General features: G+C 31.0%; 2 protein-coding genes across 2 annotated transcripts; both read left to right on the forward strand.

Annotated features, from left to right (window-relative positions):
• Window positions 1–1,290: 1,290 nt before the first annotated feature.
• On the forward strand, window positions 1,291–21,243 carry LOC129968335 (CRISP/Allergen/PR-1-like). Its single transcript, XM_056082194.1, has 7 exons — window positions 1,291–1,409; window positions 3,944–4,214; window positions 7,435–7,522; window positions 15,538–15,701; window positions 17,021–17,118; window positions 18,295–18,404; window positions 21,081–21,243. The coding sequence occupies exons 2-7, from the start codon at window positions 3,954–3,956 to the stop codon at window positions 21,110–21,112; spliced, it is 753 nt and encodes a 250-aa protein (XP_055938169.1). The 5' UTR covers window positions 1,291–1,409; window positions 3,944–3,953; the 3' UTR covers window positions 21,113–21,243.
• A 2,122-nt stretch (window positions 21,244–23,365) lies between these two features.
• On the forward strand, window positions 23,366–66,957 carry LOC129967653 (CRISP/Allergen/PR-1-like). The gene is made up of 7 exons (XM_056081904.1): window positions 23,366–23,519; window positions 54,469–54,729; window positions 56,883–56,970; window positions 60,042–60,211; window positions 60,311–60,408; window positions 65,195–65,319; window positions 66,746–66,957. The coding sequence occupies exons 2-7, from the start codon at window positions 54,469–54,471 to the stop codon at window positions 66,757–66,759; spliced, it is 756 nt and encodes a 251-aa protein (XP_055937879.1). The 5' UTR covers window positions 23,366–23,519; the 3' UTR covers window positions 66,760–66,957.
• Window positions 66,958–144,179: the final 77,222 nt, after the last annotated feature.

Raw genomic sequence — 144,179 nt, forward strand, 5'->3', positions numbered from 1 at the left:
TTGTTAAGGTGCAATTAAATAAGCAAAAAATCAAGTTGAATTTCCTAGATTTAATAAAAAAATATCTTTATTTTTGCATGAACTTATAGATAAATAAAATCATATATGAAACTTTTCTCATTTTTCACACAATTATTGAAAAATGAAAAATTGTCTCTCTAAATAGAGCTTCGTGATGAAAAAAAAGTCATATTTTTTTCGAAAATGAAAGCATTTTATTTCCTGATGATGTTTCTATATTATCGGTTTAAGGGGCGAGATCGAAAGAAAATGATGATAATAATAATAGAGTAAAAAAAAATGGAATGATATGTTTTTAAATAGGATTCTTTTATTATTTTATTAAAAAGTTGAAAACATTTTTTTATCAAAAATCTTGAGGCCAAAATAAAATCCATTAATGCGAAGGACACAGATATAAATACTTTAAATATTGTGAATTGTTATCATTTTAATAATACATTTTTATTTTTTTGTTGGGGTTTAATTTCCATATCATTGTTGCATATTTTACATTGTTGAAACGTTTTCGCACATTGTTTTGAGCTGTTCTCATATTTAGTCCTTTTATTTTGAAGGCCAGATTTTCGACAAAGTCCTATATTTTTATCACTCTAATGAAACCTAGCTTTTTTCTAAAAAATTATTTATTTCTATTATTTTTCTAATTTTTAATATTTAATGTATTTCATAATTTGTTATAATTATTTTGAAATCATGTAGTTAATTTCGAATATATTTACTACCACGTAACTTAATCAAAACTAAATAAAATTAAGCGATTAATTATAATTAAGTTATAAAAATATTAAATAATTACATTATTATCACAAATTGTCAGTTATATAGAATACGATTACACAATTTTTATCTTTACAAACCCGACAAAAGCCAATTTAAATAAAAGCATGTAAAAATATATTTAAATTATTTTAAATTAATTTCGGTCATTTTTTTCAGAGTTCCATAATAATCTTCAGTTCTCGACATTATCAAAAAATTTTTAGTTGAAAATTTAATACATCAGCTTGAAAAGTTATATTTTTATTTTAAGCTTACAAATGGAATTTCTACTAAATGAATTTTTTTATCTTTTTTAGTAAATATATTGACATGATTATATTGAACCGCTTATATCAATTAGAAGATATCTTTTATTAATAGTTTTACCATTTCAAGGTCAAAAAAATCAAAACGACACTTCAATTGAAAAACTGTCCTGTTGTCATCGTTGAATTTGAACAAAAAGAAAAACATATGGTTTTCTTACATTCCTTTACTCTATCAAATGTCAAGACTAGGAGTTAACATTTCTTACTTTTGTTAGAAACTCATATATAAATATTCTGAAAATCTTTCAAAACTAGCACACGGTTGCTGGTATTTGAAAGATCTTTGGATACTAGCTGGTAAGTAATTCTTTCCTTTCAAAAAATATGTTCTGAGGTAAAAATGCAATTTAATTATTGCATAGTCGTAATTCGAATGATAGTGCTTCAGTCTAAACATATTTAATATTATGGCAGTTACATGGCAGTTAATTTTCCTAATGGTAGGAATAGAAATTTGGTTATTCTGATGTTCTAAAATCGAAGTAAATCTGATGCAAATCTTGAATGTCTTTGATGGTAAAGCATCTTAATTTCGATGCAATGTATATTTTTTATCTGTCCACGGTTCGAAACTTTGAACTGTGCCAAACTAACTCAAGCTTAATTTCAAAACATTATTTATTCTAGCAAATAAAATCTGTAAAATTCTGTGCTATAAATTCTTTCAAAAATAAATAATTTCAGAATTTATTTCAAAATTCTGAAAAATGAAAATACTTATAACTTTTAAAAATATAAACCAAAAAAACGTATAAATAAAGTTTATGTGGGAAAAAAGTGAAAAAAAAAATGAAACATATCAAAGAATTTTTAAAAAATCAGTACATTTTTAAATATTATAAAATATGCTTAACACTTTTATCGCCTAATTCCTATTCTTGTCTTCATATAAAAAATTTTCAACATCCCATCAAGGAGGGTTTTTCTAATGTTAAAAAAATTAATATTTTTGCACTAATATTTTCTATAATTTTGGAGTTATCTTTGTATTTTCTGTTTTTACTTTCTCATGTACGCAGTGCAGAAAAAGTGTAGTATTCGTTAAAGAATTCGAACTCGAGATTTTGATGAATCTCCGCGTTTCAGACCTCCCTAAATTCAAAAAACACATTTGTCCGTCCGTCCGTGACAAATATAACTTAAAAACGCTTTGAACTAGATGGATGAAATTTGGTATACGGCCTTTACATGGAATTTGCGGATTTCCAACAAAACAAGGAAGTCCGTTTATCCGGCTGTTCGAATATAAGTTAGCATGGTAATTATAAAATGAGGAGAGATAGATAGATAAAATTTGATGTACAAATTTAACATCTTTAGTGTAGATATTAAACTAACATCTATAGTTTGAAGAGTGGGAGAATGCCCATCACACAATAAATTAAATAAGAAAATCTTTTTAAATCAGATTTACAACTAAAATATAAATACAATTTCATGAGCAAATACAAGATTCCCTCCAATGAGCGGAATTCTCTAAATCATATTATTGCATTTATAACCTCAGAATCGCAAGCCTCATATAAAGACAAAAGAAATGAAAAAGAAACTTATTGTGAAGCCCATTTTCGTTTTCCATAATAGCTATCATCATACTTAAATCTCTCTCTCCAATCGATATTTTTCATTTAGAAACGTAAATAGAAACGTTTGAAATAGTGCCGCTGTTCGTTGACTGATTTTGTCAAAAATTTAGCTCAGGCCCACAATTTTGATGACAAGAAACTATACCAAATTGTATTTATTTAGTTCCGTGCATTTCCTTATCCTGTTCATAAGCACTTGAGTAAAAAGACCGAAAGATAAACGATCTACCTTTTGGCAAAATTTGTTCACAATTTTATTACGATTTATAGTTTTGTTTTTAATGCAAAGTATTAAAATCCATATTTTTAGCTTATTTGAGTTACCATACCACACATGAAAAGAAAACGAGCAATATATTAATTGGATCACAGATTTCGTTCAAAATTTCATACAGATGCTTTTCTGATGGAAAAACTGTATGTTAAATTTTATCCATGTAAACTTTATAATATTATTAACTTTATAATATTATTATTCATTTACGCATAGAATTTCCTCTCACGAGTGGCGTCAAAAATTTGATAAATATCTACATTTTTGGTATAGTAAGTAGCAAATTGTATTCAATTAACTGTTTCTATTTTTGAGCTAATGTACTTGAAGTCTGACTAATGGACAGATAGATATTTTCTAAAAATGGCTTATTTCTGATATCGTGAAAATCCATCAAAATGTCGAGGTCGGATATTTTGACGATTACAATACTTTATCTTCATATGCATTGTTTACAAGAAAGTAGAAATCGGTTAAGGTCAATTTTTTAAAGCGATACACAAGAGTGGACTTAGTGAAGATATTGGATTCATAATTGATAAGTTGTAACATTCTTTCTGCTTTGTTGCTTTTTTAACGGGAACTACAGTAATTTGTCAGCTCGTGCTTAACTGAGCGCAAAAAACGTGGCATTTGCCTTGCCTCAGGAGAATTAAAATAAATGATTGTTTTCTATCTTTTGTTGGATCTTGAGTTGCCGTCTATCAAATATCGAAATTTCGAAAGTTTTACTTAAGAAACACTCACACAGCGCTTGTCAACAACAAAACTTCCTCTTCGGACAAAGAGCAGCTATTTAACCACGCCAGCGTAATAACTAATGTTGTTTTGTTGAGAAAAGATTGCATATAATAATTTTTATTTGAATATTTATGTAAAATTTATTATATATGTTTAAGAATATTTAATTATGTTTAAGAATTTTAGAAAAGATAGGTTTTAAAGAATTTTTATTTCTGAAATCTTCTTAGGTAGGAAAAGATGGCTCATCAAATGAAAGTTGCAGTATTTTTAGTGTTCATCGCAGTGGTTGCGTGTGATGCGTGCAAATATCTGAAGTTTTCACCCATTCACAGTTATTGCCTGCCACCTAATCCGACTTGCAAGCTACTGGATACTACAGTGACCGATGCGGACAAAGCGCTTGTCGTCAGATTGCATAATGAATACAGAGAAAAGGTGGCCACAGGAAGAGAAACTGAAGCTGGAGGTTTGCCAACTGCAGCAAACATGATGGAAATGGTAATTATGCATAAATGATATTTCTTTACCGGTAAATTAAAATTTGTGAACTATACAATCGTAATTACAAAAGGGTTTTATCAGTGTAATTCTGCTTCATGCCTCTCTTAACAGTTTATAGAATACTATCAACTGTACTCGCGATTCAGTCAGCGTTTATTTATTATATATAAGTATTAGAAAAAATTATTATGTATCGGTTGCATTACTATTCTCTTTTGGATAATAGATGGAGATGCCTGATTAGGTACGCATCCCATAGTGCATTGCGATTGTAAATAATGAGATAAAATGCTGTTCTGTTAAGGTGCGCGCGTTAATGTCTTGTCTTGTCTTTCATTTTTTGTGTTTGTTTTGTGTGAAATGTGAATATTAAAGAAATGTTCCTGAAAACATACGTCCTGTTTCTTCCACTGCACGGATCATAACGACCTTCATTCCACCACTAATACATATAATTTTACATCGTACAATTTTTGATTTCTTATAAGAATTTAAGGGCATTTAAGGTGTTTTTGAGCCCTCATCTGTATTTAAAATAATATCATTGCGCACAAACTTGAAAGAATTGATTAAAATTAGAGAAATAATTTTAAAGAAATAAAATTTAAAAATGAAGCTAAACACCGGAAAGTTAATTTTTTTAATATTAAGACAGTGTGAAAATGAATTTTGTGAAATGATTATTTCAAAATTATGACAGAAATATGTAAAAAATTTTACCCCCTATTTCACACCACTTTAAAGAGCCTTGGAAATTTCTTAATATCTCAGTTAATCCCTCTAAATGCTAAGAAATATGTGCACTAAATTTTGATTAATTTAATGTCAAGAGATGTGAAATTTCAGAAGTTCAAACAAATAGATATTTAATTTTATAAACTTCATTAGCTGATAATCTGAAAAACATCTGCATGTAATCGAAAAGTTACTTCATGCAAGAATTTATTATTTGCTTCAAAGAGAAGCTTTTTAGGTTCTTTTTTACCAAATTATAAAATATTTTGATGTATTTTTGTATCTCAAAATAGTAAATTAAAATTAAAATTTGATATAAATTTTTCAAATTAATAGTCGCAATCTACAATCAAACTTTTTTAAAATTTTCCATTAACACAAAATGTAAGGATAGAATGAAAATGCAAAAGCACGTCTTAGGAAATTGAAAGATATATGTAACAAAAATTGGTGTATCAAAAATATGTTGCCAGATTAAAAATTCAAAAATTTACTAAGAACATAATCTTTTTATGAAGATATGAATTTGCATCATTCATCCCATTTTCATTATTTCGGACGATAAAAGTTTATTCCACATCACTATGGAATATTTGATAATAAAATAAAACGATAGCAATTTAAACCGAAGAACGATTTTTACAATATAAAAATATAGATGTATTTAATTTTGCACCATGTATATTTGAATAGTATATTATATAGTATTACATAGTATATTTGACTAAATAAAAAGATAAAAATTACGATAGAAAAATAATTTTTTACGAAGTTTAGAAATGAATTCTCGAAATGATATAATATTTATACTTGCAAACGCTCTTGAAGTTATATTTATTTAAGCAACGGACGGTATACATTTATTGCAGTATAATATCACCTAATATCCCCGTTGCATCCATATGTGACACTAAAACTCAAACTTGATATAATATCAATAGTATATTGTTATTGATTATTACTTAATCAATAATACTATATATATATATATATATATATACTAGCCGCCTTTGGCGACCAGCCGGTTCGCCAATCTTAATGTTCGTTTAAATTTTAATAATTAAATAAATGGAACCGGAGTTTAACCCCCTTCTTCGCCAAGTTGAAGATAACGCGCCAAAGCTGGCAATCTTTATTATGCACTATAATTGAACATCTGCTCCTTTGCTTTTGAACATTGCGCAAGACCGTTGTTGGCGATTTTTAAAAATTGTGCTAAGCAGGGGGTTAAACTCCGGTCGTACCATTAAATATTTTACGCAATTCCAACTTTAATAGATTCTTCAGCAAAATATTTTAAATCTTCAAATTTTGATTGTCATATAATTCACTCATAATATTATAAAGGCCTTCAGTCATAACGTGATATGTATCTCTCTAATATTCTTTTGCCCCTCGTAGAATTTATGCTTTAAATTAAAGTGTAAATGATTAATCTGCAATTAATATAATAATATTTTTTACTGAAATAAAGCATTTTTTTTTAATAATATGGGCACTAAAGAATATCTTTCTTAATTTATGTAATATCACAAGAATTTGTCAACAAAATTTTCTCAGATTCAGCATGAACAGATCGATTCATTAACAATGCTTCATTTTAAATGCATCAAACACTAAGAAAATAAAATGAATCGTTTAAAATAATCCGTCGAAAACAGGTTTAAAAAAACTACTTAAAAAACGATGTACTTAAAACTATAAGCATATACAAAAAAATATATATAACTAACATAAATACAATTTACTTACAAAAGCATGCAACTAACCTAAAAATAATTTAAATCATCCGTTGATAATGGTTGTCATGGCAACAATCAGAACACAATGCGCATGCGTGAATTTTCTTCGCCAGTTGGGTAACGCAAATGCGTGAATTTTTCTACTCCAGTTGGGGTAACGCTATGCAGATTAGACATCTTTAATTTCCTTTATTCTGTTTTATTTTAATTCAAAAGTACTTCAGAGTGAATATGAAAAATCGGTTCATTAAAAATGTTTAATTTTAAATACATCAAACATTAAGAAAATAAACAGAATCATTTGAAATAATCCGCCGAAAAATGTTAACCCTAGCCTCATTACTGTTAGGAGAAAAAAAAACTGAAGCCTTACTCATTTGGCGGTGGGGAAAATGGAAGATTTTTTTGGCGGGAAAATTAGTTTTTAATTAATAATTAAAATTCTAATTAAAATTTCAAAAAAGGGACCCTAGGTGCACATTCCCGACCTCTAAGGTATACATGTACCAAATTTGGTAGCTGTATGTCAAATGACCTGGCCTGTAGAGCCCCAACACACACACACATTGAGCTTTATTATAAGTATATATATATATAAATCTGGTAGTTAATGAATTAAAGCAGATTTTTAAAATTTCTCTAAAATTCAAAATAAATTGGCTACTAACGAGTTAAATTAGATGATTTCAAAGCCATTTCATAAAGATTTCACTATATTTCAAATTATTTTTGGTATTTAGGTGTGGGATGACGAACTCGCTGCCGTGGCGCAGAAGCATGCTGAGCAATGCAAGTTCCAACACGACTGTTACAAATGTCGTCAAGTTGGTAAGGAATATTCCTTTCTTAAAATCTAAGTAATTAAATTCAGGAATGCGTTTTCAATATCAATACATCTTCGAAAGTTAATATTAGCAATATGTCCGCTTTAGAATCTTGACAGAAAAATCCCCTAGTTACTTAATCTATTTAGATTAGTCTCATTTTCAGGTTGTAACGAACAAACGTATACTAGGAATAAGTCTGTCGAAATCTTATACTTTATTATCTTAATCTTATACTTAAGAATAAGATTTATTGTTATTAATGCTTGTATTTTAAAATATTTATTTTAAAGCATTATCATTCCAGTGTAATAATTAAATTCACAGCCAGGTTACAAGCTTCAAGAATTTTGTAAAATTTCTATTAGGAACAAATATTCTAAATAGATTGTTTTATATAAGATTCCAATTGTAGAGATAGGGATGCAGAGAAGCATAGTTTCCACTAACTCTACAAGATGCTGTATTTTTATTATTATTATTATTCAGTGAGAAAAAAGTACGCATTAACTGGAGCATTGATGTTCAATTACTTACTCTAACTTAATATAATTCTGCATATAAGAAAGTCTGAAACGGGAGATTCGTAAAAATTTTAAATGTGAATTTTTTTAACGTTTACAATATTTTATTTTTTGTATATTTTGTATACGAAAAAGTATACAAGGAAGAAGAATACGAGAAAAACTGGACAAAAATCTATTTGAATTTTATAGAGGAACAGTAGAATAGTGATATTCCAAGAGTTATAAGCAAAGTCTTCTTTGTTGTCACATCATTTCAATATTTTGAATCCGTTGCTCAACTCAAATGAATTCTTGTCATCATTGCATAAGCAAAAATGTGCATCTTAGATGCTTAGATGACATGAACCATGTGATGTTAGATCGAATACATGATATTTGTCATTTGACTGTGACATTCGGTGAATTGGAGTAATGGCAGATGCGCTCAGTAGCATTGCTATTAATTCATTAACTAATTCTATCTGCACTCAAGCAGAGGAATGGTTGCAATATTGTAAACTTTATCTTTGTTGAGAATAAATAGATTTAGGAGAACCTTTGATTGATTGACGGAGTTTGGTAATCAATCAATTTGTGAAAATGATACTCTGTGCCCTGGACCGAAGACTCAAAATAAATATTATGTGTATGAAATTACTGTAAGTAATTGTTTTCCAGCATCATATCATTCTCGTAAATAATATCAAGGATTTCATATGTAAATTCTGATGTTATGTTCGTTTTAATAGCAATACGTATTTGAAATCAATGATAACCACATATTTAATTCTTTATAGATGAATGTATCATTTAAATATTAGCAACCTAACACTGGAATCTAACATTAGGTACATGTGGATTTATAAATCTCCATTTTTCTGAAACACTAGAAAATCCATGTATTTTTCAATATGAAAAAATTTGTAGTGCTGACCTTAGAGTCTAGTAAATGAAACCAAATCTAGAAATAAGATTTGAAAGATGTTTCCCGCTTTTTTAAACAATGATTATCAGTTTTACCTCGTGAGAAAAAAATGATAATCTCAAGAAAAAGAACTCTCAACCATCAATCCTTCTCTTATCAAAAAGAAAAATAAGCATTCTCTCTATTCTCTCGATATATTTTTTAAGGTTTCCTACCAAAGGTAAACAAGCTCAAATAAACCTACATTTTGAGCCGAAGTGGTAGAAACTAATGACAAGCACATCTGTCATGCAACCAGTGAATTGATTCTATTCAGTCACTCAGTTCTGTAAACATTCATTTTGATTTCTTTCCATTAATCAATTTTCACTTATCTGTGACTTCATCATTTGTTGAAATGGTATCTTTTCATTTCCATTTCTTTCTTTCTCTCTCTCACTCTCTTTCTCTCTTTCACCAAATGATCGATTCTTTTTATTGCAAAATTTCGAGAAGGTGATTTTTACGGTAATTATTTATTGAATCAGATCAGATAAAAAAATGTATTTTACTCTCTTAAATCGATAAGATGAAAAATGAGGTGATAACGCACGCCAAATTTCCAGTATGTAAATATACTTTAACACTGTAATATCGACATCGGTGATTACTATGAAAACTTATAGATTTACTTTTTTAAACACAAAAGCAGAAATTCACAAAAATAGTGATCTAAATAATATTTTATTAACCTAGAGAACGACTGCATTATTTCTTATGAAAAGAAATGTGAATTTGAAAATTCTAATAACGAGTTCCTTCCGTGTTGTCCTATCAAAGGGGAAAATCATTATGCATTAAATTAAATAGAAACGAAATAAGCACGAGCGAAATAAATATTAGTTAACGCCTACGGTTGTACTCGATCAAACTGCTGTAGAACTAAATTTTGTTAAAAAAGTTTTCTAACTACCATAACCGATATAAATGCACGACTTTTCAAAAATTAACGATTGGATTCGAAGGAAATAACATAGTTCAAAAATTATATAATTCAGAACCAAAAATGTACGGGTAGCATAAAGTTGATTCGTAGTAAACGATTGAGCGTTCATGAACTGCCATATTTTCTGAAGTAGAACCAAGTGAGACGTTTAAGAAATACTGCTTTTAGGGACTATAAATCTTTGGAAAAAACTGCTGAAATTCAAAAAAATGTTTCACCCTAGCAGTTGGCAGTTATTTCGCTTTACGGAAAGGGCCAAGATCAGAAGATGTTCACCTTCTGAGAATCAGGAAATTCAAGCAAAGGATGAAACATCATCCGTGTCTGAAAAGAGTCTCTTAGCTGAGTTTCGATTTATTTTCAGACTTTTCTTTGCATTCGGCGTGGAGATCGAGAGCTCTGTAGAATACAAAAATCGTTACCATATGTTGATAAAAGCAACTCATTTGATTTGGAAATATTTTCTTTATGCTGTTTTAGGAGTTAGATGCGTTATGCAGACATTGTGGCTGATTCTTCTGCCTGACAGAAGAATGGGGATCACACGCTTGGTGTTTACTTCAACGTTTACATTAGTTTATGTATCGATACATCGAAGCCGCTCGACTATGCTTAGTATTATCAAAGGCATAAGCCGAGCGTATGACGTGTTACCTGGCAAAAAATATCGAACAAATAAGAATTCTTTTGTTATATATTTTGTCATTTTCTTGAATACAACTCTCTTTTGTTGTTTCTCACTTAATTTACGAAGATATGATGAAGTTCGAGTTCATGAAACAATGATTTGCAGTATGCCTTTCGTATCGGACTTTTTAAATCTCTCTTATTATAATTGTCTGCTACTTTTTGGTTTCTTTGATTTAATATTTTACCTTTCAACATGCACGGTCATGGTTCTTTATCTTTTCTATTATGGCTTAACCTGTATTTTTATCCGCAAGGATTTCAAGCATGTTTGTGATGAAATTGACAGAAATCACTTAAAAGAAGACGCCAACAAACTGTTACAGATTTATGAGCAAACTCTAGAAACTGTGGTCAATTTGGAAAAGAATTTTTCATCTTCAGTATCTATTGCAGTAATCTTGGCGATGTCTACTCTCTTTTGGGCTGGCTATAAATTGGCATTTGCCACAAATCTGAGTTTTGAATATTCTTTAGGGTTAGTTTATAAAGCGTTTTTCACTTGGTTTCTTCTGCTCATAGTGATGATTTCGGGCGCACTGACAAATGAAATGATCCAAAAAGCTAAGGCCTCTGTACAATGCCTGCTCTACTGTGCCTCTGGGAATTATAAAGATATTAAATTTTCTTTGAGAAAAGATTTACTGATCAATAGAAACTTGACTTTATGGAATTTTTATATTTTTAACAGGCCTTTCATGTTATTATGTTTTGATTGCCTGATAAATTACGGAATTTTACTTGCTACTCTAGGAAAAGAAAAATAAAGATATCGTAAAAACTTTTAGCTCGTATTATGAATCTACTAAAGCACTGAAACTATTATCTTTGTTTATTGACTTTAAACACTTTTCTTCACTTCAATGATAGGTCACATAATTTATTATTATCATTCTTCATATAAAACTATCTGCAATTGCTTGAAATATCATCACAGCTGGTTCATTTATTATGCTAACGAATTCAGAGTATCAAAGAAGAAAAATTTAAAGAAAAAACACTACATGATACAATTTGTAAGAAGAAGAAAATTATTTGTTCAGCTATTTAAGGAAAAACTGTTTTAAATTTCTGCATTTGATAAATTCCAAAAATTTCTACTTCAAAGTTGAAATAATTCTCTAATAGCTAATTATTTCTGTGAAGAAAAGAAATCATGTATTATTTAATATATCTGGCATCATTTCTATACTAAATTTTTATAGTTTAATCTTATTTAATTGACAAATATTTCAGCCAACAGTGATACTCGAATTCCTTCCATAGAGACACAACTGGTACTAGCAATCCATCAAAATCCTCTAGAACATAAACATAAAAATGTCTCAAAATATAACTCTTTGTTGTGGAATCCATCTTTTAAAGACTCTCCATTCCATAAAGCAGCACAATTGAACTGACTTGCAGAATTTTGTTTTTGATTTGGTGATACAATTTCGTTTTTTTTTTTTTTTTTTTTTTTTTATGAATTTTGCTTTAAATCGATTGATGAATTTAACTTTATATCTATTATGTTTTATCTTTTTATACCAGTTTCATCTTAAAGTAAATTTACTTAGAAATGCTTTTTTTAATATCATGTAATGAAAATAGGTTTTACCTCATGCTTGTTATGCTTAGATTGTTTCATAATCTGACGTATCTTGTTTGCATCTGATTTACATAAATATGAAATTGCAATACTTCTCTTGGTCTAATGGGAACTAAATCTTTTTGTTTGTAAAAATACGACTTGGGATTAATATGTGATGAGAACCTAAAACAATTTGCCACCCCATAAGACATTAATTACAGTACTGGAAAAAAAGTCTTTCCGAATGACTGTTTTCATGGTGTATTTTCTTAAAAGGAAGGAATATCGAATATGTTGATAAATATGCTGTTAAAAATTGTATGAAATAGTTATATGGCAGTTAGCTTTTAGAACTTGATGTTTCCCTGGCGGCGGACTTGCATTTTTTTACTATTCCAGCTTATAAACCTCTTTATTTCTTATATTAATACAATAAGTGCTTATTTGGCAGTATGATTTTGAAAAAGAAGTTTATTTATTATTTTTTCACTAACATTTTTGAATATGCATTGATTTCCTTCGATGTGCATAATGACTTTTCAAGGACCGCACTATTTGCTGCCCAAGTGTTCACTGAAACGACTTTCCACAATGACAAGTTTGCAAATATTTCGACTTCTCACAAATCATATCTACTAAGTACTAACGAATCACCGAATGACTTTCTATAGTGTTAAGATACAGAATGTTTTGACTTCTCACCAACCATATCAACTTACTGCCCAACTGATCACTGTTTTGACTTCATACAATTCTAAATGCAACATTCGTTCATTGACGCTTGCGAAATCGAGTATTTTCTGTATTGGTGTTATATTCTATGGTAATAAATACTTTTACAGTATCATTCGGCATTCCTCAAAACAATGTTCAGCATATCATGATTTCTGTGTCTGTTTTTGCCTCTTATTTAATTGTATTAACCCTTTAAAAGATTTCTCATAAAATAACATATATGTATAGTTGTCTTCAGAATATATCACCAGGTAATTACAAAATAATCATTCAGCTCTGAAATATTTAAGTTTAAAATATTTCTTTTCTTAATTCATTTATAGGCTTCATTAGTGACGAATCCTTGTCCCTTTACGCCGCTTACGTTTGTAATTTCATGTTTTTGTGAAAACTTGACTTATTTCTTTTTTCCTAATTACCCTTAAAGCCCGTTCCATGATTATAGAATCAGCTTGTATAAAATACGAACGTCGGGTGAATTAAATACTTCAAATGTATTTAAGGATAGTATAAAGTAAGTATATTGGCAGCATACTTACTAAATTGCCAGCACTGCCATTGACTTTCTAAAATAATTCGGCAATGATTATAAATCTCTAGATTATGGCTAGCTGCTTTTTTTTTTTTTTTTGGTGTACGGATTACCTGTTATGTAATATATATATATATTTAAGCCTATTGAAAGTAAATATGCATGTAAAAAAATAAAATGTAATATCAGAAATTAACAAATCTTACTATAAAGGGATTAAATATATATAATTTATAAAGAAAAAGATTTATTTTAATTAATTATCTGTCACAACGTGAGAAAATTCAAAAACACTCTATCAAGATTCAAACTAAAAAACTCAAGGTGATTTTTTTTTTTTTTTTTTTTGTCGTAAGAGTAAAATCTATTTCAGAAAAATATAGAGTCTGAATCTGAAATTTTTGTTAAAGGAAACTTTTTCTAAATTTTTCTTTTCACATAATTAATCTGAAATCGAATAAAATTGCAATAATTATTTAATATGTTGACATCGTTGTCATGACAATAACGTTGTTAGAAATTACTTTGCTTACAGCCAATCCCGTTTCCGTTAAGTTTGACGTAATAATGACATCAATTTATGCGGTGGAGAAATAAAATTAGTTCCGTTAATTAATCCACTACTAAAAAGAAAAAAAAAAACAATATATCATTCTCTACATACTAGTTTTAAGAATTTAATCTACATTTAATAGATAATTACTTCGCATAGTAAATAAAATTCACAAAATTGTAATTTGCTTTCAATGTGTAATATATAATGCTAAAAAAGGTCGTTTTATTTCAGAGAAATTTTTTTTCCGCATAGAACTCTGAACGTTTGAGACAATACATCTCACAATTTTGTCATACATCATTAATATAAATCATGCTTTTCAAATAATATTGTCATCGATATGTATTAAGTTTGTATAATTTCCATTTTGCTTATATCTAAATTATTAATAATTCTATTTAATAATATAAGACTTTGTTTTGAAAATATATTTGTAATGAAGAAATATGCATTTTAATTAAAATTTAATATTATTTCCATCGGCAAAATACCCACTAATAATCTTATTCTAAACTATTAGACAGGGTTGTAGCTCCAGCTGGAAAAATTCCGAAAGATGTATGAAACTTTTGATTCCGGAATTTCTTAGTAGTACATTTACTGACTGAGACAACATAAATACAATTTCTTATGTCCTTTAAAGCATTTATTCAATGATAGCTATATACCTGTATATAAATATTCAAAAATTAGTGGACAAAGATTGGAAAGAGCTGCATTGGTATATACAAAAAGAAAGAAAATTAAAAGGCTCATCTGAATTCAGGAATTTAAATTCTATGCAATTTGGGGCTCATAAGCAATTTGCTGAAATATACAATATTTTATTAAATTAAATTTATTTAGATAATCTGAAGTCGTAGTAATTAATTTAGCATAATCAGTTGAAGGTAGTTATAATTTTACTTAAATCTCATTCCATATGCGTTTCTATTTTTCTTTCCTGTATGTCTCTTTTCCTTTGCCCATCAAGTCAATATAGGTTCTCAAATGAACTTTATTCATTAGATTATAGGGGTATGAAAAGTGGAGTTTTTTCATATTTTAGTGTATTATAACAATTTTTTGTTATGCAGTATATTAATTCAAAAGATTTTTTCAAATAATTTTCTACCTTTTTCTCTACTATTTTTCTTTAGAAAAGTTTTTACGAATAAAATTTTACTTTACTATTATCTTAATCTCGCATAGTTTATAGAATATCACTTATCACGCTTAAAAGATTTTTATTGAAATCTATGATTTAAATGAAGCTTAGATGCTTAAATTTTATTGTTAAATAATATTAAAATGATCCCTTACAGACAGCCTAACAAGCTTCTCCAGCTTCTAAATGCAATTGATTTTCTATGAACAATATATTCATTTTTAAATTTATTTTACGTGTTTGGTTTACAACTAATATTTGGCGGAGTTCTAATGCATGACTTTATAACTAATATTTAACAGAGCTCTAATGCATGACTTTATAACTAATATTTGTCGGAGCTCTAATGTATGACTTTATAACTATTACTTAGATCGATTCCAAGTGGGTCAGAACATCTACATGGGATTTACTTATTCGATGCCCTCGGACTCGAGCTGGGAAACGATGGTCAAGGCCTTTTATGATGAAGTCAAACAGTTCAAGAAAGAATACATTAAGCCTTTTGTTTTCGGATCCTATGGACATTTCACTCAGGTAGGTGTGAGCTAATTTGCTAGCATTAACCCCTTCGTCAACACGGACGTGTCTGGCAGGTTATCGAATTAGTGAAGTTGTTGTATATAAATCTGCAATTAAGTGAAGATATTAAGCAATGTAAAACTTAAAGCGCATTTGGAAATAATTCAGTATCTAAAGTAATTTTTTTATCTTATTATAAGGAACGTAATAAAAATAACTGCCCCAAATAGAAAGTGTCATCTAATAGGAGGTCAAGAGGTTAATTGTCGTATCAGAGATATTACAGATATGCATACTTTGTCTGCCGTTAAAAGGAACGTTTTATTTTGTTCCTAATTCTTTCTTATTCATTTCGATGTTTAAAAAAATATATAGCGTTATAGATAGATACTCGATAGAATATTCTTCTACTCTGAGTATAATGTAAAAAATGTCTTCGTTTCAATGTAAAAACAAGTTGTACTTTGCCTCAAGCAGCCTTCGCACGAGGCCAACTATTGCACCTGAAGTAGGTCACACCTACTTCAGGAAGATCACGTGCCCACAATGGGACAATGACAAGTAGATGTCCCAATGAGACAGCCTTTTACCATTGTCCCATTGGGATCACGTGATGTTCCTGGGATAAGCATTACCTTCTGTTTGGCGCAATAGTTAGTTGGCCTCGTGTGAACGCTGCTTTACAATGGCCAAGTGAATTAACGGCCCTCCTCCAGGAGGTTATATTACTGCATACCCTCCTGGATTCAGCTTAAACTGAGCTGAATCCATTTTCAGCTCAGTTTAGCTTTCATTTTAAACTGAGAGTTCATTGCTTAAACTGAGAGTTGAGCAATGAGAGCAAACTGAGAGTTGAACTGCTTAAACTGAGAGTTCTGCCTCACTTAGAGTAAATGTTGCCAGATTGCTATAAGAGAAGATACTAAATTCCTCCTTTAGCGTAAATTCTTAATTCAATGAATTGTCTAGATATAAATGGAAATCACAATCAGTGATTATTACAGTCAGGCCTCTTTATAGAAAAAGAAAAAAGACATTTGGGACAATTTCGCTTCAACGTAAAGGTATTTGAGCCATGACCAAGAAAGGCGATAGAGGTCGGAAATTCATCTCAGGATTTATAGTACATCATATAAATTTTCAACCTAATTTCTATTCTACCACCATGAAATATATTTTTTTTTTCATTTTCAATTCGACATTCATATTTCATTTCAAAGCTTATATTCAAAATAAAAAGTGGCGATCTGTATGTGCCCATTCGCACAGATACAAATATATTGCTTTATTAAAAATTTCATGATATCTTTATAGTTTTTCTTTTTCTTTTTCAGGTGGTCTGGGCAACCAGTTGGCGGGTCGGATGCGGTAGATCTGTATTCAAAGAAGGAGAATGGTACAGGACATTCCTCGTTTGCAACTACGGCCCAGCGTAAGATTCACATTTTGTATTGTATATTGTTACGAATTTAACTTCGGATTGTTTCATTGTTTATCTGCGATATTTTTATTTTTTTACAACAGACTTCACACGTAGTGATCACGGTTACATCCGTGATCACTACGTGTCGATTGTACCGGTCGAAATAGCGAGGAACGGATTTCTCGTATCTAAATACATAGAAAATCAGCCGATTCTAATGATCAACAATTTGTTTGTTATTTATCAAATTCGATAATCGGAAAGGAAAGTCTAAGTTCGACGACAAACTCGAAGGCCAAAAAAAAAAAAAAAAAAAAAAGAAAAGAAAAGAACAGATTGTTTTTCGATTGTATCTTCACTGAACCAACCATTCCCTTCTACCCTCTGTGTTCTGTCTGCTTCTGTTGAGTGAGCTCATGACTTTGATCAAAGAACATTGATAATTTCAAAATGACCAAACGTTTCGTATCGAAAAAAAACGAAAAATGCGATCTTGTGAAGTAGTATGATCAACTAAATCTTGATGTGCATTCTAATCTCAGACTAAATAGACTGTTAGATGCGGGTGTGTTGAAAATTTCACAACAGTTTCTTAATTTATTGTTTAAAGTGGTATGGGAAGGATATTATTTTTAAAAAATAATAACTATATTTTCCTTACCAGTTAAACCATTTAACATCTTATAGGTCGTTGATGAAAAACAAAGATTACTGAGGCAAATGTGTAATCTGATTAGTGGTTGCTTCTTCATCAATTGAATTCTCTTTCAGTATTTTTTTTTGTGTGTTACTTCTTTTTATATAAAACATTTCTTCCTTCATAATCTTTCAATTCATGCCACCAGTTAATAGCAAACTAATGTCTCTGATGAAATCTGAGCACGTCTCGCGGAACGTATGAAATTCTGATTATTGAAGATTCCCAAACAGGTTTCGAAAGTTCATGCAAGGAAAAAGATATCAAGAAATCGTTATGAAAAGTTGTTGGAAGAGTGAACTACTAAGGCCCCGAGAATTCTAAAAAGTGTACAGCATTTGGTTGCCTTCCCTTTTATCCAAACGTACAAAATAAATAATGCAAAACATTTCAGAACCTATATTTCCCGTTTTTCTCTTTAAAATATTAATATGTATTATTATACTGTCGTTCCCTTACGAAATGGTTCATTTTCTTTTCCTTTTTAGTGGAAACATGATGGGAGGTGAAATGTACAAAGCGGGTCCTCCATGCTCTGCGTGTCCATCAGGCACTTGTTGCGGTTCTTCATGCGGTTCTAACTACAGAGGACTGTGCAGTAAGATTCGATTTCTAATTCTTTTCAATTTTAATAAGAAATATTTATGCGATTCAGTTGTGAGGCATGTGTGTAATTTTAAAAGAAAGGCATAATTTCTGACATAAAATAGTTAAGTTTCTACAAACAGTAAATCCAGAGTAAAATTTTATTCATTGTATTGAAATACATTCAAAATAAGATTAATGGGAACATAGTATTTCGAACTAATAGGAAAACACAAGCCCTATTTTAGGAAGTATTAATTTTCTTGAGTACGAAATTAAAGCATCATAGTCATTAAATATTAGGCCGCGACATTTTGAACATTTCAATTCCGATCAAATCATTTTTGGGTTTATATCTGCCTACCTTTGAACGCAAAAACTTAAAAGCACATTGAGATGGAGGAATGAAATTTGATTTTAACCCCAAATTTATAGACTTCTATCAAAATCTAAAAGAAATTCACCTATGTCCGTCTCTTTGTCTTCCGATTACATGAAATTACAATAAATCCAAAACACAATGAAGTGATGGTTGAAATTTTAATATATGACTTTTATATAAAAATTATCTACAGTGCTTTAGATGTCTCTGAGTAGAAAAAAATATATTTTTAGAATGATATTTATCTGTCTATTTATATGATTATTAAATCAGTGGGAAAGGGCTCTCCGAAACATTTTGGCCTACTCTATAATGAAGGTGTTATCCACTTCGGATCTTGGACAAGCCAGTAGAAGTTTTGAGAGTTCAGAGATTTATTTTCATAACCCTTCGCATGAGAGAGAGAGGGAACTTGTGAATTGTTAAACACGTACCACTAGCGAACAATATTTATGAAATGTTCATTAAGTTGCAATCTTTGGAAATTACTGGTTGATTGCAATTAATATACTAGTGCCAGAAAACTTAATATGTATTTTGGAGAAATTTTTTTCAGACGGTTGAAATCAAAATTTAACATAGAATTACAATTGTAGTCACAAGGTTATATACCGATTTCATTTATTTAAGGGCCGGCGTCCTGGCATAGGGGTAGCGTGTCTTCCCCGTGACCTGGGCGTCCTGGGTTCGAGTCCCAGTTCGGGCATGGTTGTTCCTCCTGTTCTATCTGTGAATGCTCCCCCCAGTAAAAAGGGGTTGTGCAAGCGAATGTGATGCGTGAGTAGCTAAGACGTACTCTTGGCCCTAGCTGGCGCTACTAAAACAAGAGACGCTCCCTTGGCTTAAAATCACTGACTTCGTCAGCGAGCTTGTCCATGGCAAGTGCCATTATAAACAACAACATTTATTTAAGGCATTGCCTTTTTGTGTTTATCGCTTTTGCACACATTCTGAAGTACAGATTTACAAATTGTCAATCCCTTGAACGTAATGATTCCGAATTCAACGCTAATATACATTTTAGATGTTAAACTAGAGTATCAAATTTTAACTATGTAGCTCTTTACGTTTTGTATTTAAAATTAAGAAATCTCTGATTCAAAGTGCATCTTGGGATTGAGGAGGATCTGCTCAGTGCAGGAACAGAACTATTTTCATCTTTTAAGAAATTTCTTAACTTTAAAAATATTTTGACGTATTTAACAAATTTAGTGGCTCAACATAAAGTATAAAGAGGCTAGCATAACCATTGCTAAATCAATTCATACCTAAAGTTTAACGTATTACGCTTTAACTACGTACAGTAGCGAATTTTCATCTAGGCATATTAGACTGCTGACTAGCTAAGTTGGACTGAAAAGGGACTGCAAGCAAGTCGATTGAAAAACTTTATTTTTCCTGGTTGCTAAAAAAATAGGATATAAATTTGTAAAAATTACAAATTTTATGAATGTTGAAATAATAAGATAATATTAATACTTTATTAGGAATAATCATTCTGTTATATGTTTTATTGTTTTAAGCTGCTACTGAAATATTTATAAAACCGAACGTCTGCTTCTATAACCTTTGCGTCCAAATTTGGATGTCAGTCATTCTGGGATTATAATAAATAATTAAGAAAAGAATAAAATTCACGGAGTTAATTAAATAAAGAAATATTAACCTAGAATAAATCATTAACATGTTAAATATGTGCTGAAACGTGAATTTATATTGACTATCATATTAAAACATATAATGTGCGCTGCCAAAGCTCATAAAATATTTAAATCCACCACTAATTATATACATGTTTCATGCTAAATGGCAAATGTCAACAATAAATTGCTTTGTTTTACAATTTTTGATGGTTTGCGGTGGATTTTTTTCCGATTCAAATTTATTTGATCTTAAATTTATTCACCTTTAAAAGGAATAACACATTACGCGCATAAATACTTATTATTCAGTACATTATAAGCTATGTGTACATTTTTATTCGGATTTTAATAGAATATAATTATTTATATTAATTTTATTTAAACATTTTTAAAATATGAATATTTATTAAAGAAGAAACACAGATTATTTTGCAGTCTAAAATGTTATCAAAACAGAATGCAAGATTTCTGTATTCTAACTGCGTATTACAGTAGAACGAAGTTTTATTGAAAGATGTACTCTCTTTTAATAAATATTTAGATTCAAACTGCGAGTTTATAGAAGTTGGAAAGCATATTCTAAATAATTAGTGTTCATTGCATAATTATTTTAAAATTCTTATCAAGACATTTTCTAAATTTCAACTTCTTTTTCTTTTTGCAGAAGCCATTAATGAAAATTCCTTCAGTATCTAAGTTGGAATCTTGTGGATATGAAGGAGCCTCCATCTAAATATCAAATTAATAAATAAATTTTAACTCATTGATGTAATAAAGAAATTGTTTAGATTGTTATATTACTAATAAATGTACAATTACATTTTAAATGTCCATGTATTTATTTCATTTATCAATTCTGACAATCCTTGATACTATAATCTACCCTAAACATAATTTTTTGAATTGTAACCATTATTCAAAATGAAATATTTTAATTTAATTATTTACTGAAATTATAAGCCACTTTAATACACTCTATAAATACAGAGATTAAAAGCTTCTTTATCTGTCATTTTTTTAATATAATGTTTCTATTCCTTCATTAGAAACTACTTTCTAATAAAAGAATATTTCCCTCCCATCACGTAAAATTGCAGATCTTAAGTGCCCCGAGTGTTCAGATTTTTATTTTCGCTTATGAGAAATGTATGCTTCAATATATAATAAAGAAAACTTAGACTCTTGCCAAATCTTTCACGAAATTCATTTTGAGAAAATATGTCTATCTTAATTAACTACAAATCGTAAAAAGCTACACTGATAGAATTTGGTGCGCAGTTTTAGAGTTTGAATTATAAATGATCAACAAATGTCGAGCAAAATCCGTAGAGGTCCTTTTTTTTTCGCATATGAATTTAAACACAATAGCTTCTTAAAAATGCATTTCTTAAATTAATGAAATTTGGTATGTGATCTTGTTTTTAAAACTATAGTCCTGTATCAAGTTTTGGTTTCAATCAATCAACAAAAAAAGCTTTCAAAGTATACTACGCAGCACAAAATACTCATGTATGGGATTCTAAAAATAAAGATCTGAGTATTCGTGATATTTACGGCCTTGCTCGAGTTCTACAGTTTTTATGGTCAAGGTGAAAACTAAGTTCAATACGGATTTTGCGAGAATATTTCAAGGAGCTTATTGTCGCTTATTTATTTATTTAAGATTCGGGATTTACACTAATTACAAAACAAACAGTATGATATCTGAATATGCATCTGTATAATTTACATGGATATGTTTGTTATAAATCTCTTCCGCTTTCTTACCTTTTACGCAATCTTTTTTTTTTTTTTTTTAAGCACGCGTTATCGATTTTTTTGTTGTTGTTGTTGGTGGTGGTGGTGGTGATGCTTGTTTTTCATTGTGATAATGTGAAAAGAGAAGAAAAAGATTGACTCACTTAAAAGTTCTCAATTATTAAAAGCTTGTATTATAAATTTGAAATGGATTTTTTATGCCTTACTCAGACTGTATACTGTATTCTTTTGTGAGTATCTCTATAAATATTTAGAACAATTTTACTAACCATAAACAAACTTAGTAAAAATATTCTTTATATGTAAAGAAAGGATTAATAAAGATTAGTAAAAATATAAAAAAATTAGATAATTAATTTAAATCAGAACAACTAAAAGCATTATATTATAAAAAAATATCAATATAGCTTTAATTATATTTATCTTAATAATACTAAGTAGGATGTTTATTTTAATGTGAACAGAAAGCGATAGTAAATAAATTATACAGCATTTAAAATTTAGCAATAAAAACTGCCAGTAAAAAAATTTAATACACGAATAAGAACTAAATGAAATTTGAAATAAATAAATAATTTTTTTAAATAAAAGAATTATTCATGTTATTACGAACAGCAATTACATAATATTCTATAGATATATAATTTGAAACAGCGTATGTCATTTCATGTTATAGTGTGATCAAAAGTTAATTCCATTATTTTAAGTATATTCTAGCATTAATTTTTCAGTAAAATTATGTTCTATTGACTGTATATTGAAAATATACACAATTCTGTTTCATAGGATTGCATTTGTTAATATCTGTACTGAATGTGAAATATGGTTTCGAATTGTAAGATAACATCAGATTGTTTGGAGATAAAATTTATTGTGCAAATTGAGCACAAATTGCATATACAAAACCTCAAAGAATTAGCGCCTATGAACCCGAAGAAATACACAAAACAAAACATTTTATTATGAGGAACATATACCTCTTATGATTTATTATATGTTTATTATGTAATATTTGTTTTATAATACACTTCCGCAAATACAGAACAGGGATTTTTTCAATTCTTATCAAATAAAGAATTACGTCGTAAATTTTATTATATCATTAGTGTAAACTTGAGATAAAAAACTGCAATAAAATATCTTACCTTAGCTTATAACTCCGCCGACACAAAGCGGGTTAACATTCTTCAAATCATCCGGCGGCTAGAGAGTATTGATTAGACAAAAAATTTCATTCTTTTCTTTCAACAGTTCCTATCTAGACAAAACTTTTCAGTATCGTTAATGCTAGTTTTAACAAAATTTTATTCATTACTATTTCTCTGAAGGAACAAAATAATATCTGGTGAGTTTCATCTTTATGCTTTTTTCGAACTTTTTTAAGTGAACTGTATCATAAATCATTATGATTTAGTTGATTTATAATATTTTTTTTTTCCTTTTCTATTTAACCACAAGGTTTCGAGTCATTAGTTTCACTATTTTAGTAAAAATCTATATATAAATAAAACATTAACGTGCGTGGCCCAGAAATCGGACTTATTACTTATTGCCGAATGGCAACATCAAACATAAACAATTCTTATGTGGAGTTCAGTTCAAATAGTTTCGACGATCGAACTTTGTATACTGGATCATGTCAATGTTTATCTAATGGAACTGCATAATATAATTAGGAATCTCAAAAAAGAGCTTCCTGTTTGACTGAAATCTCCATTCAGTCAGAGGAAAGAAGATAAATAAAAGAATTCTGAATGAAAGAAATAAGCATCAAGCGGAAAATTTAATCGACTGCGAAAGTAGGCTTAACCGGCGCCAGATAAATAATCGCAATGATAATAATGGAATTGATGTTCGCAATGGAAATTGATGTTCAAGAACTAATTGCGATATTTTATCTGAGGTGTGTACTTCTTGCAGTGCTCTTTACTGGAAACAAGAAATGAATAGTAACAAAAGTGACAATTTAAAATTATTAAGAAAAATTTTTAATATAATTTACATGTATTTTGGATTTTTTTCTTTTCATGTATATGATTTTTAAAAAACTATTTATTTTTGTGTTTGTTTTATCATGTAATGCATATAAAAGTGTATATGAAGGATTTAGTTTTTAACTAAATATTACAGGCGACCAGCTAATCTCCAAAGCTGGTTGGTGTAGTTTAACCTTTTATATGTGGAATTCTACAATCATTTTTTCGTTTATACAAAAGGAAGAAAAAGGAAAATAATTATGTGTTACTATCATCGTATTAACACAGGTGAATATAATACAGCGACAATTTCAAGGATTCTAGCGTGCTAAAATTCGTTTCCATTAAAGCCATTCCTACATTTTAATTATTGCAAGTCGCTTTTTGTAGCTAGATGGTTCGATGGGAATATTGGTTGCATTTAATTTCAATTAAATTCATGTCCTGTATTTCATCAACAAACTAGTTTTTGGTATCAAATAGTAAAGCAGTGTTATTTTAATAGAATTACATTGCTCGGTCTGTTGTATACTTGAACCTTTCTAATGTAAATATCCCATGACATCACAGAGCTATTAAAAGCGAAATGTCTCTTTCTTCTAACTGTCGCGATACTGTAACTTGACTTTTTTATTCATTTTGTAAACTATAAACTAAGAAAGCTCTCCTTTCTTAGTTTTTAACAAAGGAAAAAAAATCTAATTATTAAATAATGGATGAAACAATGGAAACAATTTAAATTTTAGAGCAGTGTAACCTATTATTAGAAATTAGGCACACAAAAAAAACACTGTTTTTAAAAAAATCATTGAAATTCAAGGAAAAGTTTCACAACTATTGAATTAGTATCATTCAAATCAATTAAATGTTTTAAATATTCAAGCAATGCGAAAATTATTTTTATGCAATCGTATTTTTGGAAGTTATCTTTGAAAAATAATTACACAATCCAAAAATAATTACACAATTCTATTCAAGGTTTAAAAAAAAAAATCTCTTCGAGGTGCTCATTCTAACCTTTCAAGACGTTTGTGCTCCAGGTTGAGCGCTAACACACGCACCATCTTCACTATTAGTATAGTAAGTACAATGTTTCCCTTATTACAAAACGATTATATGAAATAATAATCGTTGAAGATCTAATATATAAAATTCTCGTGTCACAGTTTTCGTTGCCATACTCCTCCGAAACGGCTTGACCGATTTTGATGAAATTTTTTGTGCTTATCCGGTATCTATGAGAATCGGCCAACATCTATTTTTCATCCCCCTAAATGTTAGGGGTAGTCAATTATTAATTAAAAACTAACTTTCCCGCCAAAAAAATCTTCCATTTTCCCCACCGCCAACTTTTCCGCCAAAAAAATCTTCAATTTTCCCCAACGCCAAATGATTTAGGCTTTAGTTCTTTTTTTCTCCCAACAGTAATGAGGCTAGGGTTAAGATTTTTCGGCGGATTATTTCAAACGATTCTGTTTATTTTCTTAATGTTTTATGCATTTAAAATTAAACATTGTTAATTAATCCATGTTTCAGATTCATTCTGAAGTACTTTTGAATTAAAATAGCACAGAATAAAGGAAATTAAAAATGTCTAATCTTCATAGCGTTACCCCAACTGGCGTAGAAAAATTCACGCATTTGCGTTACGTAAAAGGCGAAGAAAATTCACGCATGCGCACTGTGTTCTGATCGTTGGCATGGCAACTATTATCAACGGACGATTTAAATTACTTTTAGGTTAGTTGTATGCTTTTGTAAGTAAATTGTATTTATGTTATATATTTTTTGTATATGCTTATAGTTTTAAGTACATCGTTTTTTAAGTAGTTTTTTTTAACCTGTTTACAATGATTTAAATTATTTTTAGGTTAGTTGCATGCTTTTGTAATTAAATTGTATTTATGTTAGTTATATATATATTTTTTATATATGCTTATAGTTTTAAGTACGTCGTTTTTTAAGTAGTTTTTTTTAACCTGTTTTCAATGATTTAAATTATTTTTAGGTTAGTTGCATGCTTTTGTAATTAAATTGTATTTATGTTAGTTATATATATTTTTTATATATGCTTATAGTTTTAAGTACATCGTTTTTTAAGTAGTTTTTTTAAACCTGTTTTCGACAGATTATTTTAAACGATTCATTTTATTTTCTGAGTGTTTGATGCATTTAAAATGAAACATTGTTAATAAATCGATCCATTCATGATGAATCTGAGAAAATTTTGTTGACAAATGCTTGAGATATTACATAAATTAAGAAAGATATTCTTTAGTGCCCATAAAGTTTAAACGCTCAGTGACTCTATTATCGGTAATCATATTATTAAAAAAATGCTTTGTTTCAGTAAAAAATATTGTTATATTAATTGCAGATTAATCCTTTACACTTTAATTTAAAGCATAAATTCTACGAGGGGTAACAGAAAATTAGAGAGATACATATCACGTTATGACTGAAGGCCTTTATAATATTATGAGTGAATTATATGACTATCAAAATTTGAAGTTTTAAAATATTTTGCTGAAGAATAAAATATTTTGCTGAAGAAGTTGGAATTGCATAAAATATTTAATTATTAAAATTTTAACGAACACTAAGATTGGCGAACCGGCTGGTCGCCAAAGGCGGCTAGTAGTAATATAAAATTCTTGCCATTGTTTAAACATGTTGTTCAAGTTTTTTTTAAGCATTAAACAAGTGGCGAAGCTAATCCTTGAGCGTAAGAGAGAGCGAATTTTAACTTTTAAGGAAACAAAGCGCTATACTTTTTGTGATTATATAAAGTGAAATAAACCTTCAAGGGAAGCTTAGCTGTTGTTATGGATGTTCGAAACATCAATTCTTGATCATCAAGTATTGAAGACTTATACAACAAATGATACGTCTATTGTGTCTTAACAAGTGTTGAGCAACCTATACCGTGAATATAAATACCACTTGGTCATTTTTCGAAATGCGAAGAGAGTAAGCTTTCATATTTACTAAACAACTTAGTCTAATTACAAATTTATTTCAAAAAATTACAATTTACAAAAAGAAACAAGTGTCAAAATATAGTAGTCTTTGCGCATTAATTTTTTTCATAATCAGTTCACTTTATATTTATAACTTAATTCTTAATTTAAAAATTCTTGAATCATGAAAAAAATATGAGCGTTATAAAAAATTTGTAAAAGCATTTCTCGTTTCTTTCATAAACATTATGTAATCTCTCAATTATCCGCTGACTGTTTCTCTGCTTTGTGGGTTATCCGTGATGTTTTGCATCCTAATATTGATAAAAATTTCATTCACAAATAAGAACTAGCGTCGGAATAGTCTTTCCAAAACTTTCTCGCATTATTTTCTAAAGAATATTTTATCCCACTTCCCCATGTGCATGAAATAATGGACCTAGGAAAAGTCAGTGAACATTTTATGTGATGAAATTTTTATTTTCAAAGACACATATGAGAGTTGAGTGCTTTGTTGCAAAGAAAATCGGTCTTTGTGCATCAATTGAATGGCATTCACAACCAATAGTTAAGAAATATCAATCTTTCGAGTGAATCTGGCGTGCGATCTTGGGGAATTGTTTTTGGTGATAAATCACTCATATGAGATTAATACACAATTGAATATGTATTTTGAATGTCTTTTTTTCCTTACCAATTAAAGCTAAAATTTGTCATAAAACTACAAATGTAATTATAAGATCACGTACAAAGTTTCATTTACTCAATCTTTCCATTTTTCAGTTATTGCGTATACATGCTTGCCAAAGAGTAGAATCAGACGGTAACTCTACGATATATTTGATTTAAAATTCGATAAGATTCAGTAAATTAGATGGTAAAACTGTGAATCAAATTTCATTTAACTAAGTTTTTATGTTTTTTTAATTAGATTTACATGCATAAAAGAATATAAATAGACAATTCCTTGAAGGATTTAAATCCAAATTTGATACATATCTATATTTTAGATGTTGAACCTTGTGATAAATGTCATTCATCTAGCTCTTTGCGTTTTGTAATTACCATGTTCACTTGCATTTGAAAGGACGGATATACAGACTTCCTGTGACTGGATTTCGTTCAAAATTTTATAGAAATCTTCCTATTTGGTGCAAAATTCATATACCAAATTTCATTCGTCTTGCTCAATTTTTTTTAAAATTATTGTGTTTGCATACAAACAGACATGATTGTAAAATGTGTTTTCCGGACATGGGGAGGGCTGAGAATTAAAGATTCATCACAATCTCGAGTTTGAAAGTTCTCGAGTTCACAATCCCGAGGGGGGGGGCGGTTACGATATGTTCCCTTTAGGGATTGCAATACCGGACCAAAATTACAATACCGGTATTCGGTATTTTTTAAATCTTAATACCTGGATACCGGTTTTAATACCGGTATTAGAAATTTTAGAGAAAGAAAGAAAACACAGGTGTTTCTTTGTTTTATTTGCTGGTTTTGTTAGAGAGTGTAAATATCACAAAAATAATTTGTAACTTATAAATTATAACAGTATATAATCACAAAAAAGTAAAGGAACATCTTATTTATTTAAATGACAAAAAAAGTGTAAATATCACTATTCAGTCTGTGGTACTATTACAAATTTTTGAAATGTGATCTTAAAAAACATAATGCATCAATTGTACTGTCATTAAGCCTGAAAAGTAATTTTGTGTAAAAATGACCAGCTGTCGAAAATGCTCTTTCGGCATCTACGCTACCTGGTGGTACTGTTAGCAATGCGCGATATATTTTTTTCAAGTATTTACCTTTAAATCCCTCATCTTCAAATAAATCGATTTCTCGTCGGATGGTTTTGGATATAGCTGATTTCTGTATTGTATTTTGGTTCGTTGAAATTTTTTTTATTTATCGCTCATTCTAATTTTTGTTCAAAAGACAATTCCTTTTCACTATCGACAGTAGTGACATCATAATCTTCGATAATTGAACCAAATTCTGAATGTGGATAGGTTTGTGGGTAAAAAGTTTTAAGAAAATTTACTCTAAACTTAATCAGATTTGAATTTGTTATTTTCTTTTCTTCTTTTTCATTTTCATTTTTAAAATCATTATAATTATTTAAATACCATAAGACATTTTCTATTTCGGTATGATTTTCTTCTGTGCGATTTTTCAATGTAATTCTTTAGATAGTGATGTGTGCTGTTCTTTCAGTGACTGCAACATGAAATTTATTGTTGCATTAGCTGTTAAAAAATTAGAATCTCTCCGACATAATGCCTCAATAGTCAGTTTTATTGGAAGTAGAACTGATGTAGTTCTGGATATTAAGTCGAATTCACTATCTAAAAAATTAATTTACGGGTTTAAATCGATTATTGCTTTTTGGATTGGATTTCTCAGTTTCAAAAATCGTTCCATCATTAGGAGTAAACTGTTCCCAACCTGTTTTAGAATCTAATATTAACATATATTCTGTTTTATTTTCAGTTAGTATATATTTTAGTAATATATCCTTTTTATAGAGGAACGTTTAAATATCTTAACAATTTTTCGAACTTTATAAATTATAGGAAGCAATTCTTGATAGGTTACTATTTCATCCTCATTAGCAATATCTTCTTCAACAATTACATTGTCATTATCTTCATTGTCAATATCACTCTCACTCTTACTCTCTTCAAAGTTGGAATTCGAAGTTTCTATATCCACAGTATTTGGATTCTTCTGTTCTTTATTTTTTTGGTATGATACATCTATTACTCCTAATTGAATTCCACGTGCATAGCACAACTGCTGATTTGCACCAATCAACTTTCCAACTTTTTTCATAATTGTTGCTCCATCAGTCGTTATGGATACAATATTTTCTTCAGGGATAATCCATATTTCGCTACTTTAGATTTAAGCAATTAATTAAGCCATTAATAAACTAATTAATTTCGCCCGTTAGAGAGACATAAAAACAAAAACGTATGCTATTTTGTCATGTTGGCGATCCGTGAGCATATAGTGGGGACCATTTTAAAAATTTCTAGTAAATACCGAAAAACCGGTATTTAAACTTGTGAATACCGGTATTACAAAATTGTACAAATGGCTCAAAATACCGGTATTCGGTATACCGGTATTGCAATCCCTAGTTCCTTATATCGCATATGAAAAAGAAAGCTATTTTAATGCCCACAAAACAAAGTAGTAAATGTTCGATTTTTGATTAATGAAAAATTGCTGTCTATTAAGTCATAATGATAAGAATTAGTAAATTAGGCCTTCTATGATATTTCGAATTTTTCGTTAACAGAATTAATCTGTTTATTCTTTGAAAAATTAATTTTTCCAGTTAGAAATAGCTTTATTAGAAAATTCATTTCTACTGGTTTGAGTAGGATAAACTCTTCATTTCATTAGTTCCACATTCGTTCACACACAAGTGTTTTTTTTTTTTTTTTTTTTTTTTTTTTTTTTTGCTTTATTTTTTGATTATGGTTATTTCCGTCTTGCGAAGAATGAAATGAACATCTTCCCTCTTCTAAGAAGTTTCTTCTTTTATTCGACGAAGTTAAAGTTAATTGCTTTTTTCTGAAAATGCGCGTTAGAGACATCTGCCAATAATGGTAAGACTATTCAGCATCTGAAAAGATTCAAGATAAAGGAAATGAGTTCGGAATAGAAAAAATAAGTAAAATAAAGAAAAATGTGTGTGCTTCTTATTATAACTGACAAAAAAAATCAAACCTTTCAAGGCTTTTTTTTAATTTCTCGCATACGAAGTATACAAAAAGAAAGTATTATAATCATTAAAAATTCGAATTCGAGATTTTGATGAATCCCCACCTTTCCTTCCCCACCAGATACCTTCTTGAGTCAGAAAAAAAAAAGTGCTTTCGGAATTTTGATTATTATTAATTTGTAGACAAGATAACTCGAAAATTCTTTGAGCAAGATGAATGAACTTTTATGTCCTGTCTTTACACCAAATTTGTATATATTTACAAAATTTTGAACGAAATCCTTTGATAAGAAGTTTGTCTGTTTATTCAAATGAAAGAGAACACTATGACTACATAATGTAGCACCTCTTTTTCCCCTTGTGCAGAGAGCGCCCCCTTGTGGCGTTTTACAGAAGACAAGCAGTTGAACTGGAGACCTGCATCCTGAGGTCGACTTTTTTCCCTATGCGCAACCCTTTGATACGGATGCAGGTCTCAACTGCTTGTCTTCTGTAAAACGCCACAAAGGGGCGCTCTCTGCTCAAGGGGAAAGGAGGTGCTACAATAATGCAATGAGTCAAACTGATAAAATTTCGAACGAAATTTTAATATCTAAAGTATAAATCAGTACCGAATTTTTAATTATATCCATAAGTGGGTTGACTATCTGTAAGTCTTACATTTACATGAATGTAAATAGAATCAACTTAGATTCATGAAATTTAATGTGTGATCTTATAACTAAAATTGTAATTTTGTGTTAAATTTTAGTTGAATAGTGAAAATGGTCTTTATTGTCTGACTCCCTGGCAGAAAAACTGTGGGCCTTGAGCAATGGGGGCTCCGATTTTTATTTTCAGAATCTCGCACATAAAGGTTGTACGCTTCTTTAAATAATTAACACTGCAGATACCCATTAATCGTACCTTATTAAAGGGCGATATTTACAAAAGAGGCTATTAGAAAGTGATGCTTGAGATTTTTTTTTTTGGCACTTAATAGCTGGAATGCGGTTAATGAATAAGTAATAAAAAGTCACATATGTATTTTGGAAAGACTTTTTTTTTTCTTTTTGACTGATTGAAACCAGAATTTAAGTCATAAGATAATATGCCATATTTCATTTATTTAAGTCATCGTGCCATGATAATATTTCAGGTTTGTTTATTTCATTTGGCCTGATTACATTAACCATGCTATCTTGTGAATGATGATTTTAATATGACACAGTTTACCAAAAGAATGCATCCTAAAAATGAGCGTCATACGAAGAAAAATATCCAGTGCTTTGAAATATGCTTTAGCATTAATCTTTCCTTATAATAAAGACGAATGTTTGTGTATGTATATTAGCGCTCTACAGGCTGAAGATAGATCTGAGTTACCAAATTTGGCTCATATATACTTTGAAAAATGAAAATGTGCATCTAGGACATGATTTTTTTTGAAATTTTAACTAGAATTTTAATTAATTAAAAATAAATCAAAATTTTTGCGTTTTCCTGCAATAACATCTGCAAATTTTACAGTATGAAAATCTTTTTGTATCATTTTAAAATCTAAAACATTATCTTTATAATGATACCAATTTTTTAATATATAAATTAAACTTCTATATTTAATCAGTTTAAAAAAATATATCTTAAGCAAATTCCCAAAAATATATTTCACACAAAACGAAAACAACATTTATTTTTATTAGCTATTTTTTATGCACCTTATGTTGCATAAAAAAAATAGCTTTTATGAATGTATTGCCATCGTGTAGACAAAATACTATTTCATGCAAAATAAGTCTAAAAAAGTATAATTTTCAGCACGCGTCTTTAAGAAATAAAATAAATATGAATCAAGATATTTTCTTATGTGCAACAAAAATATTTCTATTGACTCGTTATTAACTAAAATATTCTTCAGATACTAGCACTTTAAATAAAAGAAGGGTTCACTCTGTTGCGACTAAACTGAGTGAGTGATGAAAATTTGAATATTTTTAGCTCATAAAAAGGAACAATTTTAAATATCCCCATTGATTTCATCTCAAAGCAAGTACAAGAAGAAATTTTCCCAATGCTAATCAGTCTAAAATTATGAAATTGTTGATTGTTCTAAAATAGCGATTTTAAAAACTTCATAAATCTGTTAGACTTTGTTGCAAAAAACAGAAACACTTTTATTGGTTTAAAAATTGAAATATCAAGAATATTTCACAAAACATAATTCCTTCGAACCAAAAGATAATATAAAATTTAGATTTTATAAATAAAAAGCATCCAAAATCCAGATTTGATTTTCTGGTGCTTGTTTATTGACTGCAATTCAGCGATTAATCACAAAAAAGAAAAAATCGCCATAGTTGCACTCTAATATACTCTTTCTAAATTATTGTTCACTAATGGCAGATGGTTAATGAAACACCAACATGCATATTAGAGATTAAACAAGAAAATTTAACGGTGTTCTCTCCCGCCGGTTAAGTATCAAATTAAAAGTTTGAAAAACTCTATCTTAGTGCTTTGCTACTACTCAAGAAGTATTTAAGTACTCTATTTATGGTAACTCTATACATAACGGCGTGTTCAGCCTTTCAAACGATTTTTTCATCACACGTTTACAGATAGTATACCATCCTGCAAATACTATCAAGTTAATAGATTATTTTAACGAGCTACAAAATTTATTGTATTATTTTTTCAGTATGCAGCTCTGTATCCTATACAAAATAACCTAAATTAAATGTCACTATTACATCCAGATTTTACTGTTACACATGTTTATACAGATTTCAAGGAACTCTTCCTTATTCTATCAGCAATTAGCACGTCGTAGTGAAAACATGTGTTGTCTAGTAATTGCCTATCTTTTATCGAAAGTGTGACAGAAGCGAAAAGCACATTTATGGCTTTGTTTGAAATTCTATTTAAATGGCAGAATATATCTGAGTGTAGCTCAGATAACTATTGTTTTCCCATTGTAAGGTACGTCTTTCATTGTTTCTAATCATACAAATTTCAATCATTTTGCACTGCTTTTGCATTAGTTCATAAAATGCTGCATATTCATTAATTTATATCCTTGAAAGTAATAACGACCCTTTTCATTCACTTTCAAATTTAAATCTTTGCCTAAAGATAATTAAACTACTTTTATTTTTATTCACAATAAGATCCTTTTAAATGAGTTTTATTTGACTGAAACAGAAAAAAAGTCAGATAAAAGAAAACAATTTTTTAAGAAAAGAATAGAATTATTTCATGTTGAAATAATTATAATTCCAATAAGAAAAAAAATTCTAAAACATTCAAAAATAAAATTTTGGTGACATCGAAAATTTAAAAGATCAAAAATTTTAACGCTAAAAAGCACGATGAGATATGGCAGAGTAAGAATTTCAACAAAGAGTTTTTAGATTTTGGCGAAACAAATCTTTTGCAGGTATTAGGGATTCTAATGGCCCTATTTCTCTATAGTTAGGATTATATCTCTTGAGATTAATGGAAAAGGCTTTATATTTTGAGAAAATTTACCACATTATTGAGAAATATTAAAACTCCTCTGAGAGATTTAATAATTTATTACATTTCTACAATTAAATAGCTACACGAAAAATAGGGAAACCTACAAGATCCAATTAAAAACAAGCTCTGCAAAATAAGTATCTGTTGGAGAGATTTTCGTCTTCTTGTAGTATTTTTTTAGTTTCCTTTATCTTTCTTTTCTTTCTTACATAATTATTATTTACTTTTTTAGTAAAAATTTAAAAGTAGCGCTGAAACAACTAAGATTTCATATCAGCAGCAGTGTCCCTATAACCCTTATATACCCTATCTGATTCTCTATTTTGTATACATCTTCCGATTTTATATTATTATTTTAATTAAATGTCAATATAGCTGTGAACATTTCTGAACAAAGAGTACAAAGGATTTACAAATTTTGAAATATCGAGAGAAAATTTATTTTCATTAGTCTCATTAACAACCAGATTATAAGCAAAATCTTCTGGGAAAAATAAATGAATTTTCCCCCATATATTTATTTAAATACTCAATAAAAGAATCTCTATTGATATGTTAGATGTATAAAGTTTTCTAAAAAAAATTTCTGCGATGTCATTCACATTTTTTAAAAGACCTCATCCATATTTAATGAAAATTATTATTTTATCAAAGAAAGCATTTATATTGCATTTGACGGTGAAATAGTGCAAAAAAGAAAAGGCAAAACTTTTTTTAACACCAGATTAAAAGCAAATGAGTTTTAAACAACAATATTTTTTTAATTCTTCTTTTAGATACACCGTTTGTGGCAACACTTATGAATAGTCTTCCAGTTTGTTTGCATTATCGAATAACAATTTTTTTTTGTCTCTTTACTGTATTCTATGTTACGTATATTACTAAATACCTAAGCAACACACGTATTAACCCTGCGTTGTTTTTTTAAATAGTAATGGGGCATCCAGCGATATGAAATGAAATAAATGAAAGTGAAAATGCGAAGAATCAGCTTGAAAAGAAAAGCTGGTCGTGAAGTTGCGAAGTTGACGGCAAAATGTGAAAAAAAAAATGATTCAATATTTAGATATTGGAGATAGAGCAAATAATGTTCTTATTGTGGAGCTTTGAGCTTTGAATCGAAAATGACAAGTGGAATTTAAAAACTTGCTGATTGGCACTGACGAACATCGCGTACAGTATCGGACAACATTGGGATTGACGAACGGAAGCGAGCAGGAGACAAAGCTCCCAAATTCTCTAATAAAATTATTTATACTTCTTCCTACTTCCAGTATAAAAAGTGTGAACCTTGACGAAGGTCATGAAATTTTCTATTTTCAAAGTCCTGTCCATAAGCAATCGGTGCTTCGTAATATAGTGACAAAAATGGAAGTACATTTTGGTCGCTTTTTCATCGACTGACAGAAACCAAAATTTCGACTGACTGATTTTGACAAAGAGCTGCAATCTATGTAACACGATCAGATACCAAATTTCATTCATCAAAGTCTTTGCATTTGTATGTTACCGCGCTTAGATGCATATGTATGTACAGTTGTATGAATACACGTGTATGTATTCATGTCTTCATGTGTATGTACAATTGTATGAATACATGTGTATGTATTCATTCCTTTTTACATTGTGTATGTTACATGCATGTGTATGTACAGTTCGACAGATGACAAATCCGCTAACGTATTAAGTTAAAAATGTAAAAAGGATTTACAATTTAGATGCTAAATCTGTGTTACAAAGTTCATTCATCTAGCCTATTATTTTTATCGCCATCATTTCACTTGATCTTAGGCAGAAATAATTCCTGTAAATGAATGAATGAATTTCTTTCAAAATCTATAAAGTTTGTAAGAATACCATAAGGTTTATACAAATTTCATCTTATTAGCTTAAAGCGTTTTGAATTATCTTGTTAAAAAGGAAATAGACAGACATAACTTTAAAAAAATAGAAGGGGAAATCTCAGAAACATCTGAAACATGGGAATTTTTTTTTAAAATCTTGAGAATTTTTGACAATTACCTTGCTTTCTGTTTATATACTTCATGTATGAGAAAGCGAAAGATTAACTTTCTACAATGGGGAGAAAAAATGGTCATTTATTCAAAAGCTTCTAGAAATTACTTTTCCTTATGTTATGCATTTCAAACGACTTTGCAATGATATTCAGTTTGTTCTCTTGCCTATTATCATGATTTAGTTTACTTTTTCATATTTTCAGCATAAATGAAAAATCGCCACACATTGAATAGTCACAAATGCGCACTCTTTTTAAAACGTCCATTGCAGTGCGACAAAGTATCTGTTACCATTTTCTGGTAATTCTAGCTACCGATGATTCGTCGCATGATTAGATGACTCGTGGACAGGTGATTTGGTATTATTCTTACTGTATGAAAGAGCACGAAAGTCCTCCCTCTATAAATGAGAATCAATTCTTTGAGCACTCAGTTCTTGGCTATGCGATGAATCTTGCTCTAATGCTATTCCAAGGAATTGCTGGTACGAAATGATTTGTGAGAATTATTTGTGCCTCGACAGCAGTAAATTTATTTGCCAACTTATACATGAAAATAGGGAGAGTTCTTTGGACTTTTTTTGTATACATTTCCCATGAATTATGTTTTGTGTTTAGCTTTGTATAGAAGCGAGAAGAATTAGGTATGTATTTTTGAACTATTCCTATTCTCTATGGTTGGAAATCTTTTTTGTTTAAAATCGTTTATCGTTCAACAATTTTGTATTAAAGGCTAAATGCTGAAATTTTTATTTATCTACTACTTTAGAGTTTTAGTTTATTATTAAAATCTGGTCTATTTTCATTTTAAGGTGATAGACAGAATATGCCTTTAACCCTTTAAAGGGCCATTTTTTTCTAGTAATATTATGTAAAATATTTTTAGGTTTGAAATTAGAATAAGAAAAGGAATTCATTTAGCTTATTAGATAAATTTAATTTGATTCATTAATTAATTTGGTTAATTAATAATTAGGTAACAAACCAAGACACATCATTTTGTGTGAGATAAAGTACTGAAGCATCTAAGTTTCTGTCTTTCTTAAAAAAATGTGTCAGAACTGATGCCAACCTACATAATTTCATACAACGATTGATAAATTTGGTGGGAAGCATACTTCCCACGGCCCTAGAAAGGGTTAAACGAATTTGATTTAAAGTTGGACCCAAATCTAAAGTTTTGACATAATAAATTTTATTCATTTAGCCCACTTTTATTTTATTTTTGTCATTTTCACAAACGCATTCAGAAGCAGAGATACAGTCAAATCTCTACATATCGAATGATAGATACTTCGAAAATCATTCGATGTAAAGAAATTTCGTTAATCAGAAATACGTATTACAAATTTTTAATCATTTACTTATTAAAATAATTATACTCAGTTAAATTTTAGGATTAATAAAATAAAAAAATTTAGCTATCTAAGAAATTTATTTTTAAAAAGGGGAAAATAAGAATTATTTTTAAAATGTATGAATATCATTTAAATTGAAATTCCTACTTTTATTTATTGGATATTTAGTTTCCCTCCTATATACTTTGTCTTTTATTAACCTGGTTTTCTTTCTCACGCTTTAAGATTTTCACTTAGAAATCACATAGGAATATAGAGATATATAAACCAAAAGAAATTAAAATAAAACTGTATTTAAAATAAAAATATAGTTCTATGTTATATAAAGAATTCATAGAAGAGAAGTAGCAAAAATATTCATTCACTAGCAAGTGTTTATTGATTTGCATAAATAATTTAGGAATTTTCAAAACTTTTTTTTTTGTATTTACCTTTTGAGAACATTTGACGTCTAAGACTCGTCATATAACCGTTTTGCTTAAATTACGGGCGACGAATTCAATTTGTCAATAGAGTTTCATTATTTAATTTTATTCACTTTATAATAATAAATGTAATTAAACCGCATTTGTCAATAAATATTTTATATATTAATCTGCTCATCAACAATTTAAATCTCTTCTAAACGGAAAAATTCCTTCAAAAAGTTCAGTTCGCAAGGGGTTAAGAATAAGTGAAATAGGTTGTTTCTTTTTTAAATTTTATTTTTAATTTTTTTTCTTTCGAATAGCTTTAATCATAACTTTTTGATTGCAATATTAAATGAAAATCTTTTTAAAAAATGCTATATTAATAGAAAATGTTGGTTAACGTTGAAAAAAATGTGGTTCCACATTAGTAGTATATATATGCGTGTTCTGGCACACCTTAAGAGCCATCAATAATTTAAAATAACATCAAAATTTAGAGCAAAAATAGTGTAAAAAGGCCATAATTAGCACACCTTAAAAATCCATCAAATAACCTCAAAATTTAGAGCAAAAATAGTGTAAAAAGGTCATAATTAGCACACCAAATAACATCAATAATTTAAAGTATCAAGTCAAAATTTAGAGCAAAAATAGTGCAAAAAGGTCATAATAAAATAACATCAATAATTTAAAATATCAAGCCAAAACTTGGAAAAAGTTAACAAATTAACCGAAAGGCTATCGTCTTAAAATCAATATAAATTCATGCGTTGTTCACATTATTATACACATTAAAAGAAATAAAAATATAAGAATAAAAGCTTTTTTCAGCTAAAAAAGAAAAAATTATTCATAAATACTGCACGCACCCCATTGAAAAAAATCTTTATGTTCTGTTAAAGGTTCGCCGTTTAATTTTATACATTGAAATCTAAAACCATATCGATCTACTTCTGTTATTTTAACAATAAAAGGTTCACCATATTTACAAATAGGTGTTACAGTTATTACAGGATGAATTCTAAAAGTTTCTGTAAAACTAACGTTTATTCGATCACTAGTACAACTACCTGTTAATATCTTTGTTTGCTTACCACCCATTTATAAAGATTAAAAAAAAAAAAAAAAAAGAATTATTATTTATTCAAACACGTTCTTGCTATATACCATAATTTCATCCTTCTATAAAGTTTATTAAATTCTTCATCTGAAAGTTTCAGATTTCTCATAACTCTACAATCTGTTATTTTTTCAACATGTTTCATTATAAATTCAGAGGTTAAATTTTTCTGATATGAATAAATTTTATTCCAATTAACAGTTGTTTCTAGTTTTTCGATTATATTCATACTCATTTCATCTTGATACTGAGAAACTAAATCCATATCTAGTTTTCCAACATTTTCAAAAATAAATTTATCACTTAAAGTTTGATATTGTGAAATTGCAGGCCAGTGTACTTTATGATCATGCATTAAAATAAATTTTTCTGTTAATTTTTGAAATTTCGATATGATATCCCATTCAACTAAATGCTCATTTTCACTTATAAATTTTTCTGATAATTTTTGATAAGCTGATATATTTTTCCAATCAACTTTATCTTTGAACTCTAAAATGAAATTTTCTGATAATGTTTGATATCTAGAAATTAAATCCCATTTCACTTCATCTTTTAATTTTCTAATCAAACTTTCAGGCATACCACGTTCTTTTGAAACTTCATCCCAATTGACTTTTTCACTCATTTATTATAGGATGAAATTCTCTAATTAAATCTTCACTTAATTTTAGTTTTCGGGATATATATTCCCAATTAACTTTATCTTGAAATTCTCTAATAAAATCTTCACTTAATTTTTGATTTCGGGATATACACTTCCAATCTACTTTATCTTTAAATTCTCTAATAAAATCTTCACTTAATTTTCGATATTTGGATATATAAAACCATTTCAAATCTAGATTTTTTGACTTTTCTGCTAATATTGGTTTTTTATAGTCGGAAAGACTATCGTCTTTAAAATAGGTAGATGAACTCATTTATTTAAGACGATAGTCTTTCCGACTATAAAAATTTTATAAATCAATTTCAGCTAATTTCTCAATATAAAGATAAGATTTCAATAACATATTAGACGTATCTTGATTATTATTAAATAATAGACGTATTATCAATTGAGAGTCAATTTTACCGTATGTTATAAAAATAATAGGATTTAATTTACCAATTTTGTCACCATATATGATATCAGTTGATTCATAATTTTCAATACTGATTGATATGTAAGGATTAAAATTAAATCTCTTTAAACAAAAGGTAATTTTTACCAGCATATCTTTCGTAAATCTCAGATCAGGAGTTAATAATGATGAAGTGAATTTATCAAAAACAATTGTAAAACTTTCGGGATAAGTATGATATTTATATTCTTGAGTTGCTAAGAATGTTTCAATTTTATTTAAGTTAGGAACATATAATCCATCATGGTCTCTAGTTAACATATTGTCAGTTTTTTTATCATTTATTTTTGTTTTTTTATCAACATAGTGTTTAGAAACAGCATCGTTTTTATCTTGAGGATTAGAAAGATTTTTTAAAGAAATACCTTTCAAATCATAAAATTCTTCAGGTGGAACAGTATTCTTTTGACTTAAAGTTAAAGCATTTTTTTCGAAATATTGCTTATTGACAACATTCAAGTTTTTTATAGGATCTTTCACATTTCCGATAATTTTACCTTTAGCATCAAAATCACCATGTTCTGAATGAATTAAACTTCTTTTTTGCAATTCTACAATATCTTCTTTTAGTGATATTTGATTCAAATCAACATAAGATTTAGTAGCTGCATCACTTATATCTACAGGTTCATCTACATTTTTTAATTTTTTCTTTTCCATATCATAATCACCATAATCTGTTAACTTAAAACCAATTCCTGAGGGTCCAATTGGCCCTTCTTTCATTTCATCATCAAAAAGAGGATAATAAGCTGCCATTTATTATAGATGAAATTCAAGATTCCTTTGTAGAAAACACAAATTCATTTTTATACATATTTAAGTAGCATTTATTTCTTTCTTTCAAAATAAAATAAAATATATAATCTTTTTGGGTTTCTTTTTCCAATCTCCAATGAAAGGTTAATTTTCGAGGAACTAAAGAGGTTAAATTCTTATGAGCAGATAAATCTATACAGAGAAATGGATATAATTCTCCAAATTCGTCATAACTAATCATATTACTTGTTTCTGCATTATCATTCAAACCTTCTTTTATAAGAGCTGCATATGCAAGATTGTAATCTTTTTTCGGAAAATTTACTTTATAATGATATTCTGGATAATCTTGTCCATTAACAGAAATCCAATATTCATTAATTCCTAAGTTGTCAAATATTAAATTATTTTTGGTATAATCTCCATTTCTGTCAGTATATTGAGGAACTATAATAATTGACGGAACTTCATCCCATTCACAATCGAATGTATATGATCCATACTCTACTTTTTTGTTTATGCTCGATTTTTCTATTCTATGACGATTCCAATATATTTCAATATATGAATTTAAAAGCTTCAATTCTGAAAATTTCAAATTTGCTTTATTTCTAAACTGTACATAAGGTAAAAACAATGATATATTCTCAACTATTGCTATAAATTTAGAAGCTGCATCATTTGTAATAATCATATTCTTACTTTCATTTCTTATAAATTCCATTCTAACATGAAATCCAGTCAACGCTTTTTTATATTCATTAAGGAAATCGAATATATATTTCAAAGGAATGAGTATAGAGACAGTTTGACTATCTTTTGTGAAATAATATCTTTTGTGAAATCCTTTGTTATATTTTTCATTTATTTTTAAATTATTAAAAAATTCGGTTATTTTAGCTGTATCTGTTAATGCTCCCTCATATTTAAATTTATTTATATCTGCCGTATCTGCGGTATCTGAGTAAAAAAACATATTTTGAGCTTCTGATTCTGAATATTCTCTTGTAAAATGAATATGTCTTAAAACTTGATCTAGAACGGAACAATGATCATTATTATTTTCGATTGTAGTACTACCAATTTGTAATTTTTTAGCTTTCAAAAAGCCTCCTCCATTCACAAAAGTAGCTTTTTTATCTCCAATTTTTACATCATTTTCATCAACGATTTTCAATTTTAGTTGAAGGAAACCTCCTGAATAAAAAATATTATCATCTTCACCTCGAATATCAAACTTATACGTTGCATTTTCATTATGAACATCAGGTTTGTTTTCACATTCTTTTTCTCGGTATTCAAATTTTTCAATATCATTATTTTCGAAATAATGAGTATCTGTCAAATCGTAAATTTTTTCCATTTATTAAGGAAGAAAAAATCACTTAGCATACTTTTTTAATCCTCCTCCGAATTTCTCTTTCGATAAAATTTTTTCTATTTTATCATTAATAATTGTCTTTGCTTTATCTTCTAATACGGGTTTTGCACCTTTAACAGCAGCTATAAGCAAATCCTTAAAAAAACCTCTTCCTTGAATTTTTTTACTTCTACGGTACAATCTATGTTTATTCATTTATTTAGGATGAAATCCTTCGGTTTTTAGTTGCCTTTAAGGATATAATTTTGCACTAAGTTGTAAATTTTCTTTGAATAATTTTCCTCTTCATCATATACAGGTATAAAATTAAATTCTACTCGTCCTTGATTTAAATCTATTAGTTCGTTATTTTGATTTGTGATTCTCATTCTTATTCTAGAGACATTCTTTATTTTTACGGGGAAATATATAAAATAATTAAAATCTTTCGTTATAGGACTACCATGAAAATTTTTATTGACGAATGAATAAATAACATCAGAATTTATATTGTTAATGAGTGTTCCTTCTATGATATCACAATGAATATAAATATTATCGATTCCATGTGTAAGATCAGCAATGTATTCACCTTCTTGTTCTTCCTGATCTAATATTTTCGATTTAAAACCCAATAGTTTGTGTAATTTACTACCTGTTAAATCCATTTTATAATTTTGTGCTAATTGAATTGTAGTTCTTTGTCTTTCATGTACTACACCAAATTTAATAGGGGATTCTATTCCAAACAATTTAATCATATATCTGTTTAATTCTTTAATAAGGTAATAACCATCAGGAATCGTGATAATCCTTTCATTAATCCCTTCGATTAACTTGAATGTATTATTTTGATATTTTGCACTTATATTATGCCAAGACATATTCATCGAAAATGACTGTAAAGCTAGCTTTTTAATCCTCAAAGGAGGTGAATGTTCAACTGTAAAATCTTCAGATTTTTCATAACCGTCAGATGACAATTTAATATTCATTTATTATAGTCGAAAAGACTATCATCTTTTAAGAACATATTTCTCATTATAATCACTTGGCTCTTGAGTAAAGGAATATAAAACCTCAGCAGGTGATTTTCCTTTATTTCTTTCAGTTATGTATTTCATGCAAAATAAACCACATTTTACAGAAGTAGGTTGTTGTAAAAAACTAGAATTATATCTGATTTCTTTCTTAGATGTTTTAAGATAATTTACAATATTTTTAGGAATATCACCTTCTTTGAATTTGATCCCTTCATATTCATATTCACCAAAAGAATCAAAATATTCAACAAATTTATATTTAGGATCATTATAATAACAGACCCAATGAGTTCCAGATCCAGTTGAAATATCAAAATTAATGACACCATTTTCAAATTTTTTCATTTGTTTAGGTAATGTATCTATAGTGAAAACACCTCGAAATCCTTTATCATTTATCATATTTTCCTCAATCATGATGTTGGATATTCCCAAGCGGGATAAAACCCCTTTCCATTTTTCTTTTTTTTTTTACAACCTGAACCTGTTATTTTATCTAATGCTTTTTTTGCTCCGTAAGCTCCAACTCCACTGACTGCACCAAGACCTAAAGATGTTAAAATAGGGATAATAAATGGTAAAAAACCTCCATTTTTCTTTAATGAGGTTTTACTGATTGTAATTCTTTTACCTTGATTAATTTGATTAATCTGTGTTTTTGTTAAATAAATATCATAATTCGGTGATTTAGATTTATCGATTTGTAAGGTAATTTCTTCATTTTTTCTAAGAGCTGAATTCAACTTATCTATCTGCCCTTCACTTAAATAGACTTTCTTTTTGATATAACTCATTTATTATAAGAGAAATTTATGATAATACCGCATCACTTGATCATCATTCATGATTCCTTCTTTACGTAATCTATCCAATAGTATAACAACTTGATTATATATTTTTGTTGGAATATCACCCCTTAATTGACTAATTTTATCTGTTAATTTATCTAAAATCATTGTCTTATCTTCTAAGCCTTCTCCAATATAATCTCTACCTAACTTTAAAGTATTCAACGCTTTTATGTATTTTTTCATATTATTCATCTTATTATCTGCATCTTTTATTTGATCTGTTTTCCTATGTAAACTAGCATTTCCTTTTGCACGTTTGTATTCATCTCGTCTATCTTTTGCTGCTTTTATTATTTCATCCAGTTCCTCTTCAGTTTTATTTACTAATTCTGAGGGTAATTCAAAACCTTCATTTTTAATAAAGGTTGTGTCTAAATCTTTATTAAAATGCAACTTAAATATATCTTCAGCTCTCTCAAATATATTTGGTATATCTGATGAATAATCAGGCTCAATTTCTAAAGGAATTTGGGATGATTCATGTTGGGGAATAATTGAAAAATCATTTGCAATATTTTGTATAGCTTGAATTTGCTGTTTCCTAGTTATGGCTTGTTTTTCAAATTCTTCTAAAATAGGTTTATACTTCTTCTTTGAAGATTTTTCTATACCTAATTCTTCTTCTAATTTTTCTTCATTTATTTTTCGTTTTTCTTCATCTAATTTATTAATATGTACTAAATCTCTTATTTCTGGATTAGAAATGCTTTTCTTCTTCTTTATAGTTGTTTGTAATGGTGGTTTCACTCTTAAAGTTTCTTCATTTATTCTTCTTTTTTCTTCTTCTATTTTTATGATTCGTCTTAAATCTTTTAAGTCTTTTAAGTCTTTTTCATTCATTTATTATTGTTGAAAAACTTAAGATTTGCAACGAGCAAAAGAATATTTGCAACGAGCAAAAGAATATTTGCAACGAGCAAAAGAATATTTTTCAACTATAATAAATGATAAAAATAAAAAATTATAGTGAAGAGGAAGAATTTGAAGATTCAAATCAAAATCCATATATGTCAAAACATCCATTTCGTTTATTAATTACAGGAGCATCAGGTTCAGGAAAAACCAATTTATTATTGAATTTCATTTATGATTATTTAGATTTTGATGCTTTATATGTGTGTGCTAAAGATTTATTTGAGCCTAAATACTCTAAATTGCAAGAGAAATATACATTGTTTCAAGACCTTAAAAAAGAAGATATCATTAACAATATAAAAAACCATGAAAAAAGGAAAAGATTATTAAAATTATACAACAAATTCAAAAAGAATGAAGTTTTGTTTTCATCAGATTTGAACGAGTTTATTACAGTAGATGATTTAGATTCATCTATTAAAAATTTAGTTATATTCGATGATTGTGTTACAGAAAAAGATCAAAAAAGTATAGAAGATTTATTCATTAGAGGAAGGAAAAAAAATGCATCAATCATTTATTTATCGCAATCTTATTATTCAACACCTATTAACATTCGAAAGAACTGTAATTATTTCATTTTCTTTAGTCTTCGACCAAGAGAAATGAAACAAATTATTAGGGAAATAGATGGTAAATTAAACACAGAAGAATTTAAACAATTATATAATAAGTGCATTCAAAAACCATATGATTTCTTTATGCTAGATTTAGTGAATCCAAAAATGAGATACAGACACTCTTTTCATCCTTATTAAATGGAAGAATATTTAGAAAAACGGATCTTTATTTACAGAAAGAGCTATAATTGCTTTCACAAGATAAGCATTTCTTTATCTGTCAGTAAGTTTATTTTAAGTGGAACAGGCTTATCAGCATTTGTTTTTATTCCTTTAGCAGCATTAAGTTTAAGTGCTGGAATTGTTGAAATTATTGAAAAATCGTTAAATATTTTAGAAAGAAAAGAAGAATATAAGCAATGTTATAGATTTTATAAACAATTGTTAAATTTATGGAAAGCTAAAGCAATTTCTGAAGAAGAAATATATCAAAGAGAACAAGATTTTATTAATAGTTTAAACTATTTTCCTGTCGAAAAATATGTAAAAAAGACTCAATTGAATGGATATAAATATGTTAATAACGTATGATTTTTAGACAGCGAAAAGCTTAAACCTGAAAGGTTATCACCTTTACACTTTTCATCCCTAATAAATGGTATGTAAAAAAAATATTCATATTTATAAAGAAATCAAGGGTTCTGGTATCATTGGAATAATACATGGAGGAGATTTACTTAGTTGGTTTCAAGACAAATTTAATCCTGGTGAAATGCATATTCCAGGTTATCAATATTGCGGACCTTATACTAAATATAAAAAACGTTTAGAAAGAGGTGATCCTGGAATAAATAGAGTTGACAAGGCTTGTAAAATACATGATGGTAAATATAATGAAACAAACGATACAAAATTGAGACATATTGCAGATCAAGAATTTTTAGATGATTTGAACGCAATTAAAAATCCTACAAATGGTATTTATCCTTTAGGAGAAAGACAAGCACGAGCAATTATTAAGCCTATTATTAAAACTAAAATGAAATTTGGACTGGGACTAAATATTTATTGTGTAAAATGTAAAAAAGAAACAAATTCAAAAGATATGGTTCAAACTATTTCTAAAAATAATAGACCTATATTAAAAGGAATTTGTATACAATGTGGATCTAAAAAGTGTCGTTTTTTAGGGCGCCAGCCCTTCAGTCTAGGAAAAACTTTAAAGGAGAAAAAGCCTTAAAAGGAGAAAAAGACTTAAAAGCCTTAAAAGGTGAAAAAGCCTTAAAAGTCCTTGAAAAAACATATTATAATCCAGAAACTGGTTATTGTGGAATTAACGAGTTAAAAAGAAAAACAGGGATAAAACAAAAAGAAATTACAGATTTTTTGCATTCTCAACATGTTTATACTAGATATAAACCTGTTATAAGAAAATTTAAAAGAAGAAGAGTATATGTTTCTCATATTGATGATCAATGGCAAGCAGATTTATTATTCATAAAAAAATTTAGTAAATACAATGATGGAACTAATTATTTATTAACTGTCATTGATATTTTTAGCAAATATGCTTGGGCTATACCAATTAAAAGAAAAACAGGAGAAGAAGTTACTGAAGCATTTAAAAAGGTTTTTAAAGGCAGAATTCCTGAAAATCTTCAAACAGATAAAGGAACTGAATTTATTAATAAACATACTCAAAAGTTATTCAAAGATAATAATATTCATTGGTTTACAACAGAAAATGTTGAAATTAAATGCTCTATAGTGGAACGGTTTAATCGCACTATTAATACTAAAATAAGAAAATATTTAGCGGCTAACAATACTAAAACGTATATAAATGCATTACCGAAATTACTAAAAAATTATAACAATTCTTACCACAGATCTATAAAAATGACACCTATAGAAGCAAGTAAAGAAGAAAACGAATCATTAGTTTATAAGAATTTATACAAACAAAAAGTGATTAGAAAACCGAAATTTCAAGTAGGTGATAAAGTTAGAATATCTAAATATAAAGAAACTTTTACACGAGGTTATGATCCTACATTTACTGAAGAAATATTTCTAATCTCAAAAATATTAAAAACTGACCCAATAACATATAAAATTAAAGATTTAAATGATGAAGAAATTAAAGGAACGTATTATGAATCTGAATTGGTTAAATATAATAAAAAAGACAATGACTATAAGACTATAAAATTAAAAGAAAGGAAATAATCCGAAAAGATTTAAATTATTAGAAAAAATCGGAGGAAATAAAATTAGTTATGGAATTGGAGATAATATATAGCATCAGAGAAGCTTCTGGAGCGATAAGAAGTGCAATAAGACACTTCTCGAAGCGATGATAAGAAACCAGGAAGTTACGTAAATATGAATGAAAAAAGGCGTCCTTCAAGACTTTGAAGGACTTTTACAAGGTTCGTCAAAAGCTTTTGAAAAATATTCGTAGCCGTCCATCTTAGTTAACAAACTGTTTAGTGGCTTCATCTTTTGGACTTTATATTATTTCTTTTTAATATCTGATAGGTTCAAAAAATTCCACGTACACTAAAACAGTGAAAACCTAATAAATGAATACTAATTTTTTAAAAGACTTGGAAGAAGATATTTCTTCTGAATTTAGTGAAAGTGAAGAGGTCTCTGGTCATTATTTGAAAGTAGTTAAACAAATAAAAAATAAGGAAATGTGTTATTTTAATTTAAATTTTACTAACGAAGCGGATGAATTGTTTTTAAAATTTGCGAATTATGCAATATACCACACACTTTAAAGATGACTAAAAATGAAAAGATCTGGAATGATTTTATGAAAAGCCTTAATAAAAATGTGTCGTAATAAATGGAAGTGCTAAGAACTTGTACATACTGTCGAATTGTAAAACCATTAGATGATTTCTATAAACATCGTAATTATGGTAAATTTAATCGAGATAATATATGTAAAACATGTAAATCTGTATATAATTATACAAAATATGATTGTGAATGTGGTAAACAATACTCTATGGGTCATAAAAAAAGACATGAAAGTTCAAGATATCATATTAGTCGTCTAGCGCAAAGTCCTTTAAAAAATGTTTCCTAATAAATGGAGGTGCAGTTTAAGTCAAAGACTATCGGTGAACTTAGAAAAGCTGTAAAACAATTAAAGATTAAACAACCTAGAGGTTGTAAGAAAGATGAATTGATCAGATTATTAAGGAAATACATTAAAGAAACAGGTGAATATAAACCGGTTTTGGTAGATTTATTAAACTTGGATGTTACTGATTATTTGAATAAATGTAAAAGAGATAGCTTTTCAGCTAAAAAAATATTTAACAAAAAACCAGAAAAGCGTGATAAGATTAAAAAAATATTTGATTCTTTCGTAAAAAATTTATATGATTTTGATAAAGGTGAAATTGAAGGCCAGTTTAATCTTGATAAGTTATTTACAGTGGAAGAAGATAGAAAATGTTATATATGTGGCAAATATTACAAAATCGAAGATATAGAGGAGCATATAAAAAAAGACTTAATGAATAAAAAATCAAAAAAGAAGAGAAAATGTATGATTTGTGGTGAATATTATAACATAGCACATTTAAGTAATCACATATCAAGTCGAAAACATCTAAAAGCATTATCAAAAATAAAAGATGGAGAAATTATAGAATATGACACTGCTTTTGAATCTAGATTAAGATCTTATAGAATTAATAATTATAATAATATTATAATCCCCTTAGAGTTTTTACAAGAGAAAAGAAAAATTGTAATTGATAAAATAAGACAAATTTTGAATGAATTTAATGGAATAAAAGTCAATTTAAAATTGTTTTGTTTGTATAGGTTAGATGATGAAATTCAGGAATTTTCATTCAAAACTGAGAATCAAATTATATTAAATTCTAATGATTTACATACTTTTTATGATAATGCTATTGACAAATTAATTAATGAATCTGATGAATTTATAGCAAAAGGCTCTGGTTGGAGTCTTGAAGAAATTAGATTTTTGGAATTGAGAATAAATAAATATCAACCTTTGAGTGGATCAAGTTATATTGATTTACCTGATGAAATTAAATCTAAAAAAGCTATAATAAATGTTAAAAATACAGATAATAAATGTTTTATGTGGTCTATATTATCAGCGATTCATCCTGTAAAAAAGAATCCTCAAAGAGTGTCAAAATATGAACAGTTTAAAGATGAATTGAATTTTAAAGGAATTAATTTCCCTGTTTCATTAAATAATATTAAAAATTTTGAAAAACTGAATAATATATCTGTAAATGTTTATAGTTATGACAGTTCGATTTATCCACTTAGAATAACTAACAATAAATTACAAAATCATGTAAACTTGTTTTATATGAAGGATGAACAAAATGATCATTATTGTTGGATTAAAGATATAAATAAATTGGTCGGATCCCAAATTACTGATAATCATCGAATATTTTTATGTGATAGATGTTTAAATCATTTTTATTCTGAGGAAAAATTAAAAATGCATGAAGAATACTGTAAAAAGAAAGAAGCTGTCACAATTAATATGCCAGAAAAAGGTAAAGTTATTCGATTTAAAAAATATAATCATAAAATGAGAAATCCATTTACTATATACGCAGATTTTGAGTGTCTTTTACATAAAATGGATACAAGTGAACCAGATCAAACTAAATCGTATACTATGAAATATCAGAAACATGAATCTGATAATTTTTGCTATTATATCAAATATGAAAATGAATATTTTAAACCTCCTATTCATTATAGAGGACCTGATGCAATAAAAAAGTTTATATCTATGTTAAAAGAGGATACTCTCGAAATTGAAATTTTTATAAAAGAGAAAACTGAAAAATATGAAAGTCTTAAATCAATGATAGATTTCGATAAAAATCATTACAAAAGAACTAATATTTGTCATATATGTGAAAATGAAATCTTAAAGGATTCTCCTGTTGATGGGGAAAAAAAAGTAATTGATCACTGTCATTTAACCGGAAAATATAGAGGTCCAGCTCATAATATTTGTAATTTAAATTATAAAATTCCAAAATTTATTCCAGTAAAAATCCATAATTTAACAGGTTATGATTCTCATTTATTTATAAAAGAGCTCGGATTTGATAAATCAAAAATAGATGCTATACCTAATACTGAAGAAAAATATATATCTTTCAGCAAAAAAATAGGAGGAATGAAATTGAGATTTATTGATTCATTTAAATTTATGTCATCCAGTTTAGATGAATTATCAAAAAACTTGAGAAAGATGCCTGAAAATGAGTTGAGTAAATATCCGTCAAAAATAAGAGAAATGAAATATATTAATTATTTAAAATCGAAATTTAGAGAGACATCATTACATTTTCCTGATGACAAATTAGATCTCATAACAAGAAAAGGTGTATATCCGTATGATTATATGGATTCTAAAGATAAATATGAAGAAACAAAATTACCTCCAAAAGATAAATTTTATAATAAATTGAATGAATGTCATATAACTGATGAAGAATATCAACATGCTCAACGTGTTTGGAAAGCATTTAATATAAAAAATTTGGGTGAATATACAGATTTATATGTTAAAACAGATGTATTAATTTTAACAGATGTATTTGAAAATTTTAGAGATGTTTGTTTAAAAACTTATAAATTAGATCCAGATTGGTATTTTACTGCTCCTGGTTTATCTTGGGATGCAATGTTAAAAATGACAAAAATTAAATTAGATTTATTAGATGATTATGATATGATTCTTATGTTAGAAAAAGGATTAAGAGGTGGAGTTTCGCAATGTTGTAATAGATATGGGAAAGCAAATAATAAATATATGAAAAATTATGATGAAAGCAAAGAATCCAATTTTTTAATGTATTTAGATGCTAATAACTTATATGGATGGGCAATGAGTCAATATTTACCTTATGGAGGATTTAAATGGATAAATACAAATGCAATACAAAATGCAATACAAAATATTCTTAAATGTCCTGATGATTCAGAAAAAGGATATATATTGGAAGTTGATTTAGAATATCCAAAAGAATTACATGATTATCATACAGATTTACCATTATGTCCTGAAAATAGAATTCCTGAAAATTCTAAACAAGGTAAGTTATTAACAACTTTATACGATAAAGAGAAATATGTAGTTCATTATAGAAGTTTAAAACAGTATTTGAAAATGGGTTTAAAAATTATAAAAGTACATAGAATATTGAAATTCAAACAATCGAATTGGTTGAAAAAATATATAGATTTAAACACTGAAATGAGAAAACGAGCAACTAATGATTTTGAGAAAGATTTTTATAAATTGATGAATAACTCAGTATTTGGAAAAACCATGGAAAACATAAGAAAACGAATAGATATAAGATTATGTTGTAATTATGATCAAGTTAAAAAATTAATTGCCAAACCTCATTTTAAAAGTCGAACTATTTTTGATGAAAATTTGGTTGCTGTTCATATGAAAAAGACAAAAATACTTTTTAATAAACCAATCTATGTTGGAATGAGTATATTAGATTTGTCTAAATATTTAATGTATGATTTCCATTATAATGTAATGAAGCCAAGATATAAGAATAATATTAAATTATTATATATGGATACAGATAGTTTCATATATGATATTAAAACAGATGATTTTTATGAAGATATGAAATCTATGATTGATTATTTTGATACTTCTGATTATCAAGAAAATAATCTATATAATATGCCGAGATGTAATAAAAAAATATTGGGTAAAATGAAAGATGAAAATAGTGGTGTTATTATGGAAGAATTTGTAGGTTTAAGAAGTAAAATGTATGCAATCAGACTAGAAAAATGTGAAATTAAAAAATCGAAAGGAGTTAAAAAATCTGTAGTTAAAAATAGAATATCATTTGATGATTATAAAAAATGTTTATTTGATAAAATTCATCAATATAGAACACAGAATTTAATTCGAAGTATGAAACATGAGCTGTATTCAATTCAAATAAATAAAATAGCTTTATCAGCAAAAGATGATAAAAGATATATTTTAGAAGATGGAATTCACACTTTAGCATTGGGTCATTATAAGACGATAGATTCTTAAAGGAAATAAATGGAGGATCTAGAACAACTTACACAAGAACTTATGAAACTAAATTCAAAATATTTAAGATCTGACTTGCATGAATTAATAACGAAATATGTCAAAGAAATAATTAATTCATATACAAATAAAATATCTAATGCATTGGAAAATATCGATTCAAACATACAATTAATCAACTCAATTGAAGAAATAATCGATTCATAAGATGGAAGTCATTCAACTTGTAAAATTTTTTTCTAAATAAATGGAAGCTTTCAATAGACTTAAGCCACTTGTAACATATAGATTAAAAGATTTAAAGAATGGTGAATACACTCTATTATCTTTGAAAAAAATTCAATCTGCTAAATATGGATATATAGTTATTGCAAAATTACAAGTTGAAGGGCAAGAAAAAGAATATTTTCTCCCTAAACATAAATCTAATATATCTGATGAAGCAATTGATATAATTAATGAAGGCTCATATATTTTTGGTTATAGAGGTAAGGTTGATGGTAAATATGATGATTGCTATATCAAGAAAATTGAATAGTGAAACCTTTTATTTTTATATTTTTATTCTTATATTTTTATTTCTTTTTATGTGTATAATAATGTGAACAACGCATGAATTTATATTGATTTTAAGACGATAGCCTTTCGGTTAATTTGTTAACTTTTTCCAAGTTTTGGCGATATTTTAAATTATTGATGTTATTTTATTATGACCTTTTTGCACTATTTTTGCTCTAAATTTTGACTTGATACTTTAAATTATTGATGTTATTTGGTGTGCTAATTATGGCCTTTTTACACTATTTTTGCTCTAAATTTTGATGTTATTTTAAAATTATTGATGGATTTTTAAGGTGTGCTAATTATGGCCTTTTTACACTATTTTTGCTCTAAATTTTGATGTTATTTTAAATTATTGATGGCTCTTAAGGTGTGCCAGAACACGCATATATATACTACTCACATTTGTTGTGCACTTTAATGGAATATACTTTAGTTGTTAGTCCGGATCAAAAGTGTTATTTAACAAACCTTATAATATTAACATAATAAAATTTCAAAACCAATATTTATATTTTTAAAAATTATTTTTACTTTTTACTTCGGTAACTGAAACAATTCTCGAAGTCAAGAAGAAATTCGAAATGACAAAAGGAAAGAATATTTGAATTACCGATAAATTCGAATTAAAAACATTCCAAATAACCAAGTTTTGTTATATATGTATATACAAATTAGTTTAAATTGTTTTATTAAAAATTTATAACAAAAATCACTGAATTAAATTGCTTCTTGTTTATTATTAATTAATATTGCTTCTCCGTCTTCTTTCTTTATTTCCAAGTAGAAAATTGCTGAGCCAAGTTCCATCTTAAGACTATTTTGTTTTATGAAGAGTTCACTTTAGCAAGGTTTTTCCTGAAGGAATCAAACTCATAAAATAAATTCTATTTATTAGAAAACTGATTTTTAACAATTTTTTAAAGATGGGTCATCACCTGATAACGATAGTGGCTCTACTCTTCGCCGCAGTGGTTGCATCCAATGCCTGCTATTACAAGAAATTCTCTCCAAATCACACCGGCTGTAAATCGAGAAATCCGAGATGCAACATCGTGGACAACCGAGTGTCAGATGATGACAAAAAGTTGGTGGTCAAACTGCACAACCAGTATAGGGAGAAAGTGGCTATGGGAAGAGAAAGCGCCGCAGGTGGCCTACCAACTGCCTCCAACATGTTAGAAATGGTGAGTGCCTATAAAGTATTGTCTTTGAAGGGTTATCCTAATTCATAAAAAATCATCCCGCCTGTGCACAAATTGGCCGATCTTCAGTAAATATGACTAGTGTGATGGGTACTGTACTACTATTGTCCAAATCTCCAAAGATGGTATGTCTCATCTTCGACGATGGGTACTACGACAACTACTACCATATGGCAGCTTCTTATCCACGTATATTCAGTGCAGAGGGGGCGGGGGATAAAGAATCAGTATACATATTTTGTATATGCCTTATTATAAAAATATATGCATATACATATTGTTACAAACCTGTAATATTGCTTCCCAGTACGGTTATTTCAATCATTGGAAAGACCGTTTTACGATCAGTTCTGTTGAATGTTGATTGGATGCCACGTCAGATCTCAGAGCTTGGCTATTTTGGCGACAAGATAGATATTATTGGAAACTTCCAGAATTTTAGAAGTTGAGCCAATAGGAACCGAGATATGCCTGACTGGACCAGAACCTTCTCTGACCGCCTCCCGGGAACTATAAAAGGCCAGCAGTCTCAAGCTGCAGTCAGTCGAAGTCGTGAAAAGAGTCGTGTATTGAATCGTGGAAAGAGTCTACGGCGAATAGTTTGGGTCAATCCAGCAAAGAGCAAGCGTTGTGTGGAGCTCAAGCGATTGCTGAACTGAGCTATGTGCCGAGTCCTGGTGTTTTTTGTGGAAGCAGCAAGCATCGAGTCGTGTGTGGAGTAGCCAGTCGTGTAGTAGTAAATCGGCAGTTGGATATAACTTTAGCGAGGAGACATTGGAGAATTTGCAGACGTTTGGGGAGACCGTAGAGTGAAGCTACGTAGATTCCCTCTTTCTGCTGAATTCTGTCTGGCCGTTTTGCCTGCTGTGGTTGTTATTACTAGCGATTACTACTTGTAGGCTACTGTTTGTTGTAGCGTGCTACTGTGTGTTGCCTGTGTTCGTCTCGGTTGTATATTTGTCGACTTTGTATTAGTGTCTTCGTGTTTAATAAACGTCGTCGTTTGTTACTAAAGACTGTTTATTTAATCGACGAATAAGTCGGAAAAGAACCCCGACGGAACTTCCGTAACAATATGTACAAATATTATATATATTTTGCATACGCTTTGTTGTAAAACAGTTCAATGGTTTATTAATTTTTGAATCATTGCATATGTAACTGCACATTTTATTTGTTTGTACAAAACACGTAAAATGGAATTTAATAAATTATATTTACAAAATGAGGTTAGACAATAACGCAACATAATAAAAAAAAATTGTTACTTACAGATTCAAATGCTTCTTTTTTACACTTGAAAATAAACCAGACAGGATATTTTTTGAAATAAATAAAATTTTTCGGCCTATTTTTCTAAATTCAATCTTTTACAAAAACTTAAAAAAGAATTAATATCTGGTGAATAAGATAACTGATGCATTGTTCAAGATTAACAATTTAGGCACTCATAGGCTAGAATTTGCATTTCAAATTTATTATGAATAGAAATAGCATATCATTTACGCCACGTAAATGTAAATTTCTGAAGTAAAAATACGATCATTGGTTGAATATGACTGATTTGAAGATATTTGAAAAGGTATTAAAAATTTCTTTGTATATCCCCTTTCATCTCACTTACTTGTAGCAGCATCTAATGAGACCCTGAAAAGATTATTCCATTTTAAAGTTGCAGGTTAATTAAAACCCATAAAGTACATTTTATAAAAATAATATTTTAAACTAGGTGAAATATGTAAAATGCATAAAAGAAATCTTAATTTTACTTAGCTAAGGGGGTAATTATTCAGAAATGACGACGAGCCAAATCAAGGGCAACATTCCAATTAACGTCTATATATTTTTCTTTAGCCAAATGTGCTATTATTGTTTATAAGGGAATTTCAGAATAATATGCTTTTTATTATTAGCAAAATATTTTTCATATTCATCATATTAATACAACAGAGTAATTTCAAGTATAAAAATATTATACTACTTTGAAATCACCATTTCCAGTAATCGATTAATACTCACAATAAGATTATAAAGATTCCTGTAACAAAGCTTCACATTTAATTTACAAAATCTGAAGAAAATACATTTTACATGAAGTGCTTTTTATTCATTCTGATTGTCATTTTGTTTTATAGGTCTGGGACGATGAGTTGGCTAATATAGCTCAGAAGCATGCCGAGACCTGTGAATTCGAACATGACTGCAATGATTGCAGGAGAGTTGGTAAGGTGGTTTACATTTTTATATATTCATAGGAATATATTCATAGTATATCCCTAGAACACTAATATTCGAAATTAAGTGAATTGTCCCTTTGGATTGGTTAACTTCAGATCTACTTGTCAAACTTAAATTAAATTAGCTATGCATGTAGGTTGATATCATACAAAAAGAAATCCATAGAGCAATTATGGTAGCGTAACCACATTTCCTGAAGTGTAATTGGTTTTGCTTTCATTTGTAAAGGCAGCAATGATTATTCACGTAGGAATTTGGTTCTTAACTCCTTAACGTCTGAGAAGATAAATACAGTTCGCCTGCTCTTTCCAAGAACCAATTTATGAGAATATAATTTCAACTAGAACATGAAAACAGCTCATTTAGGGGAGGGGAGTGATTCTAACAGGATGTCATAAATTGCTTAATTTCGAACATAACTTCTCGTTGCAGAAGTTGTACAGCTGGAAGATGGGCCCATACCTGCACTACTTTTTTCCAATCTTATGACGTTCTGTTTAACCTTTCTTTTGTTGATGATTTTTACGTGTATATACATAGGATCATGAGGATCAACTGTAAGCGTTGTATAGTTTTCCTTTTTTATTTTTGCTTATTATCAATTTAGTTTCCTTAAAATTTATCCAATATTTCTGAAGATTATCGGCAAAAAAGAAAATTCTTTGAACATTATTTATTTTGAAAGAAAATTAATCTCATGAATTCTTATGAGAAATCTTTTGATTAATCGTTGTTTGTAAAATAAGACAGCCTCGGTCGTTAATCCATTATTAATAGAAACTTATATTTAAGTCTCGTGTTTTAATCAAATAGCTTGTTCTGAGGCGCCTTGAAAAGTTCCGACCACTTAACAGAGCACCGAAAAGAATATATATATATATATTTTTTTAATTTTGCACACGATTTTAATTCAGTTGCATAGGTTGCTATATAGAGATATATTGAAAATGAAAATATGGATAACTTTGTTATGGTCCATTTAATGACAGTCCTTCATCAACATTTGTTCTTACAGAAAAAGATAATATGAGCGTGTTTTCGTGTGGAAAATCAATAAAATGAAATTTAATAACCTGGAATTTATTGAGCATTGGTTATCAATAAAAGGTGAATATTCAATTCTAAATAATAAAATTGGCAGAGTATTAATCCTAGAAGCTTTGCCATATTTGTGTGAAACTCTCCTTTTCAGCACTTCCGTCATTAAATGTTTCTAAGTTCATTTTAATTCCATGAAATTAGAAAATTTGCAATGATTATCATAACTTACTTATACCATTGATTAAAAATTTAATCGATAAATTTTTATGTCAATTAAAATAGGCTTTGCTTATTTTTATTTAAGTTTTTATTATTTTAAATCATGGGTTTTCTTTTGATAAATAATCATTATTAATCAACTTGTAAGTCAATAATCTTTAATTATTAGCTAAGAATAATCGCTGTATTTATTTGAACTGTTTGAGGCCTTGTTCTCAATTGTCGATCGATGATGTTTCGTTTCATTTACATTCGGAAAATTTTTAGAAAGTTTTGGAACTTTTCGGAAGTAGTGAGAATATCTAAAAGATATCTTTTCGTCTACGTGCTTAGTTATGGGAAAATGTAGCCATCATTTGTTACTTTTAAAATGAGGAGACATTCCTTTTTTATTAATGACTTCGAGTTGGACTGTTTGGTGATCTGTCTATCACTGGAGCTCCCAAACATTAGTTCAAGAATCACTAAAAGTTAATGAATTATATTTTTTGGTGGATCGCGACATGATCTTTAATATACGTACATCTTTCCACAAATTAGAAAAATGTAATATGTTTTTAAAATTTTCGCCGAGCCACAAGATTCCAATCCGATAAGAAAGAAAAAATTTAAAAAAAAATACCGAATACGGAAACAAGCGACTCGTGTCAACTCAGACTCGCCCACTAAGGTAGAAACTTCTATGCACTATGAACATTCAATTCAGTTCGGGTTCCATTAATTTCGAAGTAGTTCATTGCCATTGGTGTATTTATTATCTCTGCTAATAATAATAAAAGGTTTATTTTCTTGTATGTGGTGGCACTTTTTAGGTTAGAATATTTGATTTATAGCTACCAAACTTGGTTCTTATACATTTTAGAGGTGGAGGGATAATGTGCACATGAGAGCGATTTTTTTTAAAAAAATTCTATCAAGTAAAAATTAGGCGAAGTTTTTACGCTTTTCCAAGTTAACCTCTGAGAGTTTACATAACAAAAGTGATTTTTGCATCATAAAAAAAATAACAAAAAAGTATCTTTTCAAGGATATCATGTTGTGTCATATATTTGCTTTATTTTAATACATTTTTAATAAAAATATTTCAAGTGTAGTTTACAATAATACATTTTATTGTTAAAATGAAATTCGAAACGCTTTATTGCTGTTACTAATATATCATCCTCAATTTTTTTCTATTGTTGATGGTCAAGATATGAAAATTCAGCTTATTTTTATTAAATTTTCTAAATTTTCAAGCAGTGGCGAATAATTAAAAAAAAAATTTTTTTTTAAATATTGCTGCATTTTCCTATGATATTATTTGATGCACAAAGATATAGACAGAAAATTAAGTAGATGTAGTGAACAATAAGCAGAACAGTGTAAGACTTTTAAAATAGTGCGAGTAGTATATCTTTCAAATTTTGAAGTTTAAAAATATGTTGCTGAAGGAGCCATTAAGAAACAGTTACACAAAAATTTTAATTGAAATTTTCAGCAACTGTTAATCCAGTCAAACCAATTGGTCGGCAAAAGCAGCTAGAATTTAATAATAAATATTTTTATTACTAAGAAAATCTCCCTTTTTGACCCACTAAACCTCTTTAGGAAAAAAATGTGCATTATTTATTACGAGGAAAAATAACTTTGGGCCGAGGATGAAGCGGTTCACTATAGATTCGGTTTTCAAAAAGTGAGTCCCAATGCTCAAAAGCTTGATTACCTCTGATGTATCGAAAATCTCTTGTAATTTACTTTATAAAAAGTTATTTAATAAATATCATCCCTATCTTACAATTATAATTGTTCTCTAGATCGATTCGGGGTTGGTCAGAATCTGTTCATGTCTTTTTCATCCAATATGCCATCAGGCAGTGGTGACTGGGAGGGAATGGTGAAGTCCTTTTACAGTGAAGTATCAAAGTTCAGGAAAGAATACATTTCCTCTTTCAGATTCAGAGGAGACTATGGTCATTTCAGCCAGGTAAGACAAAACTCAATGTTAAAGATTTTCTAGGAATGATTTGTTCTAATTATTTAAAGCTTTTAAGCTAAATGGCACCGGTATGATTTCTTTTTGCAGATTGTTTGGGCTGACAGCTGGAGATTGGGCTGCGGAAAAGTTGTTTTCAGAGATGGCAGCTGGTACAAGACAATGATTTCTTGCAATTACGGCCCAGCGTAAGTTCTATTTATTAGTCCGTCACATATTGTGCATTGTTGAACTTTGAAATATAAGAAATAAAGCAAATCACTATGTTTATTCTTTTCCAATGAATGATTATCTGTCCGAATATATCAGGGTGTTGGTTTCCTGGCCCAGGAATAGCGCATCTTCCACGTGTTATGGGCGTCCCGGGTTCGAGTCCCCGTTCGGGCATGGTTATTCTTCGCTCTGTTTTCTATATGTGAGGTGTATGAAAAAGTTCTCCTGTAAAAAGGGGTTGTGCATGTGATTGTGTAAGTGTCACTTTCATATGAGCCAGAAGTCATAATATTACCTTCGGGTGCTCAGAATCCTATACCCTCAGAAGTTACTGCACAAAACTGGGCTTAAATCGTTGACTTAGTCAGCGTACTTGTCTATGACAAGTGCATAAGTGACAACAGATATAAGGGTAATTCCGAAAATAAGTTCCATTTCACCATCAGCCATTGATGTTACATTCATAGGTGCTTAATTCTCGTTGCATACTTTTGAAAACAAAAACAGAGGATTATTTTTGGCATAGTTACCATTCAAATCAAAGCAGATGTCTTTATATTTTACAAGGTTTGGAATTTTTTCTTTAAAAAAAATCCATGTTGTAAAACATCCTTGAGAAAAAGCGAATGGTGGTGAAAGCTTATATAAGCCAGTTAACCGCTACGCTTCACGGGTAATTGCTTTTGTATTGTGGTCATGTTACTGGGCTGCGAACCACGAGGTCCCAGGTTCTATCCTTGCTCATAACAATTCGCCACATTGGTGACCTCGGACGATGAACCTTCAACCTTCGTACAGTTGTTGAGGCTCCATCTACCCACAGCAACCCAAACTCGTCAGACTCACTTGATGCAGCAACCCAAAGCGACAGACTCACTTGGCGCAACAGTATCAGCAACCACACACGCTCACCATAACGCTTGGCGCTACTCAAATGGGTACAGGCACATTAGACTCAACAGCCAATACATCACCACTCAACAGCCCTATCGTTCGACTCACTGGAGGGAGAGTTTGTGGTGAAAGCTTATATAAGCCAGTTAACCGCAACGCTACAAGGGCAATTGCTTTTGTATTGTGGTCATGTTACTGGGCTGCGAACCACAAGGTCCCTGGTTCTATCCTCACTCCTAACAATCCACCACAACGTTTTGTGGCCCAAAGTAATGCCCATTATAAAGCTCTATTTTAATCAATCTAATCGATTTATTTCCAATATTAAGGAATGTGTTGTCTGTAGCCCTCTTGATGAAGCAGTTCTTGTCAACTTATTAACCTGTCTTGTTAAACCTCTGTCATCGTCCTGAGGTTTAGTGTCATCATCAAAAAGGTGCAACGAAAGCCATTATTTTATATATCTGAACCAACGAGAATGGTCTTCCAAAAACTTTCTCGCATACACTCTATTAAAGATATTATCACAGAGAACGCCTTGTATGACATTGGCGTATAATAGTTACGAAATATTAACCTTTGGCGTGAATTTAGCCTCTTTACTGAATCTGTCGTGTGATCACTGGGGAGGTATTTGGCAATGAATCCCCCGCATGCGGTTGATAGTATCCGAAATTCTAATTTGTGTTTTAGTCATGTTTTATCCAACCGATTGAAAAAAAATAACATAGAATTACAATCGTAATCGCAAAATTTCATGCCAAATTTGATATATTAAAGTCGTTGCGTCTTTGGGCTATCGCATTTACATATTTCTGAAAATACAGACCAACAGGCGGTCATTCCCTTGCTGGATTTGTCTCAAAAGTTGAAAGATGACTATAGATGGTGATTCTGTGTATCGAATTTTATTTATTTTGTTCTCTTCGTTTTATAGTTATCGTATTAAATTATATTCGAACAGCAGGACAGAAAGACTTCCTCTTTACAGATTTTGCTTAAAATATGATGGAAATTACAATTTTTTTGTAAATACCCCATGCCAATTTCATCCATCAAAGTGTTTTTGAGTTATCTTTGTCACAGACAGACAATTCCAAAGATGTGTTTTCCGAATTCGGGGAGATCTAAAACGTGGAGATTTGTAAGAATCTCGTTTTCGAATTTTTTGACGATTACATCACTTTCTCTACACGAGAAAATAAAAAAGTGCAGTCAGTGAGTGCGAAAACGTAGATATTGATTATAATACCATCAAACTCAGCCCAAAGAAATTAATATATAATTCATTGGTTGCTTCTAGCAGATAGGGATGACGAATATTTTACGAGCGGTTATTATGTAACCAATGAATATCAAAAAGTCACAAATACCAGTGATCAATACTTTTCAAAGAGGGGAGTGATTCAAATCCTTGATACGATCTTACTGGTGATATTTCGGTTACAGGTTTTGGATCGCGATAGAAAGTAAGAATCGATACGATATCACTGAAATTTACCGGAGCGGTGACTTCACTGGAAAGTAACAATCGATACGATCTGTCCAATAGAAGCTCTCGAACAAAACAGAAAAGAAATCTGTGAATGGATTAAAAAATGAACGGACCGGTTATTGGAATTGTCGTACCATTGAATTGCATATCACTGAAATTTATCGGAGTGGTGACTTTACTGGAAAGTGTGAAGTCGTCGCTCCACTTCATGAGAGTAACCTTGACTTTCCGATATTCGCATTTGATGATGCACTATTCCATACAAATCCTTTTTAATTGCTTCTGACTTGACTTTGCATATATTCCGTTTACTGCTGGCGCTATCTATTGGTAGAATATAGAACTAAAGTAAACAATTTAAAGAACTGACATATATATTTAATTCAAATTTTTCAGAAAATGGTTTACTCCAATAAAGAAATTAAATAAATAGTTTTAAAAAAAATCAAATTTAAGAAGTAAGCTTAAAGATAATTAATTCAATCACACGTTACTTAAATTAGTAAATTAAGTATGAATTACAAATAATAAATTTTATATATTATACGAATTAATAATTTTTAATTAATAATAGGATTGAAATAACAGATATTTGGAACAAATATTTAAAAATAACAATAGCAAAATTATTTGTTATTCAAAAAATCGTGGATTAGGCATCTCTACTAGCAGAATACAACAGAGCATTATCATTCAACCATGATTATACTGAAATTCTGCATGCTCCTATTAATTGTTTAAGATTATTCATATGAATCCATAAACATAACTCAATTTGTGAGGAATTGCAGCGGCAGATTAATTTTTTACACACAAAAATTTCATTCATTCGTGAACTTCACATTTGGCGGGGTTTTCAATTTCGGCATCCATTTTCAAGTAATGTAACTGGCAAATGAGCTGCAGCAAAGCCTTCTAATTACATTCATAAATGTCTTAAAAACATCTGCACATTTTTTTAAGCTACACTGACGTTTTTGTGCTTTTCGAATCACCTCATAGAATCCGATTAACGTAGATTTTGACAACTTTTTTAAAATTAAAGTATCCGATTCCACGATGCCCTAGTTAGAGTCCTGACTCGGGACTGCAAGATTGCTGATTCCAGACCAGATTCGGCTGTAGATCAATTTTTAAGACGGACTTAGTGCATGTTAAACTTGTCGAGAGTGAAATATTCCATAAGGCGAAAGGTTCCATAAGGCTGAGTTCTTGTTTGCATCATCTAACCACAGTTCAAAATTAACTAAATTGAAAATGATATTTAGTTTAAAATTTTTCTTTTAACCATATTTAGCAACTTAAGCTGGCTTTCTGGCATATGGGTAGCGCGTCTTCCCCGTGATCTGGGCGTCCCGGTTTGGGCTTGGTTGTTCTTCCGTTGTTCTATATGTGAGATGTGTGAATGTGCCCTCCTGTGAAAAGGGGTTGTTCAAGCGAATGAGTGATGCGTGAGTAGCAAAGTCGTCCTCTTGGCCCTAGTTGGCACTACTATAAAAACAAGAGACGCTCTCCCTCCGGCTTAACCCCTCAGGGACTCGCCTTCTTTAGGTGAGTACGGGCTTCCCAACCCCGAGGTACCCAGGGATCTCTACTACCTTTATGTTTATTCTCATCTACGCCTCCTGCTGTTTGTTTATTTCTTCCATCCCACGACGGCAAGCGAGGGAGCTCTCCATGAGAAGCTGTCGCCGCTCTGTTTGCTTCCTGCTTCTCATGGACAGCCTAAAACCCCACGTGTTGGCCGTGCGTGGCGACCCATTAGACGGGTGGTGCACTGTGGTCCCCGGTGTATCAATAGGTCGGTAGCTGGCCACCTGAGTGGTTAGTCCGCTTGGGATCAAGCGAAAGGGTCATCTTCTGGGGCTCTGCGTTAAGGGTGGTAGACGTTCCTGGAAGTGGCTCTTAGCGTATAGGTTTCGATTAGCATCATGTGTCTGTTTTAATATTATGAGATTTGCATTTTCACGTTTTCATGAATATTTTAATCTTTTAACATTTTTGGAAAATTTTCCTTTCTGGGATATAATTTCCCTTTTTAAGAATACTGATGCTATTCATTATCTGTCTTTCATTTTATCACGAGAATTTGTAATTTTAAATTGTATGTCTGAATTGTACTTGACATATTTTTTAATACCATATGTCTAGCGCAGTATAGTGTTTATCTACCATAAGCTTGGCGCAGCATAGCCAAACATGGCTCTTGCGCCAGAAAAATCCAATTAACCAACCAACCAACCAACCCTCCGGCTTAAATCGCTGTCTTCGTAACAGCGGGCTTGTCCATGGCAAGTGCCATAAGAAACAACAACAGCGTAACTTAAAATTCCCTGACCTTATTATCGTTTAAAACCTTTTTTTATTTTCAGTGGAAATATTATAAATTATCCAATATACAAGATTGGCAATCCATGCTCTGCATGCCCATCGAATAGTTGCTGTGGAAATTTGTGCAACCGATTTGGAATCCGTTCCAATTATCAAGGACTCTGCAGTAAGCCATTTTATTGTTATTAACAGAATTATTTTACAGAAGGAATATAAAAATCACATATGTTTTCATCTCTTTCAGTTCGTATTATTGTATTATCAAGTTAAAATGAATTAGATGCCCACTTTAGTAGAGGGTAAAATTTCCAAATCCATTTAAATTAAAAATTTACTATTGACTCGTAATTGGCGCAAAATTAGAGATCATTATATGCTTTCAGTTTGTGTTGAATTAATGTTAAGGAAAAAATTAAATGTGTTCTCCGGAAGCTTTCTCACTTACCTTTAAGTATTCCAAGTGAGATAATTCTTAATACCCACTTTGCGAGAAATTTGTTTTCGTATTTTTGAGTTACATTACTGCACTCTTTCCAAAGAATTATCTATTATAATTATTCTGCTGTACAATGGATTTTATTTAGTTTGATTTTTCAAGGATATGAAAAATCAAACTAAATACAAGTGCAGAGAAGTAAATCCAAAATTTATCAAATAGTGATTAGATCTCTATTGCACAAATATATTTAATTAATGCTTCGGTGTTTGTAAATTTTTACTTGTAATACCTTCAAAACAGGCATTTCTCCTATCACTTGAAAGAATAACAATTATATGAGGTAGAAAGTATGATTTTTTCAACGGATTAAAATATGGTTAGCTTTAAATTCTTTATCATATGCTATGTATGAAGAACCTCCTCAATATTGATCCAAATGGCAGGAAATAAAATAACATTTATGCCATTTCTTTGTTACTTGAAACAGTCACTTTTCCATATGTTGAAGTTACTGGAAGGGAAAAGAACAGCATTTAAGTCACTAATCAGATAGAAGGTAGGGAAAAATGGTCATGAAGTTATTAACTTTGTATCTGCACACAGAAACACTCCACAGAAATATCTTTACAAATATAAAGCAGAAGTTACTCTATACTCAATTTTAAGCAGTTTACTTTAAACCGATATTGTCAATCCAAGGAGATCATACACGAGCAAAAATTGCACAGCAGCAAATGCTTTTTTCATCACAGAAAGAAATTTCTATTATTCTCTCTTTCAGCGTGAGTCTAATTTACTGAATAGGCAATAATAGATAATGAATATGATTGAAGAATGAATAGACAATGGCTTAATGTAAATGTTATCTTCTAATGTCAATGGCTTAATGTTATCTTCTAATGTCACCTTTAGAAGATAACACAAATCTTAGAAAAAAGACAGGAGTTCATCATACATAAATGAAAATGTGTGTTTTAGTCTTTTATATGTATCTTCACACGCATGATTCAATTTTTCATAATTAATTGTTTTATATATATTTGGGATTTTATGTAAATGTGTTGTTTCAGAAATTTGTAATGTCCTTTTTATATCTTATCTAATGTGTTTGTTGTTACATGATTAAGCTATATTTTTAACCTTTTGTTTGCAGAAAAACTTAATTAAAATCCTGCTGAAATATCCAGATGCAACTTGATTTAATTTGGATTATCAAAGCTGAAAAAAGAAGTGCAACTGCAATTCAATCTCTATACTGAATTGATCAATATTTGAAACGACAAAAATTGTAACATGTATTCTTTTCCAAAGATGTAATAAATTTTTTTCCAAACATTTAATAAATTTGATCCATTTTCTTTTGAATCTGTGTATTGTAATTTTGATTTTTTGATATCCGATTCATTTGTGCCTTTTTTTTTCATTGCATGATAGTTTAAAATAATATTTGTATCTTAAGACTGTTGGTAATCTTAATTTGTTGATGCCATTTATGATGAGTGAGAAAGCGCATTTCACAACAAGTCTTTAGCTGGAGATTGGTACTTTTTTACTAGCAGCCTTTTCAGACTAGTAATTGGTCCGTTATCTATATATTTGAAATAACTACTGAATCTAAAGAACGAATCCCCTGCTATAACTACTGTAATCATTTCTTGAACTTTTATTCCGTATAAAATTAATAATATCTAGATACGTCATCAAAGATCATCTCCCTTTTCTTCCTTTTTTTTAAAAAGAAATATTTCAAAATACAACTTATGAGTCTTCAACATCCCCAATTTAGTTGATTTCTTTCATTTTCGTTGACAGTTCATTCCACCACTTTGTAAACATAATTTGCCAATCAAAAACGCTCTATTATTATTACGTGATCAAAATTCATAATGGATTTTTCTTTCGTTTTGAATGTATTTCATTAGAAATTTGTGACATGATCATATTACCAATAATATGGTCCCTAGAGTGGCTTTTATTAATAAGTTTAATTTTTTTAGGTCAATTAACTTTGAAGAACTACATCTAATCATCAGAAATTTTATTTTAAATCATACTTTCTCAGTAAAGTAAAATAGGCGTTAAATGGAGAGAAAGTATCTAACTGCTGGTTGGTAGCTGGAAACTGATAATAATTATCAGCTTCCAACATCCTGATAATAATTATAAAAAAAAATAACTGTTACATAATAATTAACTTAAATTATAATTAAAATAAGTACTTCATTAAAATTTATCATTTTTAATTAGTTAAATCAATCAATACCCCTCCATTAAATATTCGATAGAGAACGAATACAGGTGAACACGATAATTAAAAAGACATAAACAGCTAGCGCAATAAAATTTAGAACACAATTTAGCATAAAAAGTGTAGATCCATTATCAAATTTTGAATGAAATCTGTCTACATGTTAACCATTTGTCAATCTGTACTTTTGCATACACGTAAAAACAGGAAAACAAAGCCAAATTATTTTGTTAAAGGAAATTTAATGCGTAATCTTATTGCAAAAATTGTAGCTCTGTTTCAGATTCTGGTTTCAATCGTTACAAAGAAAGACATTCAAAGTTCATCACAAACGCGCATGCGTGGACAGAATCAAAATCTGAGTTCTTGCGGCGTTCATGGCTTTACTCAAGGTCCACCCTTAAAATGCGGGTGAGAGGGTTAATACGTTTATTAGGAAGTAAGTAAGAACATTTTACGTAGATTATTCTCTCTAATTATTTTTATAGTATTTAAACAAATAAATTATTAGAATTTATTATTCATTGTTCATTTTAAGGCTTATACAGTGGAACCCCACTTAACAGCCATAATTCGTTCTCGACTCTTTCTTATTAAACGAAACAATTTTTTCCCATAGAAATCGATACAAACAAGAATAATACATTCCATTCCAAAACAAAATGCTGAAACAAATTTATAATATAGTAATTTATCATTTCATAATTCATGCTTTTTTTCTTACAATAAAATTGTCTAAAGACATTTGCCTTTGGCTAAGCTTCAAAATTTGGCGGAAAGCGGAAATAAGATGCAGCATTACTGTTAAATGTATTTGTATCGCTCATAGCTACTACTTTATCGAGGTGATACTTCTGAACATGCAATACTACAATTTCCCATGCTTTCAGTATCTCTCATATTTCACTGGAAAGTTGTTACTATGTTATTATTTGATCCTCTCCTAACCAAATATCCTTCGCAACTTTTTGATATGACATAGAATGAAGCTCCCAAAGTTCTCCGCTTGTTTTGGCTATATTCTTCTAGTTCCTCGATATCGTTGCTATCTATCTCTAACCTCATAATCTTAACCAGAGACAAAATCTCGTCTATCACGGCTCCACAAGCACTTGCTCAAACCTCTCTGAGTCGCTTTTGGCATTGCTATCATATCAAAACTTCTTTAATTTAGACATGAAGTTCGTTTTCAAACAAGTATCCAATGCAAACTGATTTAAGTCAATGCAGCATGTGACGCCATGGTTTCTTCTCTCCACTCTTTCTGCGAAATATCGCTTGTTAAAACAATCATTTTTTAACACTTTAATTTGCTAACTACGCGAATCATTCGTTATGCGAAGTGCTCGTTCAGCAAGTTTTGATTGTATTTGCATATAACTTATCAATAATTTTTATCTATTATATGAAGTAACTCCTTCTCTCATTTATACCAAAATATTTAATGAAACAAACTCTGAAAACATCATATTTGTTTAAAGCTTAGCAAACAATTAACTTAAAGAAAGCTAAAACGGAAATCATGATCTCCTTTCATAGAAAAATAGCCCTTGTTAAGATTATCACAAGAAGATCCTGCCCTTTAAAAAGAAATAGAAAAAGTCTCGTTTATAAAACACCACAAAGGACAAAGTAAATTAAGAAATAATCATAAAAACCTTGCTTTATAAAAATAATACAACGGAGTGATATATCACAACATCTCCAATATTATTAACTTCATTTGTATTTTAGCAAGATGTATGGCTTCAAATTAATCTGAAATTAAATGAATCAAAATAATTTTAAACAGAAGTAATGTAGATATTTGGTAGCATGAAGTAATGGAGACATTTCATACCTCGGTAGTACAGCCTATTGCAGAATATTGTGCTATATTATATGACATTAAACAATATTCCACAATATTAAACAATATTGCGAATATTGATCAATATTGTACAATATTTATGGGCAATTAGGGTAGCATTTAATGAAAGAAATTATTTTTTCACTTGATTGACAATTAATGAATTCATTAAATTTAATTTCAACCAAGGACACTGGATATTTTTTTATTACCTCGTGTTACGATGTATAGCGAAAATATTGCAATCATCAAAAAATTCGAACTCAAGATTTTGAAGAATGTTCACGCAATGGAACATCCTCAGTTCGAAAAACACATTTTTGAAATTATATCTGTCTGTCTGCAACAAAGATAGAATAGCTTTGAACTAGACTGATGAAATATGGTATGGTGTCTTTACACTTAATTTGTAGATTTCTACTAAGTTTTGAGAGAAATCCACTCTGAGGAAGTCTGTATGTCTTACTACCTGAATGCAAGTTAACATGATAAATATAAAATGAAAACAGCTAATTCGACAACATTTGGCACACAACCTTAATCCATCGAGCGCCGGCTGTCTAGCTTAAGAATGTTCTTAAAACAGCGGCAGTCAAAATAATGGATGAACACAATTTACTAGAAAAGAAATTGGCAGAACGTTCGTAAACCGGCCTGGTATGTTTTTACTTTCCCCCGACCATTAACAGCAGGGTGTAAACTTTCCCGCGTCTCGACTATCACGTCCCCCTAAACACCGGGGATTTTGAATAGTACTGACCGATTAATCAAGTAATAAATCTGTCAACGCAGGGCAATTGCCATGCGGTTTTTCAACTGAGAATTTGGTTTTCGCTCTGAAGACTAAGAACTTCTCTTTTAATCTGCAATATTTGCAAAAAATAGAATTTGTTCAAAAATAAATTCCGCATAAATTCAAAAATAAATAAAAAATTCCGCAATATGATTTTATAATTTTTTTTAAGTAATAGAAAAATTTGTTTAATAAATGATTTAGAGGAATTATCATTTATCAAATTGCATTACGAATATAATATATTCTTTTTACTGACATTCAGAGAATTTTACTTAAGTTTCATCTAATTTTTAGTTTTAAGCATTTTACTCGTATATTTGGTATACGAAAAGAAAATAGCATAAATAGAATAATATATATATATATATATATATATATATATATATATATATATATATAATATTGTTTTCTGATTAAAACAGATTGTAAAAAATTTATTTTTAATGATTTAATAATACGTAATAGTAAAAATACTACGTTCATTTCGGAAAATATAATCAGTTATTGAAAATTTTTAAATAAAAATTTGCATGATTTTTTTTGTTTTAGATTTTTGTTTCCTATTCCATTTTTTTAAGTTCTGAAAATAATAAAACAATCTTTGGTCAATATAGTAGGGGAATATTTTATTGATAATATGTTTATGAAAATATTATTAACTTTAATATTTTTGACATATTATCTTATTTTGAAATAATTAAAGCAATAAGGTAAGATGATACGTTTTTAAAGATAATTTTAATGCTGAAATATGAAAACTTATTAATGCATCCATTTACTCACGAGGTTTATATCTGATAAAAATTATCATTTCATTCATATTTTTAGTAGGTGAATATTTTGAATGGCAAATTCTTATATCATTCCTAATCTTGTCACAAATCTTGATAAAAAGGACTCAAAGTCAGCGCAAAAATAATTTCCTAAATCCATGCATTTCTCTGCCGACAAATATTGGAAAGAAACCTTTCCTTCATTTAACTCCATCAATGAACTCAAAATTTAAATTGTACCCATTTTATTAAGTTACAACATTATGATTTTTTGTGAAAATTCGTAAATTATGAAATCTCGCAGATAAAAATGAGACTTAGCTGCATATATCGAATAATTAAGAATGACCCCTTTCAGACCGGTACTTCCATGCTCTTCATGTCTGAACAATTCAAACGAATTTCATTGGCAACATTTATAATATATTTCACTTCATGTGAATTTCAAAAAACGGATGCACAATAAAATAAAAGAAAAACAATCTAGAGTAGGTAATCATAACTTCAGCGAAGTTTAAAAACCCGTGAATGAAAAATAAGGTTTTTATTTCATTTCAAAATAAAAGTACTTGCTATAAATTTTGGCACATTAATTAAAATAAAACAAATTATAGATATTAATGAATCTGTAATAGTTTTGCCAGTTTGTGGAGGAAGGACAGAGTTCTTCATTTAAAGGATCTTATCCTCCGGTCACAAAAATTGGATGGAAGAAAAGTGGCTTAACAATGACATTACATATTAAGAAGATTGCGCTAAATCAGAAATAGTATATATAAGTTATTTTATATATATAAGAAAAATAGAGAGAAGCGTGAATTTTAACGTCATAGAATTAATTAGCAAAGACTGGGTCGGAGAATCATGTTGGTGTGGTAAAGCAACAAGTTATTGGTGGTCTAGTCACAGATGACTTATTGGGGTCACATGATGTTAAAATCTTCTTATCATCTGTAACTATTTTTTATCAAAGCAAAAGGTAAGATTCACACATAGCTTTTAAAAAATTCAAAAGCTAATATTTTCGTAAATTATTAATTTTTAAAGCATGACAAAAATTTTAATTAAAATTTTCCCGGGGTAATTCAAAGAAAAAAAATTAATTATTTTGAAATTTGTATATCAATTTATCGAATTTATGTATATTTTACATCAGTATATTTCATTATGAAAGGAAAGAAATTATGGAAGTGAAATTAAATTGTCTTTATTGTTGCTTTTATTGTTGATATCAAGATATGATTCAACTTATTCTTTAATGTTGAGTATGTTTCAGTGGTATGCTTTTGTTAAAAAAATTGTTATACTTTAGATAAAGTTCAAGTGCAAAATCAAGCATTGGTGAAAAAATTTTAGCTCATTTTTAAAAATTGCTATTAGGACCGGCCTTAGGAGGTGCATTAGAAATAAATTTCCTAAAGGAAGCAATTTTTCTATTGGAAACAATCTTTACTAGTGTCTGATCAATAGCCGAATTTCAACCAAAATATAAACCAATTTAGTAATAAAATCCATTTGCATTATATTAGTGAACAGAGAAATCGATTTTTTTTATTTTACTTGTTAGTTATTAATTATTATTAAATATATTAAGAAGTACGTCTTTAAATGTTCTATGAAAAAAACTTTAATAAATATGAAAATCAAAAATGATAGAGCACACAATTTTTTGAACCAAAATTTAAACTTTAATAAAGAGCAAAACTTTAAAACTTTTTTCATAGATTATTGCCATAATACCGACGTTAATTTTATAAAAAGAACAGTGCTTTCAAGAGTGATGAATAAATCTTTTGAATCCAAGACTCATAAATTTCAAGAATGGTAAAGATTAAAAGAAATACTCGTAACATCCTTCAAGAATTCTTTCGTGTCTTGCTGAATGCCTAGCAAGGGAAAATATCCTCCCTTTCAATGCAAAATTAGTACTTCTATTGTACAATTTGCCTGGCGCATGTTTTATATAACCCATTTTGAGACACAAATGTTTCTTCAATAGGCTATTGTCGCCAGATATAACGCTTCTCTTTGTAACGTAACTCGGGCAACTGTTAGCACTAAACCTACCGACATTTTACTGCTTGATTTGATCGTAAAACTTCTATTAACAATACGGACAAGCCGAAAAACTACTTTCACATAGAGAAACACTTGCACTTTCTTACGGAATACTAACAATTGAACAGAACCGAAATCCATAGAAATAATAATAATAATAAAAATATTCTTGAGATAATCTGTGAGAAGTTTCTCTTAAAACACATTGCACAAGTAAAACGATAAATGAACCATGGTGGTAATAAAACAGAATATTATGCATTTACACCACATCGGTCCAACTCTTCGACATTGTTCCAAGCAAATAGGAATGGTTCCATTATGTCTTCATTGAGAGTAGACAGTAGATAGTAAAAATGTTGCTGACTGTTATCAATTGACGGGTTGCATATTTTCTACAAAATGTCATCCAAGAAATCTGAAAAGTCGAAGCAGCATTAAAAAAAAAATCCTTTTAGTTGAGGGGAAGGGGCTCTCTAAATAAATCCTTTATCACTTTTTATTGCCTCTGCTTTCTTATTGGCCACATGTTCAAATTCTAATTTCTCATTGGTATTTTCTTCATAACAGCTTCACTTATATAGGCATTCACCAGGATTCTTATTCTTAGATTTTAAATCCAAAGGCTCTTAAGTTTTGCTGGCTATAGTTTTCTGTTTGAAAGGTCTAGAAACTCGAGGGAAGTGCACTGCGCAGGGAACTTGAGTAGACCTTATTAATATTTATTTAATTAAATAAATGTTGATTGCTTTAATGAAAGATTTTATCATCCAGTTTCTTTAATATGTTATTGAAATTTGCAATTGAATTCCTGCAGTCAAAGTAATTAATATTATATTTATGAGAAAATTGATGAGCTTAATATGGATTCAAATTCTGACTATTCTGACTGTGATGAATTAATGTTATCGTCTGAAGATGAATACTCTGAAAGTGAATCTGATGATGATACTTTAAATGCGGCTCGCTGTTGGTGTCCTATTGACTTGCAAGCACTTTCACCTGCTCCTCCAAATTTTCAATTTACTTCGACTCCTGGTATCAGTTCAGCGGCAAAAAATTTCCTTGGGGACTCAGATGATCCGATGATGATTTTCAGCATATTTTTTGATAATGCAGTGATGAGTTTCATTATGGAAGAAACAAATAGATACGCCGAAGACTTTTTCAACAAAACCGATTTGACACCATCATCGAGAGCATTAAATTGGAAAAATACGGATATAAAAGAGTTACATCTATTTTTTGGTTTACTTTTACTTCAAGGAATAATGCCAAAATCTGTGGAAGCAACGTACTGGAGCATAAGACCCATTTTAAACACTCCTTTCTTTGGACAAATCATGAGTGAGAAAAGATTCAGTTTGCTAATGAAATTTCTTCATTTTGAGAATTCAGATGAATTCAATAAAAATACGCATCCAAATGCAAAGTTAAGAAAAATTTTTGATATCCATAACATGCTGGTTGAGAGATTTAAATCTGCTTATACACCCAATCAATCTGTAACAATAGACGAGTCTTTGCTTGCTTTCAAGGGTTTACTTGCATGGAAGCAATACATTCCAAATAAAAGAGCTAGATTCGGAATTAAATTTTTCCAACTCTGTGAATCAGAAAGCGGTTACATTTGGAATTCTATTATCTATACCGGTAAAGGAACCCTTTTCATGGAAGAATACGAACAATTTGGATTATCTACAAAATGTGTACTGACTTTAATCCATGAACTTAAAAATAAAGGATATCAGATAACAACAGACAATTTTTATACTTCTCCGGAAGTGGCCGAAATTCTTCTTCAATATTAAACTGATTTAATAGGAACTGTTAGAGGAAACAGAAAAGGGTTACCGGTGGAATTTAAGAACACAAAATTGAAAAAGCATGAATTGAGAGCATTTCAAAAGGGAAAAATTATGGTACTACAGTGGAAAGACAAGAAGGTTCTAACAATGCTAAGTACCATTCATAATGCTGCATTAGTTAGTGTTGAATCAAAAATATCCACTACAACCAAACAAAAGCCTAAGGTGGTAATCGATTATAATAGATCTATGGGAGGAGTTGATAAGTCGGATCAGTATACTATTCTAGTATACTATAGTATTAGCATACTATTCTTCACCCAGAAGTCGACAAAGGAAATATTACAAAAAAATATTTCGACATCTACTTGACCAGGCTGTGTGGAATGCTTTTCTGCTTTATAAAAAAAATGGAGGAAGTGTAAATCATCTGGAATTTAGAATGCGATTGATAGAGAGATTATGTGAGGAAGGAAGAGGATTACCATCGTCTAAAGTCCCAAAGAGTATTGAAAATGTGGGAAGATTGACGGGCAGACATTTTCCGTCTTTAGTTGCTCCAACAGAAAACAAAAAATACTCTGCTAGGAGATGTGTCGTGTGTTGCTCAAAAACAAATGCAAATGGTAAAAGAGTGAGAAGAGAAACACGTTTTGAATGTGTAATCTGCAAGGTGGGTTTATGCGCTGCTCCATGTTTTGAGATATATCACACTCAAACTGTTTTTTAAATTTCCTTACATGTAATTGCAGTGGATGAAATATTGTAAAACTTGCTCATGATCACATTTATCTTTCAAATATTGAATTATGCCTTTTTATAAGTTTCATCTAAAAATTTTGATGTATTTTAATTTCGTATTTTTTTTTTCAGTATTTATAGCTTCATGTTAATATTCTCACTTTTAAGAATTCTGTAATGATACGTGGAATGTGGCAGTTATTTTCTAATTTTGTCACTTTTCAAAGAAAGTATACAAACTATTTCTGATGAAAAACTTTTAATAATCGCTTAATTATTTTTTAAGAAATATTTCTAGTAAAAAATAAACAGATTTTATGCAGTACTGTTTGTGTTATATTTATTAATCTTAGAAATGTTATTATATTTAAAATTTCTTCTAGAAGACATTTTAAAATATTTATATTCTACAGATTATCAGCAGCTTTGTTGCAGATATATATAAAAAAATGTGTCATCTGTTAGGTAGTAACTTTTATTTATAATTGCATTCATTTACTTTCATTTTTAAGTTTGCATGTAAATCAGTATTTATTATTAAGTTCTGAATCCACAGCCTTGGGATACGTTCAAACAGCTAGAAATCGTATCAGCCTTTAAATGCATTTGTTTAATTTCATTAAATAGCTAATACTGTTTTAATGCAAAGCAATAATTATAATCACACAGATACAATTTATTCTTTCCATTTTTCAAAGCAATATCTATTAAATTCACTCATCATCGAATTTTGTTGAATATAAATAAATATTTCTATAATAGTTCCCCATTTATTAAATATATTTTCTTTCTTTCATATAATAAACTTTTTTTAATAGTCCTTATTATTTCTATGTTATTTTTTTTTTTCATTTATACTTTTCGCAGCCCGTCACAAGACACAAAACTTCTTCCCATTTCAATGTGGTTTTTTTATAGAGATTGATTTTAAATATATATTTATAATATATCTATATATTTTAAAAATATAATTTCTATTTTTTTTAAAAAATATTTATAAAAGAAACGTTTTTTTCCTTCCCGAGCCCCTCTCCCGAAAAAAAGACAAATATGATTTGCAAAAAGCAGTAAACAGCGCTTGTATTAAAATAGTGAAATAAAAAATAATATTAAACAGTAAAAAGAATAATAGAAACAACATTTATTAAGATACTTTAAATAAAAACGTTTTATAAAAATAATTAAAAACACTTTTACTATAGTTCACTCTAAACTATAAAAAATAAATATATAATTAGATCCAAAAGTTTTCAAATGTGCCTTTCATTACGTATTAAATACTTCGCCAAAATCTATACACAAAGCCTAAGCAATAATTAAAATTACATTTATAAATAAATATTTGTCTCGATTAATAAGTGGAATGAAAATAAATTTTAAAAAATTATATAAGGATTTTTTTTATATTTTACTGCGTTTTAAAAAATGTATTATTAAAAGTTCAAACGTATTTTTTTAATATTTCATCACCCAAGTACTGAAAATTCAAATCTGTTTTTGCGAGCTAATCGCAGTCATTAAATGTTATACATGATTATGACATGTAAATATGAGAGATCCCCTACCTTTAATAAGTATGATAGTTTTCACCTGTATATTAAATTTGCTGTGAAATAATGAAATATTCAAATCAACAATGAAGTATACAGCTCATATCACCAATCGATCCTGCAATTGTGAATTCTTGCGAAGAACGTTATTTCCACTTCTCGTGAGTTCATTCCAATAATTGGAGGGACCACCCAAATTCTAACTGTCAGCGAAAACCACAAAATGACCTTAAAAAGCAGATGACCCACCTCGTTTATTGCCTTTAAGGGGGAAAGCATTGACGACTTTCTACGTTAGAGCCGGGATTCAAACAGTTTGCGGAAAGCAACTTCCTAAGTTCCAGACCTAAGTTCGAACGACACGTGAGAGCGACTTTCTACGTTCCAAACGGTTGAAGAGTTAAAATGTGAGGGAAATCTGGTTCTAAATACACAATGCTAAGCATACGAATGATCTCTGCGCATGTGTGAGACATCGACGCTTAAAATTTCAATTAAATTTATACATATTTTGACATTAAAAATTATATTCTTAGAAGTATATATATTTGGCGAATTCCTAGTATCTATAGAATAAGTGTGGAGAAAAATAATTAAAAAAATTAAATATAAAACTAATTAATCAACGGCTTCCAGACTCGAACTTAAGACAACCTAAAAATAACGCTACACGACAAGCCGTTCAGAAAGGCAGGCCACGCTGGCCTCGGACAGAACAGAATTCTATGAATCATAACACCAATAACCAAGTTTAAAATGTGGAGATATCTAGTTCAAAATGAACAATCCTAAGCATACGGATTATCTCTGCGTATGTGTGAGACATCGAAGCTCAAAATTTCAATTAAATTTATAGATATTTTGACATTTAATATTATATTTCTGGAAGTATAAATATTTTTAAAATTCCCAGTATCTATAGAGAAAGTGTAGAGAAAAATAATTAAAAAAAATAAATATAAAAAAAATTAATCAGCGGCTCCAGACTCGAACTTAAGACAACCAAAAAGGAGCGTTACTTGATAAGCCGTTCAGTACACCTGCCCACGCTGACCTCGAAGAGAGCCGCAGTCTAAGATTCTTAACACCAATAACCAAGTTAAAAATGTGAGGGAAATCTAGTTCAAAATGCACAATGCTAAGCATACGGATGATCTCTGCGCATGTGCGAGACATCGAAGATTAAAATTTCAATTAAATTTATAGATATTTTACATTTAATATTATATTATGGGAGTATAAATATTTTTCAAATACCTAGTATCTATAGAGTAAGTGTGGAGAAAAATAATTAAAAAAAATAAATATTAAAATAATTAATCAACGGCTTCCAGACTCGAACTTGAGACAACAAAAAAGGAACGTTCCGCGATAAGCCGTTCAGTACACCTGCCCACACTGACCTCGAATAGAGCCGCAGTCTAAGATTCTTAACACCAATAACCAAGTCTAAAATGTGAGGGAAATCTACTTCAAAATGCACAATGCTAAGCATACGGATGATCTCTGAGCATGTGAGACACTGACGATTAAATTTTCAATTAAATTTATAGATATTTTGACATTTAATATTATATTTCTGGAAGTATAAAAATTTTTCAAATTCCAAGTAGCTATAGAGAAAGTGTGGAGAAAAATAATTAAAAATAAATAAATATAAAAATAATTAATCAACGGCTTCCAGATTCGAACTTAAGACAACCAAAAAAGAACGCTACGCGACAAGCCGTTCAGAAAGTCAGGCCACGCTGACCGCGGACAGAACAGAATTCTAAAAATCTTGACACCAATAACCGAGTTTAAAATGTGGGGATATCTAGTTCTAAATGCACAATGCTAAAAATACGAATGATCTCTGCGCATGTCCGAGACATCGACGCTTAAAATTTCAATTAAATTTATAGATATTTTGACATTAAAAATTATATTCTTAGAAGTATATATATTTGGCGAATTCCTAGTATCTATAGAATAAGTGTTGAGAAAAATAATTAAAAAAATAAATATAAAAATAATTAATCAACGGCTTCCAGATTCGAACTTAACACAACCAAAAAGCAATGTTACGCGATAAGCCGTTCAATACACCAGGCCACGCTGATCTCGGATAGAGCAGGAGTCTAAGATTCTTGACACCAATAACCAAGCTCAAAATGTGAGAGAAATCTAGTTCTATATGCACAATGCTAAGCATACGGATGATCTCTGCGCATGTCCGAGACATCGACGCTTAAAATATCAATTAAATGTATAGATATTTTGACATTTAATATTATATTTCTGGAAGTACAAATATTTTTCAAATTCCAAGAATCTATAGAATAAGTGTGAAGAAAAATAATTAAAAAAAATAAATATAAAAAAAAATTAATCAATGGCTTCCAGACTCGAACTTACGACAACCAAAAAGGAAGGTTACGCGATAAGCCGTTCAGTACACCAGGCCACGCTGACCTCGGATACAACAGGAGTCTAAGATTCTTGACACCAATAACCAAGTTCAAAATGTGAGAGAAATCTAGTTCTATATGCACAATGCTAAGCATACGGATGATCTCTGCGCATGTGCAAAACATCGACGCTTAAAATTTCAATTAAATTTATAGATATTTTGACATTTAATATTATATTTCTGGAAATAAAATATTTTTCAAATACCAAGTATCTGTAGAGTAAGTGTGGAGAAAAATAATTAAACAAAATAAATATAAAAATAATTAATCAACGACTTTTAGACTCAAACTTAAGACAAAAAAAAAAAAAAAAAAAAAAAGAAATTCACGCGATAAGCCGTTCAGTACATCCGGCCACGCTGACCTCGGACAGAGCAGCAGTCTAAGATTCTTGACACCAATAACGAAGTTTAAAATGTCAGGAAATCTAGTTCTAAATGCACAATGCTAAGCATACGGATGATCTCTGCGCATGTGCGAGACATCGACGCTTAAAATTTCAATTAAATTTATAGATATTTTGACATTTAATATTATATTTCTTTAAGTATAAATATTTTTCAAATTAATAGTATCTATAGAGTAAGTGTGGAGAAAAATAATTAAAAAATAAATATCAATATAATTAACCAACGGCTTCAAGACTCGAACTTAAGACAACCAAAAAAGAACGCTACGCGACAAGCCGTTCAGAAAGCCAGGCCACGCTGACCTCGGCCAGAACAGAATTCTAAGAATCTTGACACCAATAACCGAGTTTAAAATTTGGGGATATCTAGTTCTAAATGCTCAATGCTAAGCATACGAAAGATCTCTGCGCATGTGTGAGACATCGACGATTAAAATTTCAATTAAATTTATAGATATTTATACATTTAATATTATATTTCTGGAAGTATAAATATCTTTCAAATTCCAAGTATCTATAGAGTAAGTGTGGAGAAAAATAATTAAAAAAAATAAATATAAAAATAATTAATCAACGGCTTCCAGACTCGAACTTAAGACAACCAAAAACGTACGTTACGCCATAATGCCGTTCAGTACTCCAGGCCACGATGACCTCGGACAGAGGAGCAGTCTAAGATTCTTGACACCAATAACCAAGTTCAAAATGTGAGAGAAATCTAGTTCTATATGCACAATGCTAAGCATACGGATGATCTCTGCGCATGTGCGAGACATCGAAGATTAAAATTTCAATTAAATTTATAGATATTTTACATTTAATATTATATTGTGGGAGTATAAATATTTTTCAAATACCTAGTATCTACAGAATAAATGCGGAGAAAAATAATTAAAAAAATAAATATAAAAATAATTAATCAACGGCTTCCAGACTCGAACTTAACACAACCAAAAAGCAACGTTACGCGATAAGCCGTTCAATACACCAGGTCACGCTGATCTCGGATAGAGCAGGAGTCTAAGATTCTTGACACCAATAACCAAGTTCAAAATGTGAGAGAAATCTAGTTCTATATGCACAATGCTAAGCATACGGATGATCTCTGCGCATGTCCGAGACATCGACGCTTAAAATATCAATTAAATGTATAGATATTTTGACATTTAATATTATATTTCTGGAAGTACAAATATTTTTCAAATTCCAAGTATCTATAGAATAAGTGTGAAGAAAAATAATTAAAAAAAATAAATATAAAAAAAAATTAATCAACGGCTTCCAGACTCGAACTTACGACAACCAAAAAGGAATGTTACGCGATAAGCCGTTCAGTACACCAGGCCACGCTCACCTCGGATTGAGCAGCAGTCTAAGATTCTTAATACCATTAACCAAGTTCAAAATGTGAGAGAAATCTAGTTCTATATGCACAATGCTAAGCATACGGATGATCTCTGCGCATGTCCGAGACATCGACGCTTAAAATATCAATTAAATGTATAGATATTTTGACATTTAATATTATATTTCTGGAAGTATAAATATTTTTCAAATTCCAAGTATCTATAGAGAAAGTCTAAAGAAAAATAATTAAAAAAAATAAATATAAAAAAAATTAATCAGCGGCTTCCAGACTCGAACTTACGACAACCAAAAAGGAATGTTACGCGATAAGCCGTTCAGTACACCAGGCCACGCTCACCTCGGATTGAGCAGCAGTCTAAGATTCTTAATACCATTAACCAAGTTCAAAATGTGAGAGAAATCTAGTTCTATATGCACAATGCTAAGCATACGGATGATCTCTGCGCATGTCCGAGACATCGACGCTTAAAATATCAATTAAATGTATAGATATTTTGACATTTAATATTATATTTCTGGAAGTATATATATTTTTCAAATTCCAAGTATCTATAGAGAAAGTCTAAAGAAAAATAATTAAAAAAAATAAATATAAAAAAAAATTAATCAGCGGCTTCCAGACTCGAACTTAAGACAACCAAAAAGGACCGTTACTTGATAAGCCGTTCAGCACACCTGCCCACGCTGAACGCAAATAGAGCCGCAGTCTAAGATTCTTAACACCAATAACCAAGTTTAAAATGTGAGGGAATTCTAGTTCTAAATGCACAATTCTAAGCATACGGATGATCTCTGCGCATGTCCGAGACATCGACGCTTAAAATTTCAATTAAATTTATAGATATTTTGACATTTAATATTATATTTCTGGAAGTATAAATATTTTTCAAATTCCTAGTATCTATAGAGTAAGTTTGAAGAAAAATAATTAAAAAAAATAAATATTAAAATAATTAATCAACGGCTTCCAGACTAGAACTTGAGACAACCAAAAAGGAAAGTTTCGCCATAAGCCGTTCAATACATCAAGCCAAGCTGACCTCGGCCAGAGCAGCAGTCTAAGATTCTTGACACCAATAACCAATTTCAAAATGTGAGAGAAATCTAGTTCTAAATGCACATTGCTAAGCATACGGATGATCTCTGCGCATGTCCGAGACATCTACGCTTAAAATTTCAATTAAATGTATAGATATTTGGACATTTAATATTATATTTCTGGAAGTATAAATATTTTTCAATTTCCTAGTATCTATAGAATAAGTGTGGAGAAAAATAATTAAAAAAATAAATATAAAAATAATTAATCAACGGCTTCCAGACTCGAACTTTAGACAACAAAAAGGAATGTTACGCGATAAGCCGTACAGTACAATAGGGCACGCTGACCTCGGACAGTGCATCAGTCTGAGATTCTTGACACCAATAACCTAGTTCAAAATGTGAGAGAAATCTAGTTCTCAATGCACATTGATAAGCATACAGATGATCTCTGCGCATGTGCGAGACATCGACGCTTAAAATTTCAATTAAATTTATAGATATTTTGACATTTAATATTATATTTCTGGAAGTTTAAATATTTTTCAAATACCTAGTATCTATAGAATAAGTGTGGAGAAAAATAATTAAAAAAATAAATATAAAAAAAAATATATAAATAATTAATCAACTGCTTCCAGACTCCAACTTAAGACAACCAAAAAGGAATGTTACGCGATAAGCCGTTCATTACACCAGGCCACGCTGAAATTGGACTGAGCAGCTGTCTAAAATTCTTGACACTAATAACCAAGTTCAAAATGTGAGGGAAATCTAGTTCTAAATGCACAATGCTAAGCATACAGATGATCTCTGCGCATATCCGAGACATCGACGCTTAAAATTTCAATTAAATGTATAGATATTTTGACATTTAATATTATATTTCTGGAAGTACAAATATTTTTCAAATTCCAAGCATCTATAGAGTAAGTGTGGAGAAAAATAATTTAAAAAATATAAAAATAATTAATCAACCACTTCCAGAATCGAACTTAAGACAACCAAAAATGAATGTTACGCGATAAGCCGTTCAGTACAACAGGCCAGCCACGCTGACCTCGGTCAGAGCAGCAGTCTAAGATTCTTGACACCAATAACCAAGTTCAAAATGTGAGGGAAATCTAGTTCTATATGCACAATGCTAAGCATACGGATGATCTCTGCGCATGTCCGAGACATCGACGCTTAAAATATCAATTAAATGTATAGATATTTTGACATTTAATATTATATTTCTGGAAGTGCAAATATTTTTCAAATTCCAAGTATCTACAGAATAAAGGTGGAGAAAAATAATTTAAAAAAATAAATATAAAAATAATTAATCAACGGCTTTCAGACTCGAACTTAAGACAACCAAAAAGGAATGTTACGCGATAAGCCGTTCAGTACACCAGGCCACGCTCACCTCGGACAGAGCAGCAGTCTAAGATTCTTGACACCAATAACCAAGTTCAAAATGTGAGGGAAATCTAGTTCTAAATACACAATGCTAAGCATACGAATTTTCTCTGCGCATGTTTGAGACATCGACGATTAAAATTTCAATTAAATTTAAAGATATTTTGACATTTACTATTATATTTCTGGAAGTATAAATATTTTTCAAATTCCAAGTATCTATAGAGTAAGTGTGGAAAAAAATAATAAAAAAAATAAATATAAAAATAATTAATCAACGGCTTCCAGACTCGAACTTAAGACAACCAAAAAGGAACGTTACGCGATAAGCAGTTCAGTACAACAGGCCACGCTGACCTCGGACAAAGCAGCAGTCTAAGATTCTTGACACCAATAACCAAGTTCAAAATCTGAGGGAAATCTAGTTCTAAATGCACAATGCTAAGCATACAGATAATCTCTGCGCATGTCCGAGACATCGACGCTTAAAATATCAATTAAATTTATAGATATTTTGACATTTAATATTATATTTCTGGAAGTATAAATATTTTTCAAATACCTAGTATCTATAGAATAAGTGTGGAGAAAAATAATTAAAAAAATAAATATAAAAAAAATATAAAAATAATTAATCAACGGCTTCCAGACTCGAACTTAAGACAACCAAAAAGGAATGTTACACGATAAGCCGTTCAGTACACCAGGCCACGCTGACCTCGATCTGAGCAGCAGTCTAAGATTCTTGACACCAATAACCAAGTTCAAAATGTGAGGGAAATCTAGTTCTAAATGCACATTGCTAAGCATACGGATGATATCTGCGCATATCCGAGACATCGACGCTTAAAATTTCAATTAAATGTATAGATATTTTGACATTTAATATTATATTTCTGGAAGTATAAATATTTTTCAACTTCCTAGTATCTATAGAGTAAGTGTGGAGAAAAATAATTAAAAAAAAATAAATATAAAAATAATTAATCAACGACTTCCAGACTCGAACTTAAGACAACCAAAAAGGAATGTTACGCGATAAGCAGTACAGTACACCAGGCCACGCTGACCTCGGACAGAGCAGCAGTCTAAGATTCTTGACACCAATAACCAAGTTCAAAATGGGAGGGAAATCTAGTTCTAAATGCACAATGCTAAGCATACGGATGATCTCTGCGCATGTCCGAGACATCGACGATTAAAATTTCAATTAAATTAATAGATATTTTGACATTTAATATTATATATCTGGGAGTTTAAATATTTTTCAAATTCCTAGTATCTATAGAGTAAGTTTGGAGAAAAATAATTAAAAAAAATAAATATTAAAATAATTAATCAACGGCTTCCAGACTAGAACTTGAGACAACCAAAAAGGAAAGTTTCGCCATAAGCCGTTCAATACATAGAGCCAAGCTGACCTCGGCCAGAGCAGCAGTCTAAGATTCTTGACACCAATAACCAATTTCAAAATGTGAGAGAAATCTAGTTCTCAATGCAAATTGATAAGCATACAGATGATCTCTGCGCATGTGCGAGACATCGACGCTTAAAATTTCAATTAAATTTATAGATATTTTGACATTTAATATTATATTTCTGGAAGTTTAAATATTTTTCAAATACCTAGTATCTATAGAATAAGTGTGGAGAAAAATAATTAAAAAAATAAATATAAAAAAAAATATATAAATAATTAATCAACTGCTTCCAGACTCCAACTTAAGACAACCAAAAAGGAATGTTACGCGATAAGCCGTTCAGTACACCAGGCCACGCTGAAATCGGACTGAGCAGCTGTCTAAAATTCTTGACACTAATAACCAAGTTCAAAATGTGAGGGAAATCTAGTTCTAAATGCACAATGCTAAGCATACAGATGATCTCTGCGCATATCCGAGACATCGACGCTTAAAATTTCAATTAAATTTATAGATATTTTGACATTTAATATTATATTTCTGGAAGTACAAATATTTTTCAAATTCCAAGCATCTATAGAGTAAGTGTGGAGAAAAATAATTTAAAAACTATAAAAATAATTAATCAACCACTTCCAGAATCGAACTTAAGACAACCAAAAATGAATGTTACGCGATAAGCCGTTCAGTACAACAGGCCACGATGACCTCGGACAGAGCAGCAGTCTAAGATTCTTGACACCAATAACCAAGTTCAAAATGTGAGGGAAATCTAGTTCTATATGCACAATGCTAAGCATACGGATGATCTCTGCGCATGTCCGAGACATCGACGCTTAAAATATCAATTAAATGTATAGATATTTTGACATTTAATATTATATTTCTGGAAGTGCAAATATTTTTCAAATTCCAAGTATCTACAGAATAAAGGTGGAGAAAAATAATTTAAAAAAACAAATATAAAAATAATTAATCAACGGCTTCCAGACTCGAACTTAAGACAACCAAAAATGAATTTTACGCGATACGCCGTTCAGTACAACAGGCCACGCTGACCTTGGACAGAGCAGCAGTCTAAGATTCTTGACACCAATAACCAAGTTCAAAATGTGAGGGAAATCTAGTTCTAAATGCACAATGCTAAGCATACAGATGATCTCTGCGCATGTCCGAGACATCGACGCTTAAAATATCAATTAAATGTATAGATATTTTGACATTTAATATTATATTTCTGGAAGTCCAAATTTTTTTCAAATTCCAAGTATCTATAGAGTAAGTGTAGAAAAAAATAATTAAATAAATAATTATAAAAATAATTAATCAACGGCTTCCAGACTCGAACTTAACAGAACCAAAAAGGAATGTTACGCGATAAGCCGTTCAGTACACCAGGCCACGCTCACCTCGTACAGAGTAGCAGTATAAGAATCTTGACACCAGTAACCAAGTTTAAAATGTGAGGGAAATCTAGTTCTAAATACACAATGCTAAGCATACGAATTTTCTCTGCGCATGTTTGAGACATCGACGATTAAAATTTCAATTAAATTTAAAGATATTTTGACATTTACTATTATATTTCTGGAAATATAAATATTTTTCAAATTCCAAGTATCTATAGAGTAAGTGTGGAAAAAAATAATAAAAAAAAATAAATATAAAAATAATTAATCAACGGCTTCCAGACTCGAACTTAAGACAACCAAAAAGGAACGTTACGCGATAAGCAGTTCAGTACAACAGGCCACGCTGACCTCGGACAAAGCAGCAGTCTAAGATTCTTGACACCAATAACCAAGTTCAAAATCTGAGGGAAATCTAGTTCCAAATGCACAATGCTAAGCATACAGATAATCTCTGCGCATGTCCGAGACATCGACGCTTAAAATTTCAATTAAATTTATAGATATTTTGACATTTAATATTATATTTCTGGAAGTATAAATATTTTTCAAATACCTAGTATCTACAGAATAAGTGTGGAGAAAAATAATTAAAAAAATAAATATAAAAAAAATATAAAAATAATTAATCAACGGCTTCCAGACTCGAACTTAAGACAACCAAAAAGGAATGTTACACGATAAGCCGTTCAGTACACCAGGCCACGCTGACCTCGACCTGAGCAGCAGTCTAAGATTCTTGACACCAATAACCAAGTTCAAAATGTGAGGGAAATCTAATTCTAAATGCACATTGCTAAGCATACGGATGATCTCTGCGCATATCCGAGACATCGACGCTTAAAATTTCAATTAAATGTATAGATATTTTGACATTTAATATTATATTTCTGGAAGTATAAATATTTTTCAACTTCCTAGTATCTATAGAGTAAGTGTGGAGAAAAATAATTAAAAAAAAATAAATATAAAAATAATTAATCAACGACTTCCAGACTCGAACTTAAGACAACCAAAAAGGAATGTTACGCGATAAGCAGTACAGTACACCAGGCCACGCTGACCTCGGACAGAGCAGCAGTCTAAGATTCTTGACACCAATAACCAAGTTCAAAATGGGAGGGAAATCTAGTTCTAAATGCACAATGCTAAGCATACAGATGATCTCTGCGCATGTCCAAGACATCGACGCTTAAAATATCAATTAAATGTATAGATATTTTGACATTTAATATTATATTTCTGGAAGTACAAATATTTTTCAAATTCCAAGCATCTATAGAGTAAGTGTGGAGAAAAATAATTTAAAAAATATAAAAATAATTAATCAACCACTTCCAGACTCGAACTTAAGACAACCAAAAATGAATTTTACGCGATACGCCGTTCAGTACAACAGGCCACGCTGACCTTGGACAGAGCAGCAGTCTAAGATTCCTGACACCAATAACCAACTTCAAAATGTGAGGGAAATCTAGTTCTAAATGCACAATGCTAAGCATACAGATGATCTCTGCGCATGTCCGAGACATCGACGCTTAAAATATCAATTAAATGTATAGATATTTTGACATTTAATATTATATTTCTGGAAGTACAAATATTTTTCAAATTCCAAGTATCTACAGAATAAAGGTGGAGAAAAATAATTTAAAAAAATAAATATAAAAATAATTAATCAACGGCTTCCAGACTCGAACTTAACACAACCAAAAAGGAAAGTTACGCGATAAGCCGTTCAGTACACCAGCCAACGCTCACCTCGTACAGAGTAGCAGTATAAGTATCTTGACACCAGTAACCAAGTTTAAAATGTGAGGGAAATCTAGTTCTAAATACACAATGCTAAGCATACGAGTTTTCTCTGCGCATGTTTGAGACATCGACGATTAAAATTTCAATTAAATTTAAAGATATTTTGATATTTACTATTATATTTCTGGAAGTATAAATATTTTTCAAATTCCAAGTATCTATAGAGTAAGTGTGGAAAAAAATAATAAAAAAAATAAATATAAAAATAATTAATCAACGGCTTCCAGACTCGAACTTAAGACAACCAAAAAGGAACGTTACGCGATAAGCCGTTCAGTACACCATGCCACGCTGACCTCGGACAGAGCAGCAGTCTAAGATTCTTGACACCAATAACCAAGTTCAAAATGAGAGAGAAATCTAGTTCTATATGCACAATGCTAAGCATACGGATGATCTCTGCGCATGTCCGAGACATCGACGCTTAAAATATCAATTAAATGTATAGATATTTTGACATTTAATATTATATTTCTGTAAGTGCAAATATTTTTCAAATTCCAAGTATCTACAGAATAATGGTGGAGAAAAATAATTTAAAAAAATAAATATAAAAATAATTAATCAACGGCTTCCAGACTCGAACTTAAGACAACCAAAAAGGAATGTTACGCGATAGGCCGTTCAGTACACCAGGCCACGCTCACCTCGGACAGAGCAGCAGTCTAAGATTCTTGACACCAATAACCAAAATCAAAATGTAAGGGAAATCTAGTTCTAAATGCACATTGCTAAGCATACGGATGATCTCTGCGCATATCCGAGACCTCGACGCTTAAAATTTCAATTAAATGTATAGATATTTTGACATTTAATATTATATTTCTGGAAGTACAAATATTTTTCAAATTCCAAGCATCTATAGAGTAAGTGTGGAGAAAAATAATTTAAAAAATATAAAAATAATTAATCAACCACTTCCAGACTCGAACTTAAGACAACCAAAAATGAATTTTACGCGATAAGCCGTTCAGTACAACAGGCCACGCTGACCTCGGACAGAGCAGCAGTCTAAGATTCTTGACACCAATAACCAAGTTCAAAATGTGAGGGAAATCTAGTTCTAAATGCACAATGCTAAGCATACAGATGATCTCTGCGCATGTCCGAGACATCGACGCTTAAAATATCAATTAAATGTATAGATATTTTGACATTTAATATTATATTTCTGGAAGTACAAATATTTTTCAAATTCCAAGTATCTACAGAATAAAGGTGGAGAAAAATAATTTAAAAAAATAAATATAAAAATAATTAATCAACGGCTTCCAGACTCGAACTTAAGACAACCAAAAAGGAAAGTTACGCGATAAGCAGTTCAGTACAACAGGCCACGCTGACCTCGTACAAAGCAGCAGTCTAAGATTCTTGACACCAATAACCAAGTTCAAAATGTGAGAGAAATCTAGTTCTAAATGCACAATGCTAAGCATACGAATGATCTCTGTTCATGTCCGAGACATCGACGCTTAAAATTTCAATTAAATGTATAGATATTTTGACATTTAATATTATATTTCTGGAAGTCCACATTTTTTTCAAATTCCAAGTATCTATAGAGTAAGTGTGGAAAAAAATAATAAAAAAAATAAATATAAAAATAATTAATCAACGGCTTCCAGACTCGAACTTAAGGCAACCAAAAAGGAACGTTACGTGATAAGCAGTTCAGTACAACAGGCCACGCTGACCTCGTACAAAGCAGCAGTCTAAGATTCTTGACACCAATAACCAAGTTCAAAATCTGAGGGAAATCTAGTTCTAAATGCACAATGCTAAGCATACAGATAATCTCTGCGCATGTCTGAGACATCGACGCTTAAAATTTCAATTAAATTTATAGATATTTTGACATTTAATATTATATTTCTGGAAGTATAAATATTTTTCAAATTCCTAGTATCTATAGAGTAAGTGTGGAGAAAAATAATTAAAAAAAAAATAAATATAAAAATAATTAATCAACGACTTCCAGACTCGAACTTAAGACAACCAAAACGGAATGTTACGCGATAAGCAGTACAGTACACCAGGCCACACTGACCTCGGACAGAGCAGCAGTCTAAGATTCTTGACACCAATAACCAAGTTCAAAATGGGAGGGAAATCTAGTTCTAAATGCACAATGCTAAGCATACAGATGATCTCTGCGCATGTCCGAGACATCGACGCTTAAAATATGAATTAAATGTATAGATATTTTGACATTTAATATTATATTTCTGGAAGTCCAAATTTTTTTCAAATTCCAAGTATCTATAGAGTAAGTGTGGAAAAAAATAATAAAAAAAATAAATATAAAAATAATTAATCAACGGCTTCCAGACTCGAACTTAAGACAACCAAAAAGGAACGTTACGCGATAAGCAGTTCAGTACAACAGGCCACGCTGACCTCGGACAAAGCAGCAGTCTAAGATTCTTGACACCAATAACCAAGTTCAAAATCTGAGAGAAATCTAGTTCTAAATGCACAATGCTAAGCATACAGATAATCTCTGCGCATGTCCGAGACATCGACGCTTAAAATTTCAATTAAATGTATAGATATTTTGACATTTAATATTATATTTCTGGAAGTGCAAATATTTTTCAAATTCCAAGTATCTATAGAGTAAGTGTGGAGAAAAATAATTAAAAATAAATAAATATAAAAATAATTAATCAACGACTTCCAGACTCTAACATAAGACAACCAAAAAGGAATGTTAGGCGATAAGCCGTTCAGTAGACCAGGCCACGCTGACCTCGGACAGAGCAGCAGTCTAAGATTCTTGACACCAATAACCAAGTTCAAAATGTGAGAGAAATCTAGTTCTATATGCACAATGCTAAGCATACGGATGATCTCTGCGCATGTCCGAGACTTCGACGCTTAAAAAATCAATTAAATGTATAGATATTTTGACATTTAATATTATATTTCTGGAAGTGCAAATATTTTTCAAATTCCAAGTATCTACAGAATAAAGGTGGAGAAAAATAATTTAAAAAAATAAATATAAAAATAATTAATCAACGGCTTCCAGACTCGAACTTAAGACAACCAAAAAGGAATGTTACGCGATAAGCCGTTCAGTACACCAGGCCACGCTGACCTCGGACAGAGCACCAGTCTAAGATTCTTGACACCAATAACCAAAATCAAAATGTAAGGGAAATCTAGTTCTAAATGCACATTGCTAAGCATACGGATGATCTCTGCGCATATCCGAGACCTCGACGCTTAAAATTTCAATTAAATGTATAGATATTTTGACATTTAATATTATATTTCTGGAAGTACAAATATTTTTCAAATTCCAAGCATCTATAGAGTAAGTGTGGAGAAAAATAATTTAAAAAATATAAAAATAATTAATCAACCACTTCCAGACTCGAACTTAAGACAACCAAAAATGAATGTTACGCGATAAGCCGTTCAGTACACCAGGCCACGCTCACCTCGGACAGAGTAGCAGTATAAGAATCTTGACACCAGTAACCAAGTTTAAAATGTGAGGGAAATCTGGTTCTAAATACACAATGCTAAGCATACGAATTTTCTCTGCGCATGTTTGAGACATCGACGATTAAAATTTCAATTAAATTTATAGATATTTTGACATTTAATATTATATTTCTGGAAGTATAAATATTTTTCAACTTCCTAGTATCTATAGAATAAGTGTGGAGAAAAATAATTAAAAAACTAAATATAAAAATAATTAATCAACGGCTTCCAGACTCGAACTTAAGACAACCAAAAAGGAATGTTACGCGATAAGCCGTTCAGTACACCAGGCCACGCTCATCTCGGACAGAGTAGCAGTATAAGAATCTTGACACCAGTAACCAAGTTTAAAATGTGAGGGAAATCTGGTTCTAAATACACAATGCTAAGCATACGAATTTTCTCTGCGCATGTTTGAGACAACGACGATTAAAATTTCAATTAAATTTATAGATATTTTGACATTTACTATTATATTTCTGGAAGTATAAATATTTTTCAAATTCCAAGTATCTATAGAGTAAGTGTGGAAAAAAATAATAAAAAAAATAAATATAAAAATAATTAATCAACGGCTTCCAGACTCGAACTTAAGACAACCAAAAAGGAATGTTACACGATAAGCCGTTCAGTACACCAGGCCACGCTGACCTCGGACAGAGCAGCAGTCTAAGATTCTTGACACCAATAACCAAGTTCAAAATTTGAGGGAAATCTAGTTCTAAATGCCCAATGCTAAGCATACGGATGATCTCTGCGCATATCCGAGACCTCGACGCTTAAAATTTCAATTAAATGTATAGATATTTTGACATTTAATATTATATTTCTGGAAGTACAAATATTTTTCAAATTCCAAGCATCTATAGAGTAAGTGTGGAGAAAAATAATTTAAAAAATATAAAAATAATTAATCAACCACTTCCAGACTCGAACTTAAGACAACCAAAAATGAATTTTACGCGATAAGCCGTTCAGTACAACAGGCCACGCTGACCTCGGACAGAGCAGCAGTCTAAGATTCTTGACACCAATAACCAAGTTCAAAATGTGAGGGAAATCTAGTTCTATATGCACAATGCTAAGCATACGCATGATCTCTGCGCATGTCCGAGACATCGACGCTTAAAATATTAATTAAATGTATAGATATTTTGACATTTAATATTATATTTCTGGAAGTATAAATATTTTTCAACTTCCTAGTATCTATAGAATAAGTGTGGAGAAAAATAATTAAAAAACTAAATATAAAAATAATTAATCAACGGCTTCCAGACTCGAACTTAATACAACCAAAAAGGAATGTTACGCCATAAGCCGTTCAGTACACCATGCCACGCTGACCTCGGACTGAGCAGCATTCTAATATTCTTGACACCAATAACCAAGTTCAAAATGTGAGGGAAATCTAGTTCTAAATGCACATTGTTAAGCATACGGATGATCTCTGCGCATGTCCGAGACATCGACGCTTAAAATTTCAATTAAATGTATAGATATTTTGACATTTAATATTATATTTCTGGAAGTATAAATATTTTTCAACTTCCTAGTATCTATAGAATAAGTGTGGAGAAAAATAATTAAAAAACTAAATATAAAAATAATTAATCAACGGCTTCCATACTCGAACTTAAGACAACCAAAAAGGAATGTTACGTGATAAGCAGTTCAGTACAACAGGCCACGCTGACCTCGTACAAAGCAGCAGTCTAAGATTCTTGACACCAATAACCAAGTTCAAAATCTGAGGGAAATCTAGTTCTAAATGCACAATGCTAAGCATACAGATAATCTCTGCGCATGTCTGAGACATCGACGCTTAAAATTTCAATTAAATTTATAGATATTTTGACATTTAATATTATATTTCTGGAAGTATAAATATTTTTCAAATTCCTAGTATCTATAGAGTAAGTGTGGAGAAAAATAATTAAAAAAAAATAAATATAAAAATAATTAATCAACGACTTCCAGACTCGAACTTAAGACAACCAAAACGGAATGTTACGCGATAAGCAGTACAGTACACCAGGCCACACTGACCTCGGACAGAGCAGCAGTCTAAGATTCTTGACACCAATAACCAAGTTCAAAATGGGAGGGAAATCTAGTTCTAAATGCACAATGCTAAGCATACAGATGATCTCTGCGCATGTCCGAGACATCGACGCTTAAAATATCAATTAAATGTATAGATATTTTGACATTTAATATTATATTTCTGGAAGTCCAAATTTTTTTCAAATTCCAAGTATCTATAGAGTAAGTGTGGAAAAAAATAATAAAAAAAATAAATATAAAAATAATTAATCAACGGCTTCCAGACTCGAACTTAAGACAACCAAAAAGGAACGTTACGCGATAAGCAGTTCAGTACAACAGGCCACGCTGACCTCGGACAAAGCAGCAGTCTAAGATTCTTGACACCAATAACCAAGTTCAAAATCTGAGAGAAATCTAGTTCTAAATGCACAATGCTAAGCATACAGATAATCACTGCGCATGTCCGAGACATCGACGCTTAAAATTTCAATTAAATGTATAGATATTTTGACATTTAATATTATATTTCTGGAAGTGCAAATATTTTTCAAATTCCAAGTATCTATAGAGTAAAAGTGGAGAAAAATAATTAAAAATAAATAAATATAAAAATAATTAATCAACGACTTCCAGACTCTAACATAAGACAACCAAAAAGGAATGTTAGGCGATAAGCCGTTCAGTAGACCAGGCCACGCTGACCTCGGACAGAGCAGCAGTCTAAGATTCTTGACACCAATAACCAAGTTCAAAATGTGAGAGAAATCTAGTTCTATATGCACAATGCTAAGCATACGGATGATCTCTGCGCATGTCCGAGACTTCGACGCTTAAAATATCAATTAAATGTATAGATATTTTGACATTTAATATTATATTTCTGGAAGTGCAAATATTTTTCAAATTCCAAGTATCTACAGAATAAAGGTGGAGAAAAATAATTTAAAAAAATAAATATAAAAATAATTAATCAACGGCTTCCAGACTCGAACTTAAGACAACCAAAAAGGAATGTTACGCGATAAGCCGTTCAGTACACCAGGCCACGCTCACCTCGGACAGAGCAGCAGTCTAAGATTCTTGACACCAATAACCAAAATCAAAATGTAAGGGAAATCTAGTTCTAAATGCACAATGCTAAGCATACAGATGATCTCTGCGCAAGTCCGAGACATCGACGCTTAAAATATCAAAAATGTATAGATATTTTGACATTTAATATTATATTTCTGGAAGTACAAATATTTTTCAAATTCCAAGTATCTACAGAATAAAGGTGGAGAAAAATAATTTAAAAAAATAAATATAAAAATAATTAATCAACGGCTTCCAGACTCGAACTTAAGACAACCAAAAAGGAAAGTTACGCGATAAGCCGTTCAGTACACCAGCCAACGCTCACCTCGGACAAAGCAGCAGTCTAAGATTCTTGACACCAATAACCAAGTTCAAAATGTGAGAGAAATCTAGTTCTAAATGCACAATGCTAAGCATACGAATGATCTCTGTTCATGTCCGAGACATCGACGCTTAAAATTTCAATTAAATGTATAGATATTTTGACATTTAATATTATATTTCTGGAAGTCCAAATATTTTTCAAATTCCAAGTATCTATAGAGTAAGTGTAGAAAAAAATAATTAAATAAATAAATATAAAAATAATTAATCAACGGCTTCCAGACTCGAACTTAACAGAACCAAAAAGGAATGTTAAGCGATAAGCCGTTCAGTACACCAGGCCACGCTCACCTCGGACAGAGTAGCAGTATAAGAATCTTGACACCAGTAACCAAGTTTAAAATGTGAGGGAAATCTGGTTCTAAATACACAATGCTAAGCATACGAATTTTCTCTGCGCATGTTTGAGACATCGACGATTAAAATTTCAATTAAATTTATAGATATTTTGACATTTAATATTATATTTCTGGAAGTATAAATATTTTTCAACTTCCTAGTATCTATAGAATAAGTGTGGAGAAAAATAATTAAAAAACTAAATATAAAAATAATTAATCAACGGCTTCCAGACTCGAACTTAAGACAACCAAAAAGGAATGTTACGCGATAAGCCGTTCAGTACACCAGGCCACGCTCATCTCGGACAGAGTAGCAGTATAAGAATCTTGACACCAGTAACCAAGTTTAAAATGTGAGGGAAATCTGGTTCTAAATACACAATGCTAAGCATACGAATTTTCTCTGCGCATGTTTGAGACATCGACGATTAAAATTTCAATTAAATTTATAGATATTTTGACATTTACTATTATATTTCTGGAAGTATAAATATTTTTCAAATTCCAAGTATCTATAGAGTAAGTGTGGAAAAAAATAATAAAAAAAATAAATATAAAAATAATTAATCAACGGCTTCCAGACTCGAACTTAAGACAACCAAAAAGGAATGTTACACGATAAGCCGTTCAGTACACCAGGCCACGCTGACCTCGGACAGAGCAGCAGTCTAAGATTCTTGACACCAATAACCAAGTTCAAAATTTGAGGGAAATCTAGTTCTAAATGCCCAATGCTAAGCATACGGATGATCTCTGCGCATGTCCGAGACATCGACGCTTAAAATATCAATTAAATGTATAGATATTTTGACATTTAATATTATATTTCTGGAAGTGCAAATATTTTTCAAATTCCAAGTATCTACAGAATAAAGGTGGAGAAAAATAATTTAAAAAAATAAATATAAAAATAATTAATCAACGGCTTCCAGACTCGAACTTTAGACAACCAAAAAGGAATGTTACGCGATAAGCCGTTCAGTACACCAGGCCATGCTCACCTCGGACAGAGCAGCAGTCTAAGATTCTTGACACCAATAACCAAGTTCAAAATGTGAGAGAAATCTAGTTCTATATGCACAATGCTAAGCATACGGATGATCTCTTCGCATGTCCGAGACATCGACGCTTAAAATATCAATTAAATGTATAGATATTTTGACATTTAATATTATATTTCTGGAAGTCCAAATATTTTTCAAATTCCAAGCATCTATAGAGTAAGTGTGGAGAAAAATAATTTAAAAAATATAAAAATAATTAATCAACCACTTCCAGACTCGAACTTAAGACAACCAAAAATGAATTTTACGCGATAAGCCGTTCAGTACAACAGGCCACGCTGACCTCGGACAGAGCAGCAGTCTCAGATTCTTGACACCAATAACCAAGTTCAAAATGTGAGAGAAATCTAGTTCTATATGCACAATGCTAAGCATACGGATGATCTCTTCGCATGTCCGAGACATCGACGCTTAAAATATCAATTAAATGTATAGATATTTTGACATTTAATATTATATTTCTGGAAGTCCAAATATTTTTCAAATTCCAAGTATCTATAGAGTAAGTGTAGAAAAAAATAATTAAATAAATAAATATAAAAATAATTAATCAACGGCTTCCAGACTCGAACTTAACAGAACCAAAAAGGAATGTTACGCGATAAGCCGTTCAGTACACCAGGCCACGCTCACCTCGGACAGAGTAGCAGTATAAGAATCTTGACACCAGTAACCAAGTTTAAAATGTGAGGGAAATCTGGTTCTAAATACACAATGCTAAGCATACGAATTTTCTCTGCGCATGTTTGAGACATCGACGATTAAAATTTCAATTAAATTTATAGATATTTTGACATTTAATATTATATTTCTGGAAGTATAAATATTTTTCAACTTCCTAGTATCTATAGAATAAGTGTGGAGAAAAATAATTAAAAAACTAAATATAAAAATAATTAATCAACGGCTTCCAGACTCGAACTTAAGACAACCAAAAAGGAATGTTACGCGATAAGCCGTTCAGTACACCAGGCCACGCTTATCTCGGACAGAGTAGCAGTATAAGAATCTTGACACCAGTAACCAAGTTTAAAATGTGAGGGAAATCTGGTTCTAAATACACAATGCTAAGCATACGAATTTTCTCTGCGCATGTTTGAGACATCGACGATTAAAATTTCAATTAAATTTATAGATATTTTGACATTTACTATTATATTTCTGGAAGTATAAATATTTTTCAAATTCCAAGTATCTATAGAGTAAGTGTGGAAAAAAATAATAAAAAAAATAAATATAAAAATAATTAATCAACGGCTTCCAGACTCGAACTTAAGACAACCAAAAAGGAACGTTACGCGATAAGCCGTTCAGTACAACAGGCCACGCTGACCTCGGACAAAGCAGCAGTCTAAGATTCTTGACACCAATAACCAAGTTCAAAATGTGAGGGAAATCTAGTTCTAAATGCACATTCCTAAGCATACGGATGATCTCTGCGCATATCCGAGACATCGACGCTTAAAATTTCAATTAAATGTATAGATATTTTGTCATTTAATATTATATTTCTGGAAGTATAAATATTTTTCAACTTCCTAGTATCTATAGAATAAGTGTGGAGAAAAATAATTAAAAAACTAAATATAAAAATAATTAATCAACGGTTTCCAGACTCGAACTTAAGACAACCAAAAAGAAATGTTACGCGATAAGCCGTTCACTACACCAGGCCACGCTCACCTCGGACAGAGTAGCAGGCTAAGAATCTTGACACCAATAACCAAGTTCAAAATGTGAGGGAAATCTGGTTCTAAATACAGAATGCTAACATACGAATGATCTCTGCGCATGTGTGAGACATCGATGCTTAAATTTTCAATTAAATGTATACATATTTTGCATTTAATATTATATATCTGGAAGTACAATTATTTTTCAAATTCCAAGTATCTATAGACTAAGTGTGGAGAAAAATAATTAAATAAATAAATATAAAAATAATTAATCAACGGCTTCCAGACTCGAACTTAACGGAACCAAAAAGGAATGTTACGCGATAAGCCGTTCAGTACACCAGGCCACGCTCACCTCGGACAGAGTAGCAGTATAAGAATCTTGACACCAGTAACCAAGTTTAAAATGTGAGGGAAATCTGGTTCTAAATACACAATGCTAAGCATACGAATTTTCTCTGCGCATGTTTGAGACATCGACGATTAAAATTTCAATTAAATTTATAGATATTTTGACATTTAATATTATATTTCTGGAAGTATAAATATTTTTCAACTTCCTAGTATCTATAGAATAAGTGTGGAGAAAAATAATTAAAAAACTAAATATAAAAATAATTAATCAACGGCTTCCAGACTCGAACTTAAGACAACCAAAAAGGAATGTTACGCGATAAGCCGTTCAGTACACCAGGCCACGCTCATCTCGGACAGAGTAGCAGTATAAGAATCTTGACACCAGTAACCAAGTTTAAAATGTGAGGGAAATCTGGTTCTAAATACACAATGCTAAGCATACGAATTTTCTCTGCGCATGTTTGAGACATCGACGATTAAAATTTCAATTAAATTTATAGATATTTTGACATTTACTATTATATTTCTGGAAGTATAAATATTTTTCAAATTCCAAGTATCTATAGAGTAAGTGTGGAAAAAAAATAATAAAAAAAAATAAATATAAAAATAATTAATCAACGGCTTCCAGACTCGAACTTAAGACAACCAAAAAGGAACGTTACGCGATAAGCCGTTCAGTACAACAGGCCACGCTGACCTCGGACAAAGCAGCAGTCTAAGATTCTTGACACCAATAACCAAGTTCAAAATGTGAGGGAAATCTAGTTCTAAATGCACATTCCTAAGCATACGGATGATCTCTGCGCATATCCGAGACATCGACGCTTAAAATTTCAATTAAATGTATAGATATTTTGTCATTTAATATTATATTTCTGGAAGTATAAATATTTTTCAACTTCCTAGTATCTATAGAATAAGTGTGGAGAAAAATAATTAAAAAACTAAATATAAAAATAATTAATCAACGGCTTCCAGACTCGAACTTAAGACAACCAAAAAGGAATGTTACGCGATAAGCCGTTCAGTACACCAGGCCACGCTCACCTCGGACATAGCAGCAGTCTAAGATTCTTGACACCAATAACCAAGTTCAAAATGTGAGAGAAATCTAGTTCTAAATGCACAATGCTAAGCATACGAATGATCTCTGCGCATGTCCGAGACATCGACGCTTAAAATTTCAATTAAATGTATAGATATTTTGACATTTAATGTTATATTTCTGGAAGTCCCAATATTTTTCAAATTCCAAGTATCTATAGAGTAAGTTTGGAAAAAATAATTAAAAAAAATAAATATAAAAATAATTAATCAACGGCTTCCAGACTCGAACTTAAGAGAACCAAAAAGAAATGTTACGCGATAAGCCGTACACTACACCAGGCCACGCTCACCTCGGACAAAGTAGCAGGCTAAGAATCTTGACACCAATAACCAAGTTCTAAATGTGAGGGAAATCTGGTTCTAAATACAGAATGCTAACATACGAATGATCTCTGCGCATGTGTGAGATATCGATGCTTAAATTTTCAATTAAATGTATACATATTTTGCATTTAATATTATATATCTGGAAGTACAATTATTTTTCAAATTCCAAGTATCTATAGACTAAGTGTGGAGAAAAATAATTATAAAAAATAAATATAAAAATAATTAATCAACGGCTTCCAGACTCGAACTTAAGACAACCAAAAAGGAATGTTACACGATAAGCCGTTCAGTACACCAGGCCACGCTGACCTCGGACAGAGCAGCAGTCTAAGATTCTTGACACCAATAACCAAGTTCAAAATGTGAGGGAAATCTAGTTCTAAATGCACATTGCTAAGCATACGGATGATCTCTGCGCATATCCGAGACATCGACGCTTAAAATTTCAATTAAATGTATAGATATTTTGACATTTATTATTATATTTCTGGAAGTATAAATATTTTTCAACTTCCTAGTATCTATAGAATAAGTGTGGAGAAAAATAATTAAAAAACTAAATATAAAAATAATTAATCAACGGCTTCCAGACTCGAACTTAAGACAACCAAAAAGGAATGTTACGCGATAAGCCGTTCAGTACAATAGGCTACGCTGACCTCGGACAGAGCAGCAGTCTAAGATTCTTGACACCAATAACCAAGTTCAAAATGTGAGAGAAATCTAGTTCTATATGCACAATGCTAAGCATACGGATGATCTCTTCGCATGTCCGAGACATCGACGCTTAAAATATCAATTAAATGTATAGATATTTTGACATTTAATATTATATTTCTGGAAGTCCAAATATTTTTCAAATTCCAAGTATCTATAGAGTAAGTGTAGAAAAAAATAATTAAATAAATAAATATAAAAATAATTTATCAACGGCTTCCAGACTCGAACTTAACAGAACCAAAAAGGAATGTTACGCGATAAGCCGTTCAGTACACCAGGCCACGCTCACCGCGGACAGAGTAGCAGTATAAGAATCTTGACACCAGTAACCAAGTTTAAAATGTGAGGGAAATCTGGTTCTAAATACACAATGCTAAGCATACGAATTTTCTCTGCGCATGTTTGAGACATCGACGATTAAAATTTCAATTAAATTTATAGATATTTTGACATTTACTATTATATTTCTGGAAGTATAAATATTTTTCAAATTCCAAGTATCTATAGAGTAAGTGTGGAAAAAAATAATAAAAAAACTAAATATAAAAATAATTAATCAACGGCTTCCAGACTCGAACTTAAGACAACCAAAAAGGAACGTTACGCGATAAGCCGTTCAGTACAACAGGCCACGCTGACCGCGGACAAAGCAGCAGTCTAAGATTCTTGACACCAATAACCAAGTTCAAAATGTGAGGGAAATCTAGTTCTAAATGCACATTCCTAAGCATACGGATGATCTCTGCGCATATCCGAGACATCGACGCTTAAAATTTCAATTAAATGTATAGATATTTTGTCATTTAATATTATATTTCTGGAAGTATAAATATTTTTCAACTTCCTAGTATCTATAGAATAAGTGTGGAGAAAAACAATTAAAAAATTAAATATAAAAATAATTAATCAACGGCTTCCAGACTCGAACTTAAGACAACCAAAAAGGAATGTTACGCGATAAGCCGTTCAGTACACCAGGCCACGCTCACCTCGGACATAGCAGCAGTCTAAGATTCTTGACACCAATAACCAAGTTCAAAATGTGAGGGAAATCTAGTTCTAAATGCACATTGCTAAGCATACGGATGATCTCTGCGCATATCCGAGACATCGACGCTTAAAATTTCAATTAAATGTATAGATATTTTGACATTTAATATTATATTTCTGGAAGTATAAATATTTTTCAACTTCCTAGTATCTATAGAATAAGTGTGGAGAAAAATAATTAAAAAACTAAATATAAAAATAATTAATCAACGGCTTCCAGACTCGAACTTAAGACAACCAAAAAGGAATGTTACGCGATAAGCCGTTCAGTACACCAGGCCACTCTGACCTCGGACAGAGCAGCAGTCTAAGATTCTTGACACCAATAACCAAGTTCAAAATGTGAGGGAAATCTAGTTCTAAATGCACATTGCTAAGCATACGGATGATCTCTGCGCATATCCGAGACATCGACGCTTAAAATTTCAATTAAATGTATAGATATTTTGACATTTATTATTATATTTCTGGAAGTATAAATATTTTTCAACTTCCTAGTATCTATAGAATAAGTGTGGAGAAAAATAATTAAAAAACTAAATATAAAAATAATTAATCAACGGCTTCCAGACTCGAACTTAAGACAACCAAAAAGGAACGTCACGCGATAAGCCGTTCAGTACACCAGGCCACGCTCACCTCGGACATAGCAGCAGTCTAAGATTCTGGGCACCAATAACAAAGTTCAAAATGTGAGAGAAATCTAGTTCTAAATGCACAATGCTAAGCATACGAATGATCTCTGCGCATGTCCGAGACATCGACGCTTAAAATTTCAATTAAATGTATAGATATTTTGACATTTAATGTTATATTTCTGGAAGTCCAAATATTTTTCAAATTCCAAGTATCTATAGAGTAAGTTTGGAAAAAAATAATTAAAAAAAATAAATATAAAAATAATTAATCAACGGCTTCCAGTCTCGAACTTAACAGAACCAAAAAGGAATGTTACGCGATAACCCGTTCAGTACACCAGGCCACGCTCACCTCGGACAGAATAGCAGTATAAGAATCTTGACACCAGTAACCAAGTTTAAAATGTGAGGGAAATCTGGTTCTAAATACACAATGCTAAGCATACGAATTTTCTCAGCGCATGTTTGAGACATCGACGATTAAAATTTCAATTAAATTTATAGATATTTTGACATTTACTATTATATTTCTGGAAGTATAAATATTTTTCAAATTCCAAGTATCTATAGAGTAAGTGTGGAAAAAAATAATAAAAAAATAAATATAAAAATAATTAATCAACGGCTTCCAGACTCGAACTTAAGATAACCAAAAAAGAAAGTTACGCGATAAGCCGTTCAGTACAACAGGCCACGCTGACCTCGGACAAAGCAGCAGTCTAAGATTCTTGACACCAATAACCAAGTTCAAAATCTGAGGGAAATCTAGTTCTAAATGCACAATGCTAAGCATACAGATAATCTCTGTGCATGTCCGAGACATCGACGCTTAAAATTTCAATTATATGTATAGATATTTTGACATTTATATTATATATCTGGAAGTATAAATATTTTTCAAATGTCAAGTATCAATAGAGTAAGTGTGGGGAAAAATAATTAAAAAAAAATAAATATTAAAATAATTAATCAACGACTTCCAGACTCGAACTTTAGACAACCAACAAGGATTGTTACGCGATAAGCCGTTCAATACACCAGCCCACGCTGACCTCGGACAGATCAGCAGTCTATGATTCTTGACACCAATAACCAAGTTTAAAATGTGAGGGAAATCTAGTTCTAAATGCACAATGCTAAGCATACGGATGATCTCTACGCATGTGCGAGACATCGACATTAAAATTTCAATTAAATTTATAGATATTTTGACATTTAATATTATATTTCTGGAAGTATAAATATTTTTCAAATACTTAGTATCTATAGAATAAGTGTGGAGAAAAAAAATTAAAAAAATAAATATAAAAAAAATATATAAAAATAATTAATCAACGGCTTCCAGACTCGAACTTGAGACAACCAAAAAGGAATGTTACACGATAAGCCGTTCAGTACACCATGCCACGCTCACCTCGGAGAGAGCAGCAGTCTAAGATTCTTGACACCAATAACCAAGTTCAAAATGTGAGGGAAATCTAGTTCTAAATGCACATTGCTAAGCATACGGATGATCTCTGCGCATATCCGAGACATCGACGCTTAAAATTTCAATTAAATGTATAGATATTTTGACATTTAATATTATATTTCTGGAAGTATAAATATTTTTCAACTTCCTAGTATCTATAGAATAAGTGTGGAGAAAAATAATTAAAAAACTAAATATAAAAATAATTAATCAACGGCTTCCAGACTCGAACTTAAGACAACCAAAAAGGAATGTTACGCGATAAGCCGTTCAGTACACAAGGCCACGCTGACCTCGGACAGAGCAGCAGTCTAAGATTCTTGACACCAATAACCAAGTTCAAAATGTGAGAGAAATCTAGTTCTATATGCACAATGCTAAGCATACGGATGATCTCTGCGCATGTCCGAGACATCGACGCTTAAAATATCAATTAAATGTATAGATATTTTGACATTTAATATTATATTTCTAGAAGTACAAATATTTTTCAAATTCCAAGTATCTATAGAATAAAGGTGGACAAAAATTATTTAAAAAAATAAATATAAAAATAATTAATCAACGGCTTCCATACTCGAACTTAAGACAACCAAAAAGGAATGTTACGCGATAAGCCGTTCAGTACACCAGGCCACGCTCACCTCGGACATAGCAGCAGTCTAAGATTCTTGACACCAATAACCAAGTTCAAAATGGGAGAGAAATCTAGTTCTAAATGCACAATGCTAAGCATACGAATGATCTCTGCGCATGTCCGAGACATCGACGCTTAAAATTTCAATTAAATGTATAGATATTTTGACATTTAATGTTATATTTCTGGAAGTCCAAATATTTTTCAAATTCCAAGTATCTATAGAGTAAGTTTGGAAAAAAATAATTAAAAAAAATAAATATAAAAATAATTAATCAACGGCTTCCAGTCTCGAACTTAACAGAACCAAAAAGGAATGTTACGCGATAAGCCGTTCAGTACACCAGGCCACGCTCACCTCGGACCGAATAGCAGTATAAGAATCTTGACACCAATAACCAAGTTCAAAATGTGAGGGAAATCTGGTTCTAAATACACAATGCTAACATACGAATGATCTCTGCGCATGTGTGAGACATCGATGCTTAAATTTTCAATTAAATGTATACATATTTTGACATTTAATATTATATTTCTGGAAGTACAATTATTTTTCAAATTCCAAGTATCTATAGAATAAGTGTGGAGAAAAATAATTAAAAAACTAAATATAAAAATAATTAATCAACGGCTTCCAGACTCGAACTTAAGACAACCAAAAAGGAATGTTACGCGTTAAGCCGTTCAGTACACCATGCCACGCTGACCTCGGACAGAGCAGCAGTCTAAGATTCTTGACACCAATAACCAAGTTCAAAATGTGAGGGAAATCTAGTTCTAAATGCACATTGCTAAGCATACGGATGATCTCTGCGCATATCCGAGACATCGACGCTTAAAATTTCAATTAAATGTATAGATATTTTGACATTTAATATTATATTTCTGGAAGTATAAATATTTTTCAACTTCCTAGTATCTATAGAATAAGTGTGGAGAAAAATAATTAAAAAACTAAATATAAAAATATTTAATCAACGGCTTCCAGACTCGAACTTAAGACAACCAAAAAGGAATGTTACGCGATAAGCCGTTCAGTACACCAGGCCACGCTGACCTCGGACAGATCAGCAGTCTAAGATTCTTGACACCAATAACCAAGTTGAAAATGTGAGAGAAATCTAGTTCTATATGCACAATGCTAAGCATACGGATGATCTCTGCGCATGTCCGAGACATCGACGCTTAAAATATCAATTAAATGTATAGATATTTTGACATTTAATATTATATTTCTGGAAGTCCAAATATTTTTCAAATTCCAAGTATCTATAGAGTAAGTTTGGAAAAAAATAATTAAAAAAAATAAATATAAAAATAATTAATCAACGGCTTCCAGACTCGAACTTAAGAGAACCAAAAAGAAATGTTACGCGATAAGCCGTTCAGTACACCAGGCCACGCTCACCTCGGACAGAATAGCAGTATAAGAATCTTGACACCAATAACCAAGTTCAAAATGTGAGGGAAATCTGGTTCTAAATACACAATGCTAACATACGAATGATCTCTGCGCATGTGTGAGACATCGATGCTTAAATTTTCAATTAAATGTATACATATTTTGACATTTAATATTATATTTCTGGAAGTACAATTATTTTTCAAATTCCAAGTATCTATAGAATAAGTGTGGAGAAAAATAATTAAAAAACTAAATATAAAAATAATTAATCAACGGCTTCCAGACTCGAACTTAAGACAACCAAAAAGGAACGTTACGCGATAAGCCGTTCAGTACACCAGGCCACGCTGACCTCGGAGAGAGCAGCAGTCTAAGATTCTTGACACCAATAACCAAATTCAAAATGTGAGGGAAATCTAGTTCTAAATGCACATTGCTAAGCATACGGATGATCTCTGCGCATATCCGAGACATCGACGCTTAAAATTTCAATTAAATGTATAGATATTTTGACATTTAATATTATATTTCTGGAAGTATAAATATTTTTCAACTTCCTAGTATCTATAGAATAAGTGTGGAGAAAAATAATTAAAAAACTAAACATAAAAATAATTAATCAACGGCTTCCAGACTCGAACTTAAGACAACCAAAAAGGAATGTTACGCGATAAGCCGTTCAGTACACCAGGCCACGCTGACCTCGGACAGAGCAGCAGTCTAAGATTCTTGACACCAATAACCAAGTTCAAAATGTGAGAGAAATCTAGTTCTATATGCACAATGCTAAGCATACGGATGATCTCTGCGCATGTCCGAGACTTCGACGCTTAAAATATCAATTAAATGTATAGATATTTTGACATTTAATATTATATTTCTGGAAGTCCAAATATTTTTCAAATTCCAAGTATCTATAGAATAAGTGTGGAGAAAAATAATTAAAAAAATAAATATAAAAAAAATATATAAATAATTAATCAACTGCTTCCAGACTCCAACTTAAGACAACCAAAAAGGAATGTTACGCGATAAGCCGTTCACTACACCAGGCCACGCTCACCTCGGACAGAGTAGCAGTCTAAGAATCTTGACACCAATAACCAAGTTCGAAATGTGAGGGAAATCTAGTTCTAAATGCACATTGCTAAGCATACGGATGATCTCTGCGCATATCCGAGACATCGACGCTTAAAATTTCAATTAAATGTATAGTTATTTTGACATTGAATATTATATTTCTGGAAGTATAAATATTTTTCAACTTCCTAGTATCTATAGAATAAGTGTGGAGAAAAATAATTAAAAAACTAAATATAAAAATAATTAATCAACGGCTTCCAGACTCGAACTTAAGACAACCAAAAAGGAATGTTACGCTATAAGCCGTTCAGTACACCAGGCCACGCTGACCTCGGACAGAGCAGCAGTCTAAGATTCTTGACACCAATAACCAAGTTCAAAATGTGAGAGAAATCTAGTTCTATATGCACAATGCTAAGCATACGGATGATCTCTGCGCATGTCCGAGACATCGACGCTTAAAATATCAATTAAATGTATAGATATTTTGACATTTAATATTATATTTCTGGAAGTCCAAATATTTTTCAAATTCCAAGTATCTATAGAGTAAGTTTGGAAAAAAATAATTAAAAAAAATAAATATAAAAATAATTAATCAACGGCTTCCAGACTCGAACTTAAGAGAACCAAAAAGAAATGTTACGCGATAAGCCGTTCATTACACCAGGCCACGCTCACCTCGGACAGAATAGCAGTATAAGAATCTTGACACCAATAACCAAGTTCAAAATGTGAGGGAAATCTGGTTCTAAATACACAATGCTAACATACGAATGATCTCTGCGCATGTGTGAGACATCGATGCTTAAATTTTCAATTAAATGTATACATATTTTGACATTTAATATTATATTTCTGGAAGTACAATTATTTTTCAAATTCCAAGTATCTATAGAATAAGTGTGGAGAAAAATAATTAAAAAACTAAATATAAAAATAATTAATCAACGGCTTCCAGACTCGAACTTAAGACAACCAAAAAGGAACGTTACGCGATAAGCCGTTCAGTACACCAGGCCACGCTGACCTCGGAGAGAGCAGCAGTCTAAGATTCTTGACACCAATAACCAAATTCAAAATGTGAGGGAAATCTAGTTCTAAATGCACATTGCTAAGCATACGGATGATCTCTGCGCATATCCGAGACATCGACGCTTAAAATTTCAATTAAATGTATAGATATTTTGACATTTAATATTATATTTCTGGAAGTATAAATATTTTTCAACTTCCTAGTATCTATAGAATAAGTGTGGAGAAAAATAATTAAAAAACTAAACATAAAAATAATTAATCAACGGCTTCCAGACTCGAACTTAAGACAACCAAAAAGGAATGTTACGCGATAAGCCGTTCAGTACACCAGGCCACGCTGACCTCGGACAGAGCAGCAGTCTAAGATTCTTGACACCAATAACCAAGTTCAAAATGTGAGAGAAATCTAGTTCTATATGCACAATGCTAAGCATACGGATGATCTCTGCGCATGTCCGAGACTTCGACGCTTAAAATATCAATTAAATGTATAGATATTTTGACATTTAATATTATATTTCTGGAAGTCCAAATATTTTTCAAATTCCAAGTATCTATAGAATAAGTGTGGAGAAAAATAATTAAAAAAATAAATATAAAAAAAATATATAAATAATTAATCAACTGCTTCCAGACTCCAACTTAAGACAACCAAAAAGGAATGTTACGCGATAAGCCGTTCACTACACCAGGCCACGCTCACCTCGGACAGAGTAGCAGTCTAAGAATCTTGACACCAATAACCAAGTTCGAAATGTGAGGGAAATCTAGTTCTAAATGCACATTGCTAAGCATACGGATGATCTCTGCGCATATCCGAGACATCGACGCTTAAAATTTCAATTAAATGTATAGTTATTTTGACATTGAATATTATATTTCTGGAAGTATAAATATTTTTCAACTTCCTAGTATCTATAGAATAAGTGTGGAGAAAAATAATTAAAAAACTAAATATAAAAATAATTAATCAACGGCTTCCAGACTCGAACTTAAGACAACCAAAAAGGAATGTTACGCTATAAGCCGTTCAGTACACCAGGCCACGCTGACCTCGGACAGAGCAGCAGTCTAAGATTCTTGACACCAATAACCAAGTTCAAAATGTGAGAGAAATCTAGTTCTATATGCACAATGCTAAGCATACGGATGATCTCTGCGCATGTCCGAGACATCGACGCTTAAAATATCAATTAAATGTATAGATATTTTGACATTTAATATTATATTTCTGGAAGTCCAAATATTTTTCAAATTCCAAGTATCTATAGAGTAAGTTTGGAAAAAAATAATTAAAAAAAATAAATATAAAAATAATTAATCAACGGCTTCCAGACTCGAACTTAAGAGAACCAAAAAGAAATGTTACGCGATAAGCCGTTCAGTACACCAGGCCACGCTCACCTCGGACAGAATAGCAGTATAAGAATCTTGACACCAATAACCAAGTTCAAAATGTGAGGGAAATCTGGTTCTAAATACACAATGCTAACATACGAATGATCTCTGCGCATGTGTGAGACATCGATGCTTAAATTTTCAATTAAATGTATACATATTTTGACATTTAATATTATATTTCTGGAAGTACAATTATTTTTCAAATTCCAAGTATCTATAGAATAAGTGTGGAGAAAAATAATTAAAAAACTAAATATAAAAATAATTAATCAACGGCTTCCAGACTCGAACTTAAGACAACCAAAAAGGAACGTTACGCGATAAGCCGTTCAGTACACCAGGCCACGCTGACCTCGGAGAGAGCAGCAGTCTAAGATTCTTGACACCAATAACCAAATTCAAAATGTGAGGGAAATCTAGTTCTAAATGCACATTGCTAAGCATACGGATGATCTCTGCGCATATCCGAGACATCGACGCTTAAAATTTCAATTAAATGTATAGATATTTTGACATTTAATATTATATTTCTGGAAGTATAAATATTTTTCAACTTCCTAGTATCTATAGAATAAGTGTGGAGAAAAATAATTAAAAAACTAAACATAAAAATAATTAATCAACGGCTTCCAGACTCGAACTTAAGACAACCAAAAAGGAATGTTACGCGATAAGCCGTTCAGTACACCAGGCCACGCTGACCTCGGACAGAGCAGCAGTCTAAGATTCTTGACACCAATAACCAAGTTCAAAATGTGAGAGAAATCTAGTTCTATATGCACAATGCTAAGCATACGGATGATCTCTGCGCATGTCCGAGACTTCGACGCTTAAAATATCAATTAAATGTATAGATATTTTGACATTTAATATTATATTTCTGGAAGTCCAAATATTTTTCAAATTCCAAGTATCTATAGAGTAAGTTTGGAAAAAAATAATTAAAAAAAATAAATATAAAAATAATTAATCAACGGCTTCCAGACTCGAACTTAAGACAACCAAAAAGGAATGTTACGCGATAAGCCGTTCACTGCACAAGGCCACGCTCACCTCGGACAGAGCAACAGTCTAAGATTCTTGACACCAATAACCAAGTTCAAAATATGAGGGAAATCTGGTTCTAAATACACAATGCTAACATACGAATGATCTCTGCGCATGTGTGAGACATCGATGCTTAAATTTTCAATTAAATGTATACATATTTTGACATTTAATATTATATTTCTGGAAGTACAAATATTTTTCAAATTCCAATTATCTATAGACTAAGTGTGGAGAAAAATAATTATAAAAAATAAATATAAAAGTAATTAATCAACGGCTTCCAGACTCGAACTTAAGACAACCAAAAAGGAATGTTACACGATAAGCCGTTCAGTACACCAGGCCACGCTGACCTCGGACGGAGCAACAGTCTAATATTCTTGACACCAATAACCAAGTTCAAAATGTGAGGGAAATCTAGTTCTAAATGCACATTGCTAAGCATACGGATGATCTCTGCGCATATCCGAGACATCGACGCTTAAAATTTCAATTAAATGTATAGATATTTTGACATTTAATATTATATTTCTGGAAGTATAAATATTTTTCAACTTCCTAGTATCTATAGAATAAGTGTGGAGAAAAATAATTAAAAAACTAAATATAAAAATAATTAATCAACGGCTTCCAGACTCCAACTTAAGACAACCAAAAAGGAATGTTACGCGATAAGCCGTTCAGTACACCAGGCCACGCTGACCTCGGACAGAGCAGCAGTCTAAGATTCTTGACACCAATAACCAAATTCAAAATGGGAGAGAAATCTAGTTCTATATGCACAATACTAAGCATACGGATGATCTCTGCGCATGTCCGAGACATCGACGCTTAAAATATTAATTAAATGTATAGATATTTTGACATTTAATATTATATTTCTGGAAGTACAAATATTTTTCAAATTCCAAGTATCTATAGAATAAAGGTGGAGAAAAATAATTTAAAAAAATAAATATAAAAATAATTAATCAACGGCTTCCATACTCGAACTTAAGACAACCAAAAAGGAATGTTACGCGATAAGCCGTTCAGTACACCAGGTCACGCTCACCTCGGACATAGCAGCAGTATAAGATTCTTGACACCAATAACCAAGTTCAAAATGTGAGAGAAATCTAGTTCTAAATGCACAATGCTAAGCACGCGAATGATCTCTGCGCATGTCCGAGACATCGACGCTTAAAGATTCAACTAAATATATAGATATTTTGACATTTAATGTTATATTTCTGGAAGTCCAAATATTTTTCAAATTCCAAGTATCTATAGAGTAAATGTGGAAAAAAATAATTAAAAAAAATAAATATAAAAATAATTAATGAACGGCTTCCAGACTCGAACTTAAGAGAACCAAAAAGGAATGTTACGCGATAAGCCGTTCAGTACACCAGGCGACGCTCACCTCGGACAGAGGAGCAGTCTAAGAATCTTGACACCAATAACCAAGTTCAAAATGTGAGGGAAATCTAGTTCTAAATGCACAATGCTAAGCATACAGATGATCTCTGCGCATGTCCGAGACATCGACGCTTAAAATTTCAATTAAATTTATAGATATTTTGACATTTAATATTATATTTCTGGAAGTATAAATATTTTTCAAATACCTAGTATCTATAGAATAAGTGTGGAGAAAAATAATTGGAAAAATAAATATAAAAATAATTAATCAACGGCTTCCAGACTCGAACTTAAGACAACCAAAAAGGAATGTTACGCGATAAGCCGTTCAGTATACCAGGCCACGCTGACCTCGGACAGAGCAGCAGTCTAAGATTCTTGACACCAATAACCAAGTTCAAAATGTGAGGGAAATCTAGTTCTAAATGCACAATGCTAAGCCTACAGATGATCTCTGCGCATGTCCGAGACATCGACGCTTAAAATTTCAATTAAATTTATAGATATTTTGACATTTAATATTATATTTCTGGAAGTATAAATATTTTTCAAATACCTAGTATCTATAGAATAAGTGTGGAGAAAAATAATTGAAAAAATAAATATAAAAATAATTAATCAACGGCTTCCAGACTCGAACTTAAGACAACCAAAAAGGAATGTTACGCGATAAGCCGTTCAGTACACCAGGCCACGCTGACCTCGGACAGAGCAGCAGTCTAAGATTCTTGACACCAATAACCAAGTTCAAAATGTGAGGGAAATCTAGTTCTAAATGCACATTGCTAAGCATACGGATGATCTCTGCGCATATCCGAGACATCGACGCTTAAAATTTCAATTAAATGTATAGATATTTTGACATTTAATATTATATTTCTGGAAGTATAAATATTTTTCAACTTCCTAGTATCTATAGAATAAGTGTGGAGAAAAATAATTAAAAAACTAAATATAAAAATAATTAATCAACGGCTTCCAGACTCGAACTTAATACAACCAAAAAGGAATGTTACGCCATAAGCCGTTCAGTACACCATGCCACGCTGACCTCGGACAGAGCAGCAGTCTAAGATTCTTGACACCAATAACCAAATTCAAAATGGGAGAGAAATCTAGTTCTATATGCACAATACTAAGCATACGGATGATCTCTGCGCATGTCCGAGACATCGACGCTTAAAATATTAATTAAATGTATAGATATTTTGACATTTAATATTATATTTCTGGAAGTACAAATATTTTTCAAATTCCAAGTATCTATAGAATAAAGGTGGAGAAAAATAATTTTTAAAATTAAATATAAAAATAATTAATCAACGGCTTCCATACTCGAACTTAAGACAACCAAAAAGGAATGTTACGCGATAAACCGTTCAGTACACCAAGTCACGCTCACCTCGTACATAGCAGCAGTCTAAGATTCTTGACACCAATAACCAAGTTCAAAATGTGAGAGAAATCTAGTTCTAAATGCACAATGCTAAGCACGCGAATGATCTCTGCGCATGTCCGAGACATCGACGCTTAAAGATTCAACTAAATATATAGATATTTTGACATTTAATGTTATATTTCTGGAAGTCCAAATATTTTTCAAATTCCAAGTATCTATAGAGTAAGTGTGGAAAAAAATAATTAAAAAAAATAAATATAAAAATAATTTATGAACGGCTTCCAGACTCGAACTTAAGAGAACCAAAAAGGAATGTTACGCGATAAGCCGTTCAGTAAACCAGGCGACGCTCACCTCGGACAGAGGAGCAGTCTAAGAATCTTGACACCAATAACCAAGTTCAAAATGTGAGGGAAATCTAGTTCTAAATGCACAATGCTAAGCATACAGATGATCTCTGCGCATGTCCGAGACATCGACGCTTAAAATTTCAATTAAATTTATAGATATTTTGACATTTAATATTATATTTCTGGAAGAATAAATATTTTTCAAATACCTAGTATCTATAGAATAAGTGTGGAGAAAAATAATTGAAAAAATAAATATAAAAATAATTAATCAACGGCTTCCAGACTCGAACTTAAGACAACCAAAAAGGAATGTTACGCGATAAGCCGTTCAGTACACCAGGCCACGCTGACCTCGGACAGAGCAGCAGTCTAAGATTCTTGACACCAATAACCAAGTTCAAAATGTGAGGGAAATCTAGTTCTAAATGCACATTGCTAAGCATACGGATGATCTCTGCGCATATCCGAGACATCGACGCTTAAAATTTCAATTAAATGTATAGATATTTTGACATTTAATATTATATTTCTGGAAGTATAAATATTTTTCAACTTCCTAGTATCTATAGAATAAGTGTGGAGAAAAATAATTAAAAAACTAAATATAAAAATAATTAATCAACGGCTTCCAGACTCGAACTTAAGACAACCAAAAAGGAATGTTACGCCATAAGCCGTTCAGTACACCAGGCCACGCTGACCTCGGACAGAGCAGCAGTCTAAGATTCTTGACACCAATAACCAAATTCAAAATGGGAGAGAAATCTAGTTCTATATGCACAATACTAAGCATACGGATGATCTCTGCGCATGTCCGAGACATCGACGCTTAAAATATTAATTAAATGTATAGATATTTTGACATTTAATATTATATTTCTGGAAGTACAAATATTTTTCAAATTCCAAGTATCTATAGAATAAAGGTGGAGAAAAATAATTTAAAAAAATAAATATAAAAATAATTAATCAACGGCTTCCATACTCGAACTTAAGACAACCAAAAAGGAATGTTACGCGATAAGCCGTTCAGTACACCAGGTCACGCTCACCTCGTACATAGCAGCAGTCTAAGATTCTTGACACCAATAACCAAGTTCAAAATGTGAGAGAAATCTAGTTCTAAATGCACAATGCTAAGCACGCGAATGATCTCTGCGCATGTCCGAGACATCGACGCTTAAAGATTCAACTAAATATATAGATATTTTGACATTTAATGTTATATTTCTGGAAGTCCAAATATTTTTCAAATTCCAAGTATCTATAGAGTAAGTGTGGAAAAAAATAATTAAAAAAAATAAATATAAAAATAATTAATGAACGGCTTCCAGACTCGAACTTAAGAGAACCAAAAAGGAATGTTACGCGATAAGCCGTTCAGTAAACCAGGCGACGCTCACCTCGGACAGAGGAGCAGTCTAAGAATCTTGACACCAATAACCAAGTTCAAAATGTGAGGGAAATCTAGTTCTAAATGCACAATGCTAAGCATACAGATGATCTCTGCGCATGTCCGAGACATCGACGCTTAAAATTTCAATTAAATTTATAGATATTTTGACATTTAATATTATATTTCTGGAAGTATAAATATTTTTCAAATACCTAGTATCTATAGAATAAGTGTGGAGAAAAATAATTGGAAAAATAAATATAAAAATAATTAATCAACGGCTTCCAGACTCGAACTTAAGATAACCAAAAAGGAATGTTACGCGATAAGCCGTTCAGTATACCAGGCCACGCTGACCTCGGACAGAGCAGCAGTCTAAGATTCTTGACACCAATAACCAAGTTCAAAATGTGAGGGAAATCTAGTTCTAAATGCACAATGCTAAGCATACAGATGATCTCTGCGCATGTCCGAGACATCGACGCTTAAAATTTCAATTAAATTTATAGATATTTTGACATTTAATATTATATTTCTGGAAGTATAAATATTTTTCAAATACCTAGTATCTATAGAATAAGTGTGGAGAAAAATAATTGAAAAAATAAATATAAAAATAATTAATCAACGGCTTTCAGACTCGAACTTAAGACAACCAAAAAGGAATGTTACGCGATAAGCCGTTCAGTACACCAGGCCACGCTGACCTCGGACAGAGCAGCAGTCTAAGATTCTTGACACCAATAACCAAGTTCAAAATGTGAGGGAAATCTAGTTCTAAATGCACAATGCTAAGCATACAGATGATCTCTGCGCATGTCCGAGACATCGACGCTTAAAATTTCAATTAAATTTATAGATATTTTGACATTTAATATTATATTTCTGGAAGTATAAATATTTTTCAACTTCCTAGTATCTATAGAATAAGTGTGGAGAAAAATAATTGAAAAAATAAATATAAAAATAATTAATCAACGGCTTCCAGACTCGAACTTAAGACAACCAAAAAGGAATGTTACGCGATAAGCCGTTCAGTACACCAGGCCACGCTGACCTCGGACAGAGCAGCAGTCTAAGATTCTTGACACCAATAACCAAATTCAAAATGTGAGAGAAATCTAGTTCTATATGCAGAATGCTAAGCATACGGATGATCTCTGCGCATGTCCGAGACATCGACGCTTAAAATATTAATTAAATGTATAGATATTTTGACATTTAATATTATATTTCTGGAAGAACAAATATTTTTCAAATTCCAAGTATCTATAGACTAAGTCTGGAGAAAAATAATTAAAAAAAATAAATATAAAAATAATTAATCAACGGCTTCCAGACTCGAACTTAAGACAACCAAAAAGGAATGTTACGCGATAAGCCGTTCACTACACAAGGCCACGCTCAACTCGGACAGAGCAGCAGTCTAAGATTCTTGACACCAATAACCAAGTTCAAAATGTGAGGGAAATCTAGTTCTAAATGCACAATGCTAAGCATACAGATGATCGCTGCACATGTCCGAGACATCGACGCTTAAAATATTAATTAAATGTATAGATATTTTGACATTTAATATTACATTTCTGGAAGTACAAATATTTTTCAAATTCCAAGTATCTATAGACTAAGTGTGGAGAAAAATAATTAAAAAAAATAAATATAAAAATAATTAATCAACGGCTTCCAGACTCGAACTTAAGACAACCAAAAAGGAATGTTACGCGATAAGCCGTTCACTACACAAGGCCACGCTGACCTCGGACAGAGCAGCAGTCTAAGATTCTTGACACCAATAACCAAGTTCAAAATGTGAGGGAAATCTAGTTCTAAATGCACAATGCTAAGCATACAGATGATCTCTGCGCATGTCCGAGACATCGACGCTTAAAATTTCAATTAAATTTATAGATATTTTGACATTTAATATTATATTTCTGGAAGTATAAATATTTTTCAAATACCTAGTATCTATAGAATAAGTGTGGAGAAAAATAATTGAAAAAATAAATATAAAAATAATTAATCAACGGCTTCCAGACTCGAACTTAAGACATCCAAAAAGGAATGTTACGCGATAAGCCGTTCAGTACACCAGGCCACGCTCACCTCGGAAAAAGGAGCAGTCTAAGAATCTTGACACCAATAACCAAGTTCAAAATGTGAGGGAAATCTAGTTCTAAATGCACAATGCTAATCATACAGATGATCTCTGCGCATGTCCGAGACATCGACGCTTAAAATTTCAATTAAATTTATAAATATTTTGACATTTAATATTATATTTCTGGAAGTATAAATATTTTTCAACTTCCTAGTATCTATAGAATAAGTGTGGAGAAAAATAATTGAAAAAATAAATATAAAAATAATTAATCAACGGCTTCCAGACTCGAACTTAAGACAACCAAAAAGGAATGTTACGCGATAAGCCGTTCACTACACAAGGCCACGCTCACCTCGGACAGAGCAACAGTCTAAGATTCTTGACACCAATAACCAAGTTCAAAATGTGAGGGAAATCTAGTTCTAAATGCACAATGCTAAGCATACAGATGATCTCTGCACATGTCCGAGACATCGACGCTTAAAATATTAATTAAATGTATAGATATTTTGACATTTAATATTATATTTCTGGAAGTACAAATATTTTTCAAATTCCAAGTATCTATAGACTAAGTGCGGAGAAAAATAATTAGAAAAAATAAATATAAAAATAATTAATCAACGGCTTCCAGACTCGAACTTAAGACAACCAAAAAGGAATGTTACGCCATAAGCCGTTCAGTACACCAGGCCACGCTGACCTCGGACAGAGCAGCAGTCTAAGATTCTTGACACCAATAACCAAATTCAAAATGGGAGAGAAATCTAGTTCTATATGCACAATACTAAGCATACGGATGATCTCTGCGCATGTCCGAGACATCGACGCTTAAAATATTAATTAAATGTATAGATATTTTGACATTTAATATTATATTTCTGGAAGTACAAATATTTTTCAAATTCCAAGTATCTATAGAATAAAGGTGGAGAAAAATAATTTTAAAAAATAAATATAAAAATAATTAATCAACGGCTTCCATACTCGAACTTAAGACAACCAAAAAGGAATGTTACGCGATAAGCCGTTCAGTACACCAGGTCACGCTCACCTCGGACATAGCAGCAGTCTAAGATTCTTGACACCAATAACCAAGTTCAAAATGTGAGAGAAATCTAGTTCTAAATGCACAATGCTAAGCACGCGAATGATCTCTGCGCATGTCCGAGACATCGACGCTTAAAGATTCAACTAAATATATAGATATTTTGACATTTAATGTTATATTTCTGGAAGTCCAAATATTTTTCAAATTCCAAGTATCTATAGAGTAAGTGTGGAAAAAAATAATTAAAAAAAATAAATATAAAAATAATTAATGAACGGCTTCCAGACTCGAACTTAAGAGAACCAAAAAGGAATGTTACGCGATAAGCCGTTCAGTACACCAGGCGACGCTCACCTCGGACAGAGGAGCAGTCTAAGAATCTTGACACCAATAACCAAGTTCAAAATGTGAGGGAAATCTAGTTCTAAATGCACAATGCTAAGCATACAGATGATCTCTGCGCATGTCCGAGACATCGACGCTTAAAATTTCAATTAAATTTATAGATATTTTGACATTTAATATTATATTTCTGGAAGTATAAATATTTTTCAAATACCTAGTATCTATAGAATAAGTGTGGAGAAAAATAATTGGAAAAATAAATATAAAAATAATTAATCAACGGCTTCCAGACTCGAACTTAAGACAACCAAAAAGGAATGTTACGCGATAAGCCGTTCAGTATACCAGGCCACGCTGACCTCGGACAGAGCAGCAGTCTAAGATTCTTGACACCAATAACCAAGTTCAAAATGTGAGGGAAATCTAGTTCTAAATGCACAATGCTAAGCATACAGATGATCTCTGCGCATGTCCGAGTCATCGACGCTTAAAATTTCAATTAAATTTATAGATATTTTGACATTTAATATTATATTTCTGGAAGTATAAATATTTTTCAAATACCTAGTATCTATAGAATAAGTGTGGAGAAAAATAATTGAAAAAATAAATATAAAAATAATTAATCAACGGCTTTCAGACTCGAACTTAAGACAACCAAAAAGGAATCTTACGCGATAAGCCGTTCAGTACACCAGGCCACGCTGACCTCGGACAGAGCAGCAGTCTAAGATTCTTGACACCAATAACCAAGTTCAAAATGTGAGGGAAATCTAGTTCTAAATGCACAATGCTAAGCATACAGATGATCTCTGCGCATGTCCGAGACATCGACGCTTAAAATTTCAATTAAATTTATAGATATTTTGACATTTAATATTATATTTCTGGAAGTATAAATATTTTTCAACTTCCTAGTATCTATAGAATAAGTGTGGAGAAAAATAATTGAAAAAATAAATATAAAAATAATTAATCAACGGCTTCCAGACTCGAACTTAAGACAACCAAAAAGGAATGTTACGCGATAAGCCGTTCAGTACACCAGGCCACGCTGACCTCGGACAGAGCAGCAGTCTAAGATTCTTGACACCAATAACCAAATTCAAAATGTGAGAGAAATCTAGTTCTATATGCAGAATGCAAAGCATACGGATGATCTCTGCGCATGTCCGAGACATCGACGCTTAAAATATTAATTAAATGTATAGATATTTTGACATTTAATATTATATTTCTGGAAGAACAAATATTTTTCAAATTCCAAGTATCTATAGACTAAGTGTGGAGAAAAATAATTAAAAAAATAAATATAAAAATAATTAATCAACGGCTTCCAGACTCGAACTTAAGACAACCAAAAAGGAATGTTACGCGATAAGCCGTTCACTACACAAGGCCACGCTCAACTCGGACAGAGCAGCAGTCTAAGATTCTTGACACCAATAACCAAGTTCAAAATGTGAGGGAAATCTAGTTCTAAATGCACAATGCTAAGCATACAGATGATCTCTGCACATGTCCGAGACATCGACGCTTAAAATATTAATTAAATGTATAGATATTTTGACATTTAATATTACATTTCTGGAAGTACAAATATTTTTCAAATTCCAAGTATCTATAAACTAAGTGTGGAGAAAAATAATTAAAAAAAATAAATATAAAAATAATTAATCAACGGCTTCCAGACTCGAACTTAAGACAACCAAAAAGGAATGTTACGCGATAAGCCGTTCACTACACAAGGCCACGCTGACCTCGGACAGAGCAGCAGTCTAAGATTCTTGACACCAATAACCAAGTTCAAAATGTGAGGGAAATCTAGTTCTAAATGCACAATGCTAAGCATACAGATGATCTCTGCGCATGTCCGAGACATCGACGCTTAAAATTTCAATTAAATTTATAGATATTTTGACATTTAATATTATATTTCTGGAAGTATAAATATTTTTCAAATACCTAGTATCTATAGAATAAGTGTGGAGAAAAATAATTGAAAAAATAAATATAAAAATAATTAATCAACGGCTTCCAGACTCGAACTTAAGACATCCAAAAAGGAATGTTACGCGATAAGCCGTTCAGTACACCAGGCCACGCTCACCTCGGACAGAGGAGCAGTCTAAGAATCTTGACACCAATAACCAAGTTCAAAATGTGAGGGAAATCTAGTTCTAAATGCACAATGCTAATCATACAGATGATCTCTGCGCATGTCCGAGACATCGACGCTTAAAATTTCAATTAAATTTATAGATATTTTGACATTTAATATTATATTTCTGGAAGTATAAATATTTTTCAACTTCCTAGTATCTATAGAATAAGTGTGGAGAAAAATAATTGAAAAAATAAATATAAAAATAATTAATCAACGGCTTCCAGACTCGAACTTAAGACAACCAAAAAGGAATGTTACGCGATAAGCCGTTCAGTACACCAGGCCACGCTGACCTCGGACAGAGCAGCAGTCTAAGATTCTTGACACCAATAACCAAATTCAAAATGTGAGAGAAATCTAGTTCTATATGCATAATGCTAAGCATACGGATGATCTCTGCGCATGTCCGAGACATCGGCATTTAAAATATTAATTAAATGTATAGATATTTTGACATTTAATATTATATTTCTGGAAGAACAAATATTTTTCAAATTCCAAGTATCTATAGACTAAGTGTGGAGAAAAATAATTAAAAAAAATAAATATAAAAATAATTAATCAACGGCTTCCAGACTCGAACTTAAGACAACCAAAAAGGAATGTTACGCGATAAGCCGTTCACTACACAAGGCCACGCTCACCTCGGACAGAGCAACAGTCTAAGATTCTTGACACCAATAACCAAGTTCAAAATGTGAGGGAAATCTAGTTCTAAATGCACAATGCTAAGCATACAGATGATCTCTGCACATGTCCGAGACATCGACGCTTAAAATATTAATTAAATGTATAGATATTTTGACATTTAATATTATATTTCTGGAAGTACAAATATTTTTCAAATTCCAAGTATCTATAGACTAAGTACGGAGAAAAATAATTAAAAAAAATAAATATAAAAATAATTAATCAACGGCTTCCAGACTCGAACTTAAGACAACCAAAAAGGAATGTTACGCGATAAGCCGTTCACTACACAAGGCCACGCTCTCCTCGGACAGAGCAACAGTCTAAGACTCTTGACACCAATAACCAAGTTCAAAATGTGAGGGAAATCTAGTTCTATATGCACAATGCTAAGCATACGCATGATCTCTGCGCATGTCCGAGACATCGACGCTTAAAATATTAATTAAATGTATAGATATTTTGACATTTAATATTATATTTCTGGAAGTACAAATATTTTTCACATTTCAAGTATCTATAGAGTAAGTGTGGAAAAAAATAATTAAAAAAAAATAAATATAAAAATAATTAATCAACGGCTTCCAGACTCGAACTTAAGACAACCAAAAAGGAATGTTACGCGATAAGCCGTTCACTACACCAGGCCACGCTCACCTCGGAAAGAGTAGCAGTCTAAGATTCTTGACACCAATAACCAAATTCAAAATGTGAGAGAAATCTAGTTCTATATGCACAATACTAAGCATACGGATGATCTCTGCGCATGTCCGAGACATCGACGCTTAAAATATTAATTAAATGTATAGATATTTTGACATTTAATATTATATTTCTGGAAGTACAAATATTTTTCAAATTCCAAGTATCTATAGAATAAAGGTGGAGAAAAATAATTTAAAAAAATAAATATAAAAATAATTAATCAACGGCTTCCATACTCGAACTTAAGACAACCAAAAAGGAATGTTACGCGATAAGCCGTTCAGTACACCAGGCCACGCTGACCTCGGACAGAGCAGCAGTCTAAGATTCTTGACACCAATAACCAAGTTCAAAATGTGAGAGAAATCTAGTTCTAAATGCACAATGCTAAGCACGCGAATGATCTCTGCGCATGTCCGAGACATCGACGCTTAAAATTTCAATTAAATGTATAGATATTTTGACATTTAATGTTATATTTCTGGAAGTCAAAATATTTTTCAGATTCCAAGTATCTATAGAGTAAGTGTGGAAAAAAATAATTAAAAAAAATAAATATAAAAATAATTAATGAACGGCTTCCAGACTCGAACTTAAGAGAACCAAAAAGGAATGTTACGCGATAAGCCGTTCAGTACACCAGGCCACGCTGACCTCGGACAGAGCAGCAGTCTAAGATTCTTGACACCAATAACCAAGTTCAAAATGTGAGAGAAATCTAGTTCTATATGCACAATGCTAAGCATACGGATGATCTCTGCGCATGTCCGAGACATCGACGCTTAAAATATTAATTAAATGTATAGATATTTTGACATTTAATATTATATTTCTGGAAGTACAAATATTTTTCAAATTCCAAGTATCTATAGACTAAGTGCGGAGAAAAATAATTAAAAAAAATAAATATAAAAATAATTAATCAACGGCTTCCAGACTCGAACTTAAGACAACCAAAAAGGAATGTTACGCGATAAGCCGTTCACTACACAAGGCCACGCTCACCTCGGACAGAGCAACAGTCTAAGATTCTTGACACCAATAACCAAGTTCAAAATGTGAGGGAAATCTAGTTTTATATGCAGAATGCTAAGCATACGGATGATCTCTGCGCATGTCCGAGACATCGACGCTTAAAATATTAATTAAATGTATAGATATTTTGACAATTAATATTATATTTTTGGAAGTACAAATATTTTTCAAATTCCAAGTATCTATAGAGTAAGTGTGGAAAAAAATAATTAAAAAAAATAAATATAAAAATAATTAATGAACGGCTTCCAGACTCGAACTTAAGAGAACCAAAAAGGAATGTTACGCGATAAGCCGTTCAGTACACCAGGCCACGCTCACCTCGGACAGAGGAGCAGTCTAAGAATCTTGACACCAATAACCAAGTTCAAAATGTGAGGGAAATCTAGTTCTAAATGCACAATGCTAAGCATACAGATGATCTCTGCGCATGTCCGAGACATAGACGCTTAAAATTTCAATTAAATTTATAGATATTTTGACATTTAATATTATATTTCTGGAAGTACAAATATTTTTCAAATTCCAAGTATCTATAGACTAAGTGCGGAGAAAAATAATTAAAAAAAAATAAATATAAAAATAATTAATCAACGGCTTCCAGACTCGAACTTAAGACAACCAAAAAGGAATGTTACGCGATAAGCCGTTCACTACACAAGGCCACGCTCACCTCGGACAGAGCAACAGTCTAAGATTCTTGACACCAATAACCAAGTTCAAAATGTGAGGGAAATCTAGTTCTAAATGCACAATGCTAAGCATACGGATGATCTCTGCACATGTCCGAGACATCGACGCTTAAAATATTAATTAAATGTATAGATATTTTGACATTTAATATTATATTTCTGGAAGTACAAATATTTTTCAAATTCCAAGTATCTATAGACTAAGTACGGAGAAAAATAATTAAAAAAAATAAATATAAAAATAATTAATCAACGGCTTCCAGACTCGAACTTAAGACAACCAAAAAAGAATGTTACGCGATAAGCCGTTCACTACACAAGGCCACGCTCTCCTCGGACAGAGCAACAGTCTAAGATTCTTGACACCAATAACCAAGTTCAAAATGTGAGGGAAATCTAGTTCTAAATGCACAATGCTAAGCATACAGATGATCTCTGCGCATGTCCGAGACATAGACGCTTAAAATTTCAATTAAATTTATAGATATTTTGACATTTAATATTATATTTCTGGAAGTACAAATATTTTTCAAATTCCAAGTATCTATAGACTAAGTGCGGAGAAAAATAATTAAAAAAAATAAATATAAAAATAATTAATCAACGGCTTCCAGACTCGAACTTAAGACAACCAAAAAGGAATGTTACGCGATAAGCCGTTCACTACACAAGGCCACGCTCACCTCGGACAGAGCAACAGTCTAAGATTCTTGACACCAATAACCAAGTTCAAAATGTGAGGGAAATCTAGTTCTAAATGCACAATGCTAAGCATACGGATGATCTCTGCACATGTCCGAGACATCGACGCTTAAAATATTAATTAAATGTATAGATATTTTGACATTTAATATTATATTTCTGGAAGTACAAATATTTTTCAAATTCCAAGTATCTATAGACTAAGTACGGAGAAAAATAATTAAAAAAAATAAATATAAAAATAATTAATCAACGGCTTCCAGACTCGAACTTAAGACAACCAAAAAAGAATGTTACGCGATAAGCCGTTCACTACACAAGGCCACGCTCTCCTCGGACAGAGCAACAGTCTAAGATTCTTGACACCAATAACCAAGTTCAAAATGTGAGGGAAATCTAGTTCTATATGCACAATGCTAAGCATACGGATGATCTCTGCGCATGTCCGAGACATCGACGCTTAAAATATTAATTAAATGTATAGATATTTTGACATTTAATATTATATTTCTGGAAGTACAAATATTTTTCAAATTCCAAGTATCTATAGAGTAAGTGTGGAAAAAAATAATTAAAAAAAATAAATATAAAAATAATTAATCAACGGCTTCCAGACTCGAACTTAAGACAACCAAAAAGGAATGTTACGCGATAAGCCGTTCACTACACCAGGCCACGCTCACCTCGGAAAGAGTAGCAGTCTAAGATTCTTGACACCAATAACCAAATTCAAAATGTGAGAGAAATCTAGTTCTATATGCACAATACTAAGCATACGGATGATCTCTGCGCATGTCCGAGACATCGACGCTTAAAATATTAATTAAATGTATAGATATTTTGACATTTAATATTATATTTCTGGAAGTACAAATATTTTTCAAATTCCAAGTATCTATAGAATAAAGGTGGAGAAAAATAATTTAAAAAAATAAATATAAAAATAATTAATCAACGGCTACCATACTCGAACTTAAGACAACCAAAAAGGAATGTTACGCGATAAGCCGTTCAGTACACCAGGCCACGCTGACCTCGGACAGAGCAGCAGTCTAAGATTCTTGACACCAATAACCAAGTTCAAAATGTGACAGAAATCTAGTTCTAAATGCACAATGCTAAGCACGCGAATGATCTCTGCGCATGTCCGAGACATCGACGCTTAAAATTTCAATTAAATGTATAGATATTTTGACATTTAATGTTATATTTCTGGAAGTCAAAATATTTTTCAGATTCCAAGTATCTATAGAGTAAGTGTGGAAAAAAATAATTAAAAAAAATAAATATAAAAATAATTAATGAACGGCTTCCAGACTCGAACTTAAGAGAACCAAAAAGGAATGTTACGCGATAAGCCGTTCAGTACACCAGGCCACGCTGACCTCGGACAGAGCAGCAGTCTAAGATTCTTGACACCAATAACCAAGTTCAAAATGTGAGAGAAATCTAGTTCTATATGCACAATGCTAAGCATACGGATGATCTCTGCGCATGTCCGAGACATCGACGCTTAAAATATTAATTAAATGTATAGATATTTTGACATTTAATATTATATTTCTGGAAGTACAAATATTTTTCAAATTCCAAGTATCTATAGACTAAGTGCGGAGAAAAATAATTAAAAAAAATAAATATAAAAATAATTAATCAACGGCTTCCAGACTCGAACTTAAGACAACCAAAAAGGAATGTTACGCGATAAGCCGTTCACTACACAAGGCCACGCTCACCTCGGACAGAGCAACAGTCTAAGATTCTTGACACCAATAACCAAGTTCAAAATGTGAGGGAAATCTAGTTCTGTATGCAGAATGCTAAGCATACGGATGATCTCTGCGCATGTCCGAGACATCGACGCTTAAAATATTAATTAAATGTATAGATATTTTGACAATTAATATTATATTTTTGGAAGTACAAATATTTTTCAAATTCCAAGTATCTATAGAGTAAGTGTGGAAAAAAATAATTAAAAAAAATAAATATAAAAATAATTAATCAACGGCTTCCAGACTCGAACTTAAGACAACCAAAAAGGAATGTTACGCGATAAGCCGTTCACTACACCAGGCCACGCTCACCTCGGAAAGAGTAGCAGTCTAAGATTCTTGACACCAATAACCAAATTCAAAATGTGAGAGAAATCTAGTTCTATATGCACAATACTAAGCATACGGATGATCTCTGCGCATGTCCGAGACATCGACGCTTAAAATATTAATTAAATGTATAGATATTTTGACATTTAATATTATATTTCTGGAAGTACAAATATTTTTCAAATTCCAAGTTTCTATAGAATAAAGGTGGAGAAAAATAATTTAAAAAAATAAATATAAAAATAATTAATCAACGGCTTCCATACTCGAACTTAAGACAACCAAAAAGGAATGTTACGCGATAAGCCGTTCAGTACACCAGGCCACGCTGACCTCGGACAGAGCAGCAGTCTAAGATTCTTGACACCAATAACCAAGTTCAAAATGTGAGAGAAATCTAGTTCTAAATGCACAATGCTAAGCACGCGAATGATCTCTGCGCATGTCCGAGACATCGACGCTTAAAATTTCAATTAAATGTATAGATATTTTGACATTTAATGTTATATTTCTGGAAGTCCAAATATTTTTCAAATTCCAAGTATCTATACAGTAAGTGTGGAAAAAAATAATTAAAAAAAATATATATAAAAATAATTAATGAACGGCTTCCAGACTCGAACTTAAGAGAACCAAAAAGGAATGTTACGCGATAAGCCGTTCAGTACACCAGGCCACGCTCACCTCGGACAGAGGAGCAGTCTAAGAATCTTGACACCAATAACCAAGTTCAAAATGTGAGGGAAATCTAGTTCTAAATGCACAATGCTAAGCATACAGATGATCTCTGCGCATGTCCGAGACATAGACGCTTAAAATTTCAATTAAATTTATAGATATTTTGACATTTAATATTATATTTCTGGAAGTATAAATATTTTTCAAATACCTAGTATCTATAGAATAAGTGTGGAGAAAAATAATTGAAAAAATAAATATAAAAATAATTAATCAACGGCTTCCAGACTCGAACTTAAGACAACCAAAAAGGAATGTTACGCGATAAGCCGTTCAATACACCAGGCCACGCTGACCTCGGACAGAGCAGCAGTCTAAGATTCTTGACACCAATAACCAAATTCAAAATGTGAGAGAAATCTAGTTCTATATGCACAATGCTAAGCATACGGATGATCTCTGCGCATGTCCGAGACATCGACGCTTAAAATATTAATTAAATGTATAGATATTTTTATATTTAATATTATATTTCTGGAAGTACAAATATTTTTCAAATTCCAAGTATCTATAGACTAAGTGTGGAGAAAAATAATTAAAAAAAATAAATATAAAAATAATTAATCAACGGCTTCCAGACTCGAACTTAAGACAACCAAAAAGGAATGTTACGCGATAAGCCGTTCACTACACAAGGCCACGCTCACCTCGGACAGAGAAACAGTCTAAGATTCTTGACACCAATAACCAAGTTCAAAATGTGAGGGAAATCTAGTTCTATATGCACAATTCATAGCACAATTCATATGCACGTTCAAAATGTGAGCATACGGATGATCTCTGCGCATGTCCGAGACATCGACGCTTAAAATATTAATTAAATGTATAGATATTTTGACATTTAATATTATATTTCTGGAAGTACAAATATTTTTCAAATTCCAAGTATCTATAGAGTAAGTGTGGAAAAAAATAATTAAAAAAAATAAATATAAAAATAATTAATCAACGGCTTCCAGACTCGAACTTAAGACAACCAAAAAGGAATGTTACGCGATAAGCCGTTCAGTACACCAGACCACGCTGACCTCGGACTGAGCAGCAGTCTAATATTCTTGACACCAATAACCAAGTTCAAAATGTGATCGAAATCTAGTTCTAAATGCACATTGCTAAGCATACGGATGATCTCTGCGCATATCCGAGACATCGACGCTTAAAATATTAATTAAATGTATAGATATTTTGACATTTAATATTATATTTCTGGAAGTACAAATATTTTTCAAATTCCAAGTATCTATAGAATAAAGGTGGAGAAAAATAATTTAAAAAAATAAATATAAAAATAATTAATCAACGGCTTCCATACTCGAACTTAAGACAACCAAAAAGGAATGTTACGCGATAAGCCGTTCAGTACACCAAGCCACGCTCACCTCGGGCATAGCAGCAGTCTAAGATTCTTGACACCAATAACCAAGTTCAAAATGTGAGAGAAATCTAGTTCTAAATGCACAATGCTAAGCACGCGAATGATCTCTGCGCATGTCCGAGACATCGACGCTTAAAATTTCAATTAAATGTATAGATATTTTGACATTTAATGTTATATTTCTGGAAGTCCAAATATTTTTCAAATTCCAAGTATCTATAGAGTAAGTGTGGAAAAAAATAATTAAAAAAAATAAATATAAAAATAATTAATGAACGGCTTCCAGACTCGAACTTAAGAGAACCAAAAAGGAATGTTACGCGATAAGCCGTTCAGTACACCAGGCCACGCTCACCTCGGACAGAGGAGCAGTCTAAGAATCTTGACACCAATAACCAAGTTCAAAATGTGAATGAAATCTAGTTCTAAATGCACAATACTAAGCATACAGATGATCTCTGCGCATGTCCGAGACATAGACGCTTAAAATTTCAATTAAATTTATAGATATTTTGACATTTAATATTATATTTCTGGAAGTATAAATATTTTTTAAATACCTAGTATCTATAGAATAAGTGTGGAGAAAAATAATTGAAAAAATAAATATAAAAATAATTAATCAACGGCTTCCAGACTCGAACTTAAGACAACCAAAAAGGAATGTTACGCGATAAGCCGTTCAGTACACCAGGCCACGCTGACCTCGGACAGAGCAGCAGTCTAAGATTCTTGACACCAATAACCAAATTCAAAATGTGAGAGAAATCTAGTTCTATATGCACAATGCTAAGCATACGGATGATCTCTGCGCATGTCCGAGACATCGACGCTTAAAATATTAATTAAATGTATAGATATTTTGACATTTAATATTATATTTCTGGAAGTACAAATATTTTTCAAATTCCAAGTATCTATAGACTAAGTGTGGAGAAAAATAATTAAAAAAAATAAATATAAAAATAATTAATCAACGGCTTCCAGACTCGAACTTAAGACAACCAAAAAGGAATGTTACGCGATAAGCCGTTCACTACGCAAGGCCACGCTCACCTCGGACAGAGAAACAGTCTAAGATTCTTGACACGAATAACCAAGTTCAAAATGTGAGGGAAATCTAGTTCTATATGCACAATGCTAAGCATACGGATGATCTCTGCGCATGTCCGAGACATCGACGCTTAAAATATTAATTAAATGTATAGATATTTTGACATTTAATATTATATTTCTGGAAGTACAAATATTTTTCAAATTCCAAGTATCTATAAAGTAAGTGTGGAAAAAAATAATTAAAAAAAATAAATATAAAAATAATTAATCAACGGCTTCCAGACTCGAACTTAAGAGAACCAAAAAGGAATGTTACGCGATAAGCCGTTCACTACACCAGACCACGCTCACCTCGGACAAAGTAGCAGTCTAATATTCTTGACACCAATAACCAAGTTCAAAATGTGAGGGAAATCTAGTTCTAAATGCACATTGCTAAGCATACGGATGATCTCTGCGCATATCCGAGACATCGACGCTTAAAATTTCAATTAAATGTATAGATATTTTGACATTTAATATTATATTTCTGGAAGTATAAATATTTTTCAACTTCCTAGTATCTATAGAATAAGTGTGGAGAAAAATAATTAAAAAACTAAATATAAAAATAATTAATCAACGGCTTCCAGACTCGAACTTAAGACAACCAAAAAGGAATGTTACGCGATAAGCCGTTCAGTACACCAGGCCACGCTGACCTCGGACAGAGCAGCAGTCTAAGATTCTTGACACCAATAACCAAATTCAAAATGTGAGAGAAATCTAGTTCTATATGCACAATACTAAGCATACGGATGATCTCTGCGCATGTCCGAGACATCGACGCTTAAAATATTAATTAAATGTATAGATATTTTGACATTTAATATTATATTTCTGGAAGTACAAATATTTTTCATATTCCAAGTATCTATAGAATAAAGGTGGAGAAAAATAATTTAAAAAAATAAATATAAAAATAATTAATCAACGGCTTCCATACTCGAACTTAAGACAACCAAAAAGGAATGTTTCGCGATAAGCCGTTAAGTACACCAGGCCACGCTCACCTTGGACAGAGGAGCAGTCTAAGAATCTTGACACCAATAACCAAATTCAAAATGTGAGAGAAATCTAGTTCTATATGCACAATGCTAAGCATACGGATGATCTCTGCGCATGTCCGAGACATCGACGCTTATAATATTAATTAAATGTATAGATATTTTGACATTTAATATTATATTTCTGGAAGTACAAATATTTTTCAAATTCCAAGTATCTATAGACTAAGTGTGGAGAAAAATAATTAAAAAAAAATAAATATAAAAATAATTAATCAACGGCTTCCAGACTCGAACTTAAGACAACCAAAAAGGAATGTTACGCGATAAGCCGTTCACTACACAAGGCCACGCTCACCTCGGACAGAGAAACAGTCTAAGATTCTTGACACCAATAACCAAGTTTAAAATGTGAGGGAAATCTAGTTCTATATGCACAATGCTAAGCATACGGATGATCTCTGCGCATGTCCGAGACATCGACGCTTAAAATTATAATTAAATGTATAAATATTTTGACATTTAATATTATATTTCTGGAAGTACAAATATTTTTCAAATTCCAAGTATCTATAGACTAAGTGTGGAGAAAAATAATTAAAAAAAATAAATATAAAAATAATTAATCAACGGCTTCCAGACTCGAACTTAAGACAACCAAAAAGGAATGTTACGCGATAAGCCGTTCACTACACAAGGCCACGCTCACCTCGGACAGAGAAACAGTCTAAGATTCTTGACACCAATAACCAAGTTCAAAATGTGAGGGAAATCTAGTTCTATATGCACAATTCATAGCACAATTCATATGCACGTTCAAAATGTGAGCATACGGATGATCTCTGCGCATGTCCGAGACATCGACGCTTAAAATATTAATTAAATGTATAGATATTTTGACATTTAATATTATATTTCTGGAAGTACAAATATTTTTCAAATTCCAAGTATCTATAGAGTAAGTGTGGAAAAAAATAATTAAAAAAAATAAATATAAAAATAATTAATCAACGGCTTCCAGACTCGAACTTAAGACAACCAAAAAGGAATGTTACGCGATAAGCCGTTCAGTACACCAGACCACGCTGACCTCGGACTGAGCAGCAGTCTAATATTCTTGACACCAATAACCAAGTTCAAAATGTGATCGAAATCTAGTTCTAAATGCACATTGCTAAGCATACGGATGATCTCTGCGCATATCCGAGACATCGACGCTTAAAATATTAATTAAATGTATAGATATTTTGACATTTAATATTATATTTCTGGAAGTACAAATATTTTTCAAATTCCAAGTATCTATAGAATAAAGGTGGAGAAAAATAATTTAAAAAAATAAATATAAAAATAATTAATCAACGGCTTCCATACTCGAACTTAAGACAACCAAAAAGGAATGTTACGCGATAAGCCGTTCAGTACACCAAGCCACGCTCACCTCGGGCATAGCAGCAGTCTAAGATTCTTGACACCAATAACCAAGTTCAAAATGTGAGAGAAATCTAGTTCTAAATGCACAATGCTAAGCACGCGAATGATCTCTGCGCATGTCCGAGACATCGACGCTTAAAATTTCAATTAAATGTATAGATATTTTGACATTTAATGTTATATTTCTGGAAGTCCAAATATTTTTCAAATTCCAAGTATCTATAGAGTAAGTGTGGAAAAAAATAATTAAAAAAAATAAATATAAAAATAATTAATGAACGGCTTCCAGACTCGAACTTAAGAGAACCAAAAAGGAATGTTACGCGATAAGCCGTTCAGTACACCAGGCCACGCTCACCTCGGACAGAGGAGCAGTCTAAGAATCTTGACACCAATAACCAAGTTCAAAATGTGAATGAAATCTAGTTCTAAATGCACAATACTAAGCATACAGATGATCTCTGCGCATGTCCGAGACATAGACGCTTAAAATTTCAATTAAATTTATAGATATTTTGACATTTAATATTATATTTCTGGAAGTATAAATATTTTTTAAATACCTAGTATCTATAGAATAAGTGTGGAGAAAAATAATTGAAAAAATAAATATAAAAATAATTAATCAACGGCTTCCAGACTCGAACTTAAGACAACCAAAAAGGAATGTTACGCGATAAGCCGTTCAGTACACCAGGCCACGCTGACCTCGGACAGAGCAGCAGTCTAAGATTCTTGACACCAATAACCAAATTCAAAATGTGAGAGAAATCTAGTTCTATATGCACAATGCTAAGCATACGGATGATCTCTGCGCATGTCCGAGACATCGACGCTTAAAATATTAATTAAATGTATAGATATTTTGACATTTAATATTATATTTCTGGAAGTACAAATATTTTTCAAATTCCAAGTATCTATAGACTAAGTGTGGAGAAAAATAATTAAAAAAAATAAATATAAAAATAATTAATCAACGGCTTCCAGACTCGAACTTAAGACAACCAAAAAGGAATGTTACGCGATAAGCCGTTCACTACGCAAGGCCACGCTCACCTCGGACAGAGAAACAGTCTAAGATTCTTGACACGAATAACCAAGTTCAAAATGTGAGGGAAATCTAGTTCTATATGCACAATGCTAAGCATACGGATGATCTCTGCGCATGTCCGAGACATCGACGCTTAAAATATTAATTAAATGTATAGATATTTTGACATTTAATATTATATTTCTGGAAGTACAAATATTTTTCAAATTCCAAGTATCTATAAAGTAAGTGTGGAAAAAAATAATTAAAAAAAATAAATATAAAAATAATTAATCAACGGCTTCCAGACTCGAACTTAAGAGAACCAAAAAGGAATGTTACGCGATAAGCCGTTCACTACACCAGACCACGCTCACCTCGGACAAAGTAGCAGTCTAATATTCTTGACACCAATAACCAAGTTCAAAATGTGAGGGAAATCTAGTTCTAAATGCACATTGCTAAGCATACGGATGATCTCTGCGCATATCCGAGACATCGACGCTTAAAATTTCAATTAAATGTATAGATATTTTGACATTTAATATTATATTTCTGGAAGTATAAATATTTTTCAACTTCCTAGTATCTATAGAATAAGTGTGGAGAAAAATAATTAAAAAACTAAATATAAAAATAATTAATCAACCGCTTCCAGACTCGAACTTAAGACAACCAAAAAGGAATGTTACGCGATAAGCCGTTCAGTACACCAGGCCACGCTGACCTCGGACAGAGCAGCAGTCTAAGATTCTTGACACCAATAACCAAATTCAAAATGTGAGAGAAATCTAGTTCTATATGCACAATACTAAGCATACGGATGATCTCTGCGCATGTCCGAGACATCGACGCTTAAAATATTAATTAAATGTATAGATATTTTGACATTTAATATTATATTTCTGGAAGTACAAATATTTTTCATATTCCAAGTATCTATAGAATAAAGGTGGAGAAAAATAATTTAAAAAAATAAATATAAAAATAATTAATCAACGGCTTCCATACTCGAACTTAAGACAACCAAAAAGGAATGTTTCGCGATAAGCCGTTAAGTACACCAGGCCACGCTCACCTTGGACAGAGGAGCAGTCTAAGAATCTTGACACCAATAACCAAATTCAAAATGTGAGAGAAATCTAGTTCTATATGCACAATGCTAAGCATACGGATGATCTCTGCGCATGTCCGAGACATCGACGCTTATAATATTAATTAAATGTATAGATATTTTGACATTTAATATTATATTTCTGGAAGTACAAATATTTTTCAAATTCCAAGTATCTATAGACTAAGTGTGGAGAAAAATAATTAAAAAAAAATAAATATAAAAATAATTAATCAACGGCTTCCAGACTCGAACTTAAGACAACCAAAAAGGAATGTTACGCGATAAGCCGTTCACTACACAAGGCCACGCTCACCTCGGACAGAGAAACAGTCTAAGATTCTTGACACCAATAACCAAGTTTAAAATGTGAGGGAAATCTAGTTCTATATGCACAATGCTAAGCATACGGATGATCTCTGCGCATGTCCGAGACATCGACGCTTAAAATTATAATTAAATGTATAAATATTTTGACATTTAATATTATATTTCTGGAAGTACAAATATTTTTCAAATTCCAAGTATCTATAGACTAAGTGTGGAGAAAAATAATTAAAAAAAATAAATATAAAAATAATTAATCAACGGCTTCCAGACTCGAACTTAAGACAACCAAAAAGGAATGTTACGCGATAAGCCGTTCACTACACAAGGCCACGCTCACCTCGGACAGAGAAACAGTCTAAGATTCTTGACACCAATAACCAAGTTCAAAATGTGAGGGAAATCTAGTTCTATATGCACAATTCATAGCACAATTCATATGCACGTTCAAAATGTGAGCATACGGATGATCTCTGCGCATGTCCGAGACATCGACGCTTAAAATATTAATTAAATGTATAGATATTTTGACATTTAATATTATATTTCTGGAAGTACAAATATTTTTCAAATTCCAAGTATCTATAGAGTAAGTGTGGAAAAAAATAATTAAAAATAATAAATATAAAAATAATTAATCAACGGCTTCCAGACTCGAACTTAAGACAACCAAAAAGGAATGTTACGCGATAAGCCGTTCAGTACACCAGACCACGCTGACCTCGGACTGAGCAGCAGTCTAATATTCTTGACACCAATAACCAAGTTCAAAATGTGATCGAAATCTAGTTCTAAATGCACATTGCTAAGCATTCGGATGATCTCTGCGCATATCCGAGACATCGACGCTTAAAATATTAATTAAATGTATAGATATTTTGACATTTAATATTATATTTCTGGAAGTACAAATATTTTTCAAATTCCAAGTATCTATAGAATAAAGGTGGAGAAAAATAATTTAAAAAAATAAATATAAAAATAATTAATCAACGGCTTCCATACTCGAACTTAAGACAACCAAAAAGGAATGTTACGCGATAAGCCGTTCAGTACACCAGGCCAAGCTGACCTCGGACAGAGCAGCAGTCTAAGATTCTTGACACCAATAACCAAGTTCAAAATGTGACAGAAATCTAGTTCTAAATGCACAATGCTAAGCACGCGAATGATCTCTGCGCATGTCCGAGACATCGACGCTTAAAATTTCAATTAAATGTATAGATATTTTGACATTTAATGTTATATTTCTGGAAGTCAAAATATTTTTCAGATTCCAAGTATCTATAGAGTAAGTGTGGAAAAAAATAATTAAAAAAAATAAATATAAAAATAATTAATGAACGGCTTCCAGACTCGAACTTAAGAGAACCAAAAAGGAATGTTACGCGATAAGCCGTTCAGTACACCAGGCCACGCTGACCTCGGACAGAGCAGCAGTCTAAGATTCTTGACACCAATAACCAAGTTCAAAATGTGAGAGAAATCTAGTTCTATATGCACAATGCTAAGCATACGGATGATCTCTGCGCATGTCCGAGACATCGACGCTTAAAATATTAATTAAATGTATAGATATTTTGACATTTAATATTATATTTCTGGAAGTACAAATATTTTTCAAATTCCAAGTATCTATAGACTAAGTGCGGAGAAAAATAATTAAAAAAAATAAATATAAAAATAATTAATCAACGGCTTCCAGACTCGAACTTAAGACAACCAAAAAGGAATGTTACGCGATAAGCCGTTCACTACACAAGGCCACGCTCACCTCGGACAGAGCAACAGTCTAAGATTCTTGACACCAATAACCAAGTTCAAAATGTGAGGGAAATCTAGTTCTGTATGCAGAATGCTAAGCATACGGATGATCTCTGCGCATGTCCGAGACATCGACGCTTAAAATATTAATTAAATGTATAGATATTTTGACAATTAATATTATATTTTTGGAAGTACAAATATTTTTCAAATTCCAAGTAACTATAGAGTAAGTGTGGAAAAAAATAATTAAAAAAAATAAATATAAAAATAATTAATCAACGGCTTCCAGACTCGAACTTAAGACAACCAAAAAGGAATGTTACGCGATAAGCCGTTCACTACACCAGGCCACGCTCACCTCGGAAAGAGTAGCAGTCTAAGATTCTTGACACCAATAACCAAATTCAAAATGTGAGAGAAATCTAGTTCTATATGCACAATACTAAGCATACGGATGATCTCTGCGCATGTCCGAGACATCGACGCTTAAAATATTAATTAAATGTATAGATATTTTGACATTTAATATTATATTTCTGGAAGTACAAATATTTTTCAAATTCCAAGTTTCTATAGAATAAAGGTGGAGAAAAATAATTTAAAAAAATAAATATAAAAATAATTAATCAACGGCTTCCATACTCGAACTTAAGACAACCAAAAAGGAATGTTACGCGATAAGCCGTTCAGTACACCAGGCCACGCTGACCTCGGACAGAGCAGCAGTCTAAGATTCTTGACACCAATAACCAAGTTCAAAATGTGAGAGAAATCTAGTTCTAAATGCACAATGCTAAGCACGCGAATGATCTCTGCGCATGTCCGAGACATCGACGCTTAAAATTTCAATTAAATGTATAGATATTTTGACATTTAATGTTATATTTCTGGAAGTCCAAATATTTTTCAAATTCCAAGTATCTATACAGTAAGTGTGGAAAAAAATAATTAAAAAAAATAAATATAAAAATAATTAATGAACGGCTTCCAGACTCGAACTTAAGAGAACCAAAAAGGAATGTTACGCGATAAGCCGTTCAGTACACCAGGCCACGCTCACCTCGGACAGAGGAGCAGTCTAAGAATCTTGACACCAATAACCAAGTTCAAAATGTGAGGGAAATCTAGTTCTAAATGCACAATGCTAAGCATACAGATGATCTCTGCGCATGTCCGAGACATAGACGCTTAAAATTTCAATTAAATTTATAGATATTTTGACATTTAATATTATATTTCTGGAAGTATAAATATTTTTCAAATACCTAGTATCTATAGAATAAGTGTGGAGAAAAATAATTGAAAAAATAAATATAAAAATAATTAATCAACGGCTTCCAGACTCGAACTTAAGACAACCAAAAAGGAATGTTACGCGATAAGCCGTTCAATACACCAGGCCACGCTGACCTCGGACAGAGCAGCAGTCTAAGATTCTTGACACCAATAACCAAATTCAAAATGTGAGAGAAATCTAGTTCTATATGCACAATGCTAAGCATACGGATGATCTCTGCGCATGTCCGAGACATCGACGCTTAAAATATTAATTAAATGTATAGATATTTTGATATTTAATATTATATTTCTGGAAGTACAAATATTTTTCAAATTCCAAGTATCTATAGACTAAGTGTGGAGAAAAATAATTAAAAAAAATAAATATAAAAATAATTAATCAACGGCTTCCAGACTCGAACTTAAGACAACCAAAAAGGAATGTTACGCGATAAGCCGTTCACTACACAAGGCCACGCTCACCTCGGACAGAGAAACAGTCTAAGATTCTTGACACCAATAACCAAGTTCAAAATGTGAGGGAAATCTAGTTCTATATGCACAATTCATAGCACAATTCATATGCACGTTCAAAATGTGAGCATACGGATGATCTCTGCGCATGTCCGAGACATCGACGCTTAAAATATTAATTAAATGTATAGATATTTTGACATTTAATATTATATTTCTGGAAGTACAAATATTTTTCAAATTCCAAGTATCTATAGAGTAAGTGTGGAAAAAAATAATTAAAAAAAATAAATATAAAAATAATTAATCAACGGCTTCCAGACTCGAACTTAAGACAACCAAAAAGGAATGTTACGCGATAAGCCGTTCAGTACACCAGACCACGCTGACCTCGGACTGAGCAGCAGTCTAATATTCTTGACACCAATAACCAAGTTCAAAATGTGATCGAAATCTAGTTCTAAATGCACATTGCTAAGCATACGGATGATCTCTGCGCATATCCGAGACATCGACGCTTAAAATATTAATTAAATGTATAGATATTTTGACATTTAATATTATATTTCTGGAAGTACAAATATTTTTCAAATTCCAAGTATCTATAGAATAAAGGTGGAGAAAAATAATTTAAAAAAATAAATATAAAAATAATTAATCAACGGCTTCCATACTCGAACTTAAGACAACCAAAAAGGAATGTTACGCGATAAGCCGTTCAGTACACCAAGCCACGCTCACCTCGGGCATAGCAGCAGTCTAAGATTCTTGACACCAATAACCAAGTTCAAAATGTGAGAGAAATCTAGTTCTAAATGCACAATGCTAAGCACGCGAATGATCTCTGCGCATGTCCGAGACATCGACGCTTAAAATTTCAATTAAATGTATAGATATTTTGACATTTAATGTTATATTTCTGGAAGTCCAAATATTTTTCAAATTCCAAGTATCTATAGAGTAAGTGTGGAAAAAAATAATTAAAAAAAATAAATATAAAAATAATTAATGAACGGCTTCCAGACTCGAACTTAAGAGAACCAAAAAGGAATGTTACGCGATAAGCCGTTCAGTACACCAGGCCACGCTCACCTCGGACAGAGGAGCAGTCTAAGAATCTTGACACCAATAACCAAGTTCAAAATGTGAATGAAATCTAGTTCTAAATGCACAATACTAAGCATACAGATGATCTCTGCGCATGTCCGAGACATAGACGCTTAAAATTTCAATTAAATTTATAGATATTTTGACATTTAATATTATATTTCTGGAAGTATAAATATTTTTTAAATACCTAGTATCTATAGAATAAGTGTGGAGAAAAATAATTGAAAAAATAAATATAAAAATAATTAATCAACGGCTTCCAGACTCGAACTTAAGACAACCAAAAAGGAATGTTACGCGATAAGCCGTTCAGTACACCAGGCCACGCTGATCTCGGACAGAGCAGCAGTCTAAGATTCTTGACACCAATAACCAAATTCAAAATGTGAGAGAAATCTAGTTCTATATGCACAATGCTAAGCATACGGATGATCTCTGCGCATGTCCGAGACATCGACGCTTAAAATATTAATTAAATGTATAGATATTTTGACATTTAATATTATATTTCTGGAAGTACAAATATTTTTCAAATTCCAAGTATCTATAGACTAAGTGTGGAGAAAAATAATTAAAAAAAATAAATATAAAAATAATTAATCAACGGCTTCCAGACTCGAACTTAAGACAACCAAAAAGGAATGTTACGCGATAAGCCGTTCACTACGCAAGGCCACGCTCACCTCGGACAGAGAAACAGTCTAAGATTCTTGACACGAATAACCAAGTTCAAAATGTGAGGGAAATCTAGTTCTATATGCACAATGCTAAGCATACGGATGATCTCTGCGCATGTCCGAGACATCGACGCTTAAAATATTAATTAAATGTATAGATATTTTGACATTTAATATTATATTTCTGGAAGTACAAATATTTTTCAAATTCCAGGTATCTATAAAGTAAGTGTGGAAAAAAATAATTAAAAAAAATAAATATAAAAATAATTAATCAACGGCTTCCAGACTCGAACTTAAGAGAACCAAAAAGGAATGTTACGCGATAAGCCGTTCACTACACCAGACCACGCTCACCTCGGACAAAGTAGCAGTCTAATATTCTTGACACCAATAACCAAGTTCAAAATGTGAGGGAAATCTAGTTCTAAATGCACATTGCTAAGCATACGGATGATCTCTGCGCATATCCGAGACATCGACGCTTAAAATTTCAATTAAATGTATAGATATTTTGACATTTAATATTATATTTCTGGAAGTATAAATATTTTTCAACTTCCTAGTATCTATAGAATAAGTGTGGAGAAAAATAATTAAAAAACTAAATATAAAAATAATTAATCAACGGCTTCCAGACTCGAACTTAAGACAACCAAAAAGGAATGTTACGCGATAAGCCGTTCAGTACACCAGGCCACGCTGACCTCGGACAGAGCAGCAGTCTAAGATTCTTGACACCACTAACCAAATTCAAAATGTGAGAGAAATCTAGTTCTATATGCACAATACTAAGCATACGGATGATCTCTGCGCATGTCCGAGACATCGACGCTTAAAATATTAATTAAATGTATAGATATTTTGACATTTAATATTATATTTCTGGAAGTACAAATATTTTTCATATTCCAAGTATCTATAGAATAAAGGTGGAGAAAAATAATTTAAAAAAATAAATATAAAAATAATTAATCAACGGCTTCCATACTCGAACTTAAGACAACCAAAAAGGAATGTTTCGCGATAAGCCGTTAAGTACACCAGGCCACGCTCACCTTGGACAGAGGAGCAGTCTAAGAATCTTGACACCAATAACCAAATTCAAAATGTGAGAGAAATCTAGTTCTATATGCACAATGCTAAGCATACGGATGATCTCTGCGCATGTCCGAGACATCGACGCTTATAATATTAATTAAATGTATAGATATTTTGACATTTAATATTATATTTCTGGAAGTACAAATATTTTTCAAATTCCAAGTATCTATAGACTAAGTGTGGAGAAAAATAATTAAAAAAAAATAAATATAAAAATAATTAATCAACGGCTTCCAGACTCGAACTTAAGACAACCAAAAAGGAATGTTACGCGATAAGCCGTTCACTACACAAGGCCACGCTCACCTCGGACAGAGAAACAGTCTAAGATTCTTGACACCAATAACCAAGTTTAAAATGTGAGGGAAATCTAGTTCTATATGCACAATGCTAAGCATACGGATGATCTCTGCGCATGTCCGAGACATCGACGCTTAAAATTATAATTAAATGTATAAATATTTTGACATTTAATATTATATTTCTGGAAGTACAAATATTTTTCAAATTCCAAGTATCTATAGACTAAGTGTGGAGAAAAATAATTAAAAAAAATAAATATAAAAATAATTAATCAACGGCTTCCAGACTCGAACTTAAGACAACCAAAAAGGAATGTTACGCGATAAGCCGTTCACTACACAAGGCCACGCTCACCTCGGACAGAGAAACAGTCTAAGATTCTTGACACCAATAACCAAGTTCAAAATGTGAGGGAAATCTAGTTCTATATGCACAATTCATAGCACAATTCATATGCACGTTCAAAATGTGAGCATACGGATGATCTCTGCGCATGTCCGAGACATCGACGCTTAAAATATTAATTAAATGTATAGATATTTTGACATTTAATATTATATTTCTGGAAGTACAAATATTTTTCAAATTCCAAGTATCTATAGAGTAAGTGTGGAAAAAAATAATTAAAAAAAATAAATATAAAAATAATTAATCAACGGCTTCCAGACTCGAACTTAAGACAACCAAAAAGGAATGTTACGCGATAAGCCGTTCAGTACACCAGACCACGCTGACCTCGGACTGAGCAGCAGTCTAATATTCTTGACACCAATAACCAAGTTCAAAATGTGATCGAAATCTAGTTCTAAATGCACATTGCTAAGCATACGGATGATCTCTGCGCATATCCGAGACATCGACGCTTAAAATATTAATTAAATGTATAGATATTTTGACATTTAATATTATATTTCTGGAAGTACAAATATTTTTCAAATTCCAAGTATCTATAGAATAAAGGTGGAGAAAAATAATTTAAAAAAATAAATATAAAAATAATTAATCAACGGCTTCCATACTCGAACTTAAGACAACCAAAAAGGAATGTTACGCGATAAGCCGTTCAGTACACCAAGCCACGCTCACCTCGGGCATAGCAGCAGTCTAAGATTCTTGACACCAATAACCAAGTTCAAAATGTGAGAGAAATCTAGTTCTAAATGCACAATGCTAAGCACGCGAATGATCTCTGCGCATGTCCGAGACATCGACGCTTAAAATTTCAATTAAATGTATAGATATTTTGACATTTAATGTTATATTTCTGGAAGTCCAAATATTTTTCAAATTCCAAGTATCTATAGAGTAAGTGTGGAAAAAAATAATTAAAAAAAATAAATATAAAAATAATTAATGAACGGCTTCCAGACTCGAACTTAAGAGAACCAAAAAGGAATGTTACGTGATAAGCCGTTCAGTACACCAGGCCACGCTCACCTCGGACAGAGGAGCAGTCTAAGAATCTTGACACCAATAACCAAGTTCAAAATGTGAATGAAATCTAGTTCTAAATGCACAATACTAAGCATACAGATGATCTCTGCGCATGTCCGAGACATAGACGCTTAAAATTTCAATTAAATTTATAGATATTTTGACATTTAATATTATATTTCTGGAAGTATAAATATTTTTTAAATACCTAGTATCTATAGAATAAGTGTGGAGAAAAATAATTGAAAAAATAAATATAAAAATAATTAATCAACGGCTTCCAGACTCGAACTTAAGACAACCAAAAAGGAATGTTACGCGATAAGCCGTTCAGTACACCAGGCCACGCTGACCTCGGACAGAGCAGCAGTCTAAGATTCTTGACACCAATAACCAAATTCAAAATGTGAGAGAAATCTAGTTCTATATGCACAATGCTAAGCATACGGATGATCTCTGCGCATGTCCGAGACATCGACGCTTAAAATATTAATTAAATGTATAGATATTTTGACATTTAATATTATATTTCTGGAAGTACAAATATTTTTCAAATTCCAAGTATCTATAGACTAAGTGTGGAGAAAAATAATTAAAAAAAATAAATATAAAAATAATTAATCAACGGCTTCCAGACTCGAACTTAA

This window comes from Argiope bruennichi, chromosome 1 (genome assembly GCF_947563725.1).
Source record: "Argiope bruennichi chromosome 1, qqArgBrue1.1, whole genome shotgun sequence".
Taxonomy (NCBI): domain Eukaryota; kingdom Metazoa; phylum Arthropoda; class Arachnida; order Araneae; family Araneidae; genus Argiope; species Argiope bruennichi.

What these genes read in the sequence shown, in the direction of transcription:
- LOC129968335 (XM_056082194.1), top strand. Translation starts at nt 3,954, where the DNA reads ATGGCTCATCAAATGAAAGTTGCAGTATTTTTAGTGTTCATCGCAGTG. An exon ending in CCTATGGACATTTCACTCAG is followed by an intron (nt 15,702 to 17,020) that starts GTAGGTGTGAGC and finishes TTTCTTTTTCAG; the next exon opens with GTGGTCTGGGCAACCAGTTG. An exon ending in GTTTGCAACTACGGCCCAGC is followed by an intron (nt 17,119 to 18,294) that starts GTAAGATTCACA and finishes TTTCCTTTTTAG; the next exon opens with TGGAAACATGATGGGAGGTG.
- LOC129967653 (XM_056081904.1), top strand. Translation starts at nt 54,469, where the DNA reads ATGGGTCATCACCTGATAACGATAGTGGCTCTACTCTTCGCCGCAGTG. An exon ending in CCTCCAACATGTTAGAAATG is followed by an intron (nt 54,730 to 56,882) that starts GTGAGTGCCTAT and finishes TTTGTTTTATAG; the next exon opens with GTCTGGGACGATGAGTTGGC. An exon ending in ACTATGGTCATTTCAGCCAG is followed by an intron (nt 60,212 to 60,310) that starts GTAAGACAAAAC and finishes TTCTTTTTGCAG; the next exon opens with ATTGTTTGGGCTGACAGCTG.